Source organism: Chelmon rostratus, chromosome 14 (assembly GCF_017976325.1).
Source record: "Chelmon rostratus isolate fCheRos1 chromosome 14, fCheRos1.pri, whole genome shotgun sequence".
Taxonomy (NCBI): Eukaryota; Metazoa; Chordata; class Actinopteri; order Chaetodontiformes; family Chaetodontidae; genus Chelmon; species Chelmon rostratus.
The window spans coordinates 22,231,016-22,375,194 of NC_055671.1; the positions used below are offsets into that span (position 1 = coordinate 22,231,016).

The 144,179-nt window shown below is 42.3% G+C and overlaps 1 protein-coding gene across 1 annotated transcript; it reads left to right on the forward strand.

Annotated features, from left to right (window-relative positions):
• The first annotated feature begins 28,380 nt into the window (after positions 1-28,380).
• On the forward strand, positions 28,381-121,391 carry LOC121617266 (polypeptide N-acetylgalactosaminyltransferase 10-like). The gene is made up of 12 exons (XM_041952384.1): positions 28,381-28,636; positions 57,835-57,937; positions 59,305-59,443; positions 65,283-65,449; positions 90,380-90,565; positions 91,830-92,013; positions 98,774-98,891; positions 102,269-102,376; positions 110,372-110,593; positions 110,846-110,962; positions 114,242-114,391; positions 115,855-121,391. Exons 1-12 carry the CDS (start codon positions 28,478-28,480, stop codon positions 116,017-116,019), a joined length of 1,818 nt encoding a protein of 605 aa, XP_041808318.1. The 5' UTR covers positions 28,381-28,477; the 3' UTR covers positions 116,020-121,391.
• Positions 121,392-144,179: the final 22,788 nt, after the last annotated feature.

Consider the following 144,179-nt stretch of genomic DNA (forward strand, 5'->3'; position numbering starts at 1 on the left):
CTACATTTCTATCTCGTATCAGCTTTACCTTGTTAGATTTTATGTAAAAAAGAAGGAGATGGAGACCGAAGCAGATTATTGACTCGAGAATATTGTCCTAAGGCTGTAGATACAAACATTATCCCAAATGAATGCTAATGTTGAATCTGTGGGTGCCTGTGTGTGTCAAATGTATTAAATCTCTGATATCAAAGCATGGCTGAAACAGCTAAAGCTTGCAACCTGCTTGCCAGCTGCATTACCATGTGACAAATATAATGCTGACGAGGGGTTTAAGAGAATAGTCTGTGTTGTGTGTCCAGCAGGTCCAAGCCTTCAGGTCATAGCATAGAAAACAGAAAGCAATGAATGCCTAAAAAAAACTTGTTTGCTTCCTAACCCCTTATCTCTGCTGGACCATCAGGTGGTGATACCCCACCAGATCACTGGAGGATGCTGAATTTGCATTGAATGTGAGAAGAGAAGCGCTCACCTGATGCTTAAACACAAAACAGTCACACACAAGGCCATCTATACACAGCAAATTCAAGCACATGAAGGAGGAAATGTTTCTTGAGCATAGACAAGAAAGGAGATATTTAGTTGAGTGACTGTAATTGCTGTAGACTGAAGAGGTGTGACCTTACACGAGTGCTTCATCAGTGAGCACCGTGATATTAAATTGATACACCTTGAAACTTTAATGGATTAGTCTCACTCGTTACGCTGTCTGCATGCTCCACTCGCCAGGACACATGTTTATCTAAATATAGATGGTTATGAAGCTCAGGGTAAATTATTGTACCTGTGGCGTTATGGTGATATTCAAGGTGGGGGAAAATTGAAGTTTTAATGAATTAGTTCGACATGCTGCATTATGGTGGTTTTGTGCACATACATGGGTCAGGCAGGGGTGATCAAGATGATGATAAATCACGTGGTATGAAGACGTTCAAGGTGAGGGCAGAACAGTTGTCCTCTGAGCTGCAGTAAGAGAGCGAAACTTTGCTCTTAAAACCCCACACCGTCCAATCAGATGCGCCAACGCTCGGCTGTGAACAAGCTCCGGATGACACCTGCATTCCCGGAGGGACCCGGAGACACGCAGCGATAGAACAAATGGATGACACGACGAAGGGGAAGAGACAGCCAGCCTTAGCTTAACTTGTGCATTTGCTATTGTTTAGGTTGGAGCTCTTCCCTTGTAAACACAAAGCTCCACAAAGCGAGGACAGAGCTACAAATGTAATCTGAGAGAAGATGAGAATGCGTTTAAAACCCCGGCGCCGTCTCACAATGGGAGAAAACACGGCGCAGCCACAGCTCCTCGGGGAGTTATGGACAGGAAGTAAACAACAGTGAGTTGTAGCTGTCAGGGAAGTGAAGGTCACATGCAGGTTGCTTTTATGTGTCCATCACCTAAATGCACATTTTTATACATCAGTTAACGTCAGTCAGAAAATGGTGTGCAGTCAATTCTCTGATCCGCTGACTTAACGGTTCTTTCCATTATAACTGCGAGCGGAAGAGATCCATACATCTTTATACAGTGAAATCCTTTAAAACAATGTCTTTAGTGCTTTAGTTGCGGCTGCAGTGAACAGTTTTACAGACTAGATCTCCTAAATGTGGAATGATTAACTTGAAGCTGCTTCAATCAATTTTTGGCCACTAAAGCACAGAAAATAAATGCAGGACTCACAGCCGGCACAAATCGCTGCACTTTAACATGCTAGGAGATATTTTCTTACTTAAAGTCCAGCAGACCCTGAACCTAACATTAATTTGGAGTCCTGTTTGTGTCCACCTTAAATCCAATATTCACCCCCCTTGAACTTGGGTTCTTCACCGGCTCTTGAGAAAATTATTTTGCTCTTCCGCTGCTGGATGTTTCACTTTCTTCACCATCTCGCTGCTAACCTTGTCTGTCAGCTGTTTGGTGCTGTGCAGGTAGCGCACACAGGTAATGGACAGTGGCTTAATCAGAGCGTGTTTGCTGCTGCTGGAAAAGAGCTGATGAGAGTGCTGAGCAATACACCAAATGTCCTGAAAGACCAAAACTTTGACCTGAAGGGGGCTGAAAAGGATCCGTAGAGCTGCAGAGTTTATGTTAGAATAATTAGCACATTTTCACTGTGTTCACCATCACCAACTTCCTCTTGGACGTGTGCTGCTTGCGATCCAGCACCTTGTCACTACCTTTTTATAAAGTTCCAGCCTCAGTGCTTTATTGCCCAATGGTTGCAGCCCCGAAACGTCCCAACAACAGCAAAATGAGAAGGAAACAAGAAGACGCAGGCAGAGTCTCTGCAGAATAAAACACCAACACTGTTTTACAGCATTATTTAACTTTTTTATGGTTAAGCTAAACCTAACCACAGTCTGGACATGAACCCTGCACCCTGGTGTCCATATGTCCGCCATCCACCTCAACCACCTCACTGTGACTAAAGCAAACATGATTTCTAGGACGCAGGGTTGAATGATTCAATAATATAGTTTATCTGTTCTCTATTAATTCATCATTATCTAGGCTTCAGTTTGGAGTTACTGTTTGTTAATTATCAGTTCGTCATTCGGATATATGTACGCCACACAGTGAAGTGTTGCCATACATTTAATACTGACGTTCACTTGAACTGAACTGAAGGACCTCACTTGCATTTGTACCATTATATGGTAGCTGTCTGTTCTTTAACTGCCTCCTGCGAATAAGACAAATCTGAATTTGAAGAGGGAAGCCTGTTTGGATTCTCTGCGATACCAAGAAAAGGTGTCCTGTGGGGAGAGATTGAAAATAAATACATGATTGGGATATTTCAACAGTGGACTTCATTGCCTGCAGTGCTGCTGCATGGAAGCATGATACTATGAGGTTGCTGTGATTTACATCCTTGAATACTCCAGAAATACTTCAAAATTAGCTTTAGCAGGGGGACAACCTGAATTTTCCCCACAGCGTAAACATCATATAGCTTCAGTGACATGCTGAAACAGAGTATGCATGGGAAAGTGGATGTTAAGTGGCTAAAGCGTTGCTCTCGCTGCGCTGTGATCACAGTGTTTCATCACCTGAACGCTGCTACCAGCGAGTCTCTGAACATTTTTAATCAGAGGCAGCTCAGTCTTCTCTGGATTTTTGTTTGGTTTCAATCTATCTTTTCTCAAATTGTCTTGCTATTGATTTTTTTTTTTTTTTTTTTTTTTTTTTTGGTTGTTTTGTTTTTTTTTCTTTCCCTCAGGTTTAAACTCCTGATGAGGCGCAGCAGAACAATCTTCTCCACAGCCACGATTAGAGCGAGCTGATACAGGAAATACAGCAGCTAAATGAAGCCGTTTTTACCAAACAATTACGATTACATGGTTTTATATGAGCGCAGGACTGGAGCGTGTTTTCAATACTCAAGCAAAAACAACAAAAATAAATTTCTTCGCAGTGCTCTGAGACTGTTAATCCCTGGAGATCTGTGCTGCCTCGCGCCTCTCTTTACTTTTCCTTCTCTTCTCCTTCCCTTTCCTCTTTCCATTCTCCCCATCTCTGCAGTTACAGTCGGCTGTGATGTGTCTCTCCACTGTCAAAGCCCCTCTGGCTCCCAGTTATCAGTCATTTATTCTCTAATCTCTCCGTCCAGGAGCAGCCTTGGTCTGGCTCCATATGGCAGGGAGCTGAGGTGGCAGCTGGCCCTTTATCACAGCACAGAAACCAGCCAGGTTACACACGGACACACACATCGTGAAAGATCAACATGCTGGAGGATGAACAAACAGTAAGACACTGCAAATGACACAAACACACACGTTAAGCATAAATTCTGCCAGTTCAAACTCTACCCGGAGAGAATCAACAAGGCCCGCGGGGCTGATACACATCAAGTCAGCAGGCAATTTGTAAAATATTTACAGGCAGGAGGGTCGAGTGTGCTGAGGGCGTGTGCGAACCGAGGGAGGGTAGCTCGACTGGGGCTCTTAACGGTGTCCAAAGTCCAATCTATCACCTTGTAAATACAGTTTCAAAATAAAAAAATCCACCTCTTCGCCTGCTGTTTCTGGCTCATCCTGCTGACTCAGGAATTATTCTGAGGTAAGAAATATGAAACCTACAACCTAAAGGAGAAAAAAATTTTTTGGCTGCTAAACCATGAAAATATGTAACTAAAAAAAAAGAGGATAAAAAAAAGGGTAGTGTATTTTCTGAACTGTGCTCAGTGAAAAAAGCCTCACTGGACAAAAAGACTCTAGATTAGCCATTATGCTCCATTGTTTAGTCAAATCTCTTCTGGTCAAGAATCAGCAGCCATTGTGTTTGAGTCCCTGAGTGATTAAATGAGTATTCCAGCAGTGAGAGGACCCCGATGACCATGACCATTGTTGCTGTATGGTAATAATGAGGGATAATGGACAGTCCCTCTCATCCGGACTGCTGTTTTCAGGCCTAACCGCAGCAGCTGTGAGGGACAAAGACCAAATACCACGATGGAGAGCAGAATCCTTAAGAACCGTTAATGCTTGCTCCTGAGCAGGCTGAAAAAATGGTGAAAAAACAGGTGAAGACGACGAGTTTACTTCAAACCACTGTATGGTGGGTTCTACTAATCCTTATTATTGAACAAAACTGGATTAATTTGATTAATTTCTTGCTTGCCTGTTCCTTTTTGGTTTAGACTTATCCCAAAATCAGCTACTATGGCTATTGTTTAAACATCAGTACCTTTACAATTTCCATATAAAGTCTGAATGTTGATGTTACCAGTGCCAGTGCTACCACTGCACTTCCAGTATGTCCTGAAGGGAAATTAATGCTGCACATACAACTCACAACAGTCCGCAGGCAGCAATATCCAACACACACTCCCGGCCAGAAGTCCCTGATCCATGAAAGGGTCCCAGCAAGGGAGGAGTTCAGGTGTAGTTCATGGAGGACCAAAGAGTTTCCTTGCAGTCAAAGTGCAGCACATTGCCAGAAAAGTTCCTTAAAAGAGTTTTAAGTGTTCCTTGAAAAGTTCCTGCAGTTGAAAAAGCCCCATAGAGCACAACACAAACAAACTGGTCCTCGTCATTTTCCACCCCCCTCAAACATACATGACATCAGAAAGGAGGTTTCTATACCTGTAAAGACGATAACAGCACACAAATAACCACAGTTATGAATAAGTGAAGGGTTTCACCACCAAACGCTTCACTTCAATTTGGGTGGAAACGCGCTGCTCGACACTCAATGGTTCAGCACAGCAGAGGGTTGCATCTTTGAAAATGTTACTACTTTGTGACTACAGCGTCCCACTTTGCAAATCACTTCAATGCCCCTGCCACACAGAGCTCCATTTTCATGCCAACAATCATTTTGTTGGAACAGGCGTCCCATTTTCAAACGGTGAATATCTCACTGTGAAATGAAGCTTTTCAGAGGCTGAATTCGCTTTTTGCTGTGATTACACTTGACTGTCAAACAGTTGCAGCAGCTATCTGATTACCGCTTCACGATTCGCAGGCTGGAGAGGAGCATGTTTCCCCTCAGCTTTTTACACCTGGGTGGCAAAATAAAAGCAAAAAGAAGACATGCACATGAAAAAATGTCTTATTCATGAACTCATGTTATTTATATCGCACGCTCCCTGATGTTTAATACATGTCTTCATGCAAACGAGCATCATAAGACATAAAGCAGTAAACACAGAGTGACACGATGAGAAATGTGATTAGACTGGAACTCAAGAAAGTTAGAAAAGAAGCTTTTTAGGCTTCGCTGGCTGCATTTGAGACACAGCAGGAAGAAGTTGAAGACTTTAACCAGGATTCATTTCCACTTCAACGCTCTGTCGGTGGAAATTAGGTTGTCTTTGTACTTTTTACATGGCAGGTGTTTTTTTTTCCTCCCTTTTAAAGTGTCTCTCTCTTACTTCTTTGAAATTCAAGTTCATGTATGCTTCATTTGCATGAATGAGTAAATGGCAATTAAAATAACAGAAAGAAGACCATACGTAAAACAAATGTTGATTAAAATAATGTAGATCAAATAGAAATGTGTGCATGTAAACAGATATAGGAATTTACAGATGCACTCATATATACACTGTCAAAACGGTAATATTCACACACACACATGCAGATGTTTGCAGGTGTGTGCAGGCAGCTCCTTTCACTCTGAGCTGATGGCTGTTGAGATTATAATCTGCAGCTCTAACAGCAAATCCAAAACAGCTGGGACGCCGTGTAAAACAGAAATAAAACATGTTTGCTGCATGTTGCAAACGTGTTTTATTGCTCCAAAAGCACTTGTTTGAAACATTCAACAGGCAGACAGGTTGTTTGGTATACAAAGGGCACGACCTTCATCTTCACAGTGTAATTCCTTTTTCTGTAATGTGTTTACGTTTTCCACAGAGAGAAAAAATGTCGCTCATGTCTGTTTTCCATCGCTTGCACACAAATCTGAGTTCATTCTCACCATAATTTGCAGCTGTAAGATTGTCAGAGCTTTTGTATCTTTCCTCATGTGAAGGTCTTATATATGATGTTTTCTCACCCGCCAGCAATCTTTTTCTAAATGCTGCACACATGTTGTCAAATCGGCGACAATGTTTTCCTCTTCATATGTTTTCTTTCTCATATGTTGCAGCGCAGTGAGATGTCAGGGCCACCGTATTTACACCTGCTGCACACAGTCAGCTGTTGTTAGACAGGTGAAAGCCAAATTTTCTTTTCTTCTTCTTTTTTTTTCTGCGGTGCATGTGGTGCATTCACATCACCTCTTATTGTGGTTAATTTAGTTGTTTGTCTGTGTGGACTGTTGTGTTCATATGTATTGACGTGTTCAGGGATCACCAGGACTGTAGATTTAGTGTCTCAATCTGAACTTGCTTGTATCACTTCAGAGCCTCAGTTTGACTTAGAAAAATTTAGACTATTTCTCACTTGTTGAAAAGACAAGCAGCTGCAGCTGAGAGGATAAAGATGTGTTCAAGTGCAGCCTTCTCCTCGCTCTTCTTCGTCGTCTGCTCTCGAGCACATTCACACTTTTCAAAAGATCTGAAATGATTACGCTTTCTTTTTACCCCAGCGCACTCCTCTCTCCATCCTTGCCCCCTTTCTCACCGCCTCCTTCGCTCTGTGTCTCAGCACCAGGCATGATTAATCGCCCACAGACGGCTGTTTACACAGTCTGATGGTTTGAACAGAAGGAAGTGTCTCTGAGGCGAAACTCAAACTCCCTGCCTCAGCAGAAACAGAAAAGACTCGATAAGAAGAGATGAGAGGGAACAGTTTAACTCCTGGTGAGTCCTGGAGGGGGGCGGTTTCGTTCCACATTCTGGAACTGTTGCAGATTTTTAGTGTGTTTTTCATGAACTGAATGTAGTTAATTGGTTTGTTTTCATGTTTTTGAAAGAACGGATCATAAAGTATATATTTAAATAAAGACATTTGATTATTTGATATTTTGGATTATATGATAATGGCAGTAGGGAAAAATAACTTGTTTTTTTCCATTTTCCACTTCTACTAGAAGCAACAACATACTTCGTACTCCATTGCATTTATTTTACAACTTAAGTCACCACTCACTGTGTCGATTCTCATGTATTGTCATACATAAATAACCGTTGTAACACAGAACCATCTGGGAAGTCGTCCATGGAAGCGGCTTGGAAAAAGGGCAAGCACTTTCAAAAAGATACTTGCCAGGTGATTGGATGAACCATCTGTCCATTACCGTCCATCAAACTTCAACCAATCAGATGAAGGAAGCACGTGTTGTAGTAGGACTTACCTTAGCCAGTCGAGCGAAGAGTAAAAACATCTTTTCCATTGAGAAAAGCTTTGAGAGCCGTTCTTTGCTCTTCTATGAAGAACTACTCTTCAGTTCTGACAGAACTGATGCTACAGCAGCATCTATGCTAACGTGTTTAGCTGCTGTAACTTGAAACCTGGCAAAATGTATCATGTTCAAACTTTACATTTATTAATGTTTCCATTTCGTGTTATGACAACGCTGTGGATAAGGTCAGGTCAGGGTTAGGAAAATGTCATGTTTTGTCACCACAAACACTGCACTCATTTGCATGTAGAAACGTTATAGTTTAAATTATAAGTTTATTTACTTTATTGATCCCAAACTGGGAAATTACTTCTCTGCATTTAACCCATCACTGACTGAAACACACACATGCAACATGCAGTGAAACACACAGGAGCAGTGGGCTGCATTCAAGCGCCCAGGGAGCATATTGGGGGTTAAGTGCCTTGCTCATGGGCACACCAGCCAGCTAATGGAGGGGATACTCCACCACAGCCAAATTTTCCTGCCACTCTGGTGGGGGAATCGAACCTGCAACCTTCCGATCACAAGCCGCTTCTCCTCTAGGTCACGATATAGAATCATAGATATTATACGTATGAAATGTACACATTTGACGTATCCACGTTTTTTTTTAAACGTACAATGTTTCAAAAGTGCAGATTGTGCCGTCACTCTTCAGAGATGTTCTGTGAATTTTATTTCCCACTGTGAAGGTCTCACTTTGGTCTCAAAGTGCTTTGCACAGAGCCATGAATAACATTATCGTGGCAAAAATGCATCTTTTCATTTTTATTTCACTAAAATTAAATAAAGAAATAAACATGATAAATATTTGGTCCAAATAAATCAAACTGGAATTTTAAAAACACCACATGGAAAATAAAATTAATTTAAAAATACCAAGGGCAGGCCTCAGTGTCCTCAGTGGTAGCTACAGAGCCCTGAAAACATTACAGTTTCCATGAAACTTGTAAATGAAGACCAGATGGATAGCTTTCCTCATTCTAAATGAAAAAAAATAACTGTCAGTAAATATTCAACCTGTTCAATGTGGCATTTGAGATATACATACAAATATAAAAACGTTGCAAACAGTTCTTTTAATTCTCTCACTTCAAAAAAATATTTGGACGAAGATTCGAGACATTTAAACAACAATTTAGACATTACCTTTAATCTCTGTTTGTGGCTGTGCAGTCATTATTAATGTATGACTTCCTTCATGACGTTCCCCTCGTACCCAAACCCAACCGCTGCATTAATATGCTAAGTGTTTACATGTTTGCGCTCTCTCTCTGACTTGGTCTTGAAATCTTGCAGCATGAGAAAGAATTATTAATCAGTTACCGCTTTCTCTGACTGCTTCCTACTGTTGCACATTAACTGTTGCATCACAAGCTGTTTGTGCAGCTTATGAAAGGAGGATCTCCCCTGTGTATCGCTCCTGCAAAACATGTTGCAGGAGGCGGAGAAACGAATCCACTCCACGTGGCTCCACAGGAACGACCCCTTCTCCCCCTTTTTTTTCTTTGTGGTTTGTAAATAACAGCGACACAGAGTTTAGATTTGCTTTGCCAAGGAATAAGAGATGAAAACAGCTTAAAGAAAGCACAGTAATATACAAGTGGATCGTGCATCATTAAATCTTAGTGAAATACTACGTCTGCAATGGAGCTTGAATACGGTATTTCTCTTCAGCAAGCAGCCCAAAGGCAAGAAATAGAAAACTTTAGTTACACCATCAACAACAATCGGCTTGTGTCATTTCCTCAGTAACACTATGAACTAACCTGTGATGAAGTGTTTGCCACAGATGTGCACCTGTTGACTGGCCACGTTCCACAGTTCATCATTTTCATCCTCTCCTTTACTGTCCTTCACTCTTAAACTGGGTTGACTTTTATTGCTTGATGTGCAAAGAGACAACTGTCCAATCAGGGATTTATCTGTCAGACTATATAACCTGGTCTGTAGAGTGTAACCCTATGGAGCCATTTAATCCTCCCTGATCTTTTTGCCTTTTTATTTTAAACTATAGTCAAAGGCAGACAGATGGCAGACAATTAAATTTAAAATAATTAGTTAAATCTTGAGGTATCAAGGCTGCAGCTTGTGAGGATGATGATGATGATGGCAAACCGGAGGATGCTGAGGGGTTTAACATTTTGATTATTGAAACCCAGTCAGCTGACAGTTTTCTTTCCGCCTCAGCAGCTTTGTGACGTCTGATAAAGCCCTGGGTTTAAAAATCTGAGTCAAGCGTTGCTTGTATCGACGTGCAGTAAAACCGCACCGTATCGCTCAACGTGCGTCCAGGTGGGTCGACATCAGCGTCGTCACTGCAGTATCGCCCTTCTGTGCTGGTTTTAGCGGTGGAATCACTTTCTCTTCTGGTGCAGCAGTGAAATTTGTTCATTCACTGGGAAAATGATGAGATTAATTATAGTATGGTATCAAATATATAGAGTGTGTCACAGTACTTTATTGCAGCAAACAAACTGTGAAGACAGGGTGCTTTCATACCTGCAGGTAGCTTCATTTATTTAGTCCAGACAAGCCCAAAAAAAAAGATGCATTGTTGCCTTTCAGTTCTGCTCTGGTTGTGTTCACATTGACTTTTTACAAACGCATCAAGAGGCAACATGGAGTCATGTGGATTGACAGCAGAGTCACTGATTGGACAGGCGACTGCATCCTGCGTCATCATGCAGGGGAAAACTCAAGGAAAATCAAATACTGGTGCCTGTGCTGTCTTAGTAAAGCGTATTGATCTTCTTTTGTGTAACAAAGGGCTCACAAAAATTACTATTAGGTAAAATAAGGGTTAAGAAAGTCTTAATTGTCTTCTGTCTGCATACAATGCAGCACAGTAGAGGAACAGAATGATGTTTCTCCTGGTCCTCAGTGCAAACAGAAAGAAGGACTGATGCAACATTCAAAGGGGGTGAAGCAAACATTCAGACTGCACATAAGGTGCAACACAGTACAAAAACAAGTCACGGAACAAGGTATAAACACGTAGTGCAATATGCAGGACAGCTATGCAAGAGCATAAAAATAGAAAATATGAATATAAGTTTGAAAAGAGTGAAGTGAGGTAGTGCAGTAGCAGCAGGAACAGCAGATTTGTGGGTCCCTGAGGATGCTCATGTATACAAGATACATATATAGCACTGCATAGGATAGTTGAGACTGCAACTGGCATAAACAAATGCATAATACTGTTTCACTTTTTATTGAAGAATTGATTGAACTGAACACAAGCTCAATAAATATACAGCAGGCTGTACGTCACTCATATGATCAGGACATTACCGACATATCGAGTGCACCATCGGCAGCTGGATTCAAAAGTTTAGCTTTTAAAATTATACTTATATCTCATATTTACTATGATGCAGTCCACCTGGAAACTGACTCACCTTTTGAGGTGGTCCCGGTTCTGTTGTTTATGTCCATACCTGAGTTTGTGTAAAAGTACACAAAATTGACCATTTCTGTGTAATTTTGACGTAAACTTCTGTTGTATTCACAACTTGCTGCTGCAGTATTTGAAAGGACTTACTGATAATGACACAGTGACAGAAGGGCTCTCTTAGAATCTGAGGAGTGTTTGTGGGCATTCAGACTGCGTTTGACTCTGTATAATCAATTGTGACGTTAAACTTATTAGAAACAATCGACCTTGTTGTCATTTTCTGTGCACTCCTGCCTTGGCTGTGAACAGTCTGCCCTTCAAGCTCAGCTATTCAGGAACACTCCATGAAAAATCTATCTTTTACCAACACTTGCTGCCTGAAGGCTAAAATGTTTAAAGTTTAAAACTCACAGCGGTTTTAGTTTCATGCCGACAAAAACAACGTCCACAGAAACCTCTGTGATCCACTTCTCCACAGTTTGTCTATATGCCCACTATGTTCTAAACATGTTAGACCACCCTTCACAACTAAATACACACCGAAACACACACTGCCACCTTGTATTGTCGTCCTGCCTTGTCTTTACAAATGACCGGTGAGATGATGAATGTTGTTGTCATTTCTCCACAGCGCTGCACTTCTGGCAGGAGGGGAATCAATGTGAAGTCCCCCGAGAGCCGTCCTGCTCTTTATATCCCTGCCACGGCACACACACAATGACCACAGCATGAGCATCCCAACGACAGCTCATACATCATTCAGTCTTTCCGTGTGAAGACTCTGAAAGAGGCTGAGAGGAAATGCACTTTTTTCACCTCGATTTACATGGCGGAGCGAGTCGGGGCCACGTCGTCTGATCAGTCACGTCTTCTGTCCTGTGAGTTTGAAGTGATCCAGCACTGAATATCAGGCAGTAAAATGAACAAAGTCTTAAACTGAGTCCTGTATTTATGATGGTTATAATGGTTTAGCATCTCTTTAGCATCTTATATATTCAAAAAAATCCAGAAAGATGCTGAGGAAGGATTATTAAAGGACTCAAGGCAGCTTCCCAGAGCGATAACATCCTTTAAATGTATGACACAACCACTGTTATTATTATTTTTTAATCTAATCTTAAAACTTAATGTCTCTGCATGTTTCGCCTTGTTTGTTCTCATGTGCTCTGCTTGCTTTACAAGTACCATAATGTTTGTCATGCATGCATGTTTCTTTGTTTTGATTTTGTTCTGTTTTTATCGTTTTATGGCTAATTCAATGCAGCAGTTTCACACTGTGGGAATTCGTATTCCGTGGTGTCGATCTTCTCATCTGCCTCTAAATCAAACGAGCCCAGAAATGTTCCTTAAAAAGTTTCACACAACCACAAAGTTGTTGTGGGTGATTAGACTTCTGCTTAAATTAAATGTGGACAGAACAATGTTGAGAATTACATGAGGTCCCTGCAGCTACTAATAAGAGCAATAAAGCTGAGAACTGTACTACAGGTGCAACAGGACAAACAGGAGATCACAGAAGGTGACACTCAGTCACTGCCTGTACTCGCCCATGCAGTCCTGAGCAGGGCTTTAATCAGGGATTATACGTGAAAACACCTGTGCAGGTGGACTGTGGAGGATTTCAGCATTTGTAAATGTGCCAGAATTCCTCTGAAGGTGACCTGGGAGTCTGCACACAGTGACGGCTCACAGGCAGGTGACTAAATGTATGATTTTTGCTCTTTTTTTATTCCAAGCTCTCTTGTCTTTCACATCAGAGGATCTTCCTCTCCGGTGTCTCCCCTTCTGTGTGCTCCGTTCAGACTTCCTGCCATTTAATAAAAGAACAAAAATACTGACGGGCGCAGACTGCTGCCTCCTCTGATGAATAAAAGAAAACAAGTTTCCCCGTTCCCCGAGCTCATTGCAGCTGACAGAAATCAGCGTGGTATCAGAGAACGCAACAGGTGATTTCTCTTTCATCCAAACAGTAATGTTCTACGATACGTGAAACCTGCAGTTTAGGTCTCACCTCTGGTCTCATTAAGGATGATTCTCCTGTGATGGTGCTGGTTTTAGTTTTGCACACTGCGAGCGACGTGTGGTCTGGAATATATTGACACCTGGCTGTGTAGCCTGTTTATTTTTCAGTATGCTGTCTCTTCTGTCTCTGGCTGAGCCTGTACCGTAGTTCACTGATCAGAGACTAAGATAACAATACTCAGGAGTCAGAGGAGTCACCTGGTGGCTGGCCTGCACAGGCACACTCACAAGGAAACTGGAGAGAAACAGCAGAAATACACAACGCACTCAGTTGGAGTTTCCCCTTGAAAGTTGCAGACATGCCAGCAGCTCCCGAAATCCTGAAGCGTCTCATCAGTAAACCGCACACAGGGTGCTCGTGTTTACTGTCCCGGCCGCTTTATACGAGGGAGGGAAAAGATCTGAAGTCGTTCAGAGCAGCTTTCTCCTAGCAGGAGGCTCACTTGCTTCTGATTGTGAGGCAGTTTAGACTTTGCTGTGTGTGAGTGTTCATACCAAACAGCTATTGGTGATTTCATATGGAAGTCACATGTTTTGTCAAGTGAGATCAGCCATGCGGTCCTTCAGCTGTTAAACTCCTGATGTCCTGAGCCAGGCTGAAAAATCAGTGTCAGAGCCAGTCAGCCCACGTTTGCCTGATCTATCGGCTTGATTGTTTATTGTGGCCCATTTAGTGCAGAAAACGATTTTTATATAAAAAAAAAAAAAAGAAGAAGAAACATCCTCTGGTTTCAGCTTCTCAAATGTGAGGATTTTCTCGATTTTATGGCTTTGTAAATGCAACATGTTTGGGTTTTTGAAGGCATCATCCTGGCTTCTGGGAAACTGTGACAGGAACTTTCTGATATTTTATAGACTGATTAATTTCTTGAAAAATAAGAGACTAATCCAATGAAAGTAATCATTAGTTGCAGGCTCCCAGACAAAAATGTCATTGCGCTCTGTGAACCTTTTTCTAATGCAGTCTGCTTCCAAAAGCACCAGACTAAAAGTCCAAAGCTCAGCCAGCAAGTTAATTACACTACACACCAAAATACCAAAGTGTCTGAACAAGGAAATATTCATTTAGTTTTGAACACACTAGTGATGGTTTGAGCTATGTTGAGTTGAAAACACTGGACAATTCCTGTGAGCACAAGTGGACAGTGAGACAGCCTCCTCTCTGCAGGATGAATACAACACTGTGTGCGTGTGTGTGTGTGTGTGTGTGTGCAGGAGCTTGCCAGTGACACTCAGCAGGTGTTAAAATAACATGCATGAAAAGTAACGTCGAGTGGGCAATCTTGCTCGGTTGGCTAGCTCCACTCTCCTGGTGGAGTAGCAGCTTAATGGGTCCTCCCAAATGACAAATTCCTAATGGTAGGCAGCCAAGGCCATGTGGACATATTGAAAAGAGAAAAAAAAGTCCTTTTAACGTTTGTTGGGCTGAACGACTTCCTGCAGTCAGTAGAGCGGCACAGCAAATTGACAGCGTGTCTCTTAACAATACTGCCAATCAATCTTGGAGACGCCCACTCTTTTGATTACTTTTTCTCCATTTATTTTGAAGTTTTTGGGAAATTTTGTATGTAAAATTTTTGATGAATGAAATGCCAAAAGGTAAAAAGGAAACACTTATTAGCTGTAGTCTGAGTCAACACTCAGCTGTACTTTTGTGGCTCTTGTCTGCAGACTCTCTTCGTACTGTTTAACATGATTCCAGCATAGTCTTCAAAGTATGGTTTTCTGGTCCTTGTCACTCTTTTCATACCGTGAGACAGAAGTCACCTGGCTTTTAGGTTCGAGCTCGTTGTTTTGTCTTAGCTGGTTGGATTCTGTCTGGAATTAATTCGAATAACGGATTTGTTTCATCTCTCGTTACTGCCGTAGTGGAGTGGCATGTTACTCCCATCACTGGTCAGGAGTGGTCTGTTGTCCAGGTGACTACGTCAAGCTGATGTACCACCATGCAATGGAACATTACTGCTGCACAGGATTATTGGACATGTAAAACGCTCTTTAAGAGTGTTTCTCAGGGGGGCGTGAATATCCACCACAGACTTCATGTCAGTCCATTAGTTTACACTATCTCGTCATGGACTTAAGTGTCATTTGGGGGAATTTTGAGCTGTTGGTGGCGCCAGAGAAAAGGTCTGCACTGCACGAGCGGAGCAACATCGCCATCATCAGCACAAAAGTAAAGTTCTTATCAGGCCACAGACATTACATTTAACTAGCAAATTAAATATTCTAACAGCAGAGGAGATAAATGTGTCTTTGGTTCTCTTACTGTCGAGCCTGAAAGGGAGGAAAAATCTAAATCCCTTTTGCATTTCGGAGTTTATATCCTCTAGGACACATGTCCAGGCTCCAAAATCATCTGGAATATAATGCGGCCCCTTAATATATCCACGGCCGTTCTCCCGCTCTCAGAGCTGGTGTGACAAGTTGAGCATTATATGACATCCCATGAGACTCAGGGAAATGGGCCACGCTGCAAAAGCAATATCACTCCAGCTATGAACACATCACTGATAGCTGTGGACTATCAGAGCTTGTAGGACGCCAAGGGAAATGATTATGGGATTAACATTTAGGGAAAGTGTGTTTTAGCGGCATCAGTGAGGGAGCCGATTAAAGTAATATAAAACCTACTACAAACAGTGACAAGGGAAGGAAATTAGAAAGCTGTGGGCAGCAGACGTTCCCACAGAACTTATTTAAAGACGACAATCACGTCTGGAATGATGGAAAGGAAAGAGAGGAGGAAAGAAATAGGAGAAATAATTGCCTGAAAATAGCATGTTAAAGCAAAATATTAGCTCGACAGATTAGATTTCTGTTACAACATTCCTAGCTTCATGTATTTATCACATTAGCAGCGTTGTTAACGCAGATGTTTGCATTGTGATATGATGCAGTATATTAATCTCACGGGAAATGGCTCTGCACACCTGGGTCCAGATAAAATGCACACCTGTGCTTTGTCATCTGTGGACATGGGAAATGAGAGAGTGGGATAAATCAATGCAAAAGGTTATCAGGAAATAGTAACAATTCAAATACATATCTGAAGTTATTGTTTTGACTAAAATAAGTGTATGAATTAAAATAATGTAACCTAACCTAAACCCCCAGAGATTTCCTCTCACATTCATTCGGACACATGTCAGTAATCAAATCAAATGTCATGTATGAGCATGAGACGCAGCATCCTCATGTATTACTCTACTTTCTCAACATGATGCTACCACCATTTGTGATCTGCTTGTGAACAGTTCCAGCAAACTGTGGACGACCTCTGTTGGACCTCTGGTATAAATACCTTCATGATTTCACTCTAATACAGTCAGATAAAATGAAAGTGACAGATGAAAGTTAATGCGAAGATTAAGACGAAGAGCAGTAGCTGGAGTTTAGTTATAGTTTTGTAGTGTCAATCTGAGGACTAAAAGACAAGAGTGTGCCCCCCCGCCCTGTGCTCACCCTGTTCTGCTCTGTGCTCAGAGGCATGGGGGACATGAAGAGGATCTTTGTAAATATAATCTACTGGAGTCTACTAACTCTTATTTCTGTTTACCAAATGAATCATATCTCTGTTAACTTAGTGAAATCTCTGTTTGCTTAGTGAGTCATATGTCTATTTTACTATCTCTTTTTTTGCTTGGCCTATGTTCTGTTCTATATTTTTAAAAAATGTCCTAAGAGTTGGCTGGACACCAATAAAAACACTAGAATAGAGATAACTTGCTAAAACTAGTACAAAGCAGTAATCTAGATCCTAAGATCCCAATAGATACTGATGCCAAAGGGATCTCGGTGGAAAATCCCCAAAAGCTTCAGTGGAAAATTCCCAATAGATATTAGGTTACAGAGGGCATCAGGGGGAAGGCCCCCAAACAATGAAACACCAATAGAACTAGAGTAAAGTGTAAAAAGATAAAAAAGGATGTGGCCAAACCATATGGCCAAGCCCACTGACAATAGTACAAAAGGTGATGTTCAGAGCAGAATTTTGGTATTGTTGGGCAGGACTTGCCCGGGCTTTCTGATCTGTAAAGAGAATGAAGCTCCCAGGACTCAACTCTTCTGGACTCAGACTCTTTTTCCAGACTCTGTGCATTTTCTGAAGAGAGACTGATATCTTTTGGGACTGAGAATTATTATGATTAAAGTGATACAGTTAAGACTTAAGTATTAGGCAAAGGATCACAATTTGAACCTGATCCAGTCAGAATCTGGTCCTTGGCGAGGCAGGAGGAGATCCCCGTCAGATTTGTTCAGATGTGTCTCATTCAGATTGGACAGATTCACAGTGATTCTCGAGATAGAGCTGTAACGAGAAGGCGCCTCTTATACGTTTGAATAAGTAAACGAAAAACTGTGTCTCCACTATAGATTTTGCAAATAAATCAGCAGGTTAAAAATCCATAATTCTAATGGAAGCAATGCATAATTTGATTTGAGACATATCAAACAGGCCGAGGTTACTATGAAAATGACTGTGACTATGGAATATATAAACGCAGGATTTTTTATTCATGAAGCGAGAGCTTTACGATCAGTCGAAACGAGAGCTTTACGATACCTTTGTGCAGGTGAATCTGTCTTCAAATGCTCGTACAAGCAAACCTAAAAGAAAAACAGGCCGAGCAGGATAAAAGCTAAAAGCAACTGTGAATCCTGCAGTTTGATCTTTAGCTGACAAATGGAGGGAGAGGAGGAAAAGAGAGAGTGGTGTTAATTGGCTCTCAGAGGTCGCAACCTTGGCAGGATTCTATAGATCACCATGACAACGAGAAGATAAGGATCCGTAGATCCAGCGTCTCAGCCTCACCTGTTCACGCCAACAAGCCCTCCATCCTTGAGATGTTTGTGCCGTTTGTAGTCAGCAGAGACATTTCTTCAAACACACACATGCACACATAATCCATAACAGCCATATACACGTGATACAGGGTTTGGTAACACCAAACATACATTGCAAATACAAATGATATAAAAGCACAGGAGGTGACTATAATCTACCCAAAATTAAGTTAGCCAAATTACCCACTGGGTCTGATTGCAGAGGCCTCTGCAGTTTGAGTTGTAGCAATTCAACAGGAAGCGACCACATCCTCACCGTCAGCCCCATGAGGTTAGGGGTTAGCTTATCACTGGAATATTGGTGCTGTATTGATTTCTATATAAAACACAAAAGAAGGCTTTGCAGCTGAGAACGCGGTGCATTTTAGTGTCAACATGGGAGCCAAAGTGCATCGAGTACAAAGGCTGTAAAATCCAGCAGCTCAGACACGGACAGGCAAATGACTGTTTGTATTTCAAGATCAGTTTTGTACAAGTAAGTATTTAATAAGTGCTTGCTCATTCTATTTGCATACAGTCATTGAAGGTATAGTTATATTTCTCAGTCGTGCTCAAGGACAATAATATTTTCTGGTTTGAAGCATCTGGTTTCTCAGGCAGCTCAGAGGACTGAGAACCAACAGTGTGTGTTGATAACGGAGTCCAATACAGCAAAACTGTTTTCCTTCATCTTGAAGCGCATTTAGATTTTGCTTTTATTGGGATTTTTTTGTTTGTTTGTTCAGTAACTTAAACTACTAACCAACACTTTTTATATAAATGAATCAAACATTTACACAATGCATGAAACAGACTCGCTTCTAGTTATGAACCTGCAGTAAATTATCACCATTAGCCTCTTTTGGCTCATTGTTCGACCTGCCCAGGGTGTCCCCTGCCTTCGCCCGAGAGACGGCTGGGATAGGCTCCAGCCCCCCCGTGACCCTGCAAAGGATTCAGCGGTGTATAGATAATGGATGGATGGATGGCTCATTGTTTTGGTTTTTACAGCACGTTTGCCTTGTGGTAAAGACGACAGTTAGCAGCTAGCTGGTGAAGAGCGTGTTGAAAGTCAGAACCGTTGGATGTGTAAGTACACAAATGTCTGCTAGCACGTTAGCCATAACAGCTATTTGATGAGTCCTTTTTAGGTATTTGAGGAATAAAATATACACTTTGCAAATACACAAATGGTAGAAATTCTACAACATGTCAACAGATATTTGTAGGTGAGCATTTAACAGATTATATTCATTTATTATATATTAATTACAGATGTAATGTGTTTTTACTAGTGTTATTATTATGTCTATTGTTGAAAGTTGTTATTTGATTAAAGTCATTATTGTTCGAATTATTATTAGCAGTAAAGCAGAGAAATGTCCTGTTTGTTTTTAAGCTCAGGGAAAAATACGAAAATTAAAATGTCCACATTCACAGGAGGAAAAGGTCGTATCCAGGTCTGGGTGACAGTGACAGCAGGTGTAGTGGAGTCCACCAGACGTCTATCTGAGCAGCCACGTCAGCCAGCTCCTCCTGGAGGATCCTCAGCTGTGCATAATGTAAGTATGAGGCTGCGTAATTCAGCACAGTTCAGATATTGCTAATGGTGAAAAGCAAAAACAAATTTCAAACACAATTCAAACCTCTAACGTCTTTGCAAGGATCTGGATGTGAACACAGGTCATCAGAATTGATGGTGTCTACAAACTTCTTACAAAAATATAAACGCTTGTTTGGCATGAAATAGATGAGACGATCGATACACTGATACATGCTTAACCGACAGCTCCCACTCACTCACTACTTGGCAAACTGTTGGACTGTTTCTTTAAGTGTCAGAGTTCCTGTTTGAGTAAACTGCTGCCTCTTGTCAATAAATCAATACAATGTAATATGATGAAATTTAGATAATTTTTTGTTGCTGCATCGATAAATTGACTGGACTCTGTCCAGAGTCCTGGGGCTCATAAACCGAGACAGATTACACTGAATCAAGCTATCAAAGAAGAGGTAGCCCAGATGCTGGCAGTAAATCTGAACTGCCACCTTCACTGTGTCACTGTGCTACATTGTGACTGTGAAGGCGGAGGACAGTCTGCATGCCAAACCAGCCATATGGAGCAGATGTTCCAATCTAATCAGGCACTTCGACTGTGGCCTTTTTATTGCATCAATATCGAGCAGATTAGATGGGCTTAATGGACAGGTGGCCACATGGTAGAGCATGTGGGAGGTTTAAAAAGCCTGACTGAAGGCCACAGGCTTTATTTGCAACTGCACATGAAGGAAGAACAAAGAGCATCAGATCGTCCGGTCGTGGTCTGCTGTGGCTTCAGATTTTCACAATGCTTTAACTTGAAAGGCTAAAGACTCTTAGATTTTTTCTTTGTGTTTTGCTGACATTTTTATTTTTCTAACACATTTAATAAAGACAGATGGTTTCACATGGTTCAAAAGATCCACAAGTCGTATTCACCTTTCTCTTTAGAAAATGTCTTAGAACATGGTTTGCAAGTTTTCAGATTGATCCCCTTCCTGGCAGGCAGCCATTGGATTCAGTTTGTACATGCAGTTTTATGAAAACAAGAGCATATGGACATGACACTTGGTTTGAATACATATTCCATCTTGGTAAACGCTTTCTTTTAATTTCCACCAGTATGACTTTATTATGCAAGCAGAAAGCATGAGATTACTAAATGATCCCATGATGTTTTCTACAATATTCATATGTTCTTATTGTTTATCTCATAGATGTGATTTTCAATGATTATAGGCCATGTTTGCAAAGCTCTTTGGCAGTGGTGGAAACTCATGAAATGCACTTAAAATACAGTTCTGAGGTTTTTGTAATTTACTCGAAAGATATCCATTTTATGTTATATCATACTACATTCAGGGGAAATATTGTACTATTTACTCTTGAGAGCTGTAGCTGCCAGTTTCTTTTCAGAGTAGGATAAAATCACAAAATAACATGCATGGTTAAAGATTGTATCAGTTGTTCCCAACCTTTTGAGCTTGTGACCCCAATTTTCTGTTTGCAGTTTGCAATTGTCCCTCAGAACTCTGCAGGCAGTTTAATTTTAATAATCATCACAAAGCCCAAAGTGGTTACATTATTTATTATTACACAAAAAAACTTAATTATCTCATGACCCCTCACATTTATTTTGTGACCTTTTGGAGAGGGTTGACCCCAAAGTTGGACTAAACTACTTACCTGCATGTAAAGCATAAAAACTAGCTACACCTCGAGCAGCTCCAACAGTAAAATTCTGTCCATACATGGAGTCACAGAGAATGATGGCAGAGAAACTAAGCCAGACTCTCAAAACCTAAACATTTCTCTTTCATATCACCACATGCATTGACTTTGAATTTTCGACAGTTAAGAGTAGAAAAGTTGAGAGTTTTTCCATTTTCCTCCAAACAGTGAGTGCTTTCTGTGGAGCCAGCATACGGGGAACATTTCCATACCGGCATTTCAGCATTCAGCTGTAGCTGTTGCTACTTTACATGCAGGAACATACTTAACATGCTCTGCCAGTAACACAATTCACATTTTATTGCAGTGCAGCTGTCGATCATGAAGTTACCATTGATCGGTTCCGTGGCTGTTGAAGGCAGAGTCCTTGCTCCTCAGCAGGGATCAAAATGAAACATGTAGCACATGTTCAGTCACTCGTACTGAGCAGAACTTCCATTTGTAAGATTGGCATTTCATGTGCATCACTGTTTATAGGATCATATGGACTTAATGGGCAGGTGAGCGCCGGGTACAGCATCAGGATAATGAAGGTTCATGCACACACACACACACACACACACTAACTAAGTACAGGCCTTCAGGACAGCTGCAGCAGTGTAATGGGATTATGAATGTTTAAGACTGTAAAAGCCAGGTGAAAACTGGAAAGCTGTATGAATGTCAAGAACTTGATTAAAGTTAATTACTTTTAATTGCAGAGAGGATAAAAGTATACACAGGCAAATAATACATTCTTTAAGAATTTAAAGAATTTTTGCATATTCTCCCCATTTTCTCTCATCTCTTTCTGGTAACAGACACATATTCTGAGCAGTCCGCACCACCTGTGGACCCTGAACTGCAGTGAACACTGTGCTTTTGCAGCAGGAATACAACATATTACACAACAGATTAATGCAGCCTTAAGTTAAGCAGGTGTCTGCAGGCGGTCTGGAACTCGAAACCCCAAAAAGATAATAAATCAACAAAAGAAACAAAAAATACTCCAAACAGACAGTTGTGCAGAGAGTGGTGGATGTTGTATGAAATTTACTGCTCGTGCAGAACGTCTGGTAAAATTAGTGTCTCCAAACCAGCCCAGAGACCTCCAAGCAATATACTTTCTCAAATAATTCCTGAATAATATGACTGCTCCACTGTTGTCTTTATCTTAATTTGCTCAATTCATAGTGTCACTAAATTCAAATGACTCCTACCTTAATGTTGGTATCATGAACCAGCGTGTTGCAGCTCTTAGACTACAGTAATCGCATTTGACATGCAGACATGTTCTGGGTCACTCAGGGCAAAGATAAGCCACGTTACCAGCGCGGACATGAACTCGGGATGTGTTGGAGTTGCTCTTTCTGCTAATCCTGCTCTTTCTATTCCCACTCAGGACTCACACAGAGAGAGAGCAGCTCATTCCTCTCTCGTTCTCCTCATCTGTACCAGCCTGACTTGTGACAATTCAATCTGTTCACCGTCTTCAGGCATGAATTATGGATGAACCCCGCAACCTCTGAATGCGGAGGGGATTTACGTTGATCGAGCAGCCCGGCGCTTTATAACTCCTCCTGCTCATGTCACAGGCTCGGTATGGATTTGAAAGAGGTTGGGGGAAAAAAATCAAGGTAATTTGCAGAGCATCAAAGCAAAGCATCCTGTTAGCATGCCTTTATTCCCCTGGTGACAGACCAGTGATTGACTGTTGTGTGCCGAAACCCATTAGCGGTGTTCATTCTGGCATCAAGTCATTTCGGATAACAATTAGCAAGCATCAGTCCATTTAAGCAGAGAATGCTCTGCCCAGGTCAAGTAAATAAAAGCCATTGATTTGTGGGAAGATGTTTTTATGTATAATCGAGTCGAGTGCAATTACAAACCATCTCTGGAGCGGAGACGGGGTGGTGGTGCCACTAAAAGATATGACAACAAATAATTGTGAAGTTGCATCCTTTTAACCCTTAATGTTTTTTCCCCATTACCAGAGCTGAGCAATTATCTACCTGTTGTCTTTTTGTTTCAACCACGCCTGCAACATTGCTCTCAAGGCAGCACTATCGGCCTGTTGGTTGATCAGTTGGTCCACCGCTCTGATCCAGACATATTTCAACAACTATTGGATGGATTGAGATGACATTGTGAATGCACATGTATGTACTGAGGACGAAGCTCACTAGCTTTGGTGTGCCCTGACTTCCACAACCAGCAGATCAGAGTTTTTTTTATTAATCTTATCCTGTCAGCTTTCAGGTTAATTTCTCTGTATAGCTTCTATCTTATTCAATTCTTATTTTTTTTTACTTTTTAATTGTAAGATCTGCCTGATGGATGGCACAAAATCTGGTACAGAAAATCATGTTTCCCAGGTAATCTATCTTTATGACTTTGGTGATCCTCTGATGTTTCCTCCAGCGCCACCATGAGGTTCACATTTCAGGGCTTGAATAGACAGTCTTGGTAACTACTGGATGGATTGCCATGAAGTTTGGCAGTGCCATTCAAATTCCTGATGAACTGTGGTAAGTTTGGCGATCCTTTAGCTTTTCCTCTAGCGCCATCATCAGGCCAGGATTTTATTTTGTCCACTAATTGTTAATGACCAAGCAAAACAGCAAAACCAGTTCCATCATCCATAGCTGCACTCCAGTTGAAACTGAAACTAGATGCTCCATAATCTTTACTGTAATATAAATGTGTGTAAAGAGACATAAAGCAGCTTACAGAACATGTCCCAACTGTTGTTTTGTGGCAGTGACTACTGTTGATCACAGTAGCACAGAAATCATCAGCAGACATCATATTGTGGATGGTTGTGTTTGATGTAGTATTTTTTGCAAAAATTGAATATCAGACAACTGCAGGAAGGCAACAAAGCACAAGCAGTAAAACAAATCAGCAAACTTACTGTGCAGAACAGCCAAAAACACGCACGGTCACACACCTGCAGAAGGAGCAACATCTAGTCTTTTTAGTCACTGAAACAGCAGCTTCAAATGTGCACCTATGTGCTGAATAAACTGTAACAGGCAGCACGGCAGGGACAGAGATTGTAAATAGCTCACCTGTGATGATTGCATGTCAGCACCGAATGATTCAGTTCTGTTTCAAGAAAAGTATGGAGAGAAGAAGTCTGCGTCATCACTGGTGATGTGATGCCAGGTTTTATTTGACTGACAGCTGAGAGGAGTGATACCGCCTTGCAGTCTGCCATGAGGGATGACCCGAGCCTATAGGACACATTTAATCTTGGAAAATATGCCACTGGAGCTCAACTTTATGCTCAGTACTTCATGTGATTGAGACCCTACTGCTGGTGAAAAGTGGAAGCTGAGAGGCTGTTCAGATTTTTTCAAGTCTATCTTAAAATAACATGCCCACATGCACATTTCAACATTTTATTTTGTGGCTTTAAATTGCTCTTCCTGTCCATACTGGCCTTAACTCATCCCATCTTAATGCCTCCTGTGCTTGAGCTGTGCAAAAAGGCATCATATATTTGAGCTGAAGCTTCAGCAGTCTGAGTCAGAAAAGTCAAGTGTGTATCCTCCAAAGTCTTTTTAGAGCAAAATTCCCACTTTTTGTTTCCCTGCACTGTGTTTCTTTGCTGAGCTGCAGCAGAGAGAAGAGCTATGTTTGAGAATGACAAACTTGTTCTCTTCCTCACAGCAGTGTTGTGTGACAAAGTTAAGAAAAGTGCTTTTATTTTGTAGTTATATAAACTTGAGGCTTACTAAAAGCAGCTGGCTCCCTCTCCTCGGCTCTGTGCTGTGAGCCGCCGTAGTGACAGAAGAGGAGGATGGACAGATGAGCTGCCGACAGCCATTGAGACGCAGCAGCATCATCAAGTGCTGAACGTGCATAAGTGCTTGATCAGTCATATTACGACCTGTTGACTGTTGATGTTTGATGTACAGTATGCAGCTGATTTACCACCACTTCAGTATCAGTTTGCTGTTCATGCATGAATCCTTAACGTGACACCCGCCCAAATTCTCAAACCAAGTGGTTAATTTATTTAATCATTATTAAAATTTCTGCATGCAAACAAGGGAAAATAGTGTGTTCGAGTCATTCTATTCTCACAGGAAGAGGAATACAGGAACATAACAGAACATAAAGTCTATGTCAACAGTATGAATCCGTTTCAGATTTTCTGCTCAGCCTTTTCTGTCGGTATGGTCTCTGGCTGCGTGATTTTCTTTTTCACGTTTTTGTTTCTGCTCATGCATTTGATGCTTTTTTTGTGTGTGTGTCAGCCACACTCTTCTGTCTCGACTTGCATTGATTTTTGCCGAGCACTTTTAAAATCCATAACTCTGCAGGTTGCGTGCAGAGACGTACAAGCAGTGGTGGTGTGGCGCTAGCAGGCAGCAGGTATAATACTGACGCAACAAACACCAAAGAAAAGCAAGTCAGCGGGCATAGACCGGAGCATCACAATAAAAAATGAAAAGACCTTCTTTTCCCCCTCGTCTCTTTCTGTGTTGTTTTTCTGCAGTGAACCGACATTAAGATTCTTCTTTGTCTCCTGATGTCCATGTCACATGTACTTGCAGTTTTCTGCTAAAGCGTATTAAAAGATCTCCCTGATCACCCAGTACTTTTCCTGTTTACCCATTCAGGGTATTTCTTCCTGTTTTGGTTCCCTTTCACTTTAATTGAATTTCCACAGTTTCCACTCCAAGAATGGGCAGCTGACACACTGGATCCAGTCCAGGACAGGACCTGAGCTGACATGGGCTGACGACGCCTGTGGTTGATGAGCCATTAAAGCATAGGAATGAGTTGCTGAATGGTGTGTGTGTGTGTGTGTGTGTGTGTGTGTGTGTGTGTGTGTGTGAGTCATTATTCTTTGTTTGCAGGGGCTTTGCTTGGAGCCAAATGACACCAACATGCATGGATGGGGATCACGCAGACCCAGTTAATATGGTGCGGTGCGTAGTTTCATTAGCTATGGAACAAATTATATAATATATAACTGAAATTTAAAAAGCAAGCTAATAGAAGAGGTTGTAAATATTACAATACAGAACAATGCAGATAGTGTATGAGCCAGATAGCAGCACAGTTTCTTTTGTGTTGTTTGGCCAACTCATAGAATCGATGTCAATTAGCTGCAGCTGAATAAATCTGCCGGCTATAGTTGTCACTACAGCTGACAAAATCAATGGTCACCAAACAATTTCTCCTTTATTGTTAATACACTGTTGGTTATGTAAATTATAACTGAAGGCACAGCTTTGTTATTTGAAAATCACACCCTTTCAAATATGACTTTGACGGCTTCTTTCATCTGCAGTATCTTCTCTCATCCTTTCAACCCAAACTTTTTCTCCACCAACAAGGGATAGGTGTGGAAATGCACTCACACATGCCCACAGCCAGTTCACAGCAGACATAGGCTTTGTTCTGTGTGTACAAAATAGATGTGGTGGCTGCTTGGATTTCCATCTGACACATGATTAAGCTTCATTTCGTGCAAAGCCGGCTCTGGCTCCGCTGTGTTCATCTGCTGGAGAAACCTGATGGAACAGATGGTTGATGCTGTGGATCCCTTTGGATCAGTACAAAGCTTCTTCGGTGTGCTGCTGTACAACAGTTTTCTTTTGATGATGTTTCCAACATGCATTGATTGGACTGGAGATTTTATTTTGGATGAGTCAATTAATATTTACCTAATATAGCAAGATTAAGGGCTCTTTCAGTTCATTATAACATTCATATAGCTTGTTTAGAGTGGTTTCTCAGCAGCATGTCTTGTATGGATTAGTTGAATTAAATGAAAAAACAACATTAAATGTCTTAGTAAGGTGCTCTTGGCATCCAGTACTGCTTTTATCCTACTTGTCATATATTTTCCAAGTCTCTAAACTCTGGAGGCCTTAACACCCTTATTCCAAAAGCTGCTCCTTCACTCTGTGTTTTGATGGTCATGGAGGAGAGCAAAGTCTGCATCAACATCTCCCACAGATTTTAAACTTAGGTTGAGATCTGTTGATTATGAAGCTTATAGCATATGATTCATGTTATGTTTATGCTCATCAAACTATTGAACCCTTGTGCCCTGTATGGAAGCATGTGCATTTGTTGTGTTAATTAAATCCTTTCAGATTTTTCTTTTAGTTTGTTGGCCATGCAACAGACTGTATGTGCCCATTCTTTTTTCTTTTCTTCTTTGTTTTCTGTTTATCCCCAAACTGCTGCTCCTGAAGCCACCTGTTGGGTAGTTTGGCCACTCAGTGTTGGTTTTATGAAATGTGAACTTAACTTTCAGGCACACCCTCTATTTACACATCGAACACAGGGCCGGCGTATGTATTATTTATTACGTCGTATGTATTGTCTTATTTAGTTTAGCAGTGAGAGGAAAGTCCATTCAATAAGATATATGTTTATGATAATCTTAGTCCACAGATGGGAGAATTCATATCAATTTATGTTCATAAAACAGTTTCTGCAAGTGGGTCAAAGCATTCACATAATGAACTGGTTTATGTCAGTAGATTTGAAGTTAAACGGTGAAAGGTGTTTCTTAAAATGAATAAACTAACACCAATTTCATTGGTGTTCCCTTGAGTGCACAATAAAACACGGTTTATGAAAAAAAGTATCACAAAAAAACAAAACAAAACACAAAAACAACATGATTTAGGAAAATAAAACCACAGATAAATCTGTTTATCTGTAAACCTGTTTGACCTGCTTTTCGAAATCATTTGCTATTTTTTCAGGGCGGATTTAGCGGGTATACACGTGACTTTAACAGGTGGTTCCAACGCTAGAAAACAGCGTTAGACGTATTTCCGAGGCGCATTTGAAGGCAGCACAGGTCGTCAGTTGGTCATAGAACTTTTCATGGTGCTTTAGTTCGGCTTTGCTCTGGTTATTCGTCCATATTGCTGTGTCATCTCAGATTTTATAACTCAAACTCAGATTTTAAGAGACTTTCCATCTTCAGAAGACTCCCGTTGGCCGAGACCCCCCCACCTCCTCACCCCCGCTCCGGCGGAAGCGCAGCGGTTCGCTCCCCCTAGCGGCAGAGCTCGCAGCCGAGCAGCGTCACAGCGCCGGTGTCCGTCCCCCAGTCAGAGTGAAAGTTGTCTCCGCTTCGAAAAGCGGGGGTTCGGGGACTCGCTAGTTGCCACCGCCGCTGCTTCGCACGCTTTCTCCAGGAGAGATGAGGCGGAAAGAGAAGCGGCTGCTGCAGTTCGCCGGGCTGCTCATAGTGGCTCTGCTCTTCCTCCCCAACGTCGGGCTGTGGTCTTTGTACCGGGACCGAGTGTTCGACAACTCGCCCGACACAGTGGACGCTCCGGGCGGCATCCCCCTGATACAGGTAAGGGTTCGGCCACGGGTGTCTCAGCGTAGCGGTGAGGTCTTCACGGCTGTCCGCTGTTTTGTCCTTTGTCTCGCCGTTAACAGCGGTCACGGTATCGTCTAAAAAGCCCTAAAATGTTAGTTTGGTCGCTGCGGTGGAGGCGGAGATGCCTGAAACGCTGCGTGCTGCTCAGCGCTTCTGTTCTCGCCTCAGCCGCTCACCCCCCCCCCAATACATCAACCTTTACATTCCCATACTGTGCGTGCGTGTGTGTGAGTGTGTGTGTGTGTGTGTGATGTGATTCACAAAATGGACCCTTTTAGCTCCCTGTTAGCACTGGCCGGTCATTAGTTACAGCGAGCAGGGCGAACAGGGAGCCACGTAGCTCAGCCGAAGCTGGGCGTCGCAGCAAAGTTACAATAACACGGACTTCAGGAAGTTGTCAAAAAATGAAGCAGGCGGTGCTGCGTTCACAGGTCGGCAGGCGTCAGCGCGCAGTTAAAGGTGCAACACGAGTTCCGTTCTCGCGGTGGTGAGTTCAGGTGGTCTTGGCCCCTGGTTTCAGAGGAGGGTGCTCTTTATTGTCAGGGATTTGTAGAGCCACACTGTTTGATATGCAATCACTTTTTTTAAATACATGTTTCAAGCCTCTATGTGCACAATTGGACTGTTAATACAAGTATTAACAGTTAATGATTGTTTTCCCTCTCAATCAATCTGTTGGTTGCTTTTCCGATCAATTATTGAGTTTCTAAGTTGTCAGCAAATAGGAATTTTCCATCCTAGCCTCTCAGAGCCTGAGGTGACTCCTCAAATTGCTTATTTTGTTCAACCAACTGTGCAAAATCCAAAAATATTCAAATTGCAGCGATGTAGGCCTGAAACATGAAAACAGGAGCAAATGGTCACATTTGAATGTACAAAAATGTACGAATCTGTGGAGTCTTTACTCAAAAGTCGAAGTCAGTTTGTTCAGCAACCTGCTGTTCTTAACGGCCATCATAAATCCTTAAAGACTCCTCCACCCAGAATAAAAGTATATTGCAACACAGGCACTAAAGTCAGGTGACAGACAAGTGTTCCATATCTGAGCTCATTTTTTAAAACACATCTGATGCTTCAGAGTTTTAGTTTTATCTATGAAGATCTTATTTCTCTTATTCTATACATTCAGATTTAATCATGTGATCATATCTTTTCCTTTGGTCATACAGCACATATGCCACTTCCAGCTGCCATCTTTGTTTTGTTGAAATAACTAAGTCGCACCTCATGAAAGAGGCTTAAATCAATTTGTCTGAGATGGCTAGCCAGAATATTTTTGCATCAGCAGCACAGACGAGTCGTAAAGGACTCTGGAATAACTCCATTAGTGTTGGGTCTTCAAGGTTCGACTCTTGCTTATGTTTTTGAGGAAATCAGGCGCTTGTGTGTTTGTGGCACGGATTGAATCATCAATGCACAAGATTGACAAAGAGAAGAATAAATGAGAGACACTAGCTGGAGCTGGGCGAAGAACTCAAAAACCTCACCAAAACGGGCCGTATTTGGCAGACAATAGTCGCTCCTCTAATTCAAATGAGGCAGATCTGCTGAATGGAGGCTTTATCTGATGGTGTGTGTGTTTGTGTGTGTGTGTGAGTGCGTGTGAGTGTGTGTGTGAGAGTGTGTTTGCGTGCATGTGTGTTGGTGTGAGTTTTGGGTGGTGGTGGACTTTGTCCAAATCCAGTAAACTTGCTTGACTGGGTTGATTGTAGAGCTGTAGTGAGAAGGACCAGAGTTCAGTTTTGATGCGTTAGCGCGAGCTTGTCTTCTAAAATGCCGGTTACATGGATATCTTCAAGCGGAATAAAACTGGATTAATGTAGCAAGTAGCTCTGCAAACAGTTATTTTCATTATCAGTTCATTTATTCTGTAAATGTTGATAAATCCCCGCCAAAAGTCCACACTGATGTTTTCTCCATCTTGTTGTTATCAGCAGCTACAGCTAATTTGCAGGCGGGAATTTGCGGGAATGATAAAACCAGCTTATTCTGCACAGATCTCCTCCAAGGATTACTTTTCACTCAAGTTTGGATTTGATGCCTTTAATGACAAGACGGCGTTATGAGCGGGATTAGAGGACATCCACGAGGCCGGGAAAAGCCTGTTACACATTAGCAAACTGTGCGATAGCAGCTGTCAAACTCCAGAACAGTTTGATAACAGACAGACATGCTGATTTGAAAAACGAGGCCAGCTTTCTCCAATGACCGGGAAGCCTCTGAAGCGAGAGTTCAAGCAAAAACAGCAAAATAAATATCTGAATCTGATTCTAATTCCTTTTCCCAAACAAGCAGATTCAGTGTTTGGGACCTGCAAAGCAAACATACACCGTGATTATCGTGCGCTGTCATCATCACCTGAGCTGAGCCTGACTGATTCCGACACATCTCATCTCGTCATTAATGTAGTTACTAGATGCAGGCGTAATTCCCTCACTCATTAAATATGTGGCCTTAGAGGCGTGATGGAGAGCTTCTGCACGTTTCCCCTGAAGGTTAATGTTATGTCTTCTAGGGCTTACCTGAATGCTTTGACCTTCTTCTGTTGCCATGGTAATCAATGTCCAAATCATGTGGGTTTTTTTTTTGTTTGTTTTATTTTTTTCTTTTGAAGAGGAAGGAGCTGAAAAAGAGGCGAAAGACTGACAAAGAGCGAGAAATGGAGCTCCTCTACGGCGTTTAGTTAGTCTCAGAACCCACAGACATAAAAACAGGCTCGTGCACATGATAGACGGGTACAGAACAGTGTCCGGAAGTGGAAAGGCATCCTTGCAAGGGAGCTGCGTGTGCACAAATGCGATCCTGCGAGCACGGGGTTGTGACAAGCTAGCACTACATGCATCTGCTTTTCTGCCGCTCGCATGCTTTACTGCCTCTTCACCTTCAGATGTAGACATGCAGGTGCAGCCCTGACCTCAGCACAGCACAGGAGAATCGGGGGTTGGCCCGCTGCACCATGCTAACGCAACTGTACAAGCAGCATGAGCCCTTATCGTGTTCCTGTGCATGTGATGCCTGAATGAGTTTTTCATACCGCTTTAGCAAACATGAGCTGCCTCAGAGCCTCCCCACCACGACAGTGACAGAGAGGTGATTTGCACATTTCCCGTCTCTTATTAAGGACGCCTGTTGAAGCAGAGGTGGCTCAGCTTCTACCTGCCTGCTCCAGCAGCTCAGGTTAAGTGGAGGAGGTTAGAGAAGATGAGAGCAGTGGGTAGAATTAAAAAGAGGCCGCGCAGTCTGACCCGCTGCCTGCTGTGCTAACCGTCTGAGAGACCGGACAGACTGTCTGCAGAGCCCGGGACACGTGCATGTCCTGACAGCCGCCTGGCAGACTTGTGCAAATGCATTAAGCCAACATCTCAACAGGTTCAGTTTCGCCATAGAGCCGTGGGTGTCAGCACCACGTTTGTACGATCAGTTGAGCCTCAAATTGTCTCAAATATTCTCAACATGTTTCACCATGATGGATGGGGAGCCTATTGTCTCAGCAGGCTATGCCAGCGTCCAGATTTGTAGATAGATACTGAACTTAAACCATATTATGCTGCACTGTATTGAAATTAAGAAACATTAAGTAAGGTCGTTGGTTAAATGCATTTCCTCTGTTTTTTTGTCGTCAGCTTCCATTTTAGCTTTTCAAGGACAAAAAACACACATGACATTGTGCGTCGTTCTTGTTTTTCATTTGCTTCTGTTAGTCACTTTTAGTACTCTTGATCTTTGGGGCAGCCAGTCTCTTTTCCTAAAAAACTAATTTTGTAAATGTGATTTTCTATCAGATATGAGGTGAAAAATGTCCAAATGTTGGCTGGACTCGGACTTACTTCCAACCTTGGTGTTTAAATCTACCGAACATAAACCAAGCGGCCTCCAGTGTCTGTAACTCACTTCCTGTTGCCGCCTCACTGTCGAAGCCTTCTTTTGCTCTGAAGCAGTCACAGTTGGAACCAGCATGAATTATTGATTGATCAATCAACTGGGGAAATTAATCAATAATAAATCTTTTAAGTTGCATCATCTCAGATGTGAGGATGCGCTGCTCACAGATGTTCATCTTACAGTCAACAGGCATCATGTTGGGCTCTGATAGCACGATCGTTGTTTGTCATCATTTTTGACAATTTCACTGACAATTTGTCAACTGCGTTTATGAAGAATAATCAATAGGTTAATTGCTAAGGATGCATGGGAATTTAGAAAAATGGCAGAGCCCAACCCAGCCTGAAAATATAGATCAATGAACAGTTTGCACATATATGTCCACATATATACAATCAGTTCCCAGGTCAGGTTCCATTCTTGGGGCAACTTGCCAGAGGATTTTCCTCTCACTAACCGGACGTAATCAGCTCTGATAAATGTCCGGGAGATAAAGTGTGCTCTTGAAAGGAAAGTTGGCCGAGATTCACTGCCCCGTCTCAGAGAAACGAGCATCATACAAGCTTCAGTTCACTGGAGGCTGCATTTATGAGCCGCACACTGTAGGCTGGATTACCGTTCATTCATCACTGCAGGACCTTGTGCATTTCCCCTCTGACACATGTACAGTACATCCCCTGACTCACTCTCACACACACACACACACACACACACACACACACTTATATACACTCCTTTTAAGCCAGTAGAAGGTCAGCCAGCGACCGTCTGCTATATCAACGAGCAGAGATCAATGTAAACAAGGACATCTATGCAGAGCGTCTCAGGACAAGCAGAAATCCTGTCTGAAAAATATTGAAAGTCGTTCAGCTTCTCATTTCTGCCTCAGAAGTCACAGATTAATCACATCTTGCCCGCCAAATTATTACTCCAGAACAAACTAGTCTTCTGAATAAATACCCCAAGTGCTTCAGTCTGATTTTGAATTCCCAGCCCGTCTGCTCGTGATATATTCCTACCCCACAGTCACAATGCAAATCAGATATTTGTTTGACCCCTCTGTCCTCCAGGGCTCCCACAGGCCTTAAAAAACATTGAAAGTCTGACATTTGTCCTCTTAAAGAAAAATAAACAAACCCTTGATGCTTTATTCATTTACTTTAACCCTTCAAACCCTCCTGAAGAACACATATTCTGTACAAGTGTGCTGAGAAATGATTGGACCCAGTGAAATAAATTAATGGAGTATTTTCCATCGTAGCCTCCACTGGGAGGAAAAACGTGTAACTCTTCCTGTATGTATTGATATAATGTCTGTGTTCATTATGTAGCTAATTGACAAATGATGTACTGCAGCTCAGTGAATGAATGGTTCCTCCTTAATAATAGAAGACAGAGTTGGCACGTCTCTCATCACTACTACTAAATTCCCAGAACTGGGCCAAACTAGATGCATAAAGTCATGTAAATGTCTCAGACTCCGTTGCCTCGGCGCAGTCGTCTGGAAGGCCTGGTCCCTGCTTGTCCTCGGCACTCCGGCAGTGTCGAACTGTTTGACCTGCAGCTCCCTGTCTGTTTCCTCTCTGTTGCTATTCTGATAAACATTAAAGTTGAATAAGAGTTTAGCCCGTGGTTCTGTGAAAAATCTCTGCTCTATTGACATCATGTGGGAGAGAGGGAATGATGTTTCATGCCAGTAACAGGCAGTGATTTCAGGGCGCCCGGGAACCTGGAGGCTGCACCTACGGGAAGCGCGAATCCAAAGTGCGCAGAAACAAAATTGAAATTGAATGGATTTAGGCTGCCCTCGCAAAACAGCTCCCGCAGATTGCACCACACATGCACATGGAGTTGAAGAAAAAAAACGAGCCTCCTCAAGGCACATTTTGGAATTGGGAGTAATTTCAGGCTGCAGTGAATTTCCTGCAAACAAGTGAGGGAAATGGAGGCTCTCTGCAATTAAGGAAATCACATCAACTCTATGAATCCTGTGAGGTTAAGAGCAATTAGAGAGGCTGTGAAGTAGGATTAAGGCAATTTAACATGGTTTATGATAACAGTTGTGCGAGTTCATTAGAGTCGATTACACTGCGCAGTGCTGCATGTTTTGTTTTTGTAAAAATAACCTTTCATCACTGCACAGATGACCTCTTAATATTTGTTTGTCGGTGTGCGAAACATTAGAGAAGTCACAGACCTGAAAAGGAAATTCATGACTTTGTCACTTCCTTGAAGCCCCCAAATTATTTAATAATCACACTTAAACAGCTATTCTGCCGTTGCGACACGAGCTACCAATCCTGAAATAATCATTGCATCTTACGGTTCCATCACTTTCTAAAGCTGAGAACTTCTGATGTGATGTGAAAACAGTCCAACGGAGCAAGAAACAAGCCAGTTTTAAACAAGGTTATTAGGGGTAAGGCCTAGGAATTCAGTGGATTCCTCCTGGCTGGTAGCAGCGGGAAGTAGAGCCTCTTCCCTCCTGCGTTTTACCATAATTAGAACTGAAGCTATTAGTTGATCAATCAATTAGTCAAACTACATGAATTTAATTGGAAACATTTAAATAATTGATGCATCATTTCAGTCAGTTTTTAATTTTCAGGTTACTCAGGTGTGAGGATTTGTTGCTGTTCTTGGTTATATGTGATTGTTAGCCACATATTTTGGACATTTGAAGATGCTACCTTCTCCTCTTTGTACATCTTGTAAATTGTGAATAAGCATTTTTCAATATTAAGAGAGACAATAAGTCACGCAGCTCCGGGATTTTGTGATCAGGAGACGAGCTGTTAAAGTCACTACCTGATGCTGTTTCACTGAGCTGTGGGCTGGCTGTGCTGCTACACTGGGAAATGAGATTTTACCTTTAATGTGCTAAGCCTCTGGAAACGAGGGAGACTGAGGGATGAAAGTCATTTGCAAAGACAAGTGGAGTTCCTCGCCGCAGACTGAAGTCATTGCACTTTATCACTCAGAGCTGAGACAGAAAGGGAGGAAGGGAGGGGATGAAACACCTCAGGAGAAAAAGGCAGCGTGAGCGGGTAAAAGAAGTGTTTGTTCACAGGCTGACTTTGTTGGAGAGCGTTTCCTCCCCAGGTTCCTCACACAAGGCAGACGTTGACTCGCTGCTGGCTGCGGCACCGATTGAGCGCTGTGCAGAAGCTGCTCTGTATGCCTGTCAGGGAGCCGCTGCCCCAGATCAGTGCAAGGAGCCAAACGGGGGACAGGTGCAGCAGACAGCCTGTGGATACTGAGCGAAGAGCTGGGCTTTTAATTACAGCCACGTGGGTTATAGAGACGTTTTTTTTTTTTTTTTTTCCAATGTTCAGATGATTACAATAATCCCTGGATGCCAATTTAAGGCCGGCTCTGTGCTTCGCGGTGCCGAGCCTCACAGAGAATAAGATGTGTTGAGCATATTTAGTTTTTTTTTTGTAGGCCTGTTTTCTGCGTAAATCTATTTCACAGTCACGCTGACCTGGGGTCAGACGTGAACATTTCTGGGCACCAGACCAAATCTGTGTGGATACATGATCTGAAATATGCAGTCTTTGCACTAGCTTTATAAAGCCTTGCACCACTGTACACTTCAGTTAAAGTGTGTGCATGAGCAGAAGCTTAATAGAGTTGAAAAATTGAATTTTTACCCCACTGTGAATTCCTCTTTCATAGTTTGTTTTTTAAAAATGATTTCCTTAATATTCGTCAACACAGAAGTCAGAGTCTCCTGAATAATTTAACATGACTATAGATTTAAATTCTAAGTATCAGTTTTTTACAGGCGCGCTCGACTGCTTTAGCACATGAATATCAGCTTACTTGTCACAAGGAAAACTACTCAAGCTGTGAAAACAGTTGAACAATGTCTTCATTGTCTGTGAAAGGAGCTCTGTGAAGTCTGGCAGAGTAACCCCCTGGTGATGTCATCAGGGTCATCTCAGATTTGGAGAGACTTCAGATTTTTAACACAAAGCCTGTGTGACAAACTTGTGCCAAGAATAAAAGAAGTGAGCTTGTTAGAGAAGTTCGAAGTCTGACTCCTCTGACTCCTCTGACTCCTCTGACTCCTCTGGCCACCTCTGGCCACCTCTGCACAGCTGGCCAATCACGGCGTGAAGTGCCATAGTACAGTTCTTTTACAGCGGTGGTCTATGGGGAAAATGTTTTGCAGGCAGGGTGGATTTTTTTTTGTTGCGGTACCACAGATGACTACTTGGACAAAGTGGCAGTAACTCAGGTGCCAGGTGTGTTTCAGTGACCTGACGAGTGCAACGTCTTTTCACTCCGTCCTCCGAGCGTCTCCACTCCCCACTGGTTGCATATGAGGGGCAGAGCGTTTTTGCCAATCGAGCTTTTTTGACTTGCTCAGATTGTGATTATTTGGCAATTTTCTCTTGATTGTTGTGCTTCTACCGTGGGTTAGTAGGTGTAGTGTAGTGTTTTCTTTCTTTGTCTGTTTTAATTGCAGTTATTGTTGATGTACAATCGGGACTCTGCACAGGATGTTTTATTTTGAAAATTTACCGTATTCTCTACATCATTCCTGTGTCTGACTTCCCGTCTGACTCGATCTGCTCTGCTTATGGTAGCCACATTATGTTCTAAACTATTATTCTGCCTACCTGCTCAGGAACTGTGGACAGAAAATAGCAATTTGCTAAAACCCAGAACAGCTCTCTTTAATATATATAAGGTTAAAGAATTCCCTTCATGCAAATATTAAGGCAAACAAAGTAAAAAAAAAAAAAGTATAACAAAGTGTTATCACATTAAAATCCTTAAAATGGTCTCTTTCTCACTAATGAGAAACTCTAGAATATGTGAATGTGCAAATATTTTTCATTACACGGGTTTGACTGCTGGACACGAGGTCGAGGTCTTCGTCACTGTAAGGTCCATTCACAGTGTATTTGCACTGGAGGCCTCAGGTTTCCACACCGCACTTGTGTAAGCTGAATATTGGACCAGTCATGTCTTCCAAACTGTTTGCGCCGTCACAAATCCGGCTTGTAGTCGCGCTTCTTAAAATCAGATTTTCAGATATCACAGAGAAAATGTAGACTTTGAGCAGTGATTGTTAAAACAGCCTCCTAGTGTTAAACTCTGCACATGTGTCGTTCTGCATGGTGGAGCTCAGACATTCAACTGTAGGAACAGAGAAAAACACATCTGTCCAACATGAAGGAACGGTGCAGAATAAATCAGTAAAGATACCTGAAACATTTGACTTTTGAGTGTTAAATACTGCTCTTGTGTATCATCTGCTCACTAAAACCTCCTGACGTTGCAGACTGTGATTCCCTGTGAGACACTTTCTGTGTTTCTCTGCTCTCGTCATCACATGAATTTCAGAACTATAAAATATTCCTGATTGATACTAACCATTGGGAACATGTCATTAACTGTGGCTGACAATGACCCGAGCTCTCCTTCACCTCCGGTTATCCTAGCTGTGTTCCCTCCTTGTTGTTGGCTGGGAGAATGCCTTTCCTTTTTTCTTGCTGAAAAACACTGCGTGTACTTCAGCACAGCGCCTGACCTGTGATGACTTTATCTTTCTTTCTGGACAGATTACTTGGTTTTTCTTCTTCCAGCAGTGCACTTTGATGCGTGGAGTGTGTGTGTCTTTCTGCGGCTCGTACTCTTAGAGTTCACAGCATTTAAAAGCGGCCTGCTGTTGGCTTTGTGAATATGAGATAAAAGCTCTGTGTGTGTGAATGTGTATGTGTGTGTGTGTGTGTGCAGAAGACAAAGCAGTATCTTCTCCACATCGCCCGCCTGGCTGCACAGCAGTAAAGATCATGTGATAAGGGAAACGGCAGTTATGATCAGCTAAGCATCATGGGAAAGACAGAACAGCGTCCATAACAGATGAACCGTTTAACTTAAGGCAGTTCTCTGGTACTGTACGTTTGGCTTGCTCAGATGAGTCTATTAACAACACTGTGGTGCATTCACATGCTCCTCAGTAATGTGGTTATTCTCCTCCTTGGGCAGTAACCTAAATCAGAAATGTCAGTGTGAATGAGAAGCCTTGTTTCCTTTTTCAGGTTGAAGGATAAAGAGTATCTCAATGAAAAGGATTGCTGCTGGAGAATCATTACATGACCTATTTTAACCACGTCATGGTCTATTAAAGCCTTTTCTTTATTTTAACTAAACTAACTCAACTTAAACTTTTACAACCTTTGTGTGAACATGATATGAGGACAGCTTTATGTGTTTATTATGTAATTATTACAACTGCTGGTGGAGTTTTATTACTTCAAGGCTGCCTCCTTTCCCACCCAGGACAATCAATCAAGGAAGTGAGCTGACCCGTCAACAACACTGGAGCAGTAAGTCTCATATTAGACCATATAATGCTGTCCTTATCAAAATACTGTATTTGTTGAAGGATTCATTTTAGGTTTAACAGCACTAGACTGGTAGAAATAAAACTATTAATGACACAGTATCATAAACATGGATGTCTCCATCTGTTGTCAACAACAGCTGAGAAAATCCTGCTAATAAACCTGCTAATATAAGGCTGGGTGCTGGAGCAGGTGTGGGGCTGTAAATGCTTTCAGCGTTGTCTGATTCCCTCACATATCCTGATCACCCAGAATAATCTGTTCGTCGTGTGTGAGTGTAAACGTGGTGACGGAGCGTTCGGCTCTTCGCTCAGTGGCTGTTGCTGGCGTAGCGTTAGCTTTGTTCGACTTCCCTCACCCGCATTCCCACAGTTGTGATTCAAACTACCAAGTTTCCAGAATGGAACCTTTCTTCCCTCGCTATTAGGCTACCGCCGCCCCCCCCTTCTCTCAGAAGTGTGACGACTTTGTTTCATTTTGACAGATCATGGCGCAATAGATGTTTCCTGTAGTTCAGAGAGCTTCAGAGGAACGGTTTGAACTGAGGCAGTCGGTCGTTTTCTAGTCTTAAAGCGCTTTTCAGCAATCAGGCTGCAGCCACACCAGCACTTCGGAACAGCTGTTTGAAGATTGACGCGCTGTCTCCGGAAGAAATTGCAGCATTTTTTGCTCTGCTAGACCGTGGCCGTCCTTACAGAGCTACTTGCAGGAGCAGCAGGTGATGTCACCGTTAGCATTCATGAGGCCTCGATCATTTCAGACGCACACACATACGCACCACCCCCCCCACCCCACCTGTCGTCATCTTGGATTATAATCAAGGCAAATTTCCTTTTTTCCCCTCATCCTGTAAAATATTTTCATTGGCATTGATTGGGGTTGTAAAACGATGCGTGAAAAGACAAGCTGTGTGGGTGAGGACAAGGTAAATGAAACAAGCTATAAATGCTGGGATTTCTTCCAAGCTGATGCAATGCACCGTATAAACAGACCTGTTTAACAGCAACATTAACACTGCTGTCACTCAGCTGCAGGTTTGGTGACATTATTGGATGGGTTTTCATTATTTCGTGTTATACTGGATAACACACTCATAGCCATATGACCTTTGGTATTATTGACGTACATAGATGTTATAATTGAACATTTATGCCTCAATTAATTAACAGCACGTTGCATTTTAAGACTACAGTGTGCAACTTTTGTTTGTTTTGCACACAGCCCGAAAAAACACAAAACAAGTGTGATAATTTGCTAATCCCTTTTAACATAGTCAGTTAAAAGCAGTACAAAGACGATATATTGAATGTCGTTTCATGTTATGCCTGTATTTAGCCGGTCAGGAAGCTGTTATGGTGTGCTACCAAACACGCTGGCCAGTAACATGCTAGCTGGCTTGCAAACCAAACCAGTTTAGAAAAAAAATATCAAGGTAGCCTAGTTGGCCACTCATGTCCCAACCATATCACAACTTACAGTCTTGTTCAGCAGGGTTACGTTGGACTGAATGGTGAGACAGAGCTAAAAATGGCAGCATTCAACGTTCAAGTCTGCTGCGTCTCTCTGAACCTTCAAGGTCGTGTTCTGCTGTTCACCAAAGTTGAACCTGCATGGATTTCATAAGAGAATCTGCTGAAATGTTGGTGTGAAATTTCCAGCCATTAATGCTGATCCTCTTTCTACCAGAGCCACTGTCCAGAAAACAAAACTCTTTTTCACAGATTAATGCTTTTCATGTTGTGGCAAACAGCTTCTGTTGTCTGAACTTCAGTTTGTTGACACTCTGGTCATTTGTCGCGTTTATTCTGTTGTATGATTTTGACATTTGATGTGAAGGACAGATGTCGAAAGAGGAATACAGCCTCATGTCACTGGTTTGTAGCATGGAAGCTCTGTTGAGTCTGTGTCCATTTGTGAGGCTGTGGTGTGCTGCATTGTTAATCTAATGTGTCGTCATCTTTAAGTGTTTTCCGTTCCCTGTGTTGCAGTCATTCGCAGTGTTTGCAGTGCATCTTTACACTGCTGTAAAATGCCATATTTTACCTTAAGAACTAATTTAGACAGAAATGGTGGATGTCAACTTTCTAGGAAAAGGGACACACGCTACTTATTGATGACTCACTTGTGTAGCTACTTGTGGAAATGTGATTTGCAGTAGTTGCTTTCAACTGCCGATGTGTGACTGACACGTGAATTAAGCTCATGATGAACATGTCATGCTGAGGGAAAAATAACTCACATCCTTAGCTGCTGTAAAATCCTGCCACGCTGCCACCGAAAAGAATCGGTATGTCACCAGTGTCAACAAGTTTCTAATTGCACTGGCAGCAGTTCAAACTACTAAAGTAGAAAAGAAATCAACAAAAGATTACATTTCAATGGAGTGAAAGGAGCCCATTCATATCAAGCCTTTTCCCTTTGGGAAGAGGGGCAAAGAGGGTCATTCAGTATTTTCAGACCTTTGCACTGCACGGGGGTCTGGTGGATGTTTGAGCAGGCGAAGCAGAGCCCTCAGTGCTTTTTGCGGATGTGCACACAGTTTTATCAGTTGCTTCTTTTTTGAGCTGCTGTCTTGCAGTATTACTGCAAAGCTGAGCACCGTATATCATGACCTTCTTGGATTTGATGGCACAGGATCCTGTATAACCTCCTGAAAATGTTAATTGTTCTTCAAGGCTCTGGAGTGCAAAGGCTCCCCTGCAGTTGTTATAGGCTCACTTACTGACTGCAATAAATGTCTTCTCATTTCTTAAAGCGGCAGTTCACTCAAATTACAAAAAAACAAAACATTAGTTTTTTTATTTACCCCGAGAGGAACGTTGCCATGCAGAAAGTTTCAGATTTATGTGCCGGAGCCTTAAATCAGCCTCTGAAGAACAGAGGTCAGTGGGACTTCATCTGTGCAGCTCAGAACATTAAAAGAATTACATCAACATTAATTACGCTGATTGACTGGAGCTACTTTATATGGAGGAGAGTCGTCCCAATAAAAACTGCCAATAGCAATGTCTTTGGATTATCCAGCACAAGCATCGGTGGCAATTTGTTTTATGATGCAACTTTTAGTATACAGCATGAACACAAGGACAAATGCAGATTGCTAGTACTGAACCCCCATTGTTAAAAACCCAAAGGCTTTGATTTGTTTGCTGAATGAAGCCTGTGAGATGTAATTGAAATCGAGTAAGATGACCATTGAGCTTAGATTAGTATGTCTTAAAGGGATTCAGTGTCTAATGATAATGGACAGAGTTGGAGCATCCAAAACATGCAAATATTTGGCACCAATATTTTTTTAAACTACTTAGTAAAGGTTTCATTTTTTAAGGCGATCACCATTGCACCACCAACAAAATTTCACTTACCTCCATTGAATTGGGGCAGCAGCAGAAATCTCACAGACGGATGCTGAAACCTGGACAAATAAAAGAAATCTTCATGGCTAGATGCTACTTCAAGGTACGTGTTGGCACATGAATGGAACTTTTAAGGGACCTGACTTCTTTTTGCAATTTAATCTCGAATCTAATGACTCATTTCTGCTTCTATTTTCCGGTGTCTGCCGCCCAGGTGAACTGATGCTTGTCATTAGTCTCTGTACCGGCATTGATGTGAGACAGCGGGCTGAAACGAGTTGGTAGATTTTCAGCGTGTTATTCCATTATGAACCAGCCTCTGAACAGTCTGTCTAGCAGTTCTCAAAGCGTTGCCTCTGCCCACTTTGTTTCACATTATGCTCTCATATTGGACGGTTGTCTGTTGAACCCCGAGCTATCATCCTGTGGCCTGATTGTCCCCTCACTGACAAATGTTGATAATTACCTTCCAGTGGAGCTGTAAAAGCTCTCCCTGCTGATCTCATTGATTCGCTCTTCCTACCCAGTGTAGGGAAGGAGCAGCATGCCTCGAGCTCTCTGGCTTGCCATGGCACGGTAAAGCTTGGCCCGGCAGTGCGAACCAGCCGCTGGGACAAGTATGGAGGGACGCTAGTAGGATTAGGACTGCTGAGACAACTGATTTGCTGATCATTATGTAAGCCACATCTGTCCTCCATCCCCTCGGTGGTACCCGGCCTCCCATGCTGAATGCAGCCAAACCCAGCAGCAACATGAAGAGAGGAAGCTCCAAGTCCTGCTTACAGAGAGGACGCCAGGGGAAGGGGTGAAGGGGTGAGGGAGGGGGCGGTAAGCATGCTCCTGGCTGCTAGTTGCAGAAACACTGAGCAGATGATGGGGGTAGCTGGGAAAATGGTGTTCATATAGTGACAGAATGGGTGATCAGCCAAGTGCTTTCAATTTCAGTTCGAAAGCCTTCACACAGATACAGTAAACGCTGCTGTGAAAGGCAGCAACCCTGAAATGCTTCAACAATTTAGCTTGAAAAAGAGCTGGAACTCTTCATGATATTTTATTGCTGCTTTCCACCTGAATTTTTCTCTTTCAACAAATGCTTTGCTGCAGAGGTTTTTTTTTTTGTTGCTGTCATTTTTATTTTTGGAGTAGTTTTCAGCCAACCATAATCTGATCTTCTCTCGGTATACTCGCCAAGCAAAGCAAAACAAAACAAAAACTTTTGAAATATCTAAATTTGCCATTATCACATTTTGCTACTCTCCTGTATATAAGACAGCTGGTGCACGTCTGTCTGTCTTGGAGGACACACAGGAGGTGGAAGCGCTGTGATTGGTCAGTTCTCACATGAGCAGTAGCAGAGGTGCATGTATCTGTGCTGTGTGTGTGTGTGTGTGTGTGTGTGTGTGTGTGTGTGTGTGTGTGTGACTGCTTGTCTTTGCCGCTCTCCGTTAAGACACAGTTGACAAATATGTGGAATAATTAGAACAGCAGGGAGAGGGGCAGGAAAATCAAAAGGGCCGGCAAGCATGGGATGCATATTTCATCATTCATCAGATCATTTATATCGTATGTATCATTTATGTCGTAGAATAGATTATCAGTGTGTTCTTTTGCCAGATTAGCTCGCGGTGTGTGGAGACAATAGAACAGACGCTGAAACTATCGCTGCAGATCGTGAGTTGGCTGCGGAGCTCCATGCCACACCGCGCTCTGTTTGAACAGCCCACGGGCGCCCGGGAGGATGCAGGCAGCGCCTCGTGGCGCTTTTTGCCTCCTGTGTGTCTCCTGCGTGAGGTTTCTCCCTTTTGTTCCCTTCACTTGACTTGACACTTCAGAATACACATGTGTGAGCAGGTGAAATATTTTACTTATAAGCTCTCAGTGTAGGAATTTCTCTCTCTTGTCCTCTCAAGGACAGTGATGTGCAGCATCCCTCGAAGAATTACTCGCCATGTTGATAACGCAGGGAAGATTATTTCCATCACCGTGCCTTGACCCTACAAAGGCCTGAAGGACAGCCCCCTGGTCGGCAGTAGATCCAAGGACGAGGGGACGTTCGGAGAGGTTTGGCGGGACAGAAGCGGCTCTTTGAGCTGGCAGCACCACAACTCAGCACTTAATGACCACCGTACAGTATTTCTCTGCTTCCTCTCAGTCAGACATGATAATAAGGAGCTTATTTGAACAGCACTTTGCTCAGATGGGTTTGGACAGGAGCCAGTGGAAGCTGTGATCATGGCAGCGGCAACGCAGCTGTAAATTACCACTGAAGCCCCTTCCAAATCCATTGCACTATGTCTCCTGTTAAAATTCAGCTTTAACTTAACTGCCATGGTGTAATCTCCCTTGTACAATATATGCCTGAGTTGCCTTCAGCAGGTTAGCATATGCTCTCTTATACACATCTGTCCAAGTTCTAGTGTTGGTACTGGTGTATTCCTCTTGTCCAGCATGTAGAATATAGCAGGATTATTGTTTTCCCCTGGAGACAGAAGCCCAGCTTCTTCCATGTTGTTTACTTTTCAATACTTAGAAATTGTTTCAGTGTCGAGGGATTAGAATAAGATCAGTTTTGTGCTTTCAAACATAATCTCATAAATCTTTCAAACATTTAATAGATTGCTCTCCTTTTGCAGCAGACTGGTGTAGGTATGGTAAGGGCTTGTTGTTGCCGTTGACGGCAGCTGAGATAAACACTGACTCGCGGTTTGTCTTCAGAATAAACATCCTGCAAGGGGTGAAACTCTTCACACAACATGAAAGTCTCAAAATTGCCAGTTTTTATTTGCGTCTCTGTGTCATGCATCCAAGAATTAAGCACAGTTCTGTGCCTGCAGAAGGCAGACAAGCAGCCATCTGCCATGGCCTTTGTCCAGTCCTCTGCCTGGTATTTCTGGTCGCAGCAGAGCTGTGGATAATGACTTCTGTTGGGAGATGAGACGCTGTGTGGCAGCCCCGCTGGGCTCCTCTTCCAGGGAGGTCTCAGTGCCTCAATCTCCACCCGGAGATCCTCAACTTCAGCAACAAAGAGTAGTGGAGCTGGAGCCCAGGGGATGGGCAGGGATTTGGAATATATCTACACTCAAAACTCCCAACCGGCTTTTCTACAACTCAGTATTTCTCTGAGGGTTAAGAAAAATTCAACACCAAACACCAGAATGGGTTCAGCGAGTGCTGCTAGTAGCTGTTTTCCTTTACAGTGTCAAGATTTTTTTTCCTTTTTGTCTCCTTTGCCGTTTAAAATGTTGCTTCTTATTTTGTTTTTCTCTGTGCTTCCACAAGTTCTTAACAGTCTGAGTCATCACACCTTCGGGATAATGTTTATCTTAAAACAAATGATTTCCTTTGCCGTAGAGAAAGAGGACAGCGTAAGAGAAAAGTCAAAAGTATGACACAAACCAATTTGCAGGAGATGATATGATTCACCTTTGTTCACAGTTGGATCAGCAGCTTGTTGGATCTGTAACTGGTGTGGTGGTGGTGGTGGAGGTGGAGGCACTGTGGTTCAGTATACTATTTTTAGAGGGTGGGGATTGGTAGCTTATGTTTCCGTGTGATGAGCCAGGACAGCCAGGGCAAATTGACTTGTCTGTGAAGTGGTTGAGGAGAGGAAGAGGTGGAGGAGGAGCGGAGAGTGAGGTGGAACAGGAAAGACAGGTAATTGTGTCTCTTGGGGGTCGAGGTGGATCTGTCTGTGATCTGACAGAACAGGAAGGGAAAGAAAAAAGAACTGAAAAGCATCCTCTTCTCGCTCCAAGATAGATAGTGTCGCATCTCAGGAGGAAGAGAGGAAACAGAAAAGGGGAGTATTGACCCAAGGTGGTCTGATTTCTCCTCCTCAGAGAATGAGTGGACAGTGCTGTTCAGTCCAAAGTTCTTGCAGAAGGAAGACAACGGGTTTATCTTCTTGATTTTGCCATGTATGAAAATGCAGTGCTCCATCAAAGTCCAGCAGCGACAGCTAAGTGACTTTGACAACCCCAAGAACCCGTGTTCCTGCCTTTTGCATGCTTCAGTGGGTAATTCACATCCAAACAGTGCAAATAGGGTCTGAAATGATGAATATAGTAAATGGCGTCAATATAAAGATATGTATCTAAATATGATCAGATAGCAGTTGGCCAAATATAGATTGCCTGAATGTAAATATAGATATTAATCTAGATAAATATAGTAAACAGCCTTTTTTTGGAGCACGCCGAGACATAGTGTTAGAAAAACATTCGTGAAATATTCATTTTCTGTGGTATTATTAATTTTTATTGAACTTGGTAAGGCTTCATGCTGCGCTCCCATTGTGTTTTCTAGCTAACAAGGCCCAGATTTAGTCATCTGCAGGCATCTATATGAAAGAAAAACCTTCTACTTCAGTTTGCTCAAACTTCTATTACTCAATGCCAGCAGCACTGACAGTGATTCTGACTGCTGGAGATAAAACAAAGTGTTAGATTTCAGAAGAGACAAAAACCAGGCTGTACTCCTTATGGTTCAACAACGGCTTTCAGTTTTCGTTGGGTATGTACTGGATAGGTGGTCTAGGCTAAATTTACAGGCATAAGAAGACTTATTGGAGACTGGTTGTCACGAGTATCAATAATTACTTTGGAGGGGAATTACTCTTTAACTTGTCATTGTGATGATGGGCTGAGGCAGGCAGATAATCAGAAAACATCAGCTCGTCTCTTATTTGCTGTCAGGCTTCCAGGCGGTTTCAGTCTCCCTGAAGCTCTGAGCGTCTGGTTTTCAGCATCTTCAAATGTCACAGTTGTCGAATGGTAAATGGCTAAGAAAAATAAAACCATTTTGGTACTGTATTGTTACATACAAGAATAACATCTCACTCACAGCTGTTAAATTATTTCCAATTTTTCCAGTCTGTCTTAAAACGATAGTCATGTGCCCGTATGACATAACGGTGAAACAGATCCTCTCTTTGCTGTGATCATTCCTCCAGTTCAAGAGATCGACTCCACACGTGTTTCCAACGTGTGGAGTCGATGGGGACAAAATTCATAATAATAATCACAAGGTTCAATCAAAGCTAACATGAGTAATCAGACTTAGACAAATTACGTACATATCTACCAAAGTTAACCTGTGTTTTTAAAAAAAAAGTGTGCAGTGTGCTAGTACAAAATTCCCCCTTTGAGGTACTATATGTCCACATACGCTCAGCAAGGAAACTAAGACTAAAGACTAACTTTGGAAGATCCTCACATGAGTAACTTGGACTTCTGACACTTCGTATTCGCTTCAAATTAACTTTAGAATATATTTTTTCAGGGAATGACATCACTTCCATCGAGACCATCACTTCCACTGGAAGCATGTTCTCATAATGGCTGCTATGAACAGAAGGAGTGAGAACAACAAGCAGAAACTGTTTCAGACAGACTTGAAAAAATATTAACCTTCTCTTCAGTCACCATAAAATGCTTGAAGATTGGTAGCCTATTTCCAAAATGTTGAGACCATACGTGCTCCCTCCCGTCTTTTCTTTTTCCTCCCTGTATTGCATGAATGCAGTGGAAAAAAGGTGGGTTGCAAACTGGGCCTTTTAGGCAACGCTGCTCTCCATCTATAAACTCAAACGCAGCAGAAATTGTATGCAGCCTGAGGGTATGTTCTGCCTGCTAGGCCCAACTCAGGGCATTAACAAGTCCTCAGCGAAACTGCAACCCTCAGCAGTTATAGGGATGGTGTAACAGGCAGGAGTTTACGAAGACTGATAAGAAAATGAAGAAAAGTAAAATGTATGTTTTGTAGCTCCACAACAGAACAACTTGTTGACGTATATAGAATAGATGCGAGAAGAAAACCACAGTCGCTTTCTGTGTAATGCAGGTGTATAGTTCCCGCCTCGGGCCTTCACTCAAGCCTAAAGTGCTGGGGGTGTCAGGCAGCAGGCAAGAAAATGAATTTGTAAACAAGAGGAAGAGAAAAAAAATCATTCTATTAATCTGCAGAGCTCTTATTTATCTCTTTCCTTTCAGCAGCACCTTTAAAGTAATCATTCATGGATGACAGCGATATTACCTGGGCACTGTACCTCTAAAAATGAAAGACCACTCAGCAGAAGACAGCTAGCATTCGCACCTGATTTCAGCCTCACATGGAACTGTGAACTCAGTAGGTGGGCCTGAATACAATGAAGGCAGACCCAAGGACAGCGTTTTGTTCACATTTCTAACAAGATAGACCAAATAATAACGATAATCAAGCCGTAATGAATAAAGACGCCAGTAGACCTCCCTTGACACACAGGACAAATGCAGACAAGCTTTGCAGCTGCTGCTGGATAATGAAATACTAATGATAAACTTTATTTGAATATCACATTTTATATAAGAAATGCTCAAAGTGCATACAACATGCATGTATTGACACACATAAGATGAATAAAATCAATACTACTTTTTAAAAGAAGTGCAACAGTGCATGAGCACGAGGCAAAGTGGAAAGGTTTCAGGCCTGCATTAGGCCAAGTGTCAGGTCAAGTCATGGCTAGTTAAAGGCTAAAGTGAAGCCTAGTAGACTCTACATTTGTCCCTGTGAACTGCCAAATACACAGCGTTTAAGACACTCTTTAACTCAGAGTCAAAGAAAGCATGCCTGTTGGAGAAAGCAGCTTGGTCCATGTCTCTCTGGCATGTTGGTGCTGTATTACTGCGTAATGTCCCGCAACAGCTGCTGAGAGCCTAAAGCCACAGCAGCATCACCAATCCCACCCTATCTGACCGAATAGCAAACATAATCTGCTGTTGGGCAGATTAACAGAAGACCACAGCAGCATGGAAATGAGGTTAGGCAGCCAGCATTTCAGAGAGCCTCCTCATAATCTGCAAAATCCCTCCATCGAGGTCACTGGGAGGAAAACTGAAGAACCAATGACTGACAGCGATTTCAGCCCCTCTAATTCAGGTGTTGTTCGCATTTCAGCACAGAATTTGTCGTAATGACTCAGAAATACTCTGATCCCATTCCATCGTCCACACGGTTATTGAGAAATGTTGCTTTCTTTTACCTGAATTTAGAAGTCAGTTCGTCTTGACTGTACCATAATCCCCTTCTGCACTGGTAGCTGTTTGTTGTTGCATTCGAACAGTTCTCATCAACTTTCCAAGTCAATATCGTCCAGGTGTTGCTATTTAGGTCGTCATCGGTCACCGGTACAGTAACTTCCATCATACCGTGGCCACAGAAAATACTTGTTTCTGATCGGCTGGCAGATAAATCTAATAACATCTCACCCCACATTCATAGGCGGTAGTTTCACCACTGTCCTACATCAATTTGTGATAAACAGCATATTCAAGTGCAGGTAAGGATAGCAACTTTACTTGTTGCTATTGCCACATGTTTGCAGTTAAAGTAACTCTTATTGCTGAAACAGGCCTAATCATGGGTTAAACCAGAAGTTCTCTTAGTCTGACACTGTGGCGCCCCACAATGCCGTCATTACTCCCTATCCTCCATGTTGCCCTATCGGTTTATGTGGGCTACAACTTGACCACATTTTTAGCACATCACATCAGTTTTTCTTTACATTTTGGCAGCATTAAAAGTATGCAGAATTAGCTATTAGCAGTTTCTGCTTGTGATGTATCCATGTCTCTGGATTCATTTGATACTGAAGAAAACTTAAAAATGTGGTGATTGTCAGGCAAGTTCTGAAGCTATAAGGAGCGTTTGTCTGTGATTTCTAAGAGGATTTATTTGCGAAGGACAACAGACATAATATATCCCCATGAGGTGTAAGCCTCGCTGAATCTAGACGCGTTCAGATTTGACTCTGAGAAGGAATAAGTTTTGACGTACTTGTCCCTTTCACCTCATGCAGTACCTTTGCTTCATGTCTTGTTCCACACCCCTCATACAGTTCTCCTGAACAACCTCTGGGGGGCGCACCTTCCAGTTGGAAAACTTCTGCTCATACTTTTAACTTAGGCAGACTGTGCCCAGAGCATTTACCACTTCGTTGGTTATTTCGGGGAAGCTAGCTGTTGCATTTTATCAAAGGAAACGGACTACCTGTATGCACCATCAGTTATGGTCTCTACATTGCTAAAGGTGCCAGTTTACTGTATCAGAAGTGCTTCTTGGCTGGTGGGATAGCCTTAGAAACCCCCTTCCCCCACACCTTTCCAACGTCCCGTTTGGGGGGCATTGTCTGACCATGTATGTATGTTTCTGTAATCCAATCATCCAACATTCACATCCACTTTACGCCGCGATTGGCTAACTATGTGAAGGTAAGAGAACCAGGGATTGAACTCTTCTTTTTTTAATTTTTTGACCCAAACTATTTGTGTTACTTTTCATGGGAACAACCAAGTGCAACGTTCACAGCTATGAACACAGTTTATTGGCTTCGTACAAACTAGTTCTGATCAGTGGAAGCTTGCAGTGTGGTGCTATGGTGAACACGCTGTAGACCCGGTGCACGCTCACCTTAGCAGGATGCACCCTTTGAAGGAGATAGCTCCTGAATTTGGACACAGCTAATATCTTATTTTAGCTAGATTTGGCCGTGTGCTTGTCTCCCTGTCTTGTGCAAATACAGCCACACCTTTGTTAAGCGACACTCTCAGTCTGTTTTTGTGAATCTGTGTGCAAACACTGACTGACATGTGGCCTTTTGTCATCAGTTAAATAGACCACTAAAAGGCTACATTAAATTTAATGAGGGATCACACCGCCAGGTGACGTGAGTTACACCCCCGTCCTCTCCGCTCACATCCTCACATCCTCCCATCTTTGTCTTGCTGCATCTGTACTGTTAGCAGGATAAGAGCTTAACAGCTACATTTCTGTTGTGTCGTGTCACTTTTAAGACAATTTGGGGCCCGTCAGATAATGAGAGCATGTTGGATTGAGACAACACAGCCTGTGTGGATCATGGTATCGCTCCTCCAGTGTCCTATCAGTGTGTTTGTGCTGTGCTTTGAATATTAATAGAGCGGAAAAGTGCCCAGAGTGGAATGAGTTTGTGGCAGCACGGAGCCTCGGCTTTCTGATGATGGTGATTAGCAGAGAAGAGGAAGGCAATACTCTGCTGTGTAGTACAGCAGGGAAACCGATGACTGTGTTTGCTGCTGCCTTATTTTCAGCTCGGTTTCAATGCCTCATCTGGGCTGGCGTGTGGCTGTGAATGCGCATTCTCATGAGCCCGCAGAGACAGAAGTGGGATCGTCTTGTGAATGCTTCCTGCATTGCATTTCCGTAATTGTGCATGTTATTGTGTGGATTTTTGTATTGTACATTTGCAAAAGTCAATGAAGATGATGAGGTAAAAAAATCGATATGTCTTTGGACTTTTTTTAATAGAAATATCACATTATCACATTGTGTTTTATTGGTGTTTTAGACGGCATCCCAACTTTTTTTGCAATTATGATTGTCAACAAGTGGGTCACAAAGGCCCACATTTGCACATTTAAGCACCACTGTACGATAACATAAAGTTAAAAAAGAAATATTTTTAATGTACTGGTTTTACATCTCTCAAATGTTTTTAGAGAAACAAATATGAATTAAAAGTGCAAGATTTAAACACTATAAACTAGTCATTATGCTACATCTTTTAGCTTCTGCACATCTTTTGCAAAGCCATTATACTCTCTATATATAGAGAGAGATATTTTTGTTTGCTTTGTTTTGGGTTTTTTGCCAGAAAGACTAGTCTGTCCACAGTGTCTGGATTTCAAGGACACAGAATTGCCACAAGTCCTAAAAGCAGGCTCTGAGGGTGAGCTGGTAGCAAGAATACACAGGTATTGCTTTGCCAGGATGTATGTTGTTGATTTGATTTTCCACTATGCCAGGGGGCTGGTCTTGCTGTCTGCATCAGGAACTAGCAGGCAGCTGCTCAGTTTCAGTAGTCTCCCAGTCTGTAAGACCGGAAGGAGCAGCAGAGTAGGACTCTTTTAAAAAGCTGCCCAGTGTCTTCTTCTGCATTTCGTCTGCTGTAGCTGCAGCATCTCCTCTGCCTCCCCGGGTGCAGTAGATCTGAATGTGAGAGTAGCTTGCGACGTGCGCTGACATTTATCCAGCATCTGAGCTACAGCTCTGGATTTCATGGCCTCAGCCTTGTCATCTTTGATGTAGTGGGTCTTGAATTGAAGATCAACAAGGGATGCCATGTTCAGGAGGTCATCAGTGGCAGCATCATCGTATTTCTCATTCAGACAGCTGATGACAGTAGCTTTGATGGTCTCTGTGAGCTATGAGTCATAAGCTTCTGGCATCAAGACCTCCTCCTTGTAGAGCTGCAGCGCAGGTTTCAGGTGAGACACACCCTTGTATGTTTCACTAGAAAGCCTATTAGTGAAGTCAGCAAGTGGATTTGGAGCCTTGTGGACAGACTCCTTTGCCGTTGCCTTCTCCTGCTCCAGCACTGGTGCTCTCACTGCATAGTGGGACCCCACCACCAAGTAAGAAAGTGCTTGTCATGGCCTTTCTCCTTTTTGATCGCTTTTTATATGGCAGAGGCTGCAAAAGAGGACACAACCGCTTGTTGTTTTGGTGCAGGCCCACGAGCGCTGCTAAAACTTGTGGATGGACTAACATGGGCCCATGTTTTCTTACTGTCGGTGTGCTCGCTGCGATGGTACCTTTGCAGGCACCTTTTAGGTACCACAATGCTCTGCAGTATACAAAGCAGCATTAAATTAGGCATGTGTTTGTTAAAACAACTGCAGCTAACACTGACCACTTCCATTGTTCTCAGTTTAAAATTGCTTAGAGAGACAAGGGTCTCAAGTTTCATGTCGGCAGATCGTTCCAGCAGCACGGACCGTGATGGAAAAGACTTGCTTTGCCAGCCTCTCATCTAATTAGCACATGTCAACACGCTAACACGCTAAACTAAGATGGTGAACATCACACATATGGTGAACATTACACCTACTTAACATCAGCATGTTAGCATTGTCATAAGCAGCATCTTGGCATGCCGATATTAACATTTGGCTCAAAACATCATTGTGTCTCACAGAGCTGTTAACAAGGCTGCAGGCTTATGGCTTGGCAACACTGAACATGCAACATATGCAGACCGCTTACAAAGTCAATGAAAGGGGCTCTACCAGGTGTGAGAGGAGCGTATAAGTGGTGCACATGCGCCACAGGGATCTGCTTTCCAAGCATGAGACTAGGCCAGTCCCGGTTTATGTTTTTTACAAGAGGTGTGCATGGCCCTTTAGTCTTGTTAAGAAAAAGATGAGCCTTTGGTGTACTTGTTTCAGCCATGCTAGGAATAGCAATGTCGCTCTGTTTGTTCTTCGGTCCATCACTATGGTCCACACTGAATATCTTGATAACTATTGGCTGGATTGCAATGAAATTTGGAACAGATATTCATTTCTCCCACAAGATGGATAGCAACAGCTTTGATAATCCCTGACTTGTCTTCTAGTGCCGTCAACAGGTCAGAATTTCAACTTGTCCAATTCTTTGGTGTTTTGCCAAATACCTGCAAAACAAATGGCATTCCCTTTAGCCCGACTAAGTGAATATCAAAACAGCAGCGCTTGCTGGTAAGATGAGTTTGTATTGAGCATTTATTGCCGTCTTTCAGCCAGAGAACATCTCAAATTTGTGCACGCTCAAGTGGCTATTACGGCATAGTGTGCCGTGAATTGAAGACCTTCCATCACGGAGTCCTTTTACTTTTCATACCCCACTTTCATGACACACACGTGAGCGCATCTCCCATCTGCTCCTCGAGATTATTCCGTCTTTTTCATACTCATCGTCTTTTACTGTCTGTCTCAATTACTTTCACCCGCCCACGTTCTGCTTCCACAAAACTAAACATGTGCACACATTAGCTGAAAAGTTTTCCTCTCTCCTTGTCTTGTTTTTCAAGGTCTTGTTGAGCAGCAAGAAAAGCCCCAGAGGAATATCATGGCGACGTGCACTGAAATTTTAATCAGGAGGAAATGGGGCGGCACAATCTTGCTTCTTTTTAGTATAAATTTGCACAGACGGACTCTTGCTGCTTGTCAGTTCCTTGTATGACACACTGAGGGTGTCTGCCTGTGACAGAAAGAGCCGAACAAGAGTGGTAGAGGGGGTGAAGGAGGGAGGTGAAGAAAAGGGGAGAAGAAGAATAAAACAAGAGTGGAAGAAGGAGCAGGGGGAGCTGAATGGATTTTTATATTCGGCTCTTATACGACATCCCTGTGCCTAAGCTGAGGCCAGGCAGGAGATGGAATAATAAGTTATATTATCACACAAACGGGCTGATATACGTTTTCCAGGTTTTCTGTGTGTCAGCTTGACCCAGACAGTCAGTTACTGCATAGAGGAATGATGCTAAGGAAATAAAGGAATGGTGCTTTTGTTTAAAGACAATGAGAATTTAAAATAAACCCTAAAATTTGGATTAGTAAATTTGTCCCTAAACTGGGCTTGATGCAAAAATACCCTTAAATATACCTGCTGAGTGAATTCCATTTCAGGTTATGACGATATTAAGTCTGAGAACGCAAATTTTACTTTTAATTAAATTCAGATTGTTGTTAAAATGTTAAGCAGGTGCAGTGTGTCTATGCAAACCGTCATGTATGTGCGGCGGACTGGATTTATCCACGTGTGGGGTGGTGGGGTCTGCTTTTTAGAAATGTATTAAGCAGCAAAAATGGAAGATAAAATCAGCCACGTGTAATGTCAGCAGTGGCAGTTTCTCACCAGATGGTATAGTCTCACTGTCTTTCAACATTACATTCATTTGACATCTTTTTTTTCCCCCAAAGATACCTACTTCCCACAGTAAGTAATGTTGGGGGGAAGTGCTGTGTCGCTGTCTGTGCTTGATTAACCCTTTAACGCTGATTGTTGCAAATTCGCATCATACCGCTTTAATCCACATTGCAGCCGAATGGCGCATGCATTCCTCTAATGCCGGTTTGTGCATATTCAACACACACCGAGGAACCTTTTGCAAGCACTGGTTTCTCGTCGGACCGGTCAAAGTGAAAGAACCCCTGTTCTAATTGTTGTTACAATGTGATGGTTGTTAGCCAATTTTGTGGCTGTTTTGATGAAATAATTTAATTTTAAATACATAAAAAGATGTTTTTACTGCATTTAAGCATTGAAAAAAGTGGACATGTACTGTTTGTTTGAACCCTATTCTAGTTGGTGAACTTACCTAAATTTATATCTATTGTATGTGCTACAGAAAAATTAACAAACTTCTCTTAATTTAGGATCAATTTGAAAGCAAAAACACAAAGAATTCATTTTTTAATATAATTCTGAATAAATTCAGGCATCAAGGGGTTAAGTTCACATGATGCTTATACACCTGCATTCACACATGTGCGACCTCATCCTTAGACTGTTGGGAAGGAAAGACAAAGGAAACAGAAAGGTGCTGTCGTCATGAGCAAACAGCAGGATGTCAGTGGTACTGAAGAGTAAGAACCAGCATCTAACAGGCGCACTGAAGTTTGCAGGTATGCTTACATGCTGTTTTAATGCGCTGCAGCTGAGCAGGTAATTAGCTGTCTTGTGCGCAAACTAATGTCAGCAGTGCACTTTTCCCCAGTGAGCTTTTTTTTGGTCACTTGTTCAACAAGCTAAGGTACAGGGCAAGGTGTGTGTTTAAGTGGAGTTGCTGCAGATAAGAAGGAGACTCCAGCAGGAAAGCTAATGTAGGTTGTTGTTCAGAGTGGGTTGTTGCTGTCTCACTCAGTGTGGCCATGAACACTGATGTTGTTGCTTTGTCATGATTTGATTGGCTGTTTCAAAATACAGTACATAGACAGATACCAAAGCAGCCAAGTTGACCAATCAGTTTTTACCATCTTTACAAAGTACATCTGTAGCTGCCATGGCCAATGATCTATTGCAGCTTTGGCAATAAGCATTGAAGCTCCACCATAACCTTTAACGCAGAGCTATAAATTCACCTTTAATAAGACTTAGCCAACTTCATCTTTCATAGTTTTAGTTAAAAGCTGACCTTTACCTAAACTTAACTCAAATCATAACCCTAAAACCAAGTCTTAACATCATTTTCCAGCTGCCAGGGTCTAAAACTTCTCCCTCAAAAAGACTGAAGTACAACAGCACAAAAAAAACTCCCAAACATACCAACTCCCCTCAAACCAAATCTCTCTCTGTGTGTCTATACTGTACATTACTTTGTTATTCAATGTCATATTCCTCAAAGCCAGGAGTCTGATTAATAATTCACAGTATTTCATTCAGTCAGTTGTGCCATTTGTACTTAAAGTGTTTCACTAATTGCCTCCTCCCATCGAGCTAATTATTTCTCCATTGTGCTGTGATCCTGTAATTCATGATGCAGAGTCACTGAAAGTCACTCAGTGTGTAGAATGACTAAGTGGAAGAAGAAACAGCCTCTGCCTCTGTATGCCGAGCTGCAGTGTATCTGTCTGTATGCGTGTGGTTGTGTATATAAGGCCTCCGCGGAGTCGTGCGTCACAGCATTGATATTCTCCTCACAGGGTCGTCGAGCATGAAATAGAAGAGCACACTTTCTGTGGATAAACTCTCAGCAGAACGCTGTTGGATAGTGAGAGTCTGATGCTCTGGAGAAATCTCTACGCTGACACTGATACTGAGAGAGTACTGGAAAAAAATGCCTTATTGTGTGTGCTGCACTGTTGTATAACTGTGTAGCAGTTCCTAAAGGTGCACACCTGTGGTTTTGCACATGTGAACTCATTAACAGCAGATTTGCATATTTGACATCATGGCTGACCATTTCTCAGCTTTTGCTACATGTTTTTGAATTAATTTCAGGCGGTCACACCTTTGCAGCTTTGGGGTGGGAGGTTGTGGGCTGGTGGGGAAGTCGAACACATCTGGCACATGACATTCGGTATATCCGTATTACATGATTGTGCAAATACTGTAGACCATCCAGCCCTTCGGTCAGCCTGCAGTTTTTGCAGGTAGATTTATGAGATAAGTCATCATCACTTCTAAAGTATTATTTGGATGGACATCTATCGAAATCGAGAATTCACATTAAGGTTTTCCAGCCATAATAAATATCGGTTACCAGTCGATCAAATTTTATCAGTTATTGTTATGTGATAATGCAATAACAGGCGGGGGCTGTTTTAAGAAAACCCTTCCTTTTGGTGCTGTTACATATGAGAGTTTTGAGGAATTGCCAAATTTAGATGAGCCTTGTCACAATGTCTGCTAATTGTTTCACCTTAAGTTTAATGTTGTCATAAAACAGCTCATGAATTGGCTGTGTTTCGCAGCTGACTTTCAAGTCTCACATGCGCGGTGGTCCTTGAAAGCACCAGCAAAGATGCTTTTGAAAATGATCCCTGCGTGCTCTGTTATATCTGTCTGCAAAATAACAAGATAAATGCAGCAGGGTGAACGTGATGGTGAAGTTTCAGGTATCTGCTAATTTTCTTCAATGGTACACCCAGGTGATCTAAAAAATTGCTCCATGGGAATCAAACCTTTGGTGCATGTGACGGACATAAATGTGATGAACTGTGTATGCAGTGTGTAGCTGAATGGCTGCAACACACCTTTCACGACTTCTTTTCTGCATGCTTGTGTGTGTCTACAGGGGATCAACCGAGTGGGGAAGGATGCTCAGGTGGGACGCGATGGCGTGCGGAGGAGAGACTGGCATGACTATGAAGCAATCAAAAGAGATTCATCTCGATCTGGTAGGTTCAATACTCCTCCTAGTCCCTCTTCATAGATATTCTGTCAAATGTAGATAAGAGCAGCATGATATATTCATCATGTACACAATGTTCAGACGTGCACAAGAAAGAGCCGCATATATCCAGAATAACTGCTCTTTAACACACACCATCCGTTTCCTTCTCTGGGTCTTATTGCTCTCCGCCTCTGCAGCAGCAGTGTGTATATACACTGTAAATGTGCTTTGAATCCAGTTTCTGCTGTTATAAATACAGTTAATCTGCTACAATAATAATCAACTCACTTTTATTTTCTGTTCAGGGAAATCAGCTTCTATACAAACAGATAAATTAGTAAATGAGTCAAAATGGGTTTGTCCCTGAAATGAGCCGTTCAAAGCTAAAAGTTGTTTTCCACGCGTTTTTTCCTTTAGGAGGGAGAGTTAATCATTTCTGCTTAATGAAACATGTATGTCTGTGAAGGATGAGGGTTGTTTTTGTTCTCTGAGCTTTTGCAGGTCCATGATTCTCCTGTAACAAATCTGCACAATGTGGAGCTGTAAAAATATGGAATTATCTTAAGCAGTTCAGCCATTAGAATTCATATTTATTTCATCATGTTTCATCAGGTTCTTCAAGGTTTCTTGCTCTTGCTTCAGATCAGGCTTGTAAATAAATATTTTATTTAATTATTTTTTTTTTTTTACTTTAGTTTCAACTGGACTTTGTGTTGTGTTCTTGACCCATTTTGACAGACTTTTGCTTTGTTTAAATCGGATTGGATAAATAAATTGGATTCACAGGTGCAGTAATTGGCTATCACTGTCCCATGGGGGAACAAACAGTCTTCAAGTTCTGTCTTAATATGATGTGCTTTTTATATTTAAGAAGTAAATTGTACTAAATTCTGGTCTGATCTGTTCTGGAGAGGAATTCATGTGAGCTATAAACAGCAATGAATAATTTGATGAAACTGGCCCTGTTTTTCATTTAGTTTGGTTTTAAAGGTCTTTAAAAAGTCTCAAATCTTCTTCCTGTAAAAAAAAAAAAAGCCTAAAAAAGCTTTGATGGATTAATAGCGCTGATGGTTGGTTCGGTATATGATGGGATTTTTGCTCGGTGCATGATCTGCGTTCACTCTCAAGACCAAAAAAACCTCCTCACCCGGTTTTCTGTGAGGACTTTAACAATCTTGAGGCACATTACTTATATTACTTTGCCAGAAAAAGTTGTTTAAACCATGATTTTGCTCATTATCTTGTCCTTATGAAAGTGAGAAAGTTTTGCCTGCTGTACAATGTGTGAGTCTGCAGAGGAGGTACAGTGTGGTGGAACTGACGCTCGGAGGTCTTGCACTGTGTCCTGAAATCTTTGTGTGTTTGATGCAGGTAATGGTGAACAGGGGAAGCCGTTCCCCCTGACGGACGCTGACCGGGTCGACCAGGCCTACCGGGAGAACGGCTTCAACATTTATGTCAGCGACCGGATCTCCCTCAACCGCTCCGTCCCCGACATCCGCCATCCAAAGTGAGTCCTGTGTGTGTGTGTGTGTGTGTGTGTGTGTGTGTGTGTGTGTGTGTGTGTGTGTGTGTGTGTGTGTGTGTGTGTGTGTGTGTGTGTGTGTCCAGGGAGGGACACAATGGAGGCAGAGCGAGATAAGCTGTGTGGCCTGTTTGAACTTCAAATCTATCAGGAGCCAAAGTGCATGTATGTACAGCATCAAAGCTGCACTTATGTACTGCGGTAAACTACAAAGGTCTTCTTCAGATGCATTTGCATTTTTGGAGAAATCTTGACTAATTAATGGCTTTATATGGACAATATTGTGTGTTTATAACTGACAGTATGATACAAATATCATGATGCAATAGATGCTATACATACTGACAGACTGATCACAATTTATCTGCAAAAACCGTCTGTTTTCAATCATAACTCTGTCACTGCAGTCGATTTGTCATATCTCTTTATATAATTCGATTTTAGGACAGAAATTTAGACCGTGTTGGTGATTTTCATCCCATCTCCGTCAGCCGGTCATTTTTATGAACTGTGCAGTAGTGACCTGACAGAAAACGCTTCCTTTTAACATTTCCAGTAAAGTGCCCAGTAACCTCGGGCAAAACTACCATTTTCTACAAAAAAATAAATCACCTGTGTTTGTGTGAGCAGTTCCATCTGAATAGGGACAGGAACAGGCCACAGAGGGCCAAGAGAGTCTGCAGGTTTTCATTCCAGCCAAAGACTGCAGCAGGTTATTTCACAGATTGGCACTCCATCAACCGGAGAAGAAAAATGAATCACCTGGTGCACTCCTTGGTCGGATTGAAAACCGGCAGACTCCCAGGCCTTCGTGGCAGATGGTTGTTTTCCCACAAAGTAAGGTTGACTATTGGACGTGAGGCCACCTTGAGTGCAGGACTGACCAGGGGAATCTGTTTTTAAGGACAGACGGAACAGACAGCTTTAGACTTTTGAATTTGGATGTGAGACAGAAATGATTTTGATTGATTTTTAAATTGCCAAACAAGCTCCTTTACAATTCTCTTTTAATCTTTAAACTTGGACATGACGTGGACCTGACCTTAGAACTGCTGAAATCTCAGGACAAGGCAGATCTTACATTGTCACACAGTGTAAATGTTTGATTAGTAAACCTGTGCATTTAAACAACTTGTTTTCAGACCTGTAAAAATGCGTTCAGAGATCCAGTGTGTGGGATTTATAAGGATCTATTGGCATAAATTGTATATAATATTCATGTATCACCTGAAAATAAGAACCGTTGTGTTTTGTGGGATGGCGGCACCAAATCCAACTTCCAGCATTGTTCACACCTTTACTTTTCCATGCTGGATCTGTCCCAACTCATTACAACCAGCACTGCTCAGAACAATTGCTCCAATTATCAAGCTGCCCAGTCTATTCACAAGAGAGACGTAGCTTTACACTGACAGAAGCTGATTGCACACCACACAACACCTACGTATGTACTTCTAAACTGTGTCCCTGACAGCAATTATCAGCGTCATTGATGTCCCCCTCTGTGCACAAGGTGTGAAGAACTGAGATATCCTGTGTGCGATGTTGACATTCTGGCCTCAAGGTTTGCATTTGCAGGAAGATCATGGACTAGCTAATGGAAAGCGCTCGCCCTCTGCTGCATGTGAATGTGCTAAGTAGTTTTCATAGCAAGAAGCCCATTACATTTTGATGTTTCTTGTGTAGAGAAACCTTGATTTGATGGCACCAGAGGGTGACCAAAACATTAGGATTCACCCTCTGGGGACATCTCACCTGAGCAATTGTTGGCATATTATGCTCTGAGCAAAGTGGCTTTAAGGGTGTTCCCCATAATGATTTTGGTGATCCCCTGACTTTTCACCAACAGGTTAAATTTCCACTTGCCTACCACAGCAAACAGTAAACTCTTTTTATCGGTGTTTTAGAGGTCATAAAGGTGTTCTACTCAACTATACTTGTTGCAGTGAAGAGGGAGCCTCACATTCAAGCTCAGGTCTTTATTTACCGGTCAATTTAAGTTTGATTCCTCAACTGTGGTCACGAGCTTTGGTTAGAAACAGAAAAAAATAACACAACAAATACAAGTGGGTAAAATCATTTTTTGCAGGGTAGTTGGGCTCAGCCTTTGGGACTGCTCTTTCTTATGGAGGGAAGTCAGTTGAAGTGGATCAGGCATCTTATCAGGATGCCTCCTGGATGTTTCCCTGTGAAAGGAATACCCATCTGGGAGGAGACCCCAGGGCAGACCCAGAGCACACTGTAGGGATATATATCTCATCTGGCCTGGAAACACTTAAAGGTCCCCCCAGGATGAGCTGGAAGATGTGACTGGGCTACCCGGCTTAACCTGCTGCCAACACAACCCAGATAAGCCGCAGAAAAGCTGTGGATGGATGGAGTAATGTCAGCATGGTCCAATTTACAAGTGTGCTAATATGATAAATGTTAGCGAGTTAACATGCTGACAAAATGCAGTTTAGACTCCGGCTGAATTGTGCCACATCTTTTGTAGGATTGAGTCTAACAATATAAGTCTAAAATTCGATGTATAGATAAATGTCCCAACCAGGAAGTCACAGCTGCCCTTTTAGTAGTAGACTTGAGACATTTAGGAGGTATACGTGAAGCTCAACATGCAGCAGAATAAATTGTGAGAGAACAGATGCTAACGATGAGCCATGTGGACCTGTGGCTACAGTACAGACTGCTGGGTTTCTTCCAGCCCTCCTCTGACTCATTAAAGAACAAAATACTGAAAATAAACGCACCAGCAACACTATAAATATCATCTACTCAACAGCTTCAGACCTGCTGACCCAATTCATCACAGATCAGCCTTCAGCGCTTTCCCTCTACCTGACAAGAGCCTTTTTTTGACCCTGCCGTCTCTTTCATGTGGAGAGCAGTTTTTAAATGTTTTCTCTCTCAAGGTCTCCTCATGCTCGCTCACATTATGCCCCTCGTATCTAAATTATACATCAGCCATAAAGTCCAACCAATATTGCAACAAACGCTTCAGCACGTTCTTACAAATACATATGTGACAAAAATAATTTGTGCATAATGTTGAGAGAATCCAGAAGAGCACAGAAAAGAGAAATATCCAATCATAACGCTTAAAATTTACCCGAGCAGCTGATGATCGGGTGCCTTTAGAAGTCGAGCTGCTGTACGTGGAAAGAAACATGGATACATTTTCAGATGATTTTGGATCATTTACACCACTATTTAGTGGTGTTTTGATCATGATTGCATCAACAAATCATTTTGAATATGCTGAAAGTGCACCACTGTTCCAACAGATAATAATATTCATAATATATAATAATATTTGAATCCCCCACAAAAGGTGCAGCTGCTGTTGCCACAATTAAAAGCAGTCAATAGATAACAATTACAATCTTTGTGATTTTATTTGTGTAGCAGTGTGGGGCGTGTTTTGTGGGACGCAACCATTGCTATTCTCTCTAATAACAGTCCTTGATGAGCAGACTCAGCTCTATGGGGAGCAAACATTTGCAGCTTATTTATTAAGCACTTGTGCAGTGGGTTTGAATTGAAAACCAGCTCTCGACTCAATCATGCACAGACCAATGGAAGGCGGTTAAAGTCCGACTTGACAGGCAAAGGATTAATGTGTCCAACACTGAAATCCTCTCACCAAACCACAGAAAGTACTTGTCAGGGATCTTGACCTCCAAGGAACCAGCAACGAGCCACCATACCGAGACCCATGCGCTTGGCACGGGACAGACAGGGGGGCTCGTGGTGCACTGAATGGTGGAGGAGAACAGGTGTGTCTGTTTGGTCGGTCAAAGCGACAGCAGAGTGACAGGCGTCTGACAGCCAGGTGCCACATCGGTCCTCAGGGGGCCCAGACGTCCCAGCAGCGTTCATTCATTCGTTCATTTCACTCTGACTCACTGGCTGAATGACAAGAGAGAGAGAGACAGACGGAGAGAGAGAGGAAGTTTCAGGCAACCAGACAGGCCTGAGAGACTCAGAGATAATTACTGTCTCTACAGATTCTTCTCCGACTCTTCCGAGCGAGAGAGACAGAGAGAGAAAAGAGGAAGGGAATGGAAGGGCAAGCCAGCAGGTGGTATGCTTCATTACACCTTATTAAAAGAGCAACACATTGTTCAGGTGGGGCTGCAGCACACTGACAAAAAGGGTTCTCTCACTGGCTGAGGAAGATTTTCTTCCTCATTAGCATTTGAAAATCTAAATGAAACACAGACAGTAATTTCACTGCTGTAACGGCCAACAGAACTTATTTTCTGAGAAATCCGAGCGGAATTAAATACCACACATGAGCCATACTGGCCATTATTATGGAGAAGACTACAGCCAAAACCAAGAAAGTGGCCTCAAATGCAATGCGTCAAAAGTAAACTTCATCATGGCTGAACTAACTCCTTGCTCCATACACTGGTGAATGCAAAAGAATAGAAGCTTAAGCGTAAGCTACGTATAAACGTGCATGTAAACAATAATTGGATGTTAACACAAACAGCCTGCAGAGCTACCTTCGACAGTGTCCTCACCTCCTCCATTACTGTGTGGTACCCCACATCACGTGCCCACACCAAACACAGACTGGAATGATAGCCAAGTGGCTCACAGGACAGGATCAAGTGCCCGTGAGTGTTGTGCACGATGCCAGGGCCGGACAGCGGGCCAGTGGGATAGTGGCAGACCCATCGCACTGCGTCCTCAGGAAGCTTCCATCGCTCTCATCAACAACCCATCCAAGCCCCCTCACTCATCCTCTGACTCCCAAAACACATCGTAGCCGGTGACCTCTCACACACACACCCACGCACATCCCCATGTACATGTATCCATGCACACATGCACTCAAATACACAATGTTGTGACACTATAACCCCCCTCCACTATGAACTATGCATAGTTTGCCAGGACTGTGCAATATGTGCAAATGTAGCATAATGCGGCATATTAACTGTATTCTTCCTTAGGTGCTTCTAAATGCCACACAGTATATGTACATATGTCTACTATGCTAGCAAACACCAGATATGTCAGACAGTACAAAGCAGTGTTGCCAACTGTTTTCTATGGAAAGTAGCTGAAGGCTGCTTGAAAGTTTGGTAGATGCTGCTACATGACATCACATGCTAATGTGCACATATGTATATATATATATATTCATTCACTGTTTGATATTCAAAAGTCCAAGTAAATGACTGACTTTAATTAGCTTCAAACTGCTATCATGACATCAACATGCATCTAAATCTACCTTTAACCTTCGTATACTGGAGACTGCAGGTCTTAAATGTCATGAATGAAGATGATTCAGACACTGGAACAAACTCACTCCAGTAAAATGTGTATTTGGAGGAAAATACAATTTGAATAGTCAAGTTGGATAATATAGAACAAAAAAAAAAAAAAAAGTTCTCCAGACAAACAGTGAGGATCAGTAAGCGGTCTTTACTCATGCACATTTCCGCTCATTCATTTTTCTGTTTGAATGAATGTGCTGTTAAAGTAAAGAGCTCTTAAAGCCACCAAGACTATATAAATACATGTAAATACAGCTGGGGCTTGATGGTAATTGGGTCATGCTGGAGCTATCTTGGCTTGAGGAGTGAAATACAAAGTTATCTGTTGGTGGCGCTCGATTAAAAAAAAAACGTAATCGTCAAATTCTGTCAGGGAGTAACAAGGTGTGTACTAAACGTCAGATTGGCCGTCCCTGGAGCCACACCGCTAGCGTGGCTAAAAATATGGGTATTATTTAGCAGAGATGACACACACACTGGTCTACTTCCGTCTCTCACTTCTGCATTTGGTTTCATGTGTTTCCGTGCAGCTGTAAGCAGAAGCTGTATGCAGAGAAGCTGCCCAACACCAGCATCATCATCCCCTTCCATAACGAGGGCTGGTCGTCGCTGCTGAGGACCGTTCACAGCGTGCTCAACCGCTCTCCTCCACAGCTCATAGCAGAGGTCATCCTGGTCGACGACTTCAGCGACAAAGGTACAGAGAGGACACACGCTCATCGCTGATCAGAACACACACCTGCCACCGTTCACCCGCACACATTCACACAGACGCATGAGCGCAGCTGCCGTCAGTACCGGCTTGTTAGTAATAACTGAGACTTTTAGAGGAGTGTAGCACTTTCTTCCCCCGTCACACACACACACACACACACACACACACACACACACAACTGCTCTGACACACAAACCACTGAGTCATTTGTTTGCAAGTGTTTGTCACTGTTGCACAAATAATAAACCGTTCAGAAACAAAAGCATCAGCCATCTTCTGCAGAGGCCCAAATGTGATCTCAAGACATTCCTGCTTTTGTCAGGCAGATGGAGAACACACACACACACACACACACTCATGAGTCAGTGTTTCAGGAATGTATCTCAGTGGCCCAGTCCAACGCTCACCTCATTACTGCAGTGTGTGTGGGTATGCGTGTGCCTGTAACCTTTAGTTCTGCTGCTGTATCAGGGAAAACATTGCTTTGTTTTTAATTACTGGTCACTCTGCTGGCTTCTTATTTCATGGAAGTTCATTATTGACCATTGTTACATAAGAATGGTCCATAAGGTGACGTACACATTTCCAACAGTAAGGGAATGGAACCAGGTGCTGAGATGCCCTAAAATAGCCACTTTGTGACTGCTGTCTTTTGTGTGGTGCCTCCCTCTGGACAAACTTCAATTATTTTGTCCCAGTTGTGGTAAAGATCTTGGAATAGCTAAGTTTCCTCTTCTGTCACCTTTTTCATCCTCGTGTTTTCTGGTGTGTAATGAGCATCACGTCCTCACACAGTTGCTAGAACTTGTTAACTTTGTAAAAAACATATGATTTTTCTTTTTAAACTTTTCTAGATTTGTTAAAAATAAATAAATCTAGTGTTAAAACATTTTTGTGAATATTTTTTTTAGTGCAAAGCCTCCAGCTTCCACACAGGCGACATATAAATCCTATTATTATCGTGTTTGGAGCTAATGCCTGCAGTATCCTCTGAGCAGATGGTGATGAAGAGGCCATTGTGTGACCCTGCTAATGTCAGCGAGGTTAGCGAGAGAAAAATCTACTTTCTGGACTGGATTGGTCTTCTCACACAGGCGGCTTAATCAGTTTGAACTCTGGAGTTAATGCACAGTTTTGAACCCTTACATAATAAATCGGAGGACAAGTGCAATATTATCGCCGGGGTCTGAGTGGAGGAGAGAACAAGATATCCATCATTAAGGCTGCTTCACAGCCACTGTGAGAAGCAGAATTTCCTGGTCACTTTTCCACTTCTTTAGATGTTAAATAATGCACTAAAATATATGCAGAGATAGACAGAAAAAGAAGAAGAAGTATTTTTCTTGGACATTCAGAAGCGTAGTATGTGCATGTGCATGTCAGTTGTTCGTGACCTTTCTGCTCGGTGTTGCAGCTGCAGATGGACACACAGGGCCCTGTTTTACATGAGGCACACAGACTGCTATTTCGGCTCATGCATGTGCAGCAGTTCAAAGTGCAAAAGGGCCAGTTGAGGTGGAACATGGACTGGAGAGCGTGCCGATTTAATAACTACACTCTCAGCCAGTCACATCACTGGTCTCATCCTTCTGAAACAGCTGAGCCAATCACAGTGATGCAAGACAATGATAGTAGCTGAGCAAATAAGCCTCTCGAGGAAATCATGTTTTCTGGGCAGTGCAGAGCAGAACGACATTTAATAAATAAAATAATAGAAATAAGCAAAGAATAGTTTGCAAGTATGATTTTCAGTCATATTTCAACTGTATTTCACATTGCAAATGGTCTCTTTGTATATTTAAATGTGACACAGCAGCATTGCTGAAATGAAAAAAAAACAGGATTAATGAGCCCCTGTAATCTGTCTTTCTCATAAACAGGCAGAATATTGAGTTATATTCAGCCAGTCTAGTGTGTGTAGAGGTCTGAGCGGTTGTTTTGTAGCAGCCTGTGTCATTTGCGTGATTTAATCAAAGACACAGGTCAGCCGTGTGATGGCACGGCACTCGGAGGCTGCAGATTTATCAACGTATCTGTCCTGCGTTCAGATGGCTGCTGGGGTTTAATGAGCTGCAGGAGAAACTGTTCATAAAGCAGCAGTAAGAATACTAATAACACCAATAAGTTTACAGAATCACTCATATTCATTGATTTAATAAATGCTGACTGAAGGTTTGTTTTATCCAGAATGGACTAACTGGTAGGAAAGTTAATTTAAATCATTTTTATTTGCATTGAAGTCATACCTGTCAGCTCACGTCCTACCCTGGACTGAACCACTGTCCACATACCACTTACATTTAGACAAGGCTACGCACACAGTGAATCCTAAAATCACCACTTGCTTTAAACTAACTAGTTTCGACATGAAGTCACTGCAGGTGAGTGGTCAGAATCAGATACCTGTGAGAAAGTGAAGTGCTGTGAACAACCCTGAATTATAGAAAAGGAAACACAGAAGAGCAGATAGATTCAGCACTTAGTTTAAATATGTTTTGCTTGAAGGATATGTACACATCACTTACACATTACGCTTCAGTTACTGTGACTTGGAGAGGCTACAGGTAAGTGGGACGAGTGGTAAGAGAAGGTGATGATGGCAGAGGTGGTGTAAATACAGTCATGGGTGGAGCATGTTTCTGGCTGGCAAATTTGTTGCTTTTTTCTCCGTGTGATGCACTAAATCTGTGACTTTCCGATGTTGCTACGGGTGAACCTCCTCCCATTCGCTGAGATACTTGATTTGTGACTTTTAGCCTTTTTGGCAGGTACTCCATCCCTCTCACCTTGATCCTTCTTCCTCTTCCTCTTCTGGGTTTATTGGCAGATGCCATTCGAGTGAACAGCTCCTCATCAATAGATGTTACAGCTAACGTTCTGCATACTATCATCTGCATTACACCAAATAGGCTTGGTGCTGATTGCAGCTTGGCCATATTGCGATTCCAATCATTTTCGATTAAATATTCGGCCCTAACTGAAGCATTATTGCTTTATTTTGCGTATTTTCTCCAATTTATTTTGTCTGCTCTTCAAAATCATGAGAGTGGCAGCTGAGGTTGTTCTCAGCTCATTCACCGACATACCAGCACCTCGCTCTGTGCTGCCTCATTTGAATGAACCTCCCACCTGTCTGCGCCTCCCCTCCCACCTGTGAGCTCTACGCTGGGCACCAAAATAACACACAGCTGTCAAATCACATTTCAAGGTCAGGAAAACAGCAAATCGTTGTTCTGGGGAATGTGAGGTACACATTCAGCCCTCTCAGCCACTTTTCTTGATGCTGCTGAACAACCTCTGTGCTCCATGGCAGCATGCTAGCCTGCAGAAACACCGATGCCCTGCTACATTAATTGATGCTTCTTTGTTTCGGTACCTCACAGCCGACATGAGAACGATAAACAATTGATGAAATGCTTTTTCAGAGCGCAGTTATATTTTCTGAGGTGCTAATTAGTACGCTGTTTCGATGTTGTGTAATTATAGCCTCGCTGTTTCAGGAACAGCCTCTCCTCTCCTTTTTAAAATTATAATTAATACAGCTATTCATATTTGACTCAAATGATACCTGATGATTTATATTTGTCTGTATACTTGGTCTGCTCTGCTCTAGCTGACTTTGTGTTTTATTTAAGCACAAAACTTTTTTCCTTTGGGTTCAGGAAAGCCTCTGGTGGATTGTGGAGTCTTTTACCTTCTCATGATATCATCACAAGTGTGCTCAAAGTGGGAAACATGCTAAATATGTGCTGCGTTTTTCAGTGAAGAGTAAGAAAACGCAAAGAACAGAGGAGCAGAGTGGAGCTCTGACGGTGTCAGCTGGGGATCTTTGTGAGTCGAGGATCATCAGATTCAAGGCGGGGGTCAGGTGGCTTTTATTGGGAGTCTCTATATTTGCTTATTCCCCACTGCGCCCTGCTTCTTTATTTCTTTTCACTCAGAACAGTACAGTACAGTAGACTGCTGCCTGTTCCGCCCTGACGAGGAGTAAGGTCTCTGAAAGCTAAGGAGATTTAAAGACCCAGTTTAAGTGTAAAAATGCATTGAAGAAACTGGCTTCAGGTACTAAGTGAATGTAGAGACTGGCCACACCTGTACGTTCTCATGTGTGGAACAAATCAGTTTATTTCACCTTCTGAAGTAGGAACACTTACTGTGTTCCATACTGAGGCCTCCATTCTTTAAGACACTTAGTTTATGCAAAGATTTTCATGAATAAAACATTTTATATGGACAGAACTCATTCACATTCACATCATACCCCATACATCTATTAATGACATTTGCTTTAATGTACAAATCTTCAGATCAAAATAGACTTTTTTTCTACTTGAAGTGGGTGTAATTCCTTATAGCCTGATAAAATTAAAATATGACTCAGTATTAATATTAGAAATGTGTCCAAGGCTTAGTTTAAGGATTTATTTCCTGACTGCTGGCTGTTTTAATACAACACTTGTAGAAAGCAAATATGCTCATTTTTGAATATTTATATACTATAAAAATCAATATTGCAGCTGTTGAAAAGCCCCCAGTGCCTCCATCGTTGCTCCAGTCTAGAAATACAGTAAGCATTTCATTCTTTGATGCTGAAGGACTGACAAACACAGAGGTTTACCGTTTTTATTAAACTAGTGACCACTTTGTAGAAGCCAAACTTCACTGTAGCTTCAAATGCCTCTCCTCACCTCTCCTCTCCTCTCCTCTCCTCTCCTCCCATCTCCTCTCTCTCTCCTCTCCCTCTCCTCTTCTCCCCTTTCATCTCCTCCCCTCTCTCTCCTCTCCTCTCCTCTCCTCTCTCTCCTCTCCTCTCCTCTCCTCTCCTCCCATCTCCTCTCTCTCTCCTCTCCCTCTCCTCTTCTCCCCTTTCATCTCCTCCCCTCTCTCTCTCCTCTCCTCTCCTCTCCTCTCCTCTCCTCTCCTCTCCTCTCTCTCCTCTCATCTCCTCTCCTCACCTCTCCTCTCCTCTCCTCTCCTCTCCTCTCCTCCCCTCCCATCTCCTCTCTCTCTCCTCTCCCTCTCCTCTTCTCCCCTTTCATCTCCTCCCCTCTCTCTCCTCTCCTCTCCTCTCCTCTCCTCTCCTCTCCTCTCCTCTCCTCTCCTCTCCTCTCCTCTCGTCCCATCTCCTCTCCTCTCGTCTCCTCTCATCTCCTCTCCTCTCCTCTCCTCTCCTCTCCTCTCCTCTCCGCTCGTCTCCTCCCATCTCCTCTCCTGCCTCCTCTCCTCTCCTCTCCTCTTTTCTTCTCTCCTCTCCTCTGCACCATGTTTAAGGCTTTGAGCTAAATTAGCCTCCTTTCCTCTCGTCTCCTCTCGTCTCGTCTCGTCTCGTCTCCTCTCCTCTCCTCTCCTCTCCTCTCCTCTCCTCCCATCTCCTCTCCTCTCCTCTCCTCTTGTCTCCTCTCCTCTTCTCTCCTCTCCTCTGCACCATTTTTAAGGCTTTGAGCTAAATTAGCCTCCTCTCCTCTCCTGTCTCAGCTCCTTTCCTTTCCTTTAATTTCCTCTCCTCTCCTCTCCTCTCCTCTCCTCTCCTCTCCTCTCCTCTCCTCTCCTCTGCTCTCGTCTCCTCTCCTCTGCACCATGTTTAAGGCTTTGAGCTAAATTAGCCTCCTCTCCCTCACACCAGCTGAGACGCTGCCCTCCAGCTCCAGCAGCATGAAAAGGACAAGATGTGATAATACTGTGATTTATTCTGCTAAAAACTGTGAATACAATATGTGTTACGGTTAAATACAAGCTCATTTTGTAATATTCAGCACTTGTATTACACACTTATGAACTATTCAGTCTTCCTCTTCATATTATCTCCATCTGCGTCCTTGTTGTCATGTTGTCACCCTGGTTCTCTTTAGCTAAAAGGTCTCAGTTTTTACTTCCATTTATGATTTTGCGCGTTGTTCCATTAACTAAAAGCATTTGTGCTGCCAGTTCTCTAAATCATACTCAAGGGTTTTACTTTGAGATGATGACTCTGGGACTTGAGATTGAGAATGTCAGAAAATGAGTTTGAGAGTCTACTCGTCAAAAAAGCTAAATTAAGCAGCTCTGCTGGTAGGAAATAAAACCGGAGGCAAGTTACGAAGCAAACCTGGAAGTTGTGAAAAGTCTAATGTGAAGTTAGTGTGAATTAGTGAGCTCAGCATCACAGAGGTTGCTGTTTGGCAGATGGCTCAAGTGTTCTTGAACACAAGCCAAACACAAGCTAATTAAATTTCCAATGTGATATCTCAAACAGGTTTCTCTAGGTTAACTTTCATAGTGTGCTGAAATGAAATGGATATTGGTGATGTGAAGCATGCACCGTCTGCAGGTGATGGCTCTGGCAGTGGTTGAACATTGTGCTTCATAGTAGGAAATAAATAAGCAGTGATGGTTGGGGAGTACACGTGCATACACAAGAAAGCAGGTTACTCTGACACCATGTTACCAGAAAAAATCTTGGTAGACTAAAATTCAGAATTTGCACGTTATGATTGTTGGATTGTTTTTTTTTTGTTTGTTTGTTTTTTGTTTTTTTTTTGCCTGATTGCTGATAAAATTCATTTAAAAATACTTTGGCTCTGAAGCTGCCTCCTCTCTCTGTCTGTACAAATAACAGCTTCTTTGGTGTCACAGTGACATTTCCCTGTCTGAAGTCCTTGTCTTCCACATGTGGACTTGTAAAAATCTGTTTTGACACACGCTTGTTCACATACATGACCAAGAAATCAGCTTTCTGCAGGTTAGCCAGCTGAAACCCGGTGACTTCAGCGCACGTGAACGCATTGAAAAAAGATTCTTTTGGTTTTTGCAGGCAGATGTCTTGAGCACACCAACACAAACCAGGCAGCAAAATAAGACACCTTCAAAGGTATCATTTTGAATAACACAATATTTGTAATTACCAAATAATACAATCTGTCCAAAGGTAGCAGTTTCCCACACTTTTCTGCACAAGCTGCTCTCCTGCAGAAAAACGTTTGGAGGAAATCTCACCTGTTATTTCAAAGTGATGATGATAATTTCCTGTTCCACCCACGAGCGTGTGAAAGAACTGAAATTACATCTGGCAGTATTTACATCCATATTCATCTGTTTTTCAATACGTATCACCTTGTTAATGTAAAACGATCTCAGTCCCTCCTCGCCCTCCATGTTCACGGCCTTCCTCTCTCTACCTTTCTCACTCTCTCTCTCTCTCCGTCGCCCACGCTCACCTCCAGTTCATTCAGGCTGAACAGTGACTCACAGATAACATGCAAACACTGAAACCTGCTGTTTTTATCTCCTCGCTTCCCCTCGTGGTCCTTAATGTCTCTTTTCTTTCCTCTTCTCCTCTTGCTGCTGTTCCCTTTGTATTTTCTTCATGTGTGTAATCTCTTCTTTGTCTCTTCCTGTTTCCTTTTTGTCCTTTCTGTCCTTCCTTATCTGTTTCTTAATGTCCTGGATCATCTCTTGATGTCTCTTCTCGTTTCTGACCTTTCAGCGTGAGTTTTCTTACAGTGTCTGTGCACAGTTTGAATTTCTGTTCTTTATATGTTCTGTCTGTCTTTGACTTTCTTCTCTTTACTTACCCTCTGTTTTCAATAATTTGTTTTTTTTCGTTTTACCTCTTTACTCTTTTTCATGGTCTCACTCATCCTGATGTCTCTCTGAAGCAAAACTTATCTTTTTTCATGTGTTCGTCTTTAACACAAAAACATCTCCTGCTTCCAGCTTCTCAAAAATCTGTTAACAGTATGTTTGTGTAACGAATGTTTTTGATCAAGATCCCGTAAATGTGGCTTTTAAAGAACTGTGATCATGACGTGTTACAGTTGTAGAATAAATTAGTCATTGCTTTCTGGTGGACAAACTGTATGACAGTAGAGACAAAGCAAAAATCCATTTTCACCTGTGTGTGGCTCCATCTCTTAATTCCTCACAAACCAAACCTAACCCGCTAAACGACATAGCGCCTCTGTAAATGCTAAAAAATGACATAGCATCAATTAGCTCACCGCAGACGTGCACCAGCCTTCAGCATCCTTCCCGTCGGTCCATTATCGGCATGCCGCTCGGAATGCAAACATGAGGATGTAGTGGCGATGAATTAAAGTGAAATTGATTCCATGTAGCAGAGTAATGGCAGCTTGTTAGCTTCCTCCTGTGACCTGGATATGTCTGTACCCAATCTACTTAATGGAGACACTGTTCCTAACTTACCTGAAGCACGTGCTTGGCATTTCTGCACAGCTGTTTCTAGCCGCTTGTCACCCAGGCTTATGCACTGGTTCCAACATCAGTGTTTCCCCGAGGCTGACTGCTTTAAGATGCTGGTGGATTTGGCTGAGGAAGGTGGGCTTACCCGATTAATCAGCACACTGATCGGACTATAGGAGGTAACTCCGGAGTTGTCTCAGAATCACTAAGCTTGTTCATTAGATGCAAGAGGCATCACATATATATGTTTTTGTTTTGTTTTTTTTGTTGGCCAACTGTTGTATTTAGTCCAAAACTTAGTGCTCAGTATTTCTGCTGCTTCCTGGGACGCTAAAGGAGTTTTTTGTTGAGAGAGGATTTTCCATGTTTGTTCACACTATTATAGGATTTTTTTTCTATGATAGTAAAAATCATGTTTTTATTTATTTCTTGAAAACAATTTTAATTTCATTGATTTAGAAAAGAAAAAAAAAACTCCTGTTTACCAGTAAATTGTTGTTGTGTAGCTGGAGATCATTCACAGCGATCTTGTTCCCAGATGAATGTGGTTTTAATGTGGCAGCGCTAACTGCTGGAGACTGTGTGTGTTGTTGCTGCTGAGTTCACACATTAACGTTACACCAGAGAATCTGCTATCAGCTCCTAAATCGCAGATACAGAACATGTCTCCTTTTCTCCAGAACACAGTAACTAATTTCAGTGTAGTTTTAAGAATATGTTTGAGTCAGAAATAGATATGCACTAACTGTCTGAGCCTTGTCTGCCTCAGTTTCTTGCTGGCCAAACAGCAAGAGGGGATGTTAATTCAGTCATTGAATGTTATTTTGTTATCACCAATCATTCTGGACCTCTGACCTTTGACAACCCCTGCTTTAAAGGTTTTTATTAGCTGCTTTTCATGATAAAGGACACCAGAAGTTGAGGTTTCATTTAAAGTGCATGCCAATTTAATCAGTACACAAGGCCACAGGTTACCACGTGACTGGCTGCTGACAAGCAGTGTAGCGTTTCAAAGGATATTTCAACAGATTTTTAATCGGAGTCTGGCACGGTGCTCGCTCCACATCAAAGGCTGCAGGGCTACATTACATCACTTCCACCAAACTTCAATGAGGGCAAAACAATACTTGTTTCAACCGAAGCTCAGCTGAAAATACAAAAACACGGATTTCGTCAGCACGTTAGCGTGCCGTTCATAACCGAGCCTTTTTGTCAGCGGTATCGACAACGTTATTTTCACTTCAGCTGTTTCTCCTCTGCTCCACAGCTGCTTTCTCTCTGTGTGTGTGTGTGTGTGTGTGTGTGGAGGGGCTAATCCCACCCCCGGTGAAACATGAGAGCGGAGAATATTAATGATCATGTAAAATTTTTGCAGCGGCGCTCATGCTGCTGCAGAATAATTATAGCGGATACATTGGCACTCTCATAGCATCAGACCTGTACAGTTATAGAGGAAACACTAAATATAAAATACGTTAAATTGCCTGATAATATTGACCGTGCTGATTTATCAGTCGAGCTCGAAAATGATCATTAGTTGCAGTCCGAGTTCTCTTCTGTTTAATGTTTAGTGTCTCTTCCACTCTGCCCCTCTTGGACTGCCGTATGTGGGTTTGATATCCACCTTTTTCAGGGATCAGATCAACAAAGCTCCTAAATCTGACTTTAGATCTGTCAGCTTCAGTGACTGCTGGGATTGCAGGCTGTCATATTACTGACCTAACCGCTGCTCGCCCTGCTAATCTGTGCTGCTGTTGACTTTACTCTGTGGAAGAGTGTTGACAACAGTAAATGTCAGCTTTCAGTGTCAGTCCCTCAATCAAAGAGCAAGCGCTGTTGCATTTTTGTTCTATTCCCTCTGATGTTCGGCAATCATAAAAGTAGAAATCCATCATAGAAAAGACACGGGGACCAATTTTTCATCCCACAGTGTCGTCTGTGGGAAATAATATGATGCAGCCACAGCACCTGCTGGGTTTCCAGTGAAGACGAGGGCTGATTATCGCTCAGATATGTTGCTTCTGGCCAAAGATGAAACCTGTCTTCTCTGGATAAAAGGAAATGTCCTCAGATGAGCTGTCATTGCATGTCTGACTGAGGACTAAGTGGAGTACCATGCACACCTGAGAGCCACTGAGAACAGTAAATTGTTATAGAAAAATAAGAAAAAATGATATATTGTAATAATGCAAAATGATGAAATAGCCTTTGTACATCCTTTAAGCTGCACCAGTGACCACTGTAATGTGAAAGGTGTTGCCCCGTGAACCCACAGAGGTTAAAGTTAGAGACGAGCTGGTGAACGCAGTGGATTATTTCGCAGTATGTCCCTCAGTTCAGTCTAATCATCATACTGCTGTAGCGCAGGAAGATGCCACCATTAAAAACTGTTAAAATGCACATTTCACAGTGTCTTTAAAGGCCAATTTTGAATGCCTTTTATTAATAAAGAACTATAAAAAAAAACCTTAAAAGAAACCGTTTTTACAAAAAAAGTCGAGATTATATTTTATTTCAGTTAGCATTAGCACTTACCATGTTGCACTTTGATTTGAAAGAGGAGGTTTGTGACTGGACACATAGAGCTGAAGCTCTTTAAAGGCTTCAGAGTAAAACTGGCTCGGTTAGTGAGTCTGAATATCAATCTTTACTTTTTTTTGGTTTATGGTCTGTTTGTCCTTCTTTCTCTTGTTCCTAAGCCTCCACTCTGTCAATTCTGTAAAGCCGCCAGCTGTATATTCTACAGCTTTAAATTCTAACAGCGTCTGTAGGAACTCTGTTTTGATTGTCCGTTTTTGACATTTTGAATTATGCAGTGCGGATGTGACAGTTGCACTCAGCCAGCTGCTGTGTCAGCTCAGTTATCAGTTATCTCCGGGCGGATTACAAATTTACATCATTAATGTTTTTGCCGTGTCATGATTCCGAAAATACCAAGAAACCACTTGGTTAAAAAAGAAAGGACAGCTTCATATTTTCCTTTCATATCTCATCTCTGGCGTGTTATTGGGCTTCGACGTCTTCATAGCGGAGTTTCATTAAAGCGGGGACAGTGTGAGCCCAGATAGATCCATCATGGTTAACTGTGGTCTGTGACAGAGACAATTCCTCTCAGCAGGACCACAGAGCCACACTGCAGCATCACCTCCTGCGATGGAAACCTGTCACTGACTGCAGATTGATCGTCCAATTATTCAGTCACTGTCCGGAGCCTGATGGGATCAATTAGACGACTGTCTATATGGATAAACTATGGAACTGGGACCATTTCATTTGGGAATTCTGAATTTTGATATGAGAGAAATTAAACAGGATTCTTATTCTCTTCTCAATGTTTGTGTTTAGTGAGCGGATTATTATTTTTTTTTTCTTTTTCAATGTGTAATTAATTCTGTAAACTGGTTTGCCAATTTGCAGCTAACAATTTGCGACGGTATGACATGTTTTTTAATGGCAGTTATCATGTTCTGGCAGAGAAAATGAAAGCACAGTTCGGTGTGGAGGCAGGTGATAAACGGGCACGAGCAATAAATGTAGTCATAGAGTGAGAAATGGAGCAATCAAGATGCATGAAACAACATTCAGGCGGGAGGGGAGGAGTGGAGGAGGGAGAGATAATGTGGAAAACAGAGAGGCGAGGTGGATGCTTTGAATCGAGTTCAGGACTTTTTTTAGTGAATGACGTCGACAGATCTGTGGAACATTTGCTGACCTGAAATAGACAAAAATGGAAAAGGCACTTTCACAGTGGAGTGAATAAGATGGCTAATTAGAGCAGAGATCCAAAAGAAATGTCTAATGAGGAGATCATTTATCACGACACTTAATATAAGTGGCTTTGTTTCCTTTGAGCTCGAGATGGAAAGTGTTGAAATCTCCCTTCTCACAGTCTGGAGCCTAGACAGGTGAAAAATACAGAAACACACAAACACATCTTGTAGGCTACCTCGCATTTGTGCTGCATGAGCAGGATCTAAAAACTCATCAGAGTAATCTGGTTACTGCCAATCATGTCGATACATAAATCATTCAACTGCCCCAGTAAAACTACAACCCTGATTCCATCACTGTGTAAAACATAAATAAAACAAAATGTGATATCTTACTGATCCTTTTTGGCAAATACTCAATTAAAAGCACTACAAAGTCAATATATTTAATGTTTGACCTCATCAGCTTCATTGATTTTTGTAAATGTGTCCTTTTTCTAAATTTGACGCAGCAAAACAACAAAACTAAAGACTGGGAAAGTTGTGGAACGCTCCAAAAACACCTGTTTGGAACATTCCACAGGTAAACAGGTTGCTTGGTAACAGGTGACAGTATCATGACCACTTTGTGAACACATGATTTTATAAAGGATGTTGCTACATGGGCTCAGGAAGACTTCGTCAAACCACTGTCAGTAAGGTCGTTTGTGCTTTCTTTTTATTTATGTTTTGCACAGTTTCCCACTTTTTGGGACTTAATAATGTTCTTATTGAGTCACCGGTGCTGATAAAACGTAACACAATGCTGTTTCTGTGATGGGAGCAGTTCAAGGAGTATTCCACTGCAAACCAGTGTTTTGAGCATCGAATACTGACCCGTCAGTTTGAAAGTTGTCAGTGGAAGCCATGAGAAAAGTGAGAGAATCAATTCATTGATGGGTTTTCTTGCAGGGATGAAATAAATCTGCTTCGTTATTTTACATCAAGCTCAAACTTGTTAAACAGTGAAAATGTGATGTTGACAAATCGCAAGCTGTCTTTGACGCTGCTGACCTTTGATGGAACAAACAGCCAGAGTCTAAAACTCCAAAAGCTAGCGTAGCTTGTTAGCTGTGCTGCAACATCAGCTTTTTATTTAATCTTCCTCTGTTTGAATAGAAACGGCCAGTGCCGACAGTCCAGAGACAGTTGATGGTACAAATAGATCTTTTGGATAAACTTTGTGAACTTACTGCTTTGCAAGCAACCGACAAAGCTAATTAGCTTGCTAGCTGACAGCTAGCCGCTAGCTCGTCGGGTACAGCTTGACCTATTTTGTGTGGAGTTTTTTGTGATTTTTGTTGTGCCATTTTTTGGTGTGACTAGGCCTTTGCCATTAGGTGTAAAGCTTAGAAATGTCATAATCATTTCTCTATCAATCATAATCATTATATATTCCTTATCAATACCGGAGTTGAATTCTTATTTTGGTGTTCATTTTCTCGTATTGTTACTGTATATTGCCCAGCCTTACTCAAACTATATAACACATAATATAAATGTACCTTAAAAAAAATAGACTGAACAAGCTGCAGAACTGCAGAAACCAGTGTCATAAAGCCAAGAGGAAGTAAGACGGAGGGACAGAGATGGCACCGGCCTCGATGAAACCAGTCACACCTGCTAACCTGCCCAGTTACAGTCCATGATGAGCTTCAGCAGGGTGAGAGGAGCGAGGGAAGGAGGCAGAGAGGGAGGAGGAGGCGTGAGGGGAGGTCAGCTCACTCTTCATTAGGCTGTAATTGAATTTCCGCAGCCCGTGCAGGAAGGATGTTCAGCGCTTGCTCTCTCTGCAGGGAAGTGTTGGCTCGCTGCGGCTTCCCAACCTCCCTGATGCTTCCAAGGTTAGCTCAGCTAATGGGCTGCTTTCTCCACAGATCTCTGTGCTCGCCGTCTGTCATCTCCATGTCCGAACATGTGCTCGCGGAGGTACACGATCCACTACGTGACGCTGCTGAAATAGAGTAGAGCGGAGTAGTAGAGACCCAGTTCAGTCTGGAAGTGGACCACCTCCGGCCCTGATAACAGCTGACACAAGTTGTGGCAGTGACTCAACAAAGGACCTGCAGTGTCCCAGTGTTACCGCTGACCACACAGACTATGAAGGACATCCGTCCTCGTTTCCCAGATTGTAGGTGGATATCATCAGGTGCCGCAGGAGCAGAACTGTGCAGCAGAAACACAGTTTGCTGCCTCAGTTTGAGTTTGAATTGTTTGGTTTTTGATGATATTTGTTTCATACATCTGCCCAAAGTTAATGCCGGGCAGCTTGTTTCTATGACAGATGCATTCAAGTTCAGCTCAAAGAGGATCAATACAGTATCAAGTGATTTGGTGGCCAGGTCAGTAAACGCGTCGTTTATTTACAATCGGAACTGACTCTGCTGGTTGGATTTTACATTTCTGCCTCTTTCTTTGACATAATTTCACCTTTAACTGTGGAATTCAAGCAAAGTTTGGTTTGGTTTTGAAATTTCAGGTCTTGTCACGTCGGGTTCAAGAACATTCAGCGAAATAATGACTTGATTGGTGAAAAAAGAACTGATAAGGAAGCTGTCATGTGTTTCTGTGGGCTCGGTACACCCTTTTAAAGTGGTGTCTTTCTCTTTTTTTCTCTCTGTCTTTGCAAGCACAACAATGCCCCAGAGTCTATTAAATAGCATTTTAAGCGTTATTTGTTAGGTTCAAGTGTTTGTGCTCCTGCTGCATTGATGTATGGACAGATGCAGTAAGTGCTATTGGAGAGGGTGGTCCACTCAATCTGTGGGGTCAGGGTTTCTGTTTGTCTGCTCGCTGAATGTGTTCAAAGCAGCGCAGAGACACATTTCCAACACTGTTAAAACTGCGTTTGGGAACACTTTTCCCTTTACTCTTCCTTCCTCTCCAGCCATGTTCTGGTTTAATTTTTCCTCGCTAATTTTGTTTCCTCTAATAAAGCCGTGTTTTGAGGGGCCAGGGGGTAAAAGGCGGCGTTTCGACACGAGAGGGAGCAATAAGCGGTGGAGCACGTTATCATGTTTTAGCAAGTGTTTATTTTTTTCCCCTCCTTTTTAATTGGAGTGTGCTTAAGAGATGAGAGCTGTTCTCCATGGAGGCTGACTTCATTAGCACCTGTAAGTGTCCAAGCATGTTAGCGCAGAAGGGAGAGGTTGAGAGAGACAGTCATGTTGGAAGAGGAATGAATGCAATTAATGCTTGTCACAATATTTGGTTGTCATATCACAAACCAGTCAAAAGTTAACTAATGTTCGACCATTAAAAGGTAATTTTCTCCCTGCTTTAAACTTTAAGTTGGACTTTTCCCGCTCTTTTAACACGAAGGATGAACACAGTTCTTTGTTTTGTCTTGTTTCCATAAAGCCTTATTGGTATTATTTTTGTTTCATTGAAGTTTAAATTGAGAATTGGAGCTGCTCCCTAAGGAGCATCATTAACATCGGTAATAGTGGAAGAATCTGGCATCCTGCCAGCTTAATGGGGGCAATCTTAGCACCAAAACAATCATAAACACAAGTTAACCATTAAGCACAAAAGAGAAGGGGAGGAAAAGGGAAAGGAAGGAAATGAGCAACGATAAGAGAAATGGCCAATAAGAGACGGGGTGGTGTTTGAGCTAAAGACTTGTTATTGTGTTTTAATAGCCTTCCTTGGAGAGCAGGGATGCCGTTTTTGGCTCTTTAGCAAGTCGAAAAAAAGCTTCTGTAAAGGATGGACAAATAGTGGATTAGGAAACATGAGAAAATACCTGTAAGTAGATGGAACCAGGTATTTTATTAATCAGGATGCACGTCGCTGTCACACATGCTGCATGGACAGAAATAAGCCTACCGCGATAAACGATGGCCATGAAAACAAGCTTTATTACACATAAAACCTCCACATCCTTCCTCTTAGTGGCCTATTTTCCCTTCCTGTCTTTTTCCTTCTTACTGTTATTCATCTCTTTTGTTTGTTGATTTTATCCATTTTTTCATGTAATTTCTTTTGTTTTGGCTCATGCATTTTTAATACTGAATCCTAAAAGATAAATAAATGTAAAGAATTAAAGGGATTTGATTATCTGAGCAGGTTTTGAGTGCAGAATTGATTATTAATTTTATGGACAGAATTTCTAGGCGCAGCCAAGGGCCGGAGGGCGTCTGGTTTGGGGACCACAGGATTTCTTCCCTGCTTTTTGCAGATCATGTTGTCCTGTTGGCTTCTTCGAACCAGGACCTCCAGCATGTGTTGGGGCGGTTTGCAGCCGAGTGCGAAGCGACTGGGATGAGAATCAGCACCTCCAAGTCCGAGGCCATGGTTCTCGACCGGAAAAGGGTGGCTTGCCCTCTCCGGGTTGGAGGAGAGATCCTGCCTCAAGTGGAGGAGTTTAAGTATCTCGGGGTCTTGTTCACGAGTGAGGGAAGGATGGAACGTGAGATTGACAGGCGGATCGGTGCGGCAGCTGCAGTAATGCGGTCGTTGTACCGGTCCGTTGTGGTGAAGAAGGAGCTGAGCCGAAAGGCAAAGCTCTCTATTTACCGGTCAACCGGGAACCGGGAACACTACTCGGATACAAGCGGCTGAAATGAGTTTCCTCCGCAGGGTGGCGGGGCGCTCCCTTAGAGACAGGGTGAGGAGCTCTGTCACTCGGGAGGAGCTCAGAGTAGAGCCGCTGCTCCTCCACGTCGAGAGGAGCCAGCTGAGGTGGCTCGGGCATCTTTACCGGATGCCTCCTGGACGCATTCCTGGGAGGGTGTTCCGGGCATGTCCCACCGGGAAGAGGCCCCGGGGAAGACCCAGGACACGCTGGAGGGACTATGTCACTCGGCTGGCCTGGGAACGCCTCGGGGTCCTCCCGGAAGAGCTGGAGGATGTGTCTGGGGAGAGGGAGGTCTGGGCATCCCTGCTTAGACTGCTGCCCCCGCGACCCGGCCCCGGATAAGCGGAAGACAATGGATGGATGGATGGCATAAGCTTTCTAATATCAAATATGTGGTTTCATTAAAAATCACTCTGAGGCCTGAAGTGCGCAGGTAGGATCCCACCGAAATACATGTGCATTAACAGAGTGTCTAAACGTCCTACCTTAAACTATCCCTGCTCATCCCTGAATACTCAGAAGAGCAGCAGTTGAAACCAATTGCCAATGTAAAGTCTTTACAAAGGCCCTTTTACAACAGTGATTCAGACTAGCCCTGAGTGTAGACTGCAGCCGACTTCAGCTTCGTGCCGGTAAAGACAGTTTCTTTTGCATTTCAAACGTGGATGTAGGAGCAGCCGAGCTTCCTGTGCAGTGTGTAGTTTTCCATTGATATGTGTGAATGTTCCTGATCTTTTTTTCATCGTTTTCGTATGACTGAAACTTAAGTCATTTGTAATTTTAACCTTAACCTGCAAAAAAAAAAAAGAAAAAAGATGACTGTAGCTCATGTATGTTATTGGCTATACTATAGTATATTGGCCACACCTCTTAAAACACAAAGTGCTTGACACACATGGAAAGGTAAAAATGAATTAACTTGAGTAGGCCGGCTGCTGAGAGTGTGTGCTGCTCACTAGCTCCGTCCATTCAGAGACAGGTAAATGAGTCCACCGTTCTGCCGAAACCCGCCCTGAACAGACCAGTAAATCAGAAATGAAGCCTCGACTGAAGCGAACCTTTCGGGTCCTGTCCGATCATGTCCACCGTCAGAAGGATTTGGTTTGCAGTTCTCAAATTGTATGTAAATAAACACATCCAACCCTCAAAAGTAGATGTATTTATTCAGTGTATTTTTACTGGGCATCAACCTCGCTTTTACGCACGTATTGTCAAGCGTAAATGATCGCTTCAGGTCATGGTTACGCCCATGAGATGCTGCTGAGAGGCCAGCCTGCACGGAGACGGCGCAGACAGCTGCATAGATTAAAAGGAGAGTGTATCTGCAAGTAAAAAACGCATCTGACACGCTCGCAGTCCAGGCATGGGCCTTAATCGAATTCAAGAAAGACTTGTTGATCCAAACATCCTGCATCACATCACAGACGTGATGCATTGTATATTTCTGTTGCTTTTTGGGGAAAATAGAAGAAAAGGGAGTGGGTGGTTCGGGTCATTCGGGTCAACATTGGGGTCAGAGCCACATGTTGGGTCACTATTTACTCAGACTTCAGGTTGTGGAAGACCGACAGCTCTTCTTTTCATGTGGATTTGAAAGCTAAAAACGGGATCATGGGCCAGGAAACATGCTAAAAGCTCTTCCCCTTCTCCCTCGTCCTCTCATAGCAGAAGCTAGACGACAGTGTCTGTGAGAAAACTTGAACTTGCAGGTCTGAGCTGGCAGGCTGCTGTTCAGACTCAGACAATGACTCTCTCAAGGACTAACAATCCTCACGGGGATATTTTTACAGCAGTCGACAGCGGCAGTGCGAGAGCTGCTCGACGGCATGATGACTGGAGAGCGAACACAACATCGGCGCTGCCGTGTTAGCGGTGACTAACAGTGACTGTCTCTGTTGCTGTTCCTGTTCTGTCTTCATGAAGTCAGCTTGCCTCCACTCTCCTCTGTCATCATTGCTTCGCCTTCATTTTATGCTCCTTTTTTGTAATGATATCTTTTTTTTTTTACGCATTTGCAGGCAAATTGCACTTTACACCCGGCACTTGGCTGGGTTTTAGCTCTTGCTTCCCTTTTCTCTTATTGCCGAACTACAAATCGTTTGATGTCCGTATGCTGGAATCAGACTACGTGATGGCTTTGTTTTCCTTGATGGCTATCGTTTCAGATGAGGTGATCAAAGAATCAAACATTCTAGCATGCCTTGGCTGAGAGACGTGGTAGACACCATGTTGCCTTCTTTCACAACTTGTGTGCTAGGTGGCCAACAAGGTGCCAGGGGCTGACTGTGCTGCTCCACTTGAACACATCGTTACACATGTTTTATGAGTATGAAAGAAGTGCTGAATACATATTTTGAGGCCGGTGTGGAGAGGATATGAATCAGAAATGTGACAGAAACATCATGAGGTTCATCAGATTTTTTTTCACCTACTTGAAACATCACACCAAAACTGGCGGCAGCATGATGATCAATCAATTAAAGCAGCAAACAGTAGCAGTACATCCCATTTTTACACACATGTTCTCACGTGAACACATATTTTTGTGGTTATGACACACCACATCATCAGAACTGATGGTGAGTCTACTTGGGCCCAATCAGGTATTAGACATATTTACACACAGGCCTGAGACCAGCGGCCCTAAAACAGGGCCTTACCTGACCTGATTAGACTACATATAAAAATATATCTCGGTGACTTGAAACAACCTGTTGTTCTATTGAAAATTTCAAATTCACATGTGCAACAGAAAGACTGTAAAATGCTGCTTTCATCATTTCATGACGTGATGGAATCATCTTTTATCGTTGCCTCAGTAACTAGTAACTAGAAGATGTGTGTATTTTATGTGCAGGGGAAGGAGGCGAGTAGATTGCCTTTAGCCCCCCACCCCTCCAACCAGACTGGCTTATATCATCACAGGATCTCCCTCGGCAGCCTTTTCTTCTTTTAAATGACGGTTGCAGAAAAGCAGCTTCGGATGTTCCCAGCCTGGCACTCGACAAAAAGGGAGAATGTGTGATGGAGTTCACAGGAGCAGCCGAATATTTCGGAGGAATAAATTAGCAGCTTGGCTCTTTGGCGCCGTGCCAAGACTTCTGGGAAGTAATCCAGCACCTTGGAAAGACAAAGATTTGGATGCCATATTGGATCCACTGTAATTTGAGGTTAATTGAATTGAAAATTCCCCCCTTCCTCAACCCTCCAAAAGAATCATAAAAATAAACAGCTGTAGGGAAAGCAGTACTACATAGAGATTCCACTATATTCTGGGAGATTTCTGAGCCGAAATAAACAAAATTGTCATCAAATGCATATATTTTCCTTGATGACTATATGTGGAGCGCTGCTGGCCACACTTGCACTGTGTCCTCTTCTGTGCTTGGCTTTAGCGTTTGTGATTGAATCCTATTCAATGGCTCGGAGGAAGATGCGATGCATTCCTGCAGCGGTAACAGATGGAGGGCAGCGAATGTTCGGCTGTTTGGTAAATGGGGTCTACGGAAATGATCCAGGCATCGATGATGTCTGAGCCCTCATCATGTCCTGGACTTCACATTCTAATAATGACTAATGTGTTTGCAGACATCAGCCTGCTCTCGTTAGGGTGATTTATTGCCCCGCCAATTTTCGGTAAACCAGAGGAGCCGTATTCCAATTTATTCGGGTCAAATTAACCATTCATAATTAGACGTTGTAACCTTTCCCGCTCCCCTCTGCTTCGCTGAATGTGCTGTACATGCAATGCAAATGTTCATTGTTTAATCTCACTGGCTGTCATTAGGAAGGTTATGTAAGAATCATCCCATGCAGGGCAAAAGCTTACCCCGAATCAATCTTCTAATGGTTAATAGCTAATGGGCTGATTTATTGCCATATTATGAAGGTGAAGGCTTGCCCTTTCCTCTAAGTGTGGCAGCGACCCTATGGAGCGCTCTGCCTCCGATTCAGTGTCAGAGCCCTGCAGCACATATTAACTCTGTGATGAGTTTATTTAACAGAATAATTACACAGCAGTCATTTATAGGTGAATTCCTGTATATTTTTATAATTACAGTATTTTACTTGACTTCATTAACCTTACCTTTTTCACAGGCACGATGCCTAATACATGATTAATCATGATGCAAATGTGTCAAATTCACGATGGGATGTTTCATTTAGATAAAACAGAAAAAAAAACTGAAAACATTTCTAAAACACATAGAGGACATAGTATAAACTTTATAAAATCATGCAAAGCAATCATACTGTAATTATACTTCAATAAATGAGACTAAACATACAAATAGAAACAAAATACATCATTATAAGCAAATTAATGAGGAACTTAACGCACAAAAGCACATCAGCTTCAGATCCGTTTAGACAAAAGCAGTGTGTATAATGATTTTGCACTAATACTTGAACCCCTCTATGAAGCTTTTAGCAGTATACAGACGTTTGATAAATGGGTCACAGCATGCGATAACGTAGTTGTAAAGTAAGCAGATGTAATTTATGAATCTATTTGTCAGCAACTATAACTCTCATGTGCACCTGAAGAGGAGGCTGCTGTATAAACAGATAACAAATGACAGTATAGTAAAACTCAGTGGTTATAAAATATGTCTTCATAGGTAGTTGAATAATGGACATTATTACTCGCACATCAGCATAGAATAGTGTCATAGTGTGTTAGAAACCATTTATTGAATGTCTATATAGTGCATGAGAGTAGTTGATTATTACAACTCATAATAGATTTTCATTCTTCTTATTAGAGTTATTATCTGTTAAATATCTGAAATTAAAACTGGGGGACCATGGATTAAAGGGCTTCAGGTGCATCTGATGCACCTTCAAATCAAAGCTGAGTGTCAACACTTTGACTGCCATGTATGTCACTGTCACAAGTACATTTAATTATCCCTTTGTTGAATAATCCATCACTTGGCTTTGAAGCAAAGCTTTGGCACTAACTTTAATGTGTGTAACATAGGTTAATTTGAGCGAGACCACTCCAGGCAGGCTGCATCCCAAATGGGGGCTTTCAGGATTAACCGGCAGAGGCCTGAGCGACACTTTGATAGACAGCACTCCTCACTCCGGTCTTGATTACTGCTCTCGTTTCATTTGGTTTGCTCTGCTCTAATAACGTCCGGTCCAATGCGGTCTTGCCCAAGCTACTCCAGCTTGTCCGGAGAAGTAAAGGCAGGTTTGGATGCTGTTTGACTGGAGGAGGTGGGCTGTCATTTACTCAGGCTCATTAAAAAAGAAGTCAGAGAAGGGAGTGAAGGATGGAAGGAGAGAGTGAGAGGTCTGAGGCACATCTGAGGACCTGCTCGCTTCATGTTTGTTGGTTTTGGCTGGACCTGCTATCTTCAGTGTCTCAGCTGTCCAATGGAATCAGGCGAGCCTCCCCGAGAGGCAGCTGCCGCCAAACGGCATCAAACGGAGGGACGAGCTGAATGAGGGAGGGAAGATGAAGAGAAGGAACAAAGGAGGGACGGAAAGAAAGGCAAGAATGAAGCAGGAAGGAAACAACAGAGTGCGGAGATAAAGACATCCTGTCTGTCATTTTAGCAGCTGCAGTTTGTCCCGTGAAGGTTTGAAAGAACTGCTGCCTCTCCTCCATCCTCTTCTCTGATATTCACAATCCAATTACTGGTTGTATTGAAGGGGGGTCCCACAGTGACAGTGGCCCATTTGTAAGAACTGCTATCAATGAGGAACACTGACAGAGGTAATATTTTATTAATGCCTCCCTGTATTCTGCAAATAATGGCTCTTTTTGTCAGGTCTTACACACTTTTCTTGTGTTGAAGTTTCGAGTCGGATGCAGAAAAGATGAAGACACAAGAAACGGCCAACAGGAAGATCACTGATCATTTTGCATCAGAACTGATTTACAGGGTCATGGTTTCTATTGCATTCTGCAGTCGTGTCGCTGCTAGTGAAAATCCATGCGTGCTATTATCATCAACCTTCAGGAGTCAGCGCTGAAAAGGCATTAAAAGCTCCCGGCGGTTAATGTATGACATCATCTCCAGGCTGTCACCTCAGCACAATCACCACCAATCATCTGACATGATTGAGGGGCAATTATAAAACTGGCGACCCCATTGAATTGAATAACAATGGCGTTGTTATACCTTTATTATGAACAGGAGACGAGACTGAAACCAATACTGAATTTATCCTGCTCCCAAGTGTCGATCAGTCAGTCAATAGCTTTATTGGTTTATTTGCAAAAACCTTTTCCTCCTAGAGTTCAGGAGGGAGATGGCAGAAGGTATAAAGGAGGGTTTTAGCTGGTGGAAGTCTGAGGTAGATGCTTGAAACTTTCCAGTACGAGTGGCGATACCATTATGAGTTGTGGTCCTACTACCAAAAAACAAAAATGATCGTTTACCATATAACAAAGGAGCCGACCTTCTCCAGAGTTAAATGGTGTCTAAACATAAGCTGCAGTACATGAATGGGATCAATAGTATTTGGCTTAAATGAGCCAATGTATACGCTTCCAGTGATGAAATCAATGACGGAACATGTCATGAAACACTGCACGACTCTTTCATGTCCCTCTAACAGATTTGGATTAACGCTCTGGCTGTTATCTAGTGGTGACATTTGGACCTGTTTTTGTGGGGCAGTTTATGTGTGTGGTGGAGCCTCTACAGTCACTGTAGTCCACAGCTTGTATTCCAGGAGACAGCCTGAACAACAGGCGAAAAACAAAGAGGACAGCATTAAAAGTAAATTCAAAATTGGCATTTTGCTGACCTTTTTCCAGCCGTACTGTTTCACATTGGCTCTTCATGTCATGGCCTTAACGCAGTGATCATTTACTTCTAAAAAGTTTAGAGTGCCTATCCCACTTCGGTAGTCGGGGATCTTCTCTGTGATGGCTGACAGTGTTTCAGCTTTGGAGATGTGGTGACAGTAGACAGACAGAGAATGAAACGTGACCTTGAGTCTGGCTCCAGTTTTTTTTTTTTTTTTTATTGACCTGTCAGAACTGGCCTGACGTTTGAGCAGAAAGATTTACAGGCTCCATTTAGGGCAGGATTGATTTCTGTCGCTGGCAGCTCTGATGAAAGATCGGAGAAAAATGTGTATGTGTAGCTCTGTCTTTGATTGATTAATGCTTTCTTTCATTTTTTCGGTTTGCCTTTACTTTCTCCATCTTTCTGTTCTTTCAGCCTCGCTGTGTATTCCTGTATGTTTGCAGGCTTTAAAACAGCATGTAATTTCTGCTGCGAGGGGTCTCTCAATCAAAACATTAACAAAAGGACAGAGTTTGATGGAGTAGCGTGGGATCGTGGGAGTTGCTGTCTCCATTACCGATGAAAATGAATAATCAGGCTCTGTCACAAATGAGCAATGCAAACAATACTAAACAATCGAGCGGCTAGCTAGCTAGTTCCCCGACTTCCTTCCTCACTGTCTGACATGTCGTCTGGAGTTTCCCGTGTTTCCAGGGAAGTTAAAGCAGCAGGAGGATGTGACGCTATTAACAGGTGAACAAAGGTTATCCTGAATGATATTTCAGATTTCTCTGGGTTTGAAATCTGTTGGAAACATTTGGGATAATATAAACACACAACTCAACAGAATATATAACATAGGTAAACTTAATTCTGCATCATATAAAACATTTTTCAGACATTGTCCTCTCTGTTGAAGTTTGTTGAGTCACTGCGGCTTCAGCCTGAACTCTGGCACGACTGGCATGTGTTGCACCAACAACTCCGACTTTCTGCAAAAGTTTTAATTAAATGATTTAAAACTTGTGCGATTTGCTCACTGACAATAAACCGAACAGATTATTGGGGGCCGCATTATCTGTAATTCCCTCATTCGGCGTAATGAATTTTGTCTGGTGAAATGTTGAGCATCGTTGCAGTTTGAGAAGAAATGCTGCTTTTTTTTGCCAGAAGTCTTTATGACTGCACATGTTAGGAGGGGCTGATTTAATTCCTTTTTTCATTCCTCACAGTTGGACTCTTTCTCTTTAGGGTAACATTCTGTCTAGAGTCTGCAGTAAAGATATAAAAAAAAGTCTGCGAGTGCAGAAAAGTAAGTGAAACTATAAAGTGGATCCCAGTATGGGTGAGAGCGTGTTATGATGTAGAGGCCTTTAGGGAGACATTTCAGTCTGGAGCATGTGGCACAGGCAGATGTCTTGTTTGATGGTGACTGCTAATGGTTTAGTTTTCTTTTGATCTTTTTGTAAGAGAGCACGTTAGTGAGGTTTGTGGACAATTTTGACGCAGTGCTCTTTCATGTCAGCGCGGCCTAATTTACCTGATGTTTGCACACGGTGACAACCGTGCTTCTCTGATGACATCAATACCGTTTTATTTTATTCTGATGCGTTCGCCATTTTCATTACCACTGTCTCTGTTTCCATCTCTGCAGAGCACCTAAAGGTGGCGCTAGAGGAGTACATGGTGCGGCTGCCGAAGGTTCGCATCCTGAGGACCAAGAAGAGGGAGGGGCTGATCAGGACTCGCCTGCTGGGAGCCGCCTCCGCTAAAGGAGAAGTCATCACCTTCCTGGACTCCCACTGTGAGGCCAACGTCAACTGGCTGCCTCCGCTGCTGGGTGAGGAACAAACGCACGCATCTGCATTACATTCCTACAATCTGCCTTTCCTGCGTACTCTAACCTCAAACCTTTACCCAAGTCTAAACCTCAGCGAGGCTCCTGAACATGTGAAGAGCAGCTGAATGTACATGCCTTTGCTAAAACGTCCTCAGGAAAGTCCTAAACACACAAAGTAGAATGAAGCAAATCTCACATGGAGGACATGGCAATAACAAAATGCATTTAGCAGTCAGCTAGCTAGCTAACTAACTAGTAGAAATATATAAATAAATATTAGCTCTATGCTGCTAAAAGCTGGAAATTGATGATTGATTGAAACTTCTATTTAGTCGACGTCCCCACAGTGTTTCACAGCAGGGGAGAAGACTGCTGCGCTGTTTCCCCAAAATCATCTTTGTTCTGGTCCAGAAAAGTGTGACTAAGTGACCTGAGAGCTTTACTCAATCCTGACGTTGCTACTGGGATCTAAATATTTTGGAAACCCATTTTTCTTCGGGCCCTTTGGCTCAGTGGTTAGATTGAATAGGTTTAAACTGTGATTGGTCAGCTGATATTCTCTGATCCAGTTTTAATAGTTTTAATAAAACCGAAGACTAACCCTCTATTTCCATTTTGAAGCTATAAGAACAGCTTTGCTAAAGCAACGTTTCTGTTAAAGCCAGCTTTTTAAAGGCGTTATTGTGCACTTGACACTCAAACAGCGACCTGTTCCTATTCAAATCTGCACAGATTGTGACACTAAGCTTCCAGTTTATTTCACCAATCAAAGGTGATGTCTTATATTCTTGTCTAACTGTTTGTCTCTTTGTCTCTTTCTGCCTTTTCACTTGTCAGTCTGGTTCAACCATTGTTTAGTGTTTTGTTCTCCACGTACAAAGCTTTACTTTTTATGTAAAATTGAAGTGAAGAGGACTTTCTACAAAGTGAAAGCATTAAAGGCCATTCAGAAATCTAGAGCAGTCCTTTCAGACATCTGACTGTGGCGGTGATTTTTTTTTCTAACTTTTCTCAAACCTTTAATTCTCTCTTTTTATCAAGTACTGGAGACTTTTGCGTCGCCCGGACTCATAAACTATTCAGATGAAAACAGTGTGAGAAGAAACATCACACTGTGGTTGAACTGCTCACGGTTCCTGGACATCCGCAGTCTGTGGAGAGTCCTGAGCAGCTTTAGACTTTGCCTGGTGTAGACGAGAAAAGCCTGGGAGCAGCTTCTCTACACCCTCTACTGTCATTAACCGCCTCCCTCTGTGTCTCCCAGACCGAATCGCGCAGAACAGGAAAACCATCGTGTGTCCGATGATCGACGTGATCGACCACGACAACTTCGGCTATGAGACGCAGGCTGGGGACGCCATGCGTGGGGCGTTCGACTGGGAAATGTACTACAAACGGATCCCCATCCCCACAGAGATGCAGAACGATGACCCCAGTGAACCCTTTGAGTGAGTGCAGTTATTTTCGACACGTTTGGCGTTTGGATTGTATCCTGGTTATCTTGCTGTGCCTTGAGTGCATACATCTGTACAACACAAGTGTCCCCACTGTGTGTTGAAACCCTTCAGCTGAGTGTGTGGGCGCCACGCTTTTCAATAAGCTACAGGACCTTGCAGCCGTGCTCTTTGTTAGCACCGTCCTGCATACACATGTCTTCTATTAGTGCTGCTGCTCAGGACAGCCAGTGACAGGTAGCATTAGACTACAGTACATCTGCACTAAGACAAGTCAGTTTGAAATCATATAATTCAAAAATGTAGCTTCTCAAACATGGCCCGAAGAGATCTTTTAAAAATTTGACCTGAAAGCACAAGGTGTGAATGCAGTCTACAGTATGTGACAATAGTGTTCATGTCATGGTCCGCAATAGCTAAGAAAACCAGATCCTGTGCATCATCAACATGTCTGTAATGTGTGCAGTGAAATTCCACCACAAAATACTGACCACATTTGACCAAACACAAAGGTCATGTGATGTTTAGTCCTGTCGGCACTGAAGATGTTCTCTTTCCTCTTCCTCTTTGAGATAAAGAATTAAAGAGGCTGCTCAGTAATTGGATCTCATTGATGATGATGCAAACATATTGTGTTATTGTTTCACACAATTCTGTGTGGATCCTTGAAACCTTGGGATCGGGGGATTTGCGATGTAAATTTTTCACAATTTGTGACATTTCATAGACTAATATATCATTTAATTGAAAAGGTAGTCAAATTAATTGATAATAAAAAGAATGATTAGTCGCACTGTACTTGCTTGTTTCGATGACATGCATAGTTAGTCCTTGGAAAGATCCCCGGGTAATATTACTCCAGTGCAAACAGGACTGATAGCTTTCGACCACAGTGTCCTCAACATGCAGCAGCACAGATAGGTAACCTTTAAGTAATGAAAGCCAGAATAAACAACTGTACCCAGAGACACATCACATCACTCTGCGTGTGATGCCAGACACTCTATTTGTGAGCCTTGAGGGATCAGTTAGACAGCCTTTCACTATGTTTGGATGCCAAAGGACTGTTTGGGTGTCCTGGGAAATACAGTAGGTATCATCCGGCGGGACTGCTGTGGTATAGGAAGATAAGAGACTAAAGAAGAAGAACTGAGCTGCAGAACAATCCGAATCAATCCTCATTTAGTGAATTAGTCTGCTCTTCTTGCCCAATGAAATGACCTTCATCAGTGCAAATCCAATTTCAGTCGCAAAGATTTTCATTTTCATTCTGATTGACATTGCCGCAGCACAGAATGAGGCACGGTGGGACAGCAAAATCCATCTTGGAGGTGTGTGTGTGTGTGTGTGTGTGTGTGTGTGTGTGTGTGTGTGTGTGTGTGTGTGTGTGTGTGTGTATGAGCACATGGGAGTATGATTTTATCCCTGTTCTCATGCCTCTGTCACTGCCTCTTTTGTCAATGCCATCACCTCTCTCCCTCTCTCTCTCTCTCTCTCTCTCTCTCTCTCTCCCTCTCTCTCTCTCTCTCTCTCTCTCTCTCATCCCTCCTTCGGGCTTCAGTGTCTCATTCGGTGATGAGCTCAGGCCTTGACTCTGTCTTTCCTCAAGGTCAATAGACTGAAATAGAGAATATCAACTTGAGCATTTCTAATTAAATCTACATTGCGAGTTGGAATATTCATGCACCATTGATTTCAAATCATTTTTTCCTCCAGTGGACGGACACTTGCCAAAGAACAGTGACTGGGGAAGACCTGCAGGGATTTCGTCCGGCTGGAGAAAGTGATACCTGCTTCAGGCAAATGTTGCCAAAACAAAAGCAGACGGACAATAACTTCTACACGAACGTCTACAAAATTATGATTTAACTGGTTTAAGTCTGGTTTAACAGCAGCTGTTATTTAAAGACTAAGTGAGGAAGAGTATCACTCCAACCGGACATTAAATCCCAGTTTCTAGAAATCTAACATTTTTAGTATTTTAACTTTATAATTTATTTTTTATTAAGCAAAGTATGCCAAACTGTACGGTGTACCAGTAATAATTAAAGAGCTTTAAAATTAAGGCAAAGAATCTGAGCTCAGTCAGCAGCCAGGCACTGAGGTTTGATGCACAGCACAGTATTTCACTTTTAGGGTATTGAATTTTGTAGCTGTTTCCGGAACTGTTGGGGTCAGTTCAGTCGCTGCTGGTCAATATTAATTCAGTGGAGCTGCTCACTGGCTGGATGTAGAAGTCTGCAGTTGTACTGTGCAAATCCAATTTGCCAGTGTGTTTCCAAAGTCTGTCCCTCCCTTGAAAAAAAAAAACAAAAAACGGAACATCAAAACGGTTGAGAAGGTAATTACAGCCATTCAGAGCTGCGCTGTTCTCTCGCTGCTTTTCTTTGAAAGACTACAAGACTAAATGTTTGAAAGACTGAGCTGCACATATTTCTGTGCAGCCATCATTCTGGTCGATATCGTACCTGACTGTGTGTGTGTGTGTGTGAGCAGGTAATCAAAAGGAGTCTGTATGGGGCCCTGCTAGACAGTCTGCCATTGCAAAATTTCTGTTGATGTGTGTGTGTTTGTGTTGACTGTCGGATCTAACAGTAATGAAACTGAAAACAAAACAACACTAAGGCTCCTTCAGGCTGTACTTTAGGCACAGTGGGGCTTTCAGCTAAATGCCAATGTCGGCATACTCACGGTGACAATGCTGACATACTGATCTTCAGGTATAATGTTATCCATGCTCACATCTTAGTTCTGCATGTTAGCACGCTCACAGTTGCTAATTGTGGATCACCTTAGCGATTACAGTTGATCCTGAGGGGAACGTGAGTGTCTGTACCAAATGTCAAGGCACAGAATCCACTAGTTGTTGCTAAAACACAAATGTGAATGTCACATTGGTGCTGGAGGGAAAGTCAGTGCATCGCCAAAGATTCATCATCTGGGAACCATGAATGTCTGAACAGAATCGTGTCAGTATGGCCATCCATCCAAGTTACTATTGAGATATATTCTGGACCAAAGCGGGAGAGTCACCAGCAGAGTGACATTGTTATCCCCAGTGTTGAAAATGTTTAGAAATGTCATTGATCTAAGCAGTAAAGCACACATTCCCACACTTCTCTGAATTGAATTGGTTTGTCAAAAAGGATTACATTCAATTAAATGCCTTTCCTGAACATCAGCAAAACGAAGGAGTTGCTAAGCAACACAGCAGCAGCAGCAGCAGCGGTGGTGGTGTGAGTGCCGACATTGGGGTCAGCGCATTACCATTTTAAATCAAGCACTGTGCAGTTACAGGTGATCACCTGATGTTTGACAGAGAAGCGAACTTTTACTATTTCTGTTACTCTGGGGAATGTTCACGTGCATGTTCGAGCATTTGTGGAGAAAAAAGAAACTTGAAATCTCTTTTCGCACTTTCAGGTAAATTTCCTGCAAATGACCACTGTGAAGGTTCCTGTATTACACTCGATACAGCTGCCAAATATATCAACTGAACAAGATCGAAGTAGGCTAACACTGAATTGTTTTGATGATACATTAATAGAGTGAGAATAATTATTTTTGAAAAGAGCCAGTACATTTGAAAGAAATTCACCAGGCGCGGTTTCTCGATAGATGGATAATTACTATTCCTTGAACAAAACATCAAGGTATTTATCAACATCAGCTATGATTAAAATGGTTTTCTTGTCGTTGTCAGCAGTAGCTAAGCTAGGAAGGCTTGTCAGAGCTAATTAAAACCCTTTAGCTGCTGTGTTTAGTAAAAACAGCAGCTTTCAGACTGCGATGCCATCAACACTTTACTCCAACGTGTCTCCTTTTTCCACCCTTTTCTCTGTCGTTCATCACTGTCACAGTGATTCATACTCACGCAGTCCTCCATGTTTTAGCTCGATAGATTTTAAGGTAGAAAAATGGACTCAAAATTTTCTAGAATTTGAATAAAAATGTCAATAGTTACCTTGTATTAGGACTGTAATATTTGGTTAAAAAAATGTTCAAAGTCTTTTTTTGGTAAACACTTGTAGCTGAACATGCCTCTGGATGTTATTCTGGGATCTAAACTGGAGCTTGTTGTGTTTAAGCGATCCTCATGCTTCATCTGAGTTATGAGATATCGGTGTTGTCTATCCTGAAGCCAGCGTGTTTCATTCCTCACAACTCCGGGGAGGTGAAGTGTGTTTGTGTTTTCTCCCTGCGGCGGACAAGAGCTAACAATCTCCACCCCACAAATCATTGCCCACACGCTGCCTATGCTCTCTTTGCTAAGCTCACACACTCCAGTGACCATACAGCAGTTTGCAATCACTGCTTTGTGCAGTCACAAACACACACATACACACACACACTCACCATTGCTTTGTCTCCCTGCAGCCACCGTTGTTTATCCTTTGTCTCCTGATGAAAGTGTGTCCACTGCATTCATTCAGCACGACTCCAGGGAGTGTGTGTGTGTGTGTGTGTGTGTGTGTGTGTGTGCGTGCGTGTGCGTGTGCTGTGCGTGTTTTCTTCAGTTTTCTTCCTCCAGCATACAACAGTTACCAGTCATGGACAATGATCTGCTCAGACACACCGTCACCCAGTCAAGCAAATCAAATCAGTCAGTGTGACAAACATATTTAAAGAGTTGGAGGGCAACATTTGTGCCTCCTGTGTCTCCACTCTATCATATAATTTTTGTCAAGCCTGATTCACAGTTTTCTACTGATACAAAATATGCACTTAATTGAAAACATGGACAAGGTCCCAGAGGGCTGTCCATTATATTGTCCAAACAAGTAGAGGCAGCAAAAGAAGAGGTTTTGTGGATTTTACAAGGTGAATAAATGTGCGACTATTTGAGAGCTCACTCGTGTTTACTTGCTTCTTGACTTCATGAACTTATTTGTCAGTTTATTCGCTGAAAATTTCAATCCCCCTCTGCACCTCAAGCTGAGGACCATTATGCTGTCTGGCACCGCAGAGCTCGTCACACCAGTCAGAATTCACAATGGTTCAGATGAGTTAATTGGTTTTGCGCTGTGCTGACTGTCTCTGGATTGCTAAACACAAGCAGGCACACAGAGGAGAACAGCAGTCAAGCCAGACTCATCTCACAGCCTGTAAGCAGTAATGAAACATTACAGACAAGACTGCTTTTCTTTTGATTGAATGCTCTGCGGTCAGAAATAAGTCCTCGTGAGGCTGAGATCATATGGACACACCTGGACTGAGTGTTCAGGAAAACAAGTTGCCTCAGAGTAAGCAGAGTTATGAAGCAAGCAACCTTCTCCTATTATACTTATGCAAGGGCTCAGAGATTTCCAGGCTGAAAAGACGAGTGTAACCACAGTCTGATAGTTATTGCAAAATTTGGTTGAATTTAATTAACATTTGTGGATCACCAGGGTGGATCACTGGAAGAGCAAACCACCAAGCAACACTCCAGCCAAAATGTTTTTACTATGTTTTTACTGCTCACTCCGCTGGCTGTTAAAATGTTGGTCGTGTCATAATTTTTTCCTTCCTGGACTACGATTAACTATTGATGGATGGCGATGATGACAGACATTCATGACTCCCAGATGATAAATCCCAAGGATTAAGAAACAAAAATCAATCTGTATATCTTGTTTTTCTTTGTCATTACTTCTGTCATTACTGCATTTGTAATGTCTGTCTACTTCACTGTACCCTGTTTATGCTGCTAAAGCAGTCAAATAGTATCTGAAATTACTTTGTTTATACTACATAATGCACTTTATTTACTCTGTTGTCATTTTGCCCTTGAAAATCCCCACAATTGAACAAAAAAGTACTGTTAATGGCATGTTCACTGCTTTCTGCTTACAAGCCCAAATACAATACATCACATTCTATACGTCCAGAAAAAGTCATCCAACTCAACACGTGGCAGTGATGACACAAAGTCGCCATTCATAAGTGTGTAAAACCCTATTTTACTGCTTACTATAAAGTATTTAGTGTCTGTTGTGTTGCCAATGTAGTAATCTGTGTTCAAAAAGTGGTGAACCTCGCTCCATCCTCTCTTGTGAATGCCTGAGACTTTCCAGGATGCTCCTCTCATACCCAATCTTGATACTGTCACCTGTTACCAATCAACCTGTTTACCTGTAGAATGTTCCAAACAGGTGTTTTTGGAGCGTTCCACAACTTTCCCAGTCTTTAGGTGCTCCTGTCCCAGATTGTTTGACATGTGTTGCAGCATCAAATTCAGAATAAGCAGAAATTTACAAAAATGAATGAAGCTGATGAGCTAAAACATTAAATCTATTGTCTTTGTGTTGTTTTCATTTGTGTTTATGTATACGCAAATGATCATGTTCTGTTTAATTCATGTTTACACGGCGTTCAAACTTTTTAGGAATCAGTGTTGTGTAGGGAGAAGTGACTGAGCAGATACACCCAGTGTATGTCTCTCTCCATGGTCCTATAATAAACCACTACCAGGACTATAAAGACTGCCTCTGTTGCTACCACACACACATACAGTGTGCAGTTATCCTAAATGCAACAGAAACCACCTAGCAGAACCTTCAATATCAAACAGAAAGCCATTGCAACCACCTAATGAACTCAACTCAACTGCCCGAAACACCCAGCTGTTAAAACACACAACAAGTCAGAAATCTCATCTCAGTCGAGCTGTGTGCTCTGTCGAGGCAATATTGTACCATGTCATGGGAGTGGATTATCTCATAGTCTCATTTTATTTTCCATAATTGTGTGTGGGATCTTTTGTGTCTTCCAGGTCACCGGTGATGGCAGGTGGACTGTTTGCTGTGGACAGGAAGTGGTTCTGGGAGCTGGGAGGATATGACACAGGTCTGGAGATCTGGGGAGGAGAACAGTACGAGATCTCCTTCAAGGTAAAAAATGAAGCTTGCCACTGCCACACACAGAGCTTTGACCCCTGTGTCAATTCTGACGAGTGTTGACTTGAGTCCTAACAATTGAGAGGTCTGATGTTTGCAGTCAGTCGGTGTACCCACTGTGTACATTTTGTACAGAATTTTATACCGTTATTAAATACTTTCCTATACTGGAATTGAAGTAAGTTTTTTTTCCGTAGCACAAAGTTAGTTTTCTGTTTTTTGAGTGATATTTGGACAATGTTTGCTTTATTATTAACTTCAGTACATGCAGTAGGGGATATGCTGTCACAAGACGGCCGCTGAACTCACACTTTTCGATTGACACCTCACTTGACCAGTTAAGATCTTCCATGTCATGTCCACAGCCCACAATAGCCAATGAGAGTCTGTGCTGAACAGAAGGGCCTCGTCCTCTTCTTTTGTGTAAAGATCGAGCCTGTTGCAACCGATTGTGCAGATGACTGAAAATGAGGGTATGCTGCTTCAGAGGGTAATTTACAGCCAAATCATGAAAGTCAATGTGAATAGGGTGATGCACAGGGTTTGCAATGATAAATATGGCAAATTGCCTCAATATAAAAGTATTTAGCCTAAATATTTGTATAGATACCTGATAGAAAACATGTAAAATATTAATTTTCTGTGGTTTTGTTATCAATTTTCTTTGAACTTGGACGATAGTAAGCCTTCATGCTGTGGTTCCATTGGCACAGATAAAGTCATCTGCAGACATATCAGCTACTTGTTGAGCCCATGAGATATTCCCCATCATGGTTTCAACTCTTGTTTTAGTCATTTATACTCAAATATGCTGTGTTGCACGGCTGACTCCTTATAATCATACTCAGAACACCATATTAGATTATGCATTTGTCTGGTGCTTCAGCATGAATTATTTTATAGCGTAGCCCTACATAACTGCTTGCGACTTGGACAGCATGTAAAGAACTCGTCTCCCCTCTGTTAGAGAGCTCTGAATAGACAGACCCACAATAATTGAATTCTGGTTTGAATGAGTAAGGACTTTTGTCGTCTCACTCAATTAAGCACAAAGGCCACTGCTGGGTAGTTTGATTTGATTCAGCGCGATACTAAATGTTGTTCCTTGGAGTGAAATTTCCAGTGGATTTGCTGTTTATAAAAATTGAGCATCGAATTCAATTTGACCGTCAAAATTGTTTTACCTTCTACTGCTCCTTCCTATTAACGCATGGCTTTTTTCACTCTATTTTGCTAATTGATACTGAGAAAGTAGTGATTCAACATATATTGCAAGCATTAAAGCTTTTGCATTTTACAAGTCATTCATAGAGAAGCATTTTGCTTCAACGGAGGCAATAGTAGGAGTGTAAAAGAGCTCGTAGTGAGCTCAGAGAAGTAAAAGGAGCTGTAGTCATGGCTTTTAAGGATATGTGTTTTATGAAAATAAGAATCTCCAAATGACATGCAAGGCTGAAAAAGACATGCTCGAACATAAACTTTAGACAGGAGATACTACGACTTCGCTTTTCAATAAAAAACAGCTTTGTAAGAGCATTTAGCCTTTAGCATTTAGTTGTAATTCATCAGACAAGGAACCTTCAAAAGATTCCTTTTCATGTCAACTTCATCACAATAATAAGGTAGAAGCGGAGTTGCTTTAGTTTGATTTTCAGTGTGCAGGTGCCCCAAAAGCAGAAGTACAAGAAGTATATTTGACTTATTGCTGTGGTGGTGTTGTTTTAGTCATCATGGTTTGAGGTGAGAATATTGTAGAGGTTGTGTGTTCGAGGTGACTGATAAGACTTTCAATTTAATCTGACGGGCGCTGAACTCAAGCTCTTGATCCCTCCTGCAGCGAGGTGCCCCTGTTATTAAGCTCAAGTGTTTGAGTCAGGGATGAAGACGATGGAAGGGATTGGCGGAGCAGGTCAGAGCTTCCCTACAGCGAGATGTGGAGAGGCTGGATTCAGTCTGTTATTTCCCTTGATTCTGTTTGTCCGAGCTGGAGTGGTGCAACAAACTTGACAAGGAGTAATTGGATTGAAATAGCAGCCAGCTGATGTCCACTCTGGAGGATCAGGAAGGGGAGTGATGCAGAATATCAACAAACCGAAATGATCAACTCCAGATGTCTGTCTGACATTTTTTCCCCTCCTTATTTTTGCTATCGAGCTTCCTCTTCTCCCGACCGGTCTACGTCTGTCATCTCCGAACTCCAACCTGCAAGTCAATCCGAATAATAGCCTCACGTTGACAAAATTAACTCAAAAAATGTTAGTCATAGCAAAGTAGTTTTCCAGGCGACAGCTGAGAGATTCCAGTCACAACAGGAGTAGAGTAGAAGAAGAAGAACTGGGAGTTTGTTGTGCTGTGAGGGTGCAAGAGAGGTCAAGGAAGCCAGTCGATATTTTTTGGAAAGCTTAACATGATGCGTTGGATGTGATTTGACGTGATAGGGACACACTGACAAGCTGCAGAATCCATTGAAAAGGGATCAAATTTGTGATTTGTTCTAAGGGACCATACCAGGAAGTTTACTAGAACCCCCATTCCAAAAAAGTTGCAGAACACAAATCAAACAGAATGTGATCATTTGCTAATCCTCCTATGTATGAAAAATGCTACTGTTTTTCTAAAATTGATGGATTGATGCATGAATTATCAGAGTTCGGGCAAGTCTTTCTTTAGATACTGAATGTGGAAATTCTAACCGCTAATTTCGTGACGTCAGCAATACTGCCCGGTGGAAATCTCGGGTGTGTGAGTGTATAAAAACGAGCTCACACACGTTTTTTACCGTCTGACCTTCTGACCTCAGACTTGTCAAATTTAAAGCGATGCAAGACCCAAAAACTATCTTAAAAAATTCAAGTACTCACATTTTATAGGCTTAAGAGGTGGCTCTGCTTTCCAAAAGTAGCATAACAAATCCAATTTCAGTCTTTGTCATTTAGCTAAGCATGATTGACTTGTTCTCTTTGATGTCATTTCCTCTCTCTGCAGTCTAGAAACATAAGCTTTGGAGTCACTTTGTGGAGTTTCTTTGAAAGGTGTTCTCATTCCTGCACTCTTCACCCAAGATGATTAATAGCTGCAGTTTTTTTTAAGTTTGTCTAACTTCAGGCTTAAAAAATGAGACTGATTGTACATCTGTCTACTTTTCCCAGGCATACCCTCTCCCATCTTTTAATCCTCTCTCCTAGGACTCATGGCCCAGTCAACAAACCTTACAACCCAGCATAGACCGTATACATTCATGTCCCTCGGCTTCAGGCATCCTCCCACTCCTTCCATCTTTCCTTTTCTATACATTTTAACCTTGCATCGTCTCTGTCGCGTCTTCCCACACTTTATCGCTGCTGAATCTCTCCGTCTCCGTATCTCTTTAGGTGTGGATGTGTGGTGGCCGGATGGAGGACATCCCTTGCTCCAGGGTAGGACACATCTACAGGAAGTACGTCCCCTACAAAGTTCCTGGAGGAGTCAGCCTGGCCAGGGTGAGTCTCAGGTGGTTTTGTCGCATGTTAATGTGGACACAAGGACTTTCTTTGAGGTCACCACTGAGACTAGTCATGCACAGATTTTTTTCTACCTTCAAAACGAAATAGCTACAGATCACATGGAGTAAGACATTCTTTGAGTTTTCAAATGTATGTTTTGGCTTCTTTGAGTACCACTAACCAAACGCACTCACCTTCAGTGTTTTGGCAAATGTTGTCAAATAAGGACTCACACCTCAGTACTTTTGGTATTGACAGAATGTATTTATAGCACATAAAATCACAAACTGCAGATCAGGTAAAGGTATTGTACGGCTGCTTGTGACCAAATAAGAAGAGAGATAAAATCAACTTTATTAATCCCCAGATGGGGAAATTTGCTTTTTTATTGATGCTGCCTGTAACAACAAATAGCAAAGGCAATGGAAAAGAAAAAATACAATATACAGAATAAGAAGTTGACTTTGTATATGTACGTTTTATACAAAGGACTATAGAGAATATACCGTATTTTCCGCACTATAAGGCGCACCGGATTATAAGGCGCACCTTCAATGAATGGCCTATTTTAAAACTTTTTTCATATATAGGGCACACCGCATTAAGAGGCGCATAGAAAGAAACTACCGATGGTGTCTGGGGTTGCGTTATGCATCCACTAGGTCAGGGGTCGGCAACCCACGGCTCCGGAGCTCTTTCATCCCTCTGATGCGGCTCCTGAAAATAATTAATGAGCATTTATTTAAAATGTATTTTATTTTAGTTTGTTCGTTTTGAAACAAACACCGCGCGCGCTCACAGATGACAGTTTATCCTGCGTAAAGATGCAGGTGCAGACACTGTGCGCTGAGGTTCAGGAGCAGAAATCACATTAACCACGTTTGATTAATATTTTAATTGCCTTTTATTTAGCACATATTCATATTTTTTCATTGTTCAGTGAAACAGTCATTTTATTATTCAGGTTGACAGCTGACTGCACGCGCCAGTAAAAGGATGACGGCACGCACAGAGTGGAATGCCCTTGAAACTTTTACCGCTGTTACTTCGGCCACACCCCCTGACTACGATGGCCATAATTAACCAATATTGATCCATATAAAAGGCGCATCGGATAATAAGGCGCACTGTCGGTTTTTGAGAAAATTAAAGGCTTTTAGATGTGCCTTATAGTGCAGAAAATAAGGTATATATATATATATATATATATATAATGTCAATGGAAAGTACTTGAGAAATATTGAAAAAAATGCACAGGGATTGAAACAAAAATTGCACATGGTTATATATATATATGCGTGTGTGTGTGTATATATGTATATATGCACGCACACACACATATATATATATATATAGACATACATACATAAATATGTATATATAGAGGTTTATATATATGTCACAGTGGAAATAAAAACATATGTGCATAGTGTAGTATTTAAGGAAAAGAGAATGTAATATTGCACAGGTTACAGCGTGGATGAGGTAGAAGGATGTTTCACAGTAATGCAAAGAAAAAAACAGTATGTGTGTGGACCCAGTGCTACGTTATACAATGTAGGCCGACTCCATCGGCTTCACACATACGTCATGAGGAGTATGGGAGAAAAAGTTGTAGAAAGGCTTTTGTGGGTCCAGAGGGAGCTCTGTGAAGTCTGATAAGCTGTGTCCCTCCTCTGCTGTGCTTGAGGCTTGTGATTCAAGGCTACATTAGCCACTACGAACACACTCAAATCGCTGATCTAACCATCAGCTGTGTGATTTGCATTGTGGGTAATGCTGGCTCCAGGTTTTGACAAGGAAGAGGTCTGCATGGCGTTAAAAAAAACAATGTCTCTGGTTTTGCTGCATCGATTTTAATTCCTTTTTTAGTTACAGTTCATCCTGAATCTGACACAATTCTAAACATGTAAGCTAAATCTGTGATCCATGGTGGACTTTTATAAATGACAAATAGGGTACGTTAAAAAAATGTTGATTGTAGGAGCAAAAATGATTGAAATGATGTGTTCCATTGATACACAGGCTTAAATAAAACTGCAACAATGAAAATGGAAAATCCTTTTTTTGTAATTTGTGTGAACTGACACTTAAATCATCATTTCAATTCGTTTTTGCATTTGTCACCACGGTGACAGTGACTCATAACTGTAGCACCTTTTCTATCTTTTAACTCGCAGTGCACGTATCCAGCTTGTGTATCCACAATCTATAAATCGCAGTTTTCCAATAATGAGCTCAAGTTTCTACCTTCCGTGTGAGCTTTAGCACTTCACACGCACAGTATGAGAAATTCTTAAAAAATGTTCATCTGGCCTGTAGCTCAACACTATTCATTATGCATGACTCAGCTTGACACCTGGCTCTGTTTGGCTGGGCTGAATATGTAATTACACCTCTTGGCCTTTGTTTTTCCTTGTCGGTCTGACCATTAGCCCCTTACTGAGGCTGCATTGAATACTGATATCAAACAGGCAGCCGGTTTAACAATTCAGAACTGCTTACTGTACCTCAGGCTGTGATGAATCTGTTTTGTCCCCTGTGTCCTTCTCTGCATGGTGGTTTTAGAAAAAAAACCTAAATACATAAGTGGTCCTTTCCATTTGCATTTATTTGCTGTAGTTGACTGGATGACTGGCGTGTTTGCCTGGCATTGTCAGGAACGGATGAGTCTGTAGTCAAGATGATTATACTGTGTATCTTACAAACGGCTATAATGTAGGTTTTTATTAGTGGCATCATTGCAGCTATGACAATGAATAGAGAGCTCTTTTTTCTCTACATGATGTGGGCTGAACTCACTGTCATTCTGTTAAATATACATTTCAGCTTGGCTGAGTTCTTCTCCGCAGAAGCAGACAAACTGAGCTGTGTCTTCAATCGAAGAGGATGATCTGAGTTGTGGAGACGCTTCATTTAAATCTGTTTTCACAAAGGTGCAACTGCTTTAATATTTTGAAAAGCCAGAAGGGTAGGGCACCCATAGATCAAAGAGAAAACGCCATAAATGCAAAGAGCTTTATCCAAAGCAGTTTTGGTGCGAATACTGAATCTGTGGAAGGAAAACTCTGCAGAATTTATTTGTTGGTGACTGAAAGAGGAGGAGGAGAAAGAAGAGATTTAGCCATTCCCTTGTTGTTTTTGGCCTTGATGTGAATGACAAACATCACGAAAATGACCTGAAAATGCTAATGCAGACACATGTTGTTTTCACACACAAACAGCATTTTGAGATTTAGCCAGCTGACGTTCAGGCCACAAACAGCCCTGCTTTTAAAAAACCACCAGGAGTTGGGTTGGTGGTGGTGGGTTCATCACGATCAGATGAAGAACAAGCGATCCTGTAAGGCTGGTTTGAGTAATAGTTTACATAATGAGTTTATATAATATTTATTATCTGATGCCAAAACACTTTAACAGCCAGTTAAGAATTAATGGAGATGATGCATTTTTGAAATGGCAAGTGACCAAGTGTTACACATGTGCATTAAACCCCTGTGTGACACAAATAACCACACATGATCAACCCGCCCCAAACAGCCACAGTACCTGTGCACTAGCTGTAAGCTAACAAGCAACGGCCGGCGCCGGCTGCGTCTGTCCGTGTGTTTATGTTCAGTTCAGCCTCTGACTGAACTCAGGACTCACCAGAGACTCCGGTTCTTTCCGTTTCCGTTTCATGAAGTGAAGTACATTTCCCCTCCGGTCAGCAGTCAACATGGACGGAGAGGCTAATTACAAACACCTGACACCTCCTCGGCTCACTGAGGCACACAGGTTGAGAGGCAAGAGTGAAAATAAATCCACTTTCTAATCCCAAAAGTTTAAAAGACAAACTCTGAGCTCTCCTCCCTTTGATTAACGGCTCCAGATCAGAGCAGAATCCGGTGAGACTCCGGGTGGATGTTTCTCCAGGTGCTCCGGCTTTCCCCCCCGGCGCAGCAGCCGTCTATCGGCGAGCAGCACCTCTATCTCTCTGTCCCACCCCGCCCAGTCCTCCTCAAACATCACTCTGCAAAGCCCCGCGATTCATGCAAATTTTCTCTTTCAACTCGCTGGCAGACGGACATATTTGGCAAGTGACTGTCAGTGACCATAGTGGAGCATTTAGCAGCTAAAGAGCCAGAGATTTCCTGCAGGAGTTGGTAGAGACCAAAATCAGAGCTAAAAGAGAGTGAATATTGGACAGAAATTTGACTCTTAATTGTCATATCACTGTAGCAACTTAAAAGGTGTTCACAACTTGTTTCCGCTGTCCCCAAATAGCCAAAAAAAAAAAAAAAAAGCAATGTATTCATATGTTGTTACTTTAACTTTGCTCAATTTTGCTTAACTTTGTATTTCAACCAAACCAGAGCTGGTGATTCTTGGAACAGTAGAAAGACTAACAAAGACAGTTTTTGTGAGTTTTCAGGGGTATGTAATTTGTTCACTTTGTTCAGTTTCAGGTGCAAAAATTTTACGTTGTTATAGTTAAGTTATACAGACTGACGGGTAATTCATTCATCGGACAGTTTTGGTGATTCTCATCCTGCGTCATCAGTGCATCATCTGAACTTTCCAGGATGCTCCTTTCACCTTATCATGATACTATCACCGGTTTCCAATCAACCTGTTTACCTGTGGAATGTTGCTCCTGTCCCAACTTGTTTGAAACGTGTTGCTGCATCAGATTCAGAATAAGCAGATATTTACAAAAATCAATGAAGCTGATGAGGTCAAACACTAAATATGTTGTCTTTGTGCTGATTTCAGTTGAGTGTATGTCAGAGAAGATTAGCAAATAATCACTTTCTGTTTTATTTATGAGTGCTCTTCTAAGGGAAGGCCACAAAGTTTGGTTGGTGGAAGGTTTTAGTCATGGTCTGAAAATTCTTCGCCTGAGGTGAGAATTAAACCCAGGTCTTTTATTTCCTCACTGCTATTTCAGAATCAACTACTGTTGATTCTGTAGACATTTCTCACCAATGCAATCATTACATTGGAAGAAAAACCTTTTTCTCTCACTTAATTAATACCATAGTTCTATAACAATACACCACAAGAGCAGGCGAGTCCCTTCAGTTGGTGCAGATACCCTGAGTCCATCAGCACGGGGGGAGATAGAGCCACTGAACTCCACTTTACCTGGAGGGTGCGAGTTTTGCTGCAGGCGATGAGCTATGCTGCAGAGTGTGTATCTGTGTGTGTGTGTGTGTGTGTGTGTGTGTGGCTGGAGGCTTTTTTCCTCTACATCTGTACCTCCAAAGGCCAGAAGATTTGTATTTATACTTTCCCGAAAGGCTCGCTGAACCTGTATTCTCATTCATTTCACCATTCCTACCTCCGAGGCTGCCACCATCTGTATTCTCGCACATGCGTCCGTACCTCAGAGGCTGACAGGCTCTGTGTTTTTCACTCTTTTACACCTCACAGGCTTCGGTTGGATGGATTTCCCATGGCTTGGGTGTAAATCTTTTATGTTGGCAATTGTCTGAGCTTAAAGAGGCTGCTGAAGAAGCTGTCTGCCCTGCAGTCATCGTTGCTTACAGTTTCCATCAGTTACCTGCTTCGCTGTTTTTTATTCATTCTGAAATTAGATGCTTTCATTATGATTGAAAGAGCCAGTGGAAGCAAATGTCTGACACTTTCTGGTCTTTTGCACTCATTTTGGCCGACATGAAACCACCTGAAATTTTAGTTTTTTAAAGTTTTTGCTTTCTGGTGAAAAGAAAAAGGCATTTAAAGGTTAAATAAGAGGGAAAAATGCCAACACACAATCACCTCCAATGTCAGAAAACGGTTCTGGACAACTGCGCTCTAAGACCGCCGCTCTCTGTTTGCTTGTATCATGTATGTAGGCCACACTGGCAGGGAAATTATACTTTATAAAGGAAGCCCATGTCAACATATTTCTGTCTCAGACTCTTATTGTTGTTGTCTTTATCTTCAAGTTAAAATGATATGTCTCTTAGTCACATGTTTCACACACTGGACACTGTGCTTTGGTACTTAGCAGAGGAAGTGGACTTGTCAGACCTGCACTGTTGAAATAAAACAGACAGATGACCTCCTTCTTAATCCCCTTCATGCTCCAGGCTTCTATCATCATGACCATCAGCACTGCAGTGACATGATTGTGCTTCTCTTTCTAGTAGATATTTTTGTCTGTGTCATTATCAATATCCACAGTTAGAATATTGTTCAAATTTTAGCAAATCCTCAAACTTCCCCTTTTAAAGTTACACGAGTACAAACACATCCTGTATCTGCTTCTTCCAACACTTTATTGGGTCTATATGATGTTTACAGTGAGCGAAATATTTAAACCGTGTATGTACACATTTTGCAGTGCTGCTGGGAGACATCCAGTGTGTGTTGTTTGTGAAAAACAACAAGGATTTAGAATAAAGCTCCAGGTCTGAACACGTTTTCTGCCTCTGGGCATCGTCTTATGATATTCATTCAGTGGAAAATTCAAAAAGTCAAGTTCAGAATGCAGCTAACTTCTGCTCAGCGTTTCGTGAGATAGTGTAATAAGCTGCATCTGTTACAATTAACATGTCAGAGAGAAATAGAGGAAAGAGCAAGAGACAGAGAAATGTGATCTCTTGTGAAGCCACCCTGTGAATTAGCACATAATTGAGTTCAGTGTTGTTTCTGCTTTCATGACGAGAGACAACTTGCTTCTATTTTTTTTTTTTTTTTTCATCTCTCGCCTTTTGGGAGAGGATGACAGGTCCTGTGTGATGACTGGCCGCCTTTCTGCTGAGCGGCTTTGATCATTCTGCCATGTTAGATCAATCAGAACATCAAGGATGGCAGGATGTAGAGACGATGGCTTAGCTTGTGTTTCATTAAAGACTTGATGTCCAGAAGCACAAAGATCTGTTAACAAGCCAGTTGACTTGAATTCTTTCAAGTTAAAGTGCTTTTTACTGTCTGGCACAGCGGGAAGGGATTCAATTAGCATCAGCGATCATGTGCATTTACCAGGTGTCGGTCCGCGTGGGAGAAAGTCTGGTCAAATATTATCTGAGTTTACTAAGCTTAAAAACACTCGATGGGCACTGCATTGCACACGTTCGTCATGTTGGTGAATCCATTCGATTCCTCACAGCGTGAGCCAAACATGTTTTCTGCCTCATTTATAACGCACGTCAGTCAGCTTTTCCATTCTGCCCCGAACTCTCAACATTTTTGTTTGTTTTCAGCTGGAGCCATGGCATCGGAGGTCTCTGTGACTTCAGACTGTATCTCAGGCTCATAGTCGTCATTGTCATTAGACCTGCTTGGTTTTTTGCAAAATGCCTGTTAAGGTTTGGTCACGTCTGATCGCTGTTAGCCGTTACGGTGGTTAGACAGGCTGCACCTTTCAACTCGAGCGCGGGCTTTATCATGTTTCTCCATGTGTGTTGAATGTGTAAAAAGGCAGCTATTTGCTAACACATTCATCCATGTCATCTGTGATATCGGTCCCCGATTGGCCCAAAGAAAGAAAAATCTGTTCATTTAGGTTTAAATTGATTACATTACTGCACTGTATCGTGTATAGTTAATAACTTAATTGAAATTTTGCCAACATCTCCAGTTCAGCCCAATTTGTTTCCAGCCCAATGATGGTCTAGCAAATTGGGTTGTCTAATCAGGTGCAGGAAGCGTTCACACTGATCTCTTATCATTGGAGAAAGTTTGCAGACGGGAAACACTACAATCATCTGCGTTCTTCTTTTAAGACTGAACACCTTCATTGCTCTACATCCGTTGATGATGCCTCTAACTAAAGCAAATGCCTGCTGAGTCTTTCCACACCGATGAGCAAACTGAAATTAGTCCCTGATTTTGCTTTTTTCCTCTTTTCTATCACAACACAATAATGCAAAGTAACAAGAATGTTGTCACTGCTCTGATGTTTGCATTTTGTAGTTTTGTTGGTATGAAAAATTGAACTTTCTTAATTGTTTTCTGCAAGTCGTTGGATGTCAGCTAGAAACTTTTTCACTCTGATTTCAGAATCTGAAGCGCGTGGCGGAGGTGTGGATGGACGAATACGCCGAATACGTCTACCAGCGTCGGCCCGAGTACCGCCACCTGTCAGCAGGCGACATGACGGCCCAGAAGGAGCTGAGGAACCGCCTCAACTGCAAGAGCTTCAAGTGGTTCATGAGCGAGGTGGCCTGGGATCTGCCCAAACACTACCCGCCGGTGGAGCCCCCTGCTGCTGCGTGGGGAGAGGTACGGTCAGCTCTCACATTGGCTCATAATCACATCTGGAATTTGGTCTGATTTTGAGTGGAGGGAGCATCATCTCATGTGAATCACAAACTAATTAGCATGTTATTGCCTCCCAAAATAGACCAAACTGTGCATAATTACAAGCTTATGGTTTTACGAGGGACCCTCCAGTCACTGTTACAGACTTAAAATGAATGATGATCGTGTTTGCTGACCAACAGCTGAACGGTGGTTTTGGTGCTCGTGTTGTAGGTCCGTAATGTGGGCAGCGGCATGTGTATGGAGAGTAAACACTTTGTATCAGGGAGTCCCATCCGCCTGGAGAGCTGTGTGAAGGGGCGGGGCGAGGTGAGCTGGAGCCACGGACAGGTGAGCTGCAAAGACTAAAATAAGAAGAAACACCAACAAATTGCCTTATTTCAAACCCTGTAGACTTGAATTTCAGTTCTGGTGAAGATTCAGAAAAATAAAGTCAGGCATTACTGGGAGGAATTAATATTAACTAATGCAAAATACATAACTTTGACTCTACTACAACAGCCGAATTTTGGAAGAAAGTTAGCCAGAAATTACGTAATGCAAGTTAAGCACATTTAAACATATGATGCACTAATGAAACAGAAAGACACTAAAAATACATTTAATAAATGAATAAATACATGCAAACGAGTAATTGCAGTGTTCATATTTTGAACAGTTGACAAAAGCTGGATCTAGCAGATACACAATTATTGAATTTAAGTAGAATTTTAGGGATATTAGCATTATGTGCAGCAGTTAGGTGCTCTGCATAGAGGTCTTCATGGGTCCATTTGGTTCTTAGCCACTAAGAAGCGGCCCGGGTCCCGAGTTGGGCCGGGGGCACATTATATCAGTGTGATGCAGGTAGGGCCCTGTTCTGTTGCAGGAACACTGTCTGTGTGTCAGTGCTCCTACAACCTGATTAGATCCAGATGGACTCACTATCAGCTCAGATCATGTGATGTATTATCATCATCAGCACCGCAGCAGGAAAATACACTGTTAGAGGCAGACAAAGATTGTTGACTGTGTAGTAAAAAGAAAAAATGACATGTTGTTCCTTTTGACTGCAGCTGCTCGTTAATTGGTCGAGCATCATGCTGCCACCTGTGCTGGTGCTCTCTCTGTTCGGATACGCTCGGGTCGACCACATTTTGAATCTGGTCTAATTATCCTCAAGGGGTTTTTTTGTGTGTGCGTTTGTTTTTTCTCCAAAGAGGGTTTGATTGTATTCGGGTCCCTTTAGACTCATCTCTCTTTGATTTGAAAATGAATGTGAGCACATCTGGTAGGGGCAGCTTTTCCACAGGTCCCCATCATCTTTGCTCCGAAAAGGCTCTGGTTTTGTCCACCTGGTACATCTTGTGTTTTTTGGAGGAGCACTCTGAGTGCTCGAGTAATGAAAAAGGGTTTACAGGAGCAGACTTTCAGACCACTCAACCCCCCGTCCCAAGAGGAATCACGAGGTTTCACCCCTGTTGGTAGACTCTCTACTCAGGAAGTGTATTTGTTCTGCTAAACACAGATTAATGTCAAATAAACTTCCACACCACATAAACAGCACACACGCACACACTGTGCAGCGTCGTTATCTTTCCGTGGTTCTGAAGTGTGTGTTCTCACATGTCGCACTGAAGATCTTTAAGCCGAGCTCATAATACAACCTTAATGGATTGAATGTCCCCTTTTGTTTCCACAGCTGAAACACTACGCCTCGGAGCTTTGACAGTTTAATTGCTTTAATATTGAGATGCATTGTAGTTTAATCTGTGTCACAGTTGCAATCTGTAGTCGGCAAGAAATGGATTCACTGCAAATCACAGGAGGCCCTCTGGCAGCTGTCCTTGTCGGGCCTTTTTGATTCTGTACGAGATGAGTGGAGGAAGTCATGGAGAAAGTCTTTGTTCGCTGGGGGAGCGACAGCCACGTTACTGAAGATCACTCTTCGAACAGCTGCAATAATAAGAGAAAACAAAAATATCAGGAAGTCTTTTTTACTTGGCAAGTGTAATAAAAGCAAAAGGCTATGGCAAGAAGGTGCCATATGAGTCCCGACTGCCGAGTTCATCATGGTCATTTTTAATGCAGCTTTGAGGTCGACAGACAGTGACAAACAATTAGATAAAAAGGGGCCGATCATTAAGGACGTCATCAATCAAAGTGTCATGTCAGACTCCCGAGTGTGATGACTCATCACAATCTCACTGGGGTTTTTTTTTTAGATAAATCGATGATAATGATCAGTGAAGTTTGTGGAGCTGCTTCAGTCCTTCATGTTCACTGAAGATGTTATTGTGTGAGTACGGCACAGGCAGTGCAGGGAAGTGGTGCAGCCTGTTTCACTGTAGCACATATGGTGTTTGTGAGTTTTAGAATGTGCACACAGATGCTGCGCTTCAAACAAAAACATATATTCAGATGGCACAAATACAAACTTCACAATCCCTGATCTTAAAGGTGTCCTGTGGAGAAACCTTTAAAACCTGCTGTGTTTACATCCGTGTTTACTTCTTCCTCTTCGCCATCTTTGCTGGCGCACTGTGGCATTTCTTGGCATGTTGACCCCACTGGCAAAGTGTGAAACCATTAGCTTCCTGCCAATGTATGCGTCCTCATACGCATAGACAGCAGCAAACAAAACATATACCCACTCATAAAAAGCATTGCAATGCCTAAACGCCTTTTTCTTTTCGGTTCCTCTTCTGCGTTTGCTTAATAGTGACACATGGATTCATTCTTGACCTGGAAAAGCTTGATTAAACAATCCCGACAATAAGATCCACTTACTGCTTTTTCCTAACCTTTAACCATCTTCATCATTTAAGTTTGTGTAGTAAAACGAGGACTGCATTTTTGACTATGATCACTTCTGTATAGATTAGACTCTTTATTTACGCTGCGCCTGAATGTACCTGCGATGTACATCCTCAAATCTCTGACGTAACATTAACCTTGTTCGGCCTTTACGCAGCTGGTGAGGATATAAATGATGCGCCTGCTACGATGTTTTCAGCCACAGCTCAGATGCCACATTCCTTGCAAGATGTTTCACCTCGAAAATACTCCTGAACATGATTCTTTTAGCCGCTCGGTTTAATACATTAGACTTGTTATTATCCACAGAGGACACACTGGCCTCTGATCCACATGTGAGGGAGAAACCAACACTTAGATTTAATAGATTAATAATAATGGCGAGTATAACCAACACAATACACAGCCAATAATGGTGAGTGCAAAGGCCACAGCAACAGAGGAACCTTGACATTTTTGAAAGACAGCCTTGGAAAAGTGAAACTTTAATTATGTCCAGCCTGTAAAACTGAGTGCAGGAGTCAAAACCAGAGTCTGAAGGGAAGAAGTGAGATAAAATGCATGAAGAATTCTTGAAAGTGGGAAAGTACAAGGTTCTTTAGATGAAATCTTTTCACCTTCTTTGACATTTTACTTTGTATTACTTACTTTGTAATTGCACTAATAGGCCTAATGGGAACAGTTCTTAACAGGAACACACAAAGCTTCAGGGTTGATGCACCTTATCGCTGATTCATCTCTTCCTGTTGCTCTGTACCTTGTTTTTCCTGAATGGATGTCTGCGACTTCACAGCTGAGATTTGTTTCCTGCAGGTGTTCACATTCGGCTGGAGAGAGGACATCCGTGTGGGCGACCCCATGCACACTAAGAAAGTCTGCTTCGACGCCATCTCCCACAACAGCCCCGTCACCCTGTACGACTGTCACGGCATGAAGGGCAACCAGCTGTGGCGCTACAGAAAGGTACGGCAGAGGAAAGTGTAACCGGAAACACATTTACTCTATGTCTAACATGTTGTTCTCTCCACTCCTTCCTCGTTCTGCACAAAACAACAAATCTCCAAACATAATTGCTATAAAATAAATGACGTCACGGCTACTTAATCATTCTACAGAGTTTTGCACATTGTGACAGACTCCGGCCTGAAGCTGATGGATATTCATAGGACCTCATTATGTTGTTGTGCATTTAAGCTCAGTTATTATGAAAACATGCCATACAGGAGGACGCTTCTAGGATTTATTACAGTGTCACAAACAAGCTTGTTTGCTACAGTGAACACAGAAGGAAAAAGACAGCACGGCAGTGATACAGCAAAATGTATTAAGAAAATTAAATGCAAGCTGGAGGAGGACGCTTTAACATGACATGCATTTCTTGCTGCATGGTAAGAGAATACAGCATATCACACAGCCCTAGCTGCAGTCATAGTGCCTCAGAGGCAGCTATAACCTGCCAAATCTGGTAAAAATAGTATAAAAACGCTCATTTTACATATTTTTTTTTTGTAAATCTCAACATATTTTTTTGTATTTTCTTGCCTGAATTAGTAAGGATCAGATCCAAAAGCGATATCTAACCTGTCATGTCAGCCAGTCCACAGTCGTATCCTGAAGTATCCATAACAGGTGAATAAAGAGTTAACAAAAGTTAACGCAGTGGAACATCACTGCGATCATATTTAATGATGTATGTTTATCCACCACAACAAATCTTTTCAGTGTCTTATGAACTATTCATTTACAGTTTGTACACATGTACAAATCATTTGCAGGTATGAAACAGTTTGGAGATGTGTCTCCTGAACACATCTTGCGCTTGAAGGTTTATTCTTGAATTTAAGAAATAGTTGTTTGATTCAAAAAACTCAAAGCCTACTGGCTAGGTTTTCTCTACAGCTGTCAGCTGCATCAGGTGAAGAGTCTGACAGTGAAGAGTTCTTTAGAAATAATGAAATACTGCATTAATAAATATCAAACAAAGTGATAACTATATGTCACCTCAGTGCATACTTCATATTGAATAGGCAAATTGTGAAGAGTTTTAGACAAAAGGCTACATAAATGTACCCTTTGTCAGTGGTTCATTTTCTGTTATGGATGCTTCACAGGAGGGAGTTAAACATGTTGAAGGATAAATAAGCATTTAAAAAGTCCTCATATCTGCTAGTAAGTACATTTTAGTGTGTTATAAACATTTGGTAATTGTTTACACTGCCTATAAATGCTAAAGTGAGGTGCTATCCTTAAATTTAGTGAATGTCATTGAATGCATCACCAACATGATTTCAGCGGTCCCTGCAGGCAGTTGTGGCACCACAAGGTGAAACTGTGATGGATTGAAAAGTAATTTTCAGCTCGGATGTGAAATTTTATTTCATCCATTCTGACAATCCTTCCTGTCTCTCCCTCCCTCCGTCCTCCAGGACAAGAGTCTGTATCACCCCGTCAGTAACAGCTGTGTCGACTGCAGCCCGACAGAGCGGCGGGTCTTCATGAACACGTGCGACCCCTCCTCCCCCAGCCAGCAGTGGCTGTTCGAGAGAACCAACGCCACCGTGCTGGAGCACTTCAACCAGGGCACCAACTGAGGCCCTGCGGCGCCCACAAAAACTCCTGAGGCACGCAGACGTGGATCTGCTGCCGCTGCTGCTGATGCTGTGAGATGGCGTTTTACATTTACTGCGGTTCCCCGTTTACCTGCCGCTGAGGCGACAGCTGTTTCTCTTTGGGGTGCTCAGAGTGAGGCAGGATGGGATACCGCGGGGGAAGCTGGTTAAACACATCAGTTAGAGGAAAGACTGAGTTGAGCTGTGATGGATGGGTGTGTGTTTAAAAGTGACTTTGTGTGTGAGATGTATTTATTCTGTCACAGCGTCGCTGTGGCAGTGGGTCTGTCTCACTTCCTGATTTTGCTGTTGATTGGTTATCTGACATTCCTCCCGCCTCTCGTTTCTAATTTCTTTAGTCTGTTTAGTCAGTTTCTCTGCGTTTATTTATTGCCTTTCTTTCCCTCGCCGTTCCCTCTATTCCCCCTCTCCTTCATCCACCTTTATCCTCTGTCTCCATCTCTTTCCCCCTCCTGTCTCTCCTCCTCTGCCTCTGCCTGCACGTCCGTCTCTATCTGCCTGCATGACTGCGTCTTTGCCCACCTTCTCCATTCTCTCTCTCAAATCCCCTTATGTCTCTCCAGCACTGACAACCTCCCTGGGGGGGGCTCCTGCTGAGCCAAAGTCATCCTGACACCTGGGTGAAGCCAGGCAGAACCACTCTGAAAATCACCTGGTGAATTGATTCTCCTTTACAACCCTCATCCACCCTCTGTTCCCTCCCTCATCTTGTCCCCCTGCCCCCCCGAGTCCTCCACAGCTTGGTCACTCTGCCACGTTCTTTTACTGCTCAGACCCGAGCGCTGTCTAACTCCAGGGTTTGTGTGGGCCAACTCTTGCTGGTTAAGGGCTTGTTTGTTGTTATGGTGGTGGTAGCGCGGTGTTGCTGGTGGAGGCAAGAGCTGCTGTCACACCTCTTAGAGTCCCCCCCCCCGCTTTTGCTGCGTCCGCCTCCGCCAATCAGTCGCCGGAACGGCCTCGTCGCACACGGCCGAGCACGGGGTCGCGTCCTGGCGCAAAGCAGCAGGCAGGAGCGCGAGCCGACGCCTGACTGACTTCCCGCCTGCGTGGCTGGATGACTGGCTATGTGACTGGCAGGCCAGCTGATTCACCGCAGGGCCGCCTGATTGGCCGGCTGCCGAGCTGACACATCACTTTAGCGTACAGTGTGAGCAGGAAGGAGACGAATGGGGGAATTACTCCGGATGGGCTCGCTGAGGTAGCTCTGGGATTGAGACAAATGTGTGGGCTTCAGATGCATAAAGCACTTGTGTAATGATAAACTTGAATGAAATCTTAGTGCCTTGTTGGAAGAGGACTAGATGTAGGTGTGTGTGTGTGTGTGTGTGTGTGTGTGCGGTCCTGCATGTCCATATCAGCGTAGGGGACGATTCGCTCAATTCAGGAAGTGACTTTTCTTGAAGCCCGAGACTCTCCTGACTCTCATGTGGACCTGAACGTGAATTGACCTCGGCTCTGGAGCAGGACATCGAAGGCACCGCCGGTTTCGTGACTCTCGTTCGGCTTTCTAAATAAACACTGATGTAACTGCTGGCTGTGAATAGAGCTAAAGAGACTTTTTTTCCACCATATTTTCCTGCCTTGAAAAGTTCACTGTCGCCCTAAGAAGACCTCTGTTCCATTTGAATCATCACATGATGCTGTTGTGTTGTTTTTCCCACCTGTTCAATCCAAAGTACTTTTATGGGAAAGGACATTGTTGCTGTTTACCTCCATTGTTTGTTTTAATTCCTGCTCGGCGTGATGTTCTGGGATGTTCTGGTCTGTCGCCTGCGCTATGCCCTAATCCGATTATGTGAAGCAGAGCAATGTACAGTTGTGCCAGTTTAATCAGTACTTCCAGGTTTGGTGCTCTGTTCGATTTAACGGTCAGATAAACTGAAACAAAAAGTCAGATCCTCAACAAACATACCTTGGTCAAGGTACTTGCAAGTCACGAACCAGGCTAGCTCCATCATATTAGTTTGTAAAGTTTACGTCTGTTGTTGTTACAGTGAATCTGGACTGAAGCTGCAGATTTTTATCATTAAACTCCATTATCATTATAATACAAATATAATCTGCTGGTTCACCCAGGAGCAATTCTTTGGACATTTAGAAACTTTTGTTGCCTCAGTGTAACACAACAGTGACGTTTGAGTTAAAAGCTTGATCTGGATTCATGTAATGAATGAATGAATGAATTATACCATTAGACATAAATAAAAACCAAGGATTCTGTTTAAGTCGGCTATCAAAGAGGAGGAAATAGACATTTGTTCTGGTGTATGCATGTGCAAAATCACATACAAAAATGTCTGTAGTCTGGAAAAGGTGCCGGCCGAAGCTACAGCTCGTAGTGCCAAACCTTTTAACAGTGCACCACGTTACCCCTCGACAGGGAACTGCTAACAACAACAGCATGTCAGCAGGACGTCACCTTCAGGCCGAAAGCCGAAACCTGACAATAAAAGACTTTTTGTGGACTTGGAAACGGCCTCAGCTGCTGTTGTATTCTGGAGCCGTAAAGTCATGATATTCCTCATATTTCAGGCTTGTGTTCAAATTTTCAATTAAAACTTCCGTCTCCCCTCTGGAGCAGGTGAAAAACCTAAAGGCAAGATGTGTGAAACTACGTGTCTCTAATCTGTCTCACATTTCAGTCTGAAAATCAGTTTGTTGACCGGCACTCCTCATAGAAGAGCACCAGGTTTTAACTGTAGTTCAGGGTTCGTCTGTGTCTGTTTCCCCCTGACCTTCTCACTACACGCCTGGACAACTCGTACATTGTCGGATTGTTAAGAGCTGAGTGGGAATTGCTGCTTCAGACCACTGAGTCACTGCTGTAGCCAAGTTTCCACCACAGACCCTAACAGGACCAAACGAAACAACCATCTGACCTTTCTACAGCTCGATCCAGTTACCGTTCCCACATTTCTCCTTTTCTTTGACAGTGTTTTAAATGAAGTTCTGTGCGGATCAGCGGTGCGATCTGGGCCGTCGAATCATGTGACGTTATTGTGAATGACTGTTTGATACAGACGCTGTACTTGTGGACAGAGTTGTGCAGAGAACTGGATACACGAGGCAACATTCTGGGCTTCTTGTTCTCCTTTGCCCTCGTCAGAGCAGTTTGATAACATGTGGTTTGCCCTGAGCTGGCCGAGCCCATCTCACAGTGCAGCGCAGCCACAGCGCCTCGTAGAATAATGAGAAATAAACAAGAAATCCTGCCGGCTAAGCTCGATGAAAAGGAAGCTGGATTCTCACAGATATCAAGGCAGTGATTGTAAACAGGACACTTTGCCACAGTTTGGTTTTATCTAGAGTTATATTCACTTTAGCTATTATTTTCCCATTACAGTGAACATGCAGAAAGGTGCACTAATTGATTCATTTTATATTAATTAATGGCAGATGAATCTTTGTTGTTGGAAAAGCTTTTTCTGTTAGAGGTGGAAAGACTAAATTTGCTGTCGAAACTGTCCAGACGTGGCTACACATGACAAAATGAGATCATATATTCATCATGCATGAGCTGATTTTCTTCTAAGAATCCAACAAAATCACATGAATAAGTTTAGCTTTGATTTGGCATGTTCAATATCAGATTTCAGATCAGCATTTGGTATAACTCCTTGTTTTTGAGATACGGCCATTTCTGAATCATACTACATTTAGTCGTGAGTCACGAGGTTACTCATTTTATTATTTTTCACACTAGTGGAAATACAGGTTTCCATGAGCCCCTCGACTGTCGACTAAGGAAAGTGCATTAATAAAAACCTGTGTTTATTTGTAGTTCGTTCAGCCAGCTCTTGTAAAAGAAATTCTAAAACTCGACTGTGGACACTGAGTTAACAGTAAATCAAAAGGCCACATGTAACGTGAAAGAGGAGGCTCACAGTGATAAACCAACAGAAAACCATCACCAAACTCCTCAGCAGAGCGTTCTGGTTTCTTTAAGCTCACAGTTTGAATTTTACAGCACATTTACTGTAAAGATCGGTCTCAGCGCTCCCATCAGCCTTGTTCCCAGCAGCAGCAGCAGCAGCAGCAGCAGCAGCAGCAGCAGCAGCAGGAAGCTGTTTTCACCAAAAAACATCCGATAAAGTCACTGAACGCTACCGGCCCAGCACCAAAGAGCAGGCGTGCAAACCCAGTGAGTAGCTGCTGGAAACAGGAACATTCAGCAGATCAAAAAAATGATTTTCTTAGCGGGTGGTAGAGAGCCAAACAGAGCTTAAAGGAGTGTTGGACACAAACACAATTTCAAATTGAATTTAACATTGTTATTGTTAGCGACAGTAACTTTTTACAGTCTGTGTCCGACAGTCTTCTGCCCTCAAGTGGCCAAAAAAATATCAATTTAAGCATGAGTTCACTAAGTAGTGTAGAAGTCCCGGTTCACAACAAACATTGTAGGCTTTCTGACAATATGGCCGCCTCAGGCCGACTTCTTTTCCACAGCTCTCAGTCCCTCTGGCTGGTGTTCAGGCTGACTTTAGGTGAGCCTCAGTTTAAACTGACAGGAGCAGATGATGGTCGTAAACTGTTCTGTGGGACGGATCCAGATCCGGATCTAAAGCAAACCAGATGACGTCAAAGTGTTTACGGCCAAAAGAGACTCAATCAGTACTCACTGCAGAGATGGAACTTAAATGATCTCTGGAGAAAATGGTCACAAGTGTTGCCCAAGATGTTGCTAACTGTGTCCCATTCAGTCAAGTTTCTTAATTGAATAAGCTTGTGAAACTTTTTTTTTTTTGCACCTCTCCATTGCACATGTAAACTGTTTTTGTTACATCAAAATGTAACTTGGGTCGAGTTAAGTTTACATTTGCTTTATTCCAGCTTTTATCCACTGTGGTAAAATATTAAAACCTCTTATTACCGTGTATCCCCTCCTTGATAATATGTAACAGCGTAAACTAGTAAACACGTTTCCTCTCGTATTCACGATACTTTTCCACACTTTATAGGGTAAGGCTTTTGGAAGTGTGCTGGCTTTTTTGTCGTAACATGAAAACGCTTTTTTTTTTTTTCACCCCATGTTGTTGTGGTCAGACTAAAATTTGTTGAGCAACGTAAAGAAATCTCATTTTATAAAGAGCAAAGGTTTTTAATGTCCACGGCCAGCGTCGGCCAGTCACACACTGTCGTGTACGTGTGTGTGAATTTTGATGTGTAGGGAAGTGTAAATTTTGTATCGCATAAAAAATATCCAATATTTTTTTCTACTGACATCGCAACTGTTAAAAGTGTATTTAGATATTTAACAAACTGTACAATTAAACTGGAATTGTATGATATTTTTGCTGAAATTGTAAAATAAAAAGGTTTCTATATTTGGATGAAAACTGTCTGTGCTGATGAATTTGATACGAACTTTAGGAATTCAATATGCCGCCATGTTGGAAGAGCAACATCTAACAAAAGCGTCTCCTCCTCCTCCTCCTCTCTCATGCAGAACTATTTCAAATGTGATCGAGCTGGTATTTATTTCCTGTTTTTTATCTAAAATTAGCCATAAAATTACAGTTCTGGATTGTCAGTCATTTCCTTTCTAAGTACTCGTCTCGGCTGAATGAATGTTGCCCGACAGCCCTCTATTGATTCCTCTTTCTTCCTCAATGTTGGCTGAGAGGTTGAAAAGTCTAAACTGTCCAGGTGGGAATAAAAGCTGTCTGAGGAAACTGTAGCTTCACACGTAAAACGTCAGGAGAAGCACGCTCAGCAGTTACAGGGTTAAAAAGAACAGCTGCCAGAAATGAAAAACATCATATTTCTCCTTTTCCCTTTATATCCTTGTCATTTTTCATGTTTTAGTGCTGCCCATTTGGCTTAATGGTAGCAATCAAAACATTTCAGGGCTGAAATTGCAGACTGATCGATCACAGTGTAAACACACACTTTCTGAGAAGTGGAAATTGTTTGTTGGTGTGTGTTAAAGTATCCCATTCACATGCATTCTGAGGCTTTTGAAAAACCCTATTAAATATTAGTTTGGTTTTATTTCACCATGAGGGAACACTGATGAAATGCAATCATATAAGCTGGAGCCTCAGTGATTCAGAGGCAGAATCAACTTTTCTGCAAACTCAGTGTTTGGAATAAAAACTGCAGACACATATGAGGTTTTTTTATGAAAACGAAAAAAAGAATGAAAAAGTCATGATAAACTGTGTGAAAATGGAAGAAAAGAAAAGAGCCAGCTGCACATGACACAGGACTAAATACCCAACACGGCAAACATCGCACATGCATGTTAGCATGTTAGCATAGCATCCTGACAAGGCACTGCAACACCCGAGTGCAGACAGACAGAGCTGCTGATGCTGTGGACTCACACAACAACAAGGACCCTGCAGGGTAACCCTGCCTATGAAGACCACTTCTACAGTGCATTATGCAGGCATTCATACTGAATGCTCTCTGAAGCGCCTCATCAACAGTCATGAAACATTATAGACGGGACATATAATGGATTCTAACTTCAAGTGTCTTCTGGATGCTCTTGACTAGTTATGAACTAAAGGTTGACTGGCTATATTTTGAATACCTGTACTCTATACCTTAAACACACCACAGCAATCAACTGTACTAATGGATCCTTTGCTATAATATATACAAAGAAGCCAAGAAAGGATCACTTTTCAATATTATTACATAAAATGAACAAACCCTGTCAAAATTACTTTAACTGAGCTCGGTGTCTAACTCATTCACCTCCTGTGTTGACCCTGAATCTGCAGCATTTTTGAAGCTGGCGTTTGACAGTATTTCAAGTCATGTCCTGAAGATTAGAAATCATAAAACAGCTAGACCATCACCAGTAAAACCATCACCAAAGAAACCCAACCTAGACAGTAATCCACCCACTAACTATAGGCCAATATCAAACCTTCCATCAATAAGATACTGGAACAGATAGCTTCAGTACAAATTAACTCCTTCTTAAAGAAAACAGCATTCTGAAGGAATGATTATTTCAGGCTGACTCGATTACTGTAACACATTATTTACTGGCCTCCCGAAAAAAAACACAGAAACTTCAGCTCATTCAAAACTCTGCAGCTCGGCTATCAACCACAACCATAAGGAGAGAGCACATTAGTCCAGTTTTAGCTGCTCTGCACTGGCTTCCAGTAACACTCGGGATTGATTTTAAGGTCCTCCTCCTTGTATATAAAGCTCTTAATGGACGAGGACCAAGCCTCACACGCACAGCTGCACATGTTTTACTTGATTTTATGTATCTATGTAATATATTATTCCCTATATTTTATTCTGTGTGTTTATTTTCCATCTCGTGTTATGCATTGTCTTTATCTTATTTTCTTCCTTACTCTCTTACTTTTACTATCATCATCAAGTGGGCTTTTATTTTCCATTTATTTTTATCCCTGTTTTTATGTCCATTCTGTCTTTCCTACATGAAGCACTCACTTTCTGCATGTCAATTTCTTTGTTGTAAAGCAATTTGAGCTGCAATTCCTGTACGAAAGGGGCTGTACAAGGTAATATTATATTATTATTATTATTATTATTATTATTATTATTATTATCGTCCTTGCAGCATCATAAGTTAACATCATATGTTTTAAGTAAAGTGACTTGTATGTCGATGCATCCATAATAATGCATGCTTCATCATGACGTTTCATTGTTGGGGGTAACTGGTGTCTGGCATTTAAAAGGATCTATGCTGCACCATTAGTGAGTATCGTGTAAGACGCCAAAATGCAGAAAATTCCAAGTAAGGTAACCAACTACGCAGACATTTCTCTGGTGAGGACGAGCTGTACTTGCAGAGTTGCTGTATTTGCTTGTGTTTTGTCTATTTGCATGTGTTTTCTTAAGCTGCAGTGCGAATCGCTCTCAGGGCCACTGTACAGATCTCACTCATTTGACCAAATGCACGTCGGCTTTCTCACCATCACTTTTCCAACACGACATCAGCTTTTCTAATCTGTGTGAGACAGGGACCTATCCACAGCGGAGATGACAGAGCACCAGCTGGACAGAGAGGCTGCTCATTCCGGCCGCCGTCGTCTCCTCTAAATAACTTGGGCGTGGACGTCTGCTGGCCAGAGCTTTCTAATTTCCTCCCCTTGTCACTTCTTGTTGTAGGTTTTGTATTACTTTAATCGCTTCTGTGACTGATGGTGCAAAAACACACTTTCCCCCGAACGTTAATCCCATAATCATTTCCCCCGGCAGCCGGCTAACTCTGATAGCTTTTAGGTTTCAGTGATTTATTCGTGGCTGGAGTGATATTGCTTTTGCAAGTTACCCCACTTGTCTGAGTCTCCCGGGACGTCACAGAATGCTCAACTTGTCACAGCGGCTCCAAAACAGGGGTAACATTTTGGTTCGGTACGCTGCGAGAACCTTTTATAGCGTAGATGTTATCGGAGCATTCACACAATTACACAATCACAGTAAAGTGAGAACAGTTTAGCAGTAAAATGCTAATTAAATCGTATTTTTTAGGTTTTTATTTATTGTATTATTATTGAAACCCTGGTTTTACATTTCTCAGCGGGTGCGAACTAAACTGTTGTTATCAGCAGAGGTTATTTTTCTGCATAATGGTTTTCCCCATTTATATTTATTTCCAGTTAATTAGCAAATAATCAGCATTCCCTCAGCCTCATGAGCTGTAACTGGGACAGGGATCAGGCTATTACATTAGCACAGTGTTCCACTGAAGATATCCATTAAGTTTCTTTATTGGGCTCAGTACCATTATAAAAAGAAAAAGCCAATCCAATTGTCTCTCATAATTCACTAATACCCTATCTCTCTCTCTCTCTCTCTCTCTCTCTCTCTCCCTCTCTCTGCCTCTCCCTCTCCTCCCCCTCTCTCGGCCTACAGCTTCCTCCAATTACACAGCAAAATGGAAAGATGTTTCAATGACAGTGTGTCACACTTTTGGTTGCACACATTTTCCGAGGGCTGGTCGGGTTTGACAGATTCAACTTCAGGCCTGCACGAGGAACCTTGCTTTGCTTTTTTCAAGCTTATTTTTGGCTTTCCCGATATGGTGAGAGAGAGCTAAATGGAGAGAGATGGGAAAGTTTAGGGTGGAGAAGAGGAGCATGTGCAGGAAAAATCCCATGATACTCCACTTGGACCAGGATAGCTAAAGGAAATGTCAGGGAATTCAACAATTTTCTAATCCTAATGTGATTTTATGCAACAGTTTCTTTTTTGAAATTAAAGGTCCAGTGTGAAGAATTTAGTGACATCTATGCCTGTGAATATTCTCATTCATCCAGGTCATTGTAAGCTTTAGGGCATTCAATCGTTCGCAACTGGACCTCGTCAGTTTGTCTTAGAAGACGTTTCGCCTCTCATCCAAGCAGGCTTCATCAGCAAACAATCCCCCCATTAAGGCGGGGTGGGGTGAAACCCTTTGGTGTCAACGACAGTCGTTAGCCTCGTTAGTGTCCCACAATAGAGTGATACCATTCTTGTTTTCGTGGGTTGGTCTCACTCAGGGGATAAATACTTGAACCTAACATCATTGCAGTGGACTAGAGCTGTCCTATCTAGTCTGGTTGCGTACGAACTGATGAAGCCTGCTCGGATGAGAGGCGAAACATCTTCTAAGACAAACTGACGAGGTCCAGTTGCGAACGATTGAATGCCCTAAAGCTTAGTGACATCTAGTGGCAAGGTTGCAGATTGCGATGAACTGAATACACCTGTGGTGGCCGAATGGCCCTTTATAGAGTCAATGTTTGGTCTGGCCATTCTGGGCTACTTTAAAAACAGTGCAACATAGCGGACTCTGTGGATGAGGATCCACTCCCCCTGTAGATACAAAGACTTCATTCTAAGGTAACGAAAACACAATGATTCCAGTTGATTATACACTGAAAACATAACTATGAATATTAAAGCCCATTTCTGCCAAAAGATTAATCCTATTTCCTGCCTTATTTGCCAATAGATGAATCCTAATCCCTGAATCCTACACTGGTCCTTTAAACCATCAATTCAAGCCAGTAATGTGGATGAGAAGACCAACACTCTGTCTGCACAGGCTGTGTATTGAAAGCAGCATGTTATTGAGCACAGTATTGAGTTTAGGTGAGAAAGCAGCCTGTGCAGACAGCTGTATTGATGTCTGTTCCATCAGACATGTGCGATGCTTCTGCTTCTAAAACACCTTCTGTGTAGACGAGCCTTAAGGTGAAAGTTACAGTCGTTAACCCAAAAGCTCCCATCAGCCCCAGCTGTACTGCTGCTAACATGCTAAACTAACACAGTGAACATAGCAAGCATAATACCTGTTTCTTTATGAAAAGGTCTCTTCTCCCGACTGGCTTCAGCAAGACTTTGATTTATGTCATACGGTTCGTCGATCTGATTGGTTAAAGTTAGCCTGTGATAGATGGCGATAGACAGATGGTTCATCCAATCACCTGCCAAGTATCTTTTTGAAAGAGCCTTTCTCGAACAGTTTTTCCACGGCCGACTTTCCAGCTGGTTCTGTGTAACAAACCATCTGGCGCGTCAGGTTAGACAAACAGTGGCCTGTGTGGCACATCCAGCCCTCCAGCATAAACATTTGGCCCCGCAACAAAAGCTGAAGTTTCTCCATTTATTATTTACATCAAAAATGAATTTCTCAGAAATCTGCTGTGAGTAATGTAAATAGAGTCTGCGTGAATCCCAAAAAACACAACATCTGTTCTTACGCTCCAAGTTCCCAGATAAATTCCTTGCATGTGCAAATCTACTTGGCAATAAACCTAATTCTGATTCTAATTTCTGATTATGAATAAGCGAGTCGACCTCGTTCACATCAAGCAGTCACTGCGGCTCTTTTAATCAGCATGTTTTCTATTCAAAATGCTACTGAAGTGTTTTTTTCACGTGCCAAAATAAAGGTACCAAAACGTGTGCGGGCAGATCTAACAGCAGAGCCACAGTGGGCTGCCGTGTCACCTCAACCTGCAACCTAGAAAATCAACCTGTAGAGCCACACAACTCCAGACTTCCATGGTCTTACAAGACAAGATTAGGTGAAATCCAGTTCAGCAGACGACACTCCAACAAGGCTTGTTTTACTGACCAAAGGAAACTCACCATAACTATTTATATTCAGTGAAGCAAGACATGAAGGCAGCATCAGTGTGAGATTAAATAATGCAAGAGACAACAAGGGAACAACAACAAAAAGATAATAAAAAGTATGGACCAAATTATGCTGTGTTTGTTTCTCATGGCCTCTCCCTCATTCTTCTTCTCTCTCAGCTATCAGCTCCACAGTCTTGTTATCTCAGTCTTCGGTCTTGGGTCAGTGAAGGATAATACAGCCCCAGTCTGAGAGATAATACATCACCGACCAATCCTCGCTTCAAAACAAACTAACAAGCTGTCCACAGACAGACAGACCGACAGACAGGCAGGTTGGTGCGTGAAATTCAAAACGACACCGAGCTCGAGCCGAAGCAGCACCGTCCTCATCGATTCATTGTTAGTAAGAGCAGCCGTGGAGAGGAAACTAAGGCACAACATCACTGCTGAGGAGCTGGAAAAAAAAGCTTGATTTCCTTTTAACTCCAGGAGGAGTGGTGGTCCTGTCTGTGCTCAATGTCTCTGCAGCTCATAAAAAAACAAATGCAGATTATCATGCAGAATATGAACTGCAGTTTGCATTTGGTTCATTTTACAGCTGGCGTCAGTGTCCATGTGCCTATAAAACATGTTCTGCTTTGATGCCATTTCATTAAGTGATGTTGACACTCCTGCGGGTTCAACATGCTTCGCATTACAGAAACACGCACAGCTGAGAGCATCCTGCCTGGATGCATCGCTGCCTGGTATGGAAAGTGCACGCACAAGGTGCTGCAGAGGGTGGGGAGCACTGCCCAGAACATCCGTGGATGTGAGCTTCCCTCCAGGTAGGATCTTTACAACAAACGCTATGTCAACAAAGCCCGTAGGATTATCAGAGACCCCAGGCCCTCAAGAGGTTCTGCAGCCTCAAGACCTGAACTAGTAGACTCCGGAGCAGCTTTTTCCATCAGGCGACTGGACCTATGAACAATGGAAACTCAAAGCCTCCAGTTACATGAACATTTGCATATCTACACACACACAGCACCTTGCATATTTAACTGCACATAGTTCTTACTTTTACTTTTATGTTTTTATTACTTTATTATGATCACTTTACTTTTTTTTTATTGTACTTTTAGGCACCATTTCTTAATGACCTCATTGCTAGTTTTATTGTTACTACTGCTGCGACGCCTCGGAGCCAAAAGCAAAGAATTTTACACTTGAGAAGTACCAATAAAGAAATCTTGGATATTAACTGAGTGTTTTGTCAGTTTTCAGTTCGTTGTGTTGGTTCACTCTGCTCATCTGTTTGCACAGGGAGCAGGGCAGCTGGTCTCAGCCGACAAAAAAAGCTCTGATAAACCCACCGTATGCTAGCTGCTCAGCATCAAACAGCACGCGCGCAAAGCTAGCAATTAGCTGGTGAACACAGTGATGCATTTAGCAGCTACAGAGCCACAAACATCCCTGAGGAGAACTCAAAAGAATACTGATTATTGGACTTGCCAGGTAGCCAGAAAGACAACTCCAAAGGAATGCTAATGTTGCTCAGTGTCTTTAACACACAGGAACATGTGTTGTAATGATATCAATCATATCATTACAACCAGGCAAGCCGGGGCTTAGGAGGGGCCCAAGGGTGCTGGGGCCCCAGGACAGGTTCCTGGTTGGTATTCTCGCATTGTGTATATATAATTTCTGAAATACCCCATTTGCTCAATCTATACTACAACATTAGACTGGCATCCCTCCATTTAGAGCAGGAAAAAAGCTACAAAAAGTGGCTTTGTGGTTCAACAGATTCGTTCACCACGGACAGACGGGAAACCTGGAGCAAAATGTGCCTTTAAACTCGTCTAAAACCAAACTGGTCAACAGGACCTGGAAACAGCCTCACCCCTCAACAACATACATCTGAAAGAGGACAGGACCACATTTCATGGTGTCATGGAGGTTTCTTTCCGACCTGATCCGTCAAAACAACGTGAGCAAACACCTCATGGTGTTAAAGCTTGAGCTAAATGAACATCTCCGCTCTTGTAAACATTATCTCTTCAGTGTCTGAAGTTTCCTCAAAGTTTCCACAAATGTGCAGCTTCAAGGTGAGAATGACAAGTGAGTTTTACCTCCTTGCATTGATTAAATAAATGCCAGAACATTTATTTTTCGAGCCATTACACGCTCTGATATACTGACGCTGAATAGATTTTTCTTGTTCTGACTGATGAATGGGGCCCATTGTGATTCTCATGCTGAGGTCATTGTGTCGGTGCTGTGGCAGGGACACAAAGAGCAGGATGAGTCTCCAGCGATTTCGCATTGATTCTTCTCCTGCTAGAACTGCAGCTATGTAGAGAAATGACATCCATCACTGTCCCGGTTGTTTAAAAGCGGCGAGTGGAGATAAAGTTTCAGGAGGCGGCACAGGAGCATTATTGTGTCTGAGTCTGGATGTGTGCGCTGAGCAGAGTCTGGTGAAATGTTGTGAAACGAGCATGATGTCTACATATGCTAATGACTTGAGAAGTGAGTAATCCTTTTCCCCGGCATGAAAGGATTACGAGCAGACACGACTGGAAACAGGAAGTAGTTTGACATTTAAATAGTGCCTGGAAAGTAAGAGGATGCAGATTTACTCTTAGAGCAGCTTCAACTCCAGCAACCCAGGTTCAGTCGTCTAATCACAGAGCTTTCATATAATGAGTTTAACTGAATCCTCAGCAGCTGAAATTTCACCTCCACTTCCTTAACGTCGCATTTAACTATTTTTAGATCCTTGAATTCCAAGGATTTCAGCAATTACAGATGTATAATGTGAATTTCAGTTATATTCTAAGAGTGTGGAGGGAGATGCAAAATGGATTTCAAATATAATTATTAAAATATAATTATTGAATCAACCCCCCTCAGTGTGGCTCTGCAGATGTAAATGTCAGGTTATCTGTCAACCAATTTAGTCAAGACTAAAATATCTCTACAACTGTTGATTGGATTTGTTCAGGTATCAGTGGTGTCCAGAAACCTAATCCATCTGATGCTGAAAACTTCCAACCAGGAGTGAAGCTGTGTGTGGTCAGAGGTGAGGAGGGCAGTTAAACTGCCTTTTACATGATGGTAAGTTTCTCTTTAAGCAAAATTTAATGGCTGAACTCAAATTACTCTTCCCTGATTCTGATTTTAAAACTTTGCAAAATTTCAAACTTTCTTGAGCTCAATAAATGTGCACATTTGTGCCAACTGACCAATTATTGCCTTCTCCATCTCCACGATGCCTGGTGCCCTGCATGCTGCTTAAAAAACATAAAGCAAATGTCAATGTATTATAGTGAGAGTTGCAGAATTTGTCTGTAATGTTAGTCATCTGACAATCAAATGAAGGTGCCCAGTCCTGGTAGACTACTGTTCGACATGAACGCTCTGTTCTGCTGTTCTGTCGCAAGGACAGATAAATAAATGAAGCGTGATGACCCTCAAAGTTAAATCCTGTATCAGAGTATCATACTCTACCATGCAGTATTTTGGGGTCTAATACCACAAACCTTCAGTTTGACAGATGTATTTTTCAAACTGCACTTCCTGGACTGCATTTGATGTCTCGCCAGTTCCTGAAGGAGCACGAACCACCGACGCATCCCATCACATTGTTTAAAAGTGGGGCTGGTTTCAGTCTGAACGCCGGCTAGCTGACTAAAAACTTACATTTTAAAATGATTACTGTCATTGGGATTTTGATATGTTGGAGAGATTGAACATGAGTGGGCGCTATGTATTAATCACATTATAGGGAGACTCCTCTCATCAAAGTTAGGGTTAATACTTCTTCTTTTGTTAGGATACAGGATTTGTTAGGGTAGGGATTAGGTTTAGGTCATGGTTAAGGTTAAGCGTTGGGGTTAGGCGTGGAGTGGAGGGGCTGTGGCAGGTTGTCCACTAATCACACTCTTAGGGTTAGCTGGTGTGATCCCTGTCCACATGGTGAGGTGTCCTTGGTTGCTCCAGATGGTTCGGCCAGTGCCTTGCATGGTAGCTCACAGTGTGTGTGTGTGTGTGTGTGTGTGGATTGTGTTAAGATTGTAGTGCATACCGAGAAAGCAGTGTTCTAACATAATGTATTCAGCAGTGTCTCGCAAAGCCAATGTGGTCTGTATACAAAAATCAACCGTTCATATCTGTTTTATAATATTCTCTATTGGATAATGTCACGTGCTGATGTGTGTGTTCAAGGATTATTTTACTGCACGAGTTTCCCTTTCAAATTAAACAGGAGATAATCTTCGAGATTTGTCTGAGGACAAAGTCGGATAGAAGCTATTAAAGCGTAGATTGGAGGACAGATAAGAGATTGAAGTGGCAACAATAAAAACAGGAGAAGGGAGAGAGGGATGAGCAGACGGGCAGATCGCTGGGCAGAGGTGATGAGAAGAGAGATAATAATGGACAGCAGAGAAAATTAGATGTGGGCAGAGGGAGATGAGAAGGTGCAGCGATGCACTATGGCAATCCACATAATCCATCCACGCTGCTGTCCAGGTGTTAGCAGGATGAGGACGGAGCCTGTGCAGCGTTCACACTTTAAAAAAATGATGCAATCAGAAGACAAATATAAGAGGAAGAAGTTTGCAAAAAATGCTGTCCAACAAATATAAAGACACTTATGAGGTTAATGGATCTTCTGTGGCAGAGTCGCTGGTGCAGAATAGTGTGACCCATGCGCACAGGAAGCAGTGAGTCATGTTTTGTTTATCGTTCATCTTCTCAACCCACAATTCTCATTAGTTTGGGAAAAAAAGCATAACGTTGTGATTCATTTACCAATTTCTATATTCAGAAATCGAGCAAGACGCCATGCTGTCCTGCATACTTTCACGTCATTCACTGCGGCTCCTCGCTTGAATTAGAGCACGTCAGTGTTTCCTCCATCATCAGAGGAAGTTCAGCGGTGATCTGCCGTAAATGGGAATCCATTCGAAAGCTTTTAGTCCATTTGCTGTGACCTTGCTCTTAAGTGTGTTTGAGTAAAACATTTCAGTTATTGTCCTGGCATTTACACCTACGTGATTTCTCTTTCTCCTATTAGTCAGATTATCATGAAAAGGGCCAGAATGCATTCACTTTGAATGGTTTCACTTTAGCTATGCGCAACATCACCACGTTGCCCCCTGCTATAATCCTCGAGCTGGATGTTCGTTCTAGCGCCGATGCTGCTGTCCTGAGCTGATTATGTCAATAAATACAGACTGCAGACCATACTGACAAAAACTGCTGAAGGTACCCTCGCATCTGTAAGCTTGATTGGTTTTCATTCAGCATTTTTTTTTCCTGCGCTCTCCCTGCAGTGTGTTCTCTTTATACACAAGTTATGTTTGCTATGTGGCATGTTTCTCATCATTTCTCTCTTTTGGTCTTTAAAAAATAAATTGAGAGAAAGATGGTGGTAACAGGTGGAGGTCAGGCAGAGAAATAGAGACACGGGAGCATTTTAGGTGGATATGATATGAAACATATAAAGGCAAGCAGAGATAGAAAAAGAATAAAGAGACATGCGGTTTCATTCCCGATGCAGGCCTTCGTGCTGAATTCAGAGTCACCGCTCAGATCTAATTTCTTCGGGTGACTCTTCACATCTGCATCAGGACGCGGCCTGTTTCCAGCCCTGATGTGAACTGACAGCGACACGTGTGGGCAGAGCGAGCAACAATAACAAAAGATGCCACATCCATTACACCTCCGCTTCAACCGACTTGTGTTCGAATGCATTTCAGCTGCGCGATCTCCCCGCAGTTTGTGACTGGTTCAGAGGCGTCTCCTCAAATACCAATCAAGTCAGCTCCCTTTCTCTTTCCAGTGTTGACTCTCACGTTCATGCTTGCTTAGCTAAGCGGCTAAATTTGTGGCCCTTCACTAACAAGTACATGGTGGGAGGTTTAGTCATGTCAGTGCTTAAAAAAGAAATCCAGTCGCATAAGTACTTTAGATCGCATGGATACATGTTGACGATGTCACAAAGTGCTTTGCGAAATAAAAAGTAAAACCGGATAAGCAGATAAAATCAGACAAAAGCCGAGCACAAGAGCACAGAGGAAGTAAAGACAACAAAATGAAGTGAATGTGGTTGTAAAGCATTGCCATAGCATGGCTGCAGACTCTGAGTCTTCAAAACAAGATAAGCTAAAGCAGATCAAGAGTTTATGACCAAATCAGCTGAAGTAACTTTAGAAAACAGATGGCTCCAAATGTCTCCATGAGCAAGCTTATGATTGTTGGCTGACAAGCTTCTTTAACTAAATATATGAAAATAATACTGTGACATTAAAAGTGTAAGAGTTGATCCAGCAGTTGTTTTCCTCACTCACTTCAATAGTGACAGGTTGGTCTTGCAGCCACCATCCAGTGGCCATTCGAGAAACTAACCTACACTTTCTGCCTGGCACCGCCGGAGCTGATCGCAGCCAGAGGCAACACGGAGCCTTTCAGATTCTCCCCCCCATGCACCTCGTCTATTACTGACAGAAGCCACAAGCTGCCACACTGCACAGAGCAGATCAAGCCAGGCAGGAAGTCAGACCCAGCAAACAGCGTAGAGTTTTCCAAAATAAAACACCCTGTGGAGACTCCCGATCATACATCAGCAATAAACATAAAAGAGACAAAAAAGAAATTGTTTAACAATGTAGCACAAGCATCAAATCAACAAAATCTGAGCAAGCCAACGAAATCAAGCAGGCAAAACGCTCTCAGTGGGATGAGAAACCCTGCGGGGGGCGAAACAAGGCTCCGCTGCAGCTGGAACGTGCCCGGTGGAATCTCCGGGTGACGCTTCAGTCACTTTAGCATTGACTTCAACATGGAGCTCTCGCTCAATTATTGCCTGATCGCAGATGGAGAGGAAGAGATGTGGGGAGTCTGAGGGAGAACAGTGAGCCTTGCGTCTGATTGCCGCTGTGGAGAGATCCCGTCAGATGATTACGGGCGCAGCGTGGGGCTGCTCGCTCTCTGATGGCAGTGACGAGCAAACTGTCAGATGGCTGTCAACCTCACCAACCCTGTGTTTATTGGACTGGCTGGCTGAAAGCTGCGCTGGCATGACGTTTATGTATAGATACACCCGTCTTATCTGTCTAAATCACGAGCTCGGGCTGCACTGAGGAGCAGCGCCCCATCGCCGCTAATTAGGGCACGGAATAAAAATAAAATCCTCGTGCTGGCTGGGCACTGGCGGGAATATTTCCTGCCAAAAGGAAGCCACAGATCAGAATTTAGGAGCAAAACACAAACAGCACCAAGCATCTGCTGTGCTCAGAGAGAAACAGGCTTTTCATTCTTTGCTATCTTTTGTCAGAAATATTTGGATTTTATGGATTTGAAGTTTAATCTACTTTTTTTTAGCACTCCATTTTAATTTACTTATATTTTACTTTTTCCAAGGCTGAGGTTCGCAGCGTGTAGCTTGTGGTTAATTTGATTACTTGTTAATTCATTGCTCTGTTAATTGACCACATAAATGGAGAGTTAATTGACGAGGGTTTTGCATTTTTACTTAATCTTGATGCCTCGTTTTGTAGGAGGCCCAATTACAGCTCTGACAGCACAATATCCTATAGAAATCTTTTTTTGTGCTTTACTTGATAGAGACAGTACATATACAGCACACAGGACAGGTGACGGAGGGACAGAGGTGATGGTGGTGGTCCAGGGCGTCAGTTGGAGCCCAGAGTGGACTGATCCAGCAGGAACTGCTATCTGTGCTGTATGTGATTGCTGGGAGCCCCTCATAAGTCAAAAGTGTGACACGTTAGGTTTTAATTTTCAGTAATTATATTAGAGTCACTGGCCTGATAGGAATTATGTTATCGGATTACAAATGAAATAATTTAACAGAATTATATAAAAATGCACTAAATACAAAGCTATAATGGGACGGCATTACGTCCAAGAGCCTCAGGTGTCCAATAGCAATAATGTTTTTTTTTAATCAATAACAGCAAGATCAATTAAAAAATAATAATTAAAACTGTTATTGCATATGTTTACACATCAAGACACATAAATATATACATGCACACACATACTCTGCATACAGGCTTCACCACAGACATGCACATAAACGGATGTGCACATACAGACACATCATAAAAATGCCATCCTAAAGTAAATAAGTTTTTAAATCTTTTTTTAAAAAGTGGATACAGATGTTGAGGCTCTAGCCTCTACAGGAAGTGCATTCGTTTAGGCATCCTGACAAGCTCGATCCCCTCTGCTCACAAAATCAGACCTGGGAACAGTAGTTACAGGCTGATTTGATTATCTAAGATCACATTTGGGCTTATAGGATGTAGGTTATAGTTTATAGGATTATGAATCTGTTGTTGAGTGTGATAACCTTCTGCACAGATTAAGTAGAGCAACTTTGGAACAGTAATGAGTAATTAGTGTGTCCTGTTGTTGTTTATGCTGTCTGTCACTTCAGCTTTATGGGCTGCTGCTTTGGCCACAGTGCGACTCTGTGATCTGCAGGCTGAGAATTTCATCTGGTTACGTGAAAAAAACCCCCTAAGCTTTCCTGCAGAGACCTTTCTCTATCAACATAAACCGGCACCATCATCGTCATAGTTACACAGCAGCAGTGAAACAGGCTTGATTGCATTTACTTCCAAGACCTTAAGTGTCTGTTTGTCTCTTTTCAAATCTTAGGGATGAAATGAAAACACTTGAGTCTAATTTTCATCCCTGCTTATGTCATTAGTCTTACATTACACAACATAAGGTGATTATTTCAGACTGCATCTTAGTGTAATGGATGTGAGGTAATCAGATCACATACTGCAGCCATGAGCCAGCAGATCTAATGTGGCGTGTGTGGCGGGAAAGAAAATCAGCGTCACCAGCTCAACTGATGGCTGCAGACACATGGAGGCCACGATGCTGTTATCTGGCTGCAGAGGAAATGCAGTCAGGATGTTTGGGATTCTGCATTTAACTTGATTATCCGCGCGCCGGTATGAGGTAAATAAGAAAATGCCTCGGATCTGGGATGTTGACAATAAAGACCCTTGTACTCTATTTGCAGCAAATTCAATCTTGCACATCCTCTCTCGACGTTGTTTGCTTCAAAGCGAGCAGCTCACAGTCGGCCTTCCTCTCATTTACCAACTTATGTCCTCCCCGCTGCTGCTTTAAGACCTTCATCAGCCTCTAAACAAATAACAGCATTAATGGCTCAGCGAACGCTGCGTCCAAGGATGTGAAGCTCAATTTTCAAGCGAATTTCTGAGTGTGACCCAGTGTTTCCTGAGCTGAGTGAACGCTGCAGTGCGTCCGACAACATACGTCTTAATGCCTGACACATCACTGCTGAGACTGAAGCTACAGCACAGATCGCCACAGCATGTTTGTATGGAAAATATTTCAATTCCAGGAGATGATATGAAATTACGCAATTCTCTTAAAAAGACACGATATGATATGAGCCAACAATGAAAGATAAACCAGTAAAGAACAGCTGACTGCTGAATAAATAACAGCGATGAGTAGGAATTAATAAATAAAAAATAATATAAATTCAAATTATTTTCTTAGGCTTCTATTATTGCTTCATCACAATGCGTCCACATTTTGCTTGACTGAATGTATACCGTATACAGTGACTGAAGCAGGTTCAATCTTGTCTTTATGTCCTCTGATCTAGTCCCTGAACTGGTCTTGTGACCCCAGTAGCACCACCCTACAAAATGTCAGCATTGAATAAATGAATTATCTTATCAGCTCATACTGACATGATTGTCCCACATAAAGTAAATCCTTGAAAGATAGTGTCTCAAAGCATTAAACACACTCAAATCAGAGGACTTTTGTGTCCGCAGGCGGACTGTAGGAACGTTTAGCTAAGTTTCTATTCATATTATGTGTTGTTACAAAAGCTCAGTTTACCGTGAAGCCGTTGATGTAAAACATTTCAAGATCAAGACCCACAACACCAACAGCAGACAACCAACTGTTTTTAAAATGGACACAACATTGAGGTAACTCACCAATGATGTCTCTCTGTGATCCACAGATCAATAACAGTCCGACAAAAAAACGGTCCGGAAACATCAACAAAGATCCAGATGATCCACTGCGTAAAAATATTTAGTCCAAACATGATAATGATCAACAGAAAAATGTTTTCTCCTTTCAAATTCGCGGGCCGTGAGCTCGACTTCCGCTCCGGAAGTTCCCGTTGCAACCTCCGGAATATACAGACTTTCAGGAGATATCTCAGCTGACCAATCACGAATTACGTAGATGACTGACGCTTTGAATAGCCAATGAAATTCTGAGCATGCCGATATGCCACTTCAGTGGATTATTTACAGCTGGGACATTTCACATTAAGGATTTCAGTGATGTTAGTAATATTATTCACAATTTGAAGTGAAAAATATAGTACATGGTCACAGTATAAAGATATATAGCCAAAATATAGGTATAGCTATCTTAAATATGAATATAGTTGGACAAAATTTTTGATTTCATGAATATAAAAATAGATATTTATGTAGATAAACAGTAAATTGTCTTTTTTGAAAAAAAAAACACCAAAATAACAAGAAAACATGATTTTTCTGTTTTATCGTTATCAGATTTTATTGAACTTAGACCAGGGTAAGGCTTCATGCTGTGCTCCCATTGTGTTTTCCAAATAATAAGTCCCAAACAGAGTCATCTGCCGGCATCTATTGGGTTAGGGTTAGGCAGTAGTACTTACAGTGACCTTGACGGCTGGGGATAAAAGTTACCTTTCAAAAGAGACCAAAATCATGCATGCACTCCAAGTGGTTCAAGAACAGCTATCAGCTTACTTTCAGTGTACCTTAGAAAGGAGTATTAGACTAATTTTTACTGGAATGGTAAAAGGTTGTGTCATTTTTCATTTAAATTGATTGTTTTCAGTATTTTGACTGGCAGTATTGTTTCCCACACTATTCTGGACAAGTGACGTGTGGTGGTCTGGGCTATGGTTTGTAGTTTAAAGGGCATGATCAGACATTCAGAGAGAGAGAGATCTCTCTGGTGGAACGGTGGACTTGCTGTGGGTGAGGTGGGAGAGAAACAGAGCAGAGGGAGAGAGGGAGGGAGAGTGAGAATGAGGAAAGGAGTTAGATAAAGCGAATGCCTGAAGTTGTATTGATTGAATTGAAATGTATATGTTTTTTGTTCCAAACAAAGACAGCATGTGCTGTGGGAGGACCGAGGTGAGGAGTTGCCAAAGTGCAAACAGAAAAGTGTTTTAAATTGAGCTCCTATCTGTTATTCATCTGAGTCAAGTGATGCAGGCCCACAGCTGACACCGCTCGTTGTGTGTTTGACCTTGTGAGTCAGAGCGGACGTCGTGTTTTTGCACTTTCTGTGCAAACAAGTCAAAGTCATGTCTTTGTGTCGCTCACACACAAAACCAACTGCGGAGCCTCGCTCGAGACGCTCGTCTGCATGAAATCACATTAGGCCGAGATATGAACTATCACACAGAGGGAAATCTGAATAAAATGAACTCATGAATAACACATATTTCATGCTTATTCTTCTGTTTTCCCTGGTGTTTTAAGCATGAAAGCTGAAGAAAGTGAGCGTCGTTCCAGCCAGAAAAAAGCCCGAGAATGATAATAAGATAGCTGCCGCAACGACTGTCTGATTGGTTTGATATTCAGCTTTAATCACACAGAATGCCGAATTCATTATTTATACATTTCATTCTTTCCTTTGTAGTTATGGCCTCAGAAATATTGAACTTTGGGAGCTGTGTAATTAACGGATTGCCATGCTGTGCTCCGGATTCACAATGGCAGCCTCTGCATGCTTGTGTGTTTGTGTGTGTGTGTGTGTGTGGGAGAGAGGGAAAATCAAAGATGAATACCAACAGATGTCTCAAAATGATATCATGATGGGTTTTGCCTCCAAATGTCACCGCCTCATAAACAGAGAGAAACTGAAATTAAAAAGGGGGGGAAAAAAAAAACGACAGATGTTTCAAAACATCACATCGTCGCTGTCAGCCCCTTAAGAAATGTGAAAAGTGGATTGGTTGTGTTCTATTTACCAGCATTAAAATTAGAAAAAGTTTCTGTCAAAATGAATGCGTTACATGGGGTGACTTTTTATTCTAGACTCTCAGACCAGGCCACAAAAATCATCCAGGTGATACACCAGACCAGTAACAACCCTCTCACAAGACAGAACATCGATATCGGACATATAATTTATTAAATATCTGTTACCATATCTGTGCATGACAGCTACAGTAGGTAACCGGACGTTAGTCACCCATGGTCTCTTGTAATTGTGACTTTGGTCCTCAACCTTAACAAAACGGCAGTAATGTTCCCCCTCCTCCTCTACACCCCTTCTCTGCTGCTCCAGACCAGGCATCTCAAACCATAAAGGGCCATAAAGGGCCACGTGGCTGCAGGTTTTCATTCCAACCCAGGAGGAGCACATCAGGCCAACCAATCAACATCAAGGGATCACTTAGTTATCAGCTGAAGACTGAGATCAGCTGATTAATTGATTCCAGCCTGGTGTGCTCCTCCTTGGTTGGAATGAAAACTTGCAGCCACGCGGCCCTTTATGGAACCGGTTTGAGATGCCTGCTCCAGACAGAGCCAGACTAGCTGTTTCTCCATATTTCCGGTCTTTAAATGCTAAGCTAAGATAACCTCTTTTGGCTCCAGCTTCATAATGGACAGATAAGAACGTGGGATTGATCTTGTCATCTAACTTCTGCCAAGAAAGCAAATAAGCGTAGTGCAAAAATGTCAAACTACTTCCTCAAGGTATATTTTAAGCACATGGTTATGGTAGGACTGTGGTGCCGCTAGTGCAATGACACACCAGAACAGATGTAGCTTTTTTTTTATTTTATTCACTTTATTGATCCCAAACTGGGAATTTCTTCTCTCATTTCACCCATCACTATTTTGAAACACACACATGCAACATGCAACATGCAGTGAAACACACAGGAGCAGTGGGCTGCTGTATCAGGCGCCCGGGGAGCATATAGGGGGGTTAAGTGCCTTGCTCAAGGGCACATCAACCGGCTAATGGAGGGGGAGGGGATACTCCACCACAGCCAAATTTTTCTGCCAGTCCGGTGGGGGAATTGAACCGGCGACCTACCGATCACAAGCCGATCGAACCTCTAGGCCATGGCTGCCCCCCTTTGGCCTAAAAGGCTACAAATTATTTCAGTAAACCGTGAGCAAAAAAAGCAAAACAAATACAGATGTAGGCAGATGTGAATGGTCTTTAGCATGAAAATGCTAAATGTTAGCTCTACACTCACATCACATGTTAAATCCAGTCCTCCCACCTCACCTTTTGTATATTTGCATTGTCCTATGTTTGCTGAGATTGTGCTTTTGGCTACCGTTGAATTCACTGGTCAGAATAAAAGTGCTGGTGTTCCTACAGTCTCATACAATAAAACAAAAAACAAAAAAAACATGTCTATCTTTAGCTTGCTCGGCCTCAGAGGTGAGGGAGCAGCTAATCCTGGCAGCTGTGACGTCACCACCATTGAAGCCTCGCACAGTCAAAGCTGTTAGTGTGGCTCTGGTCTGTCTGCCAGACACCTCCCAAATTGATGCATAAGCTGCTGTCCAGAACAGCGACACACATAATGGTTATTAAGGATTCTGTGTTTTCCATTGTGTTTTTTGGTCTTTGTCCCTCACAGCTGCTGGTCAGGCCTGAACACAGCAGGCTGGATGAGCCAGACTGTCCATTATCCTCCAGTCAACTCCTGGTATTATACACCAACAGTGGCTGTTGCCACGGATGTTTCCGTGCCTCCTTTCTCCAAATTATCCGTAAAACCATCTGTTTTTGATTATATACGATAGGTAGCAGGTAGCAGCAAAAGTTGGTAGACAACCTGAAGAGGCCAATGTCAGGTCATCATCATCTTGGTTAGAGAGGCACCTGAAAGGTGCTGGTACAACTCCAGACTGGCAAGATAAATCTCATTATATTCACTATATTCAAGTGCCCCTAAGCAAAGTACTTAACCCCCAGCTGAGGTGCTCAGCGGTCAACAGATCAGGCTGAGGCTGTGGCTAAATGTTAAACTATAGCCAGGAGATGATTAGTACAATCAATTTTTATTTATACAGGGCACTTTTCATAGGGGGCAGGTCTAGACCGTAATCTTTATAATATTATTATTAGCAAAAAGACTTTGCATTAAACACTTTTTCCTCAGTCACAGGACATGCAATGTATTTATCACCAGAGTACTTGAGTCTACTTGAGTCCAGGTATTAGATGTTAAGATGCAGACAACAGGCTTTTACTTTACCTTTAGCATGGCTGTACTTCAAACAAATACAGACATTGTTCTTTTTAGTCTACATTTCTTGCTGCACCCACTAGTCGATAGTGATATTTTTGGGAATTCTGGGACCTGTGTTATTAAAGACACACTTGCTGTTGCTACCAGTAACCCCTGTTGTAGCCAAATCAGCACTTTATGCTTTATGGTCTCAGCAAAAACAAGTTTCATCACGAAACAGTGAGATTTAAAGAAAGTTTCTGGTTTAGGGGATGATATAATATAATAAAGAAAGCAAAATCAATTTTGCACAAAACCCTCAAAGGCTTAAAAACATTTCAAATGAACAGGAACAGATGTCTGAAAAATGCACTTTTCCCAACAGGTGACATGTTGTTGCTGGCTGTCATATCACCAGGGATTTAAACAAATGTGATTGTGTGTGAGTAATTCCATCCCATCCAGTTGCCCTGCACCAGGAAACATCTGCTGCAGGTGCTAACGTGTGGACAAATGTATTCATCTGGAGTTTGCCAGCTTTTAAATGGCAACACATATGTGATCAGAGAAGCAAGTTGGCATAAGATACTCGAACACATTTGAATAGAAAACAGGGTTTACTGTTAGTGAAAGAGGTGAGAGAGTTCATATGAAGTGATAACTCAGCAGATCTCCACACTTTTTCCTATAAATGAGCAGTAAAAAAAAGTTTCATGTGACACTGATTGATTACAGTGTTGCATGAATGCAGGCAAGTGATTCAAGTAATTGTTGTCCTCAGTGCAATAATAATTATCGTAATAATTTTTCCCCCTTATTTCTTTGTGAGAAAACATGTATTTCATTTCGTGGATTTATTTTCATGCTCTTCCTGCAGGGAGAACAATGAAAAGCACCTTCAAACAGAAGTGCAACGAAGGATACGAGTGAGCTGCACTATACTACTTGTATTATCACCCACAGCGTGTAAAATAAGAGGTTTAAGACCATCATCAACAGTGTCTGTGTGTGTGAGGTGTGGTTTTTGCTAAAAAAAAAAAAAAAAAAAAAACAACAAAAAACTCTCACAGTAAATGTCATGCAAAGTCCTAAATGCTACCAGATGGCGGCAGCTTGAAAAACTTCACACTAAATGCAAATTTTGCTTTTGAGCTGAACGAGGAGGCATAAAAAAGGTTCCAGACCCTCATTAATCAGTGGTGCCTATGAACAGAAATGCTTGTAAAATTCTCTTTTCTACAAGTCTGTAGGTTTATGGGCACGGCTCTGTGAGTTTTGAATTTCTTCTTCTTGTGTGCAGCCCTCAAGCCCACTAACACATTATAGTATTTCATTTGTTTAATCTGTACGAGAAAGTCTAGGAATTCACCGCGCCTTGCCAAGAAACAGATTAAACAGACAAGATGTAATATGTTAACTAATACTGACTTTAGAAGAGCTAGTTGTAAGTTTTTGTTACCTTTGGACTGAACCAGGCTAATGGACAGATTTTAGAGTGGTGGCATCTTCTAAATGAAGCTCCTGGCAAGACAGTGAAAAAGCTCATTTGTTGAAAGTATTATGCATTAGGTAACCATAACAGTGCAGTCACCAGAATAAAATGTGTATTGTATGTTTCTGCAAACCAGGCATATGTTAAATTTGTGTATTTCATATGAATCATATCAGTACAATAGGTACAGTGTCAATGTGACATAGTTCACGTATATATGTATATGGGCGGAATTTTTGACATGACTTCTGGACATTTCTCAGCTCACTACACCAGGTATTTTAAGCCAAAACATGATCTTTTCTGAACCCTACCCAAGTGGTTTTGGTACATTAAGATAAGCAGACTTTAACCCCAGCGCTGTCACAACGTAAATTTGAAAACTGAAACAACATTTTGAATGTAAAGACATGTACAGTGTCAACCTATCCATGGTTTGCAGAAACCTACAGTGCCAAAATGTATTATGTATGTATGTGATTGGGCTGGTAACTAAGCAACTGGGTATTGTTATGGTTAGGGAAAAACTGTGATATGGTTAATAAAGGGACTAACTGAAGAGCTATGATAGGATGAAAACTACAACCCCACCACCCAGACCTCCAAACCTCCTTGCTACATAAAGGGCACACTACTTGGTATTAAAAATGTAAATCATGAGGAGCAGAAACAGCCAGAATGGAAGTAATTCCTGGAAAATGGGCTGGATTTACAATGTTTCAAACATATCAAAGCAGTTAATGTAAAGACATATCAACATATTTGATAAATACCAACATTATTGTCCGAACACACAAAATATAAGATCTTCTATAAAAGATCTTTCAGTTTTTCATGCGTCATCCGTCCCAACAATTACCTTGAAAAGTCTGAAATATGAGTAGCAGCTGTTTGTTCTTGTGCTGCGGTGCGTTCATGTGCTGATGGAACCTCTGACTTTCCAAATGTCAGCTGATGAACGGTTCAAATCTTGCTCCTCTGTTCATGCTCTGTTCATGCGCCCTGTAAGCGTCTGGAAGTTCAGTCACGCGTCCACCTTCCACTGCTGAGCTTTGGTGTGTGGCCGCTGTCCATGGTGCTGAACTCGACATCGGTGGTGCTGTGGCTGCTGTCGCTGTCCGTGGTGCTGAACCTCACCCTCAGCCATTTCAGAGTGAAAGACCACCAGCTAACTCATCAAAACCATTTTAAAACATGCTTAAATAATCCCAACTTCTTTATTACTGCATTGTTTTGCTTCTGTTGGCATTCTCACATAGA

Bases quoted from the DNA above. Each gene is read 5' to 3' on its own strand.
- LOC121617266 (XM_041952384.1), top strand. From the start codon at position 28,478: ATGAGGCGGAAAGAGAAGCGGCTGCTGCAGTTCGCCGGGCTGCTCATA. The intron at 57,938-59,304 runs GTAGGTTCAATA...TGTTTGATGCAG, and splicing joins AAGAGATTCATCTCGATCTG to GTAATGGTGAACAGGGGAAG. The intron at 65,450-90,379 runs GTACAGAGAGGA...CCATCTCTGCAG, and splicing joins CGACGACTTCAGCGACAAAG to AGCACCTAAAGGTGGCGCTA.